The 108168-nt window shown below is 41.1% G+C and overlaps 4 protein-coding genes across 4 annotated transcripts; 3 read left to right on the top strand and 1 right to left on the bottom strand.

Annotated features, from left to right (window-relative positions):
- Window positions 1-9920: 9920 nt before the first annotated feature.
- Window positions 9921-17901, bottom strand: cfap157 (cilia and flagella associated protein 157; the record flags this gene model as incomplete). The annotated part of the gene is made up of 7 exons (XM_079251198.1): window positions 9921-9938; window positions 11891-12041; window positions 12187-12308; window positions 12386-12653; window positions 12725-12878; window positions 14627-14898; window positions 17834-17901. The coding sequence occupies 7 exons, from the start codon at window positions 17899-17901 to the stop codon at window positions 9921-9923; spliced, it is 1053 nt and encodes a 350-aa protein (XP_079107324.1).
- An 88-nt stretch (window positions 17902-17989) lies between these two features.
- Window positions 17990-63305, top strand: dmrt1 (doublesex and mab-3 related transcription factor 1; the record flags this gene model as incomplete). Its single annotated transcript, XM_079251197.1, has 5 exons — window positions 17990-18208; window positions 20286-20457; window positions 23517-23674; window positions 32854-33025; window positions 63148-63305. 5 exons carry the CDS (start codon window positions 17990-17992, stop codon window positions 63303-63305), a joined length of 879 nt encoding a protein of 292 aa, XP_079107323.1.
- Window positions 63306-72606: 9301 nt separating this feature from the next.
- dmrt3a (doublesex and mab-3 related transcription factor 3a) lies at window positions 72607-74865 on the top strand (the record flags this gene model as incomplete). The annotated part of the gene is made up of 2 exons (XM_079250889.1): window positions 72607-73006; window positions 73844-74865. 2 exons carry the CDS (start codon window positions 72607-72609, stop codon window positions 74863-74865), a joined length of 1422 nt encoding a protein of 473 aa, XP_079107015.1.
- A 10600-nt stretch (window positions 74866-85465) lies between these two features.
- Window positions 85466-90089, top strand: dmrt2a (doublesex and mab-3 related transcription factor 2a). The gene is made up of 4 exons (XM_079250834.1): window positions 85466-85601; window positions 86236-86650; window positions 87942-88041; window positions 88858-90089. Exons 2-4 carry the CDS (start codon window positions 86279-86281, stop codon window positions 89958-89960), a joined length of 1575 nt encoding a protein of 524 aa, XP_079106960.1. The 5' UTR covers window positions 85466-85601; window positions 86236-86278; the 3' UTR covers window positions 89961-90089.
- The last annotated feature ends 18079 nt before the right edge of the window (window positions 90090-108168 follow it).

The following is a 108168-nucleotide window of genomic DNA, read 5'->3' as shown; positions in this document are numbered from 1 at the left end:
TGACTGCTTGAGATGAAAAAGTCTTGCTAGTTTCCATGGAGATGGGAATATTTTACTCTTCCTATAATTATGCCTGTCGCAATAAGTAAGTCAATTAATCGCACGCTATGAAAAAATGTGCACAATCAGTTTGCCGGATCCAATAATTATCATTTCTTTCTTTTCTCTCTTAAGGGTCACATTTGTTTGAGGACAATATTAACGAAACACGCAATCCAACAAGTATCTATCTGTACTTCAAACACAATCAACTGCAAAAAAAGACCTTAAACAGGCTAGCTCCATCTTCCCGACAGTCCACGATCACTGTGTGTTTAACCTGTCTGTTAAACACCAAACAGCACAGTGCAAAATGATGTACACTCAGGTTGGTGAAGCCATGCTGCCCTTTAATGTATTGTTAAAAAGGCGACATTTTGAAAAATGTTGCAAACATTTTACAGCCAGTATGAATCACCTGGATGAAGGTACATGTTACAAACAGCAATACACAACTTTATATGTTTTGTCAAGTCCAAACATGTCCCCCTTATGAGCTTTACCATAGACTATGTAACCACGTTGCCTAAACCCCAGGAGAAATCCGGATCTGTTTTAGCAGACTGGGGACTGGATGAGCATAAACTAGTCTGCACATTGAGCTAAATATTCTTTCGAAATGAAAGTATGTTGATCTTTAAAAGGGTGTACTTGCATTATTATGGCATTATTATTTAAGTTGAAAATGGTCTCAAAATGACAACTTAAAACAATATCTATCGCAATAATTTCTTAGATAATTAATTGCATGGCAAAATTAGTTACTGTGACAGGCCTACCTATAATATCTTGGGGTTCACTTATTTCTGGTTGTGATTCTAAGGTGAATTTCAGGGCTACCCCTCCATTTTCGTGACTATAGATCATCAGCATGGACAATCTCCTGAGGTATTTACCTGCGTAACACCTGTTTTATAACAGTAAAACTGCTCAGGTTCACTTTTCTGACTTCTAGTTTTACACAGTTTCTAACCAGACGTAATTTAACTCGTTCCGAAATGAACTAGGCTGTTCTTCTCTGGTTTTCACTGCCAGTAACATTCCAGGTGATGACTGACTACATTGTGCTCATGAAGCTGATATACTTCATTTGTTTTGGGGATTTTCTTGCAGGCAGGAAAGAAGGGTCTCGTGAAGATGGTTAATCGTTTTCAAAATATTTAAAATCCAGACAAAAGGTTGATGTGCTACATCAGGGGGGTCAAACTCCAGTCCTCGAGGGCCAGTATCCAGCAGGTTTGTTGTTTCCCTGCACCAACATACCTGATTCAAGTCAAATGGATCCAACAGCTCCTGCTCAACCTGTTCACGCATTTCAGTCAGGTGTGTTGGAGCATGGAGACACCAAAAACCCGCAGGATGCTGGCCCTGGAGTGTCGCCACCTGTGTGCTGTATGCTTATAAAACCGCTGCAGGCGTCATGGCGTATTTGCAAACGTTACAAATCCAAGTTCAGGCTGCTTCATATCACATCTGCAGCACCAGTTTCTTATTACTAATGCAGCCACTAAACGAAACGTTAAAAAAAATCTCAACCAGATTTACTGAAACAGCTTTACGTGGGAATATGCTCATATGTTTCTGTTCTTTGTGAAATGAGCCTTTAAAAAAGTTTGCCTTGAGCGTTTCCAACACCAAAGCAGAAACACGCAGAGGATTTTTTGTTTTCCTGCCGTCATGTGGTCTGAGCTGTCATGGTTTGGGTTCAAGGTTAAGCCGGCGCAGCGGAGCGCTGATCCCTCTGTCGCACACGGTTATCGCAGCACTGTGGAATGTGCTGCTTTAACTGACACTTTTATCTCCTTCATACCTTTAAATGTCAGGAAATCACGATGGTTCACCCAAAAACAAGGAAAAAGGAGGAAAGAGTGTGTCGCCACTTATTAGGAACTTTGAAAACAAGATCCATCTTCAGGCATAACTGGGACACTTTAAAGACAGTTACTGGTATAATACACAGTAGAAATTCCAGCAGGAACGTTGGTCATCACCTCCGCCAAGGAGGAGGTTTTATCCGTTTGTGTTCAAGATAACTAAAGAAGTTAGGGACGGATTTTAATTTAATTTTCAGGAGTTGTTGGGAATGTGAAAAGAAAGAACTGATTTAATTTTGGTGGGGATCTGGATCAGCGTTATGATCCAGGAACTTTTTAAAGACCTTGGTGGAGGTTTGCGCTCTGAGTTTTCTAATAAAATCCTACAGAGGAAATAAATGTCTCCTCCAACAGTCTCTTGTTTGTCTTCAGAAAGTTCTGTTATCTGAGGCTGCTGACGGAGAAAACTCCCACACCAGATCGAGTCAGACTGACAGAGCTGAGCGTCTTCGGACCGACTGGTTTCCTGAAGAAACAGAAAACCAACCAAACGGCTTATTTCCAGAACATCCAACCATCTGTGTGAGAAGTTAAAACACTGGTGGTAAATAAGTGCAGTGTGGTTCTGACGGACCTGTACAGAGGCACCATGGAGGAGCTGCACCCGCCTCCCATTCTGGAAGGTGTCTTTTTGTGGTTTTGAGAGGGGCGGGCCACAAAGCTGAGGTTGCTGGGTCTGCGGTGGGTCACCTGGAACCCGAGAGTCAGGTCTGGATCCAGACTATCTGATCTGAGGAGATGCAAGAACATGCAGATGAGAAACATCGTAGCTTCAGTTCAGCAGGAAATTTTGGTCAAAACATTGGAAATCTGGCAGAAAAGCAGGTCAGCAGGTGTTTCCTGATGGAGAGGAACCACGTTAAAGTCTGGATGGACCCTGCTGCTTCAGCTGTAGCGTAAACATAACGTGTCTGCTGCTTGTTTACAGGACAACAAGCTCGGAAAGATAGACGGGACACTGTTGGAAACTGTGGGACACCCGTGGTGAAGTGATGAACATCCTGCTGGTTTAACAGAGACTTAAAGATTGTTGATGGGATGTTTACTGGTTTCTTTTCGTCAGAGCCTAAAACATCCACCAGAACTTAGTCAGCCATGCCATGATCCAGTTTTATAAATAAAACAAATCAACTTTTATATAGCACTTTTCATACAGTTGCATTCCAAGGTGCTTTACAACATAAAAACAATTTCACAAATCCACACTTCAGGCAATAAGAGTGAAAGTCGCCAGCGGCATCCACCGGGTCCAAGCCTCACGCCCGCCCCGCTGCCCGTCTCATACACGCCTTTAGGTTAACTCTGCAGCGTGTAATGTGATAAAAATCAATGTCAGTTTATTTCTAGAGAGATATCAGTTTATATCTACAGAGATATGAGTAAAGCATGTTTTAAGCTTTTTTTCTATGGATTGCCATGGTAACACGGTTTGTCCTATTAGAATAATTTTAAGTGTTTGGTCTCCAACTTGTCTCAAAGCGTCCGGCTGAATCTGGAGTCAATCACGAATCCCCTCAGACTAGTTCGTTCAAATTAAGTATGTAAAGTAAAAAAAGAAAAATGGGCGTAAACTCCAAGACGGCAGACACCCTATTGCCATAGCAACGGGTGTTTAATTGACTTTTTTGCATGTCTTTAAGTTGTTACACATGTGGGCCAAATTTCGTTGTCCTATGTCAAAGAAGACGTTCAGGACTCAATTCATTCATTGATGCCAAACAAACGTCTTCTGGGTCGCAGAGCTGGACATGCAGCCACCCTGAAGTCTGGACCCCTGATGAACTAAAATGTGTAAAATGTCCTCCGGCGCTGATGGACACACTGCAGGTTTAAGTTTCTGTTACCGTGCTTCTGCAGCCGTAGAAGTGGTCCCTGCAGGTCTGTTCAAAACCATCAATGCTTTCTGCATCAGCTGCCTCCACTGGGCGACACAGTCCACCCCCGAGTCCCGCGCTGTGGGTTCCTCCTGCAAGGATCAGAGCCAACGTCAGACTGGTGAAAACGGGCTGAAACTGCTGCATCAGCTAAGATAAACACATTGTTTTCTACTACTTTGTAACACTGCTGCTGGTGTGTTCAGTGCATATTTCAATAATCACCATCATAAATCATCATGTTGTTCATCTCCAATTATCCAAAAGCGCTCGGACACTCACAGACCACTTTATTAGGCCCACCTGTTCAGGTGCTGGTTAACACAAGCAGCTAATCAGCCAATTATGAGGCCCAGGTGGCTTTGGGCATGACATGGTTGTTGGTCTGATTAGCTCAGAAACTGTTGATCTGCTGGGATTTTCACACACAACCATCTGTGTCACGCAATCAAAATTTTATTTATAAAGCACTTTCCATGCAAAAAAGCAGTTTCTTAATACAACAATTAACCCTGAGATGGCAACCTGTCCAGGTGTTCCCTGCCTCTGCTGATGGCTGGAGTGGCGTCCAGTTTGCCCACAACCACTACCTAGACCAAGTGGAATAGAAAATGGACTCAATGAATTAAAAATATCAACAAAAATAACCTTCACATACTCAAGCACATGACACTCAAATTCATTCATTCATTCATTTTCCGAACCGCTTATTCCAATTCAGGGTCGCGGGGAAGCTGGAGCCTATCCCAGCCGGCTTTGGGCGACAGGCAGGGTACACCCTGGACAGCTCGCCAGTCCATCGCAGGGCACATGACACTCAAATGAAAAAGAAAAACACCTCCAAATCTGAGACCATGGTCCTCAGCCGGAATAGGGTGGATTGCCCTCTCCGCGTTGGTAGTGAGGTCCTGCCTCAAGTGGAGGAGTTTAAATATCTCGGGGTCTTGTTCACAAGTGAGGGAAGGATGGAGCGTGAGATCGACAGAGGGATCGGTGCGGCGTCTGCAGTAATGCGGACTCTGCGCCGGTCTGTCGTGGTGAAGAAGGAGCTGAGCCAGAAGGCGAAGCTCTCAATTTACCAGTCGATCTACGTTCCTACCCTCACCTATGGTCATGAGCTGTGGGTCGTGACCGAAAGAAGGAGATCTCGTATACAGGCGGCTGAAATGGGTTTCCTCCGCAGGGTGGCCGGGCTCTCCCTTAGAGATAGGGTGAGGAGCTCAGTCATCCAGGAGGAGATCAGAGTAGAGCCACTGCTCCTCCACATCGAGAGGAGCCAGTTGAGGTGGCTCGGGCATCTGGTCAGGATGCCTCCTGGACCTCCCTGGTGAGGTGTTCCAGGCACGTCCCTCCGAGAGGGAAGACCCAGGACACACTGGAGGGATTATATCTCTCGGCTGGCCTGGGAACGCCTCGGGATCCCCCCGCAGAGTTGGCAAATGTGGTTGGGGAGAGAGAAGTCTGGGCTTCCCTACTTAGGATGCTGCCCCCGCGACCCGACTCCGGATAAGCGGCATGAAGACAAGACGAGCTCTAGATGAAGCTTTGATAAAGCACCTTACCAGTGTCCCTGTGTTTAAGAAGCTTCAAAATCTGTACGAGTTTCTGGACTTTATGTTATAAGTTGCAAGGAAAGCAGATAATCACAGAAACCCAGGGAAGTGATTTTTTTTTTTTTTTTTACAATAAATGATAATTGGACAGATAAATACCATGGTATTATCATTTTCCTTCAGGGGAATAAGTGTTTGTCTTTTTTAAAAAAAAAATTTTTTAAATTTAATATTAGCTGTAAACAAGCTGTAAAACAATTAAAAAGGTACACAATTCCTGATCAGAAAACAATGAATAACCATGCTTTAAAAGAAAACACAATGATTATTACAGTCTGTCAGAAAGAGGCACCAGCTGTGTAACTGGTTGCTATGGTAATCCTAGCACATTCTATTCTTTGTGTGGGAGGGGCTTAAACATCAAGGCAAAGGTGTCTTAATGACATCACATGACGTCATACGATATTATAAAAGCCGGAACTGAAAGTTTGCCTTTCATTCCGTTCTTATCTCCGGATCTGAATTCACGTTGAGTTTATTGCAAACACATCGAGAGCATTTCAGCAAGAGAATTATTTTCACATTGTGATACAAACATCCAGTTCATAGCGAAATTTGACCAGCACTGAAAGACCAACCAGCAAAATGAGTCAAATCGAAACCTCTTCAGGTAAACTTTGGAGTGACATCGTAGAAGAAGAAATCATGGATGATTTCTGTGAAGGGATTGTTATCTACCCTTACCAAAGCAGCAACGAGGAGAGGAGCGACGTTTCCTCCATCGAGCTGCAAACCGCAACTCCTGAGCCAGAAAGCACCTCGCTTACAAGCTGGGAGTCCCAGGATTTTGCAAGCTTAGATGCACTTCTTGACGGCGATGTCTCTGACGGGCCGTGGGAAGAAGTTACATCGAAGAAAAAACGTCGCAGAAATAAGAAGAGACTAGAATCCACTTTGGCAAACAACATTCCTGAAGTAATCCAAAAACTTAAGGAAGGAAGAGAAGCGTGTTGTGACAACTTGTTTGTTTCAGACAACTCTTCATTGCAAAGTGGAGAATCAAAACCTGAACGTCTCTCTGGACTGGAACAAGACCATGAAATACCATCGATCCCAGAGCCAACTGAGGTCTCTGAAACGCCAGTTAAAGGAACATCGAAGAAACTACGGCGTAAAACCAGCAAAATGAGTCAAGTTGAAACCTGTTCAGGTAAACTTGGAAGCAACATCATTGAAGAAATCATGGATGATTTCTGTGAAGGGACTGTTATCGACCCTTCCCAAAGCAGCAACGAGGAGAGGAGCGACGTTTCCTCCATCGAGCTGCAAACCGCAACTCCTGAGCCAGAAAGCACCTCGCTTACAAGATGGCAATCCCAGGACTTTGCGAGATTAGTCGCACTTTTTGACGGTGATGTCTCTGACAGCGATGTCTCTGACGGGCCGTGGGAAGAAGTTACATCGAAGAAAAAACGTCGCAAAAATAAGAAGAGACTAGAATCCACTTTGGCAAACAACGTTCCTGAAGTAATCAGAGATCTTAAGGAAGGAAGAGAAACATGTTGTGACAACTTGTTTGTTTCAGACAAGTCTTTGTTGCAAAGTGAAGAATCAAAACCTGAAAGTCTCTCTGGACTGGAACAAGACCATGAAATACCATCGATCCCAGAGCCAACTGAGGTCTCTGAAACGCCAGTTAAACGAACATCGAAGAAACGACGGCGTAAAACCAGCAAAATGAGTCAAGTTGAAACCTCTTCAGGTAAACTTGGAAGCAACAGGATCGAAGAAATCATGGATGATTTCTGTGAAGGGACTGTTATCGACCCTTCCCAAAGCAGCAACGAGGAGAGGAGCGACGTTTCCTCCATCGAGCTGCAAACTGCAACTCCTGAGCCAGAAAGCACCTCGCTTACAAGATGGCAATCCCAGGATTTTGCAAGCTTAGATGCACTTCTTGACGGCGATGTCTCTGACGGGCCGTGGGAAGAAGTTGCATCGAAGAAAAAACGTCGCAGAAATAAGAAGAGACTAGAATCCACTTTGGCAAACAACATTCCTGAAGTAATCCAAAAACTTAAGGAAGGAAGAGAAGCGTGTTGTGACAACTTGTTTGTTTCCGACAAGTCTATGTTGCAAAGTGGAGAATCAAAACCTGAAAGTCTCTCTGGACTGGAACAAGACCATGAAATACCATCAATCCCAGAGCCAACTGAGGTCTCTGAAACGCCAGTTACAGGAACATCGAAGAAACGACGGCGCAGAAATAAGAAGCACCAAGAATCCTCTTCAGAAAACAAGACATCTGACGTAATACCAGAACTTGTAGAAGTTAAGGACACGCTTTCTGAGAACGTTCTTGGTTCAGGAAACATTTCATCACCTATAGAGACAGAACCAGAAAATCTCACTGAATTAATGGACAAAAATGAAAGAGAATCGGTTCCAGAACCAAACGAGGTTTCAGAGACGCCAGTTAAAGTAACATCAAAGAAACGACGGCGCAAAAATAAGAAGCGGCCAGAATCCAACGTGGAAAACGACGACCCTAAAGTTTGTCAAGAAATTTTGGACACTGTGGAACTTCTTTTTGCTGAACTTGGTTCAGAAAATGGTTTATCATCACTTGGAGAGTCCGTACCAGAACGGCTTTCTGAATTAGTGGACGAAAATGAAACTCTATCAGTCCAAGAACCAAACGTGTCTCCGATGACAGTCACAGAAATCACATCAAAGAGACGACGGCAGAAAAATACGAAGAAACCAGAATCCACTGTGAAAAACTACGACCCTAAATTCATTCAGGAGATTTTACAAAGAGTGGATCTCTTCTTTGAGCAACTTGGTTCAGGAGAGTCTGTACCAGAAAGTTTTTCTGAGTTAGTGGACGGAAATGAAATAGAATCACTCCTAGAACCAAAGGAGGTTTCAGAAACGCCAGTTAAAGAAACCTCAAAGAGACGACGGCGCAGAAATAAGAAGCACCCAGAATCCATTTCAGAGAACAAGACACCTGAAGTAATCCCAGAACTTGTAAAAGTTAAGGACACGTTTTCTGATAACGTGTTCATTTCAGAAAACACTTCAGCATTTGGAGAGATACAACCAGAAAGTCCAGCTGAAAAGAATGAAAGAGAATCGGTTCCAGAACCGAAGGAGGTCTCAGAAACACCAGCTAAAGAAACATCAAAGAAACGACGGCACAGAAATAGGAAGAGACCCAAGTCCAGCGTGGAAAACAACGTCCAGGAGCTCATAGAAAGCAGCGACGACCTTCTGGAGAACTTGTTCGTTTCAGACAACAGCTTTTCCCAAAGCGGAGAGACAGAACCTGAAAGACTCTCTGAGTTTGTTTCTGAAACTGCAGTAAAAGAAGCTGCTATGAAGAAACAGCTGAGTGAAAATGAGGCAGATATAAAAATAGATCTACCTAAAGTCAACCAACTTGAGGTAATTCTGGAACTTCCTGTCCGACAGGAAAGTGTTCCCTCAGAAAACTGGTCTTCTACAGAAAACTTGGGTCAACTGATTGTTGAGCCAGAACCAGATGCACTCTTTAAAGTGTCTGGAGAGGACCAGATAAGAATGGTCTCAGAAACACTAAAGATCTCTGAATCACTAGAAGACCAAGTTTCAAACTACCAACCTGAACCTGACCAGGAACCAGAACATCTCCCAACAAAGATTTATTTTGCTGAAGATTTTTATGAAGAAAGAAGGAAACCTAGACCAGAGAAGCCTTCAGCATGGAGGCGTTTCAAGAAGTCCATAACGCCAGCCCATCTACGGCAGTACAAAAGTAAGACAGACACCCAAAAGTCCAGCATCATCTCAGACACCCCGTGTCCTGCCAAAGATCTTCCAACTAACTGTCTGGAAGAAATAGAGACTCCTGAAAAGAAAATATATTTTGCAGAAGACTTTTATGAAGAAAGAAGGAAATCCAGACCAGAGAAGCCTTCAGCATGGAGGCGTTTCAAAAAGTCCATCACGCCAGCACATCTACGGCAGTACAAAAGTAAGATGGACAGCAAACAAACCAGCACCATCTCAGACACCCAGTTTCCTGCCGAAGGTCTTCCAGCTGAGAGTTTGGAAGAGGTCTCTGAAGAAACGGAGACTCCTGAAAAGAAAATATATTTTGCAGAAGACTTTTATGAAGAAAGAAGAGAATCCAGACCAGAGAAGCCTTCCATGTGGAGGTGTTTCAAAAAGTCCATCACGCCAGCACATCTACGGCAGTACAAAAGTAAGATGGACACCAAACAAATCAGCACCATCTCAGATACCCCGTTTCCTGCCGAAAGTCTTCCAGCTGAGAGGCTGGAAGAGGTCTGAAGATACAAAGACTCCTGAAAAGAAAATATATTTTGCAGATTTTTATGAAGAAAGAAGAAAATGCAGACCAGAGGATTCATCCAACACGCTTTCATATGATATATAACTGATAACTTGCAAAAACAGTCCGCATTTACAATATTTTACTCTCAAAACGTTGTCTTCAGCTTCATACATCAGATAATTTTGGTCTGAAAAAGTTTCGACACATACAAATCGTTAAATACGTGTACACAAATCGCCTAGTACACACAGACGACCTGCATTCACACACAGGATCAGTTTACAAGTCATGAAGGGGTTTTGAGACGCCTTCAACAAGTCCAGGAGCTTCATACCTTCATACGTACACGGTGCGTTTAGGTGCTGGTGGAAAGCTGGGTCATCTGGGTTTTCATCAGATTCTCTTTACAGATTCAGATTCATCAGATTACTTTACTGTTTCAAGGTAAGAAAGACACAGGCTGAATAGTTCATCCTTCATGACAGGCAGGTATGAAGACAGACTAGAGAGAGAAAGACAAACGAGAGAGACAGAGATTCTGATTGGAAGAAGGAGAGATCTTCTCGTCTTTCATGCTTTTTCTCTGTTCTGCTTGTTTTTCTTTCCTGCTTTTTCTGTAGTTCTTTCTTGCTTGCATGAAGGGTGAAGTATTCAGCCTGTGTCTTTCTTGCTTTAAAACAATCTGAGAAGAGAATCCGATGGAAACCCAGATGACCCAGCTTTCCAGCAGCACTTTAACGCACCGTGTAGGTCTGAAGATGTGGGGCTCCTGGACTCATTGAAGACTTCTCAAAACCCCTTGATGGCGTGTGAACTGATGGTGTGCGTGAAGGCAGTTTCTCAGTGCGTACTCGCCGCTTCGTATACGTGTATTTAAAGATTTGTATGTGAAGAAACTTGTTTTAAACATGAAACTGTTTGATTCATGAGGTGAAGATAAATTTATGTGTGAAATATTAATGTGAAATAATCATTTCTAGATATTTGTGTTTGCATTTGAACATACATTTGCAAATACACACAAAATTGACAGAAAAATATAAATAAAATCTTATCAAATATGATATACTTGTGTAAAGCTGCTGAATTTGTATCACATGTGATTTCCAGAGCATGTTCTTCCAAATGTTTATAGTTTAATCATTTATGTCACAAAATTGTCATTTTGGGATAATTTAAACAACATATTTAACATTTGGTTTGTGTTTGTATTGAATAAAATGATGCTTTAGATTGAGAGAACTTAATTTATACCTCCCCAAAAACATCAGTAATTCTGCAGATATCCAGAATGTTCAGTATAAACAATATAAATGTGATTTATTACAATGAAACTTCAACTGAACTAAAAATATGAACCTAATTTTTTAATAAGAAGAATACAGTTTATATTGGTCTACATGATCCTGAGAGAAGAATCATGTCTACACACACCTGCAGGTCGGGCCTGAAAGCTTCAAATGACCATAAAATGTTTAAACTTCATTTTGAGAAAAACAAACTTGTTAGAAAAGTTTTGGGGAAATCTGCAGTAATATTGATGATCCATAAAGAAACAACAGGTGTAAATTTTATTACACAACACAACACACAACACGTCCAGCCTAGAAGCAGATGGTTTCCAGCAGCAGAAGACCACAGCGGGTTCCCTCCTGTCAGTAAGAACAGGAAACTGAGACTACAATTCACACAGACTCACCAGAACTGGACAATAGAAGATGGAGAAACGTTGCTGGTCTGATGAGTCTCCAGTTCAGCTCCACATTCACATGGTAGGATCAGAATCTGAAGCACAGATCCATCCTGCCTTCTATCAACAGTTCTGGCTGCTGCTGGTGTGACGGTAAGGGGAATATCTGGACCCGTCGGTACCAGTATGACCTGGTTAAACCAGCACAGCCTACCGGAGTGCTGCTCACCATGTCCATCGCTTTATGAGCACCATGTCACATCATCTGCTTTGGTAAACACAGGATGGACCTGATAACGTGTCTGCTGAGGAGACCATGACTCAGACTATCACTGCTTTAAACTCATTAAAATTCTCCTCATCTCATTTGCAGCTTGTGTGGTCACCATGGAAACTAATAATCCGTTTTCACCCGGACTGTGTGAGCGTTAAAACCGGACTTTCAGTCAGTAAATAAACAGTGGGATGTTTAGTATGAAGGTTCTGCAGGGAGGAGGACGGTTTGTTGGAGTTGTTACCATCAAAGCTTGTCTGAGAGTCAATGCAGCTTCCTGCATGGTGCACTTCATCCTGCTCCTCTTCCTCCTCTCTTCCTGTAGCTCCGCCTTCAGCTGGCTCATCTTTTCCATGATTTTGCCACACCGTTCAGACAGCGAGGCCCGGTTCTGTCTGGAAACACACACTCTTCTCAGCAGCGGTGATGGGAGTAAAGATTAGTTTGTAATGTTTGTCACAGTTGTGCTTCAGATTGATATCAACATGAATTCTGATCAGTTCTGAGCTCGGTAGGAGGGGAAAAGATGCAAACTCTGACCTGAGGGTCTCCAGCTCAGCCAGGACTCGTGTGTGTTCGGTCTGAAGCTGCTGGAGCTGCTGCCGACAGTCTTCCCGCTCCGTCTCCAGCTGCTGACACCTCTCTGTGAGCTGCTGTGCCGCCTGACCGAGAGAAAATAAAACCCTGACAAGCATTACTTCCTGTCCGGATCTCGTCATCCCGTCCGTCTTTCTCTTACCTTCTTCTGGATGCAGTTCATGCGCGCCGTTTCCCGCAGCATTTGCTCCAGGACGTCCACGTCCGCACTGAGCCGCCCCTTTCGCCGCAGCAGGACGGCGTTCTCCTCCATCAGAACCTGAGCTCGCTGAGACAGCTGGCTGAAACAAGCTTTCACCTCCATGTTCTCCTGCAGCACCAACCTGCTGCTCTCAGGAAGCTTCTGCTCCACCAGGTGCTGCACTTCAGCATCCATGGTCGCCATGTGGTGCTCCATCTCCTTCTCAAGTCTTCAGTCAGACGGAGAAGAACTCATTACGTCATGCTGAAGCCTGGTGGTTGTGAAATAAAGTTTTAATACCTTCTCTTCTCCAGCAGCGTCCTCATCTCCAGGCAGTGAAGCTCATTTTTGTGCTCCTCCTCCTGATGAGCTAACTGCTCCTCCAGAGACTCCATGTTGGACTTCAGCTCCTCCTTCTGCTTTTGAAACTCCTCCAAACCAGCAAGTCTCTTCTCTGAGAGAAGAGAAGAAGACAAAAAGGTCAGTGTTTGTTTGCGAGCACTGTGAATTTAGATTTTTAAACTGTTCATTAAGATTTTTCCTCAGCAACGCATTGTTAGAAAAGTGAAGATGTTCAGTGCTGTGTTGGTCGCCACTTCCACTAACAACAGAGGTGGCATCAGGAAGAGACGTCAAGAAAGACCCAGGACACACTGAAGTCTCTCAGTTTGTCTGGGAACACCTTGACATTCCCCCAGACTGGTTGGAAGACATTACTGGGGAAAGAAAAGTTGGGATTTTCTGCTTAAGCAGCTGCTCAGTGACCCAAACTTAAATAAACATGGAGAAAGGGATGTTTTTTGTTTTTTTTAAACCATTTTTGGAGGTGTTTTTGAACCATCTAGTAATTCTATGCTTGCAGGTCCAAAAATCATTGCTACATTTTTTCCCCAACATACAGAGATTTCTTTTAATTTTTTTTAATAACTTTTAATTAACTTTTAAAAAAAAAAAAAACAAATGAGAGAAACAGGACTCCTTGTAGGTGTGTCCATACGTGTGTATGTGGGTACTTAGGGGTATACATGGGTGTATGTCTGTATATGCATGGATGTGAGTACGTGTAGAGGTGTATATTTGTAGATATGTAAAAATGTATAAGGGTACAGTTATATACAGCTAGATATCATTATGTGTGTGTGTGTATGTGCAGGTATATGTGTATGTGCAGGTATATGTGTATGGGTATAGGTATGCATATGCGTAAGTATATATATATAAGTATATATATATTTGTATGTAAAGGTATATAATTGTATAAATGTATATATATATAGATATATATATATCTATATCTATATCTATATCTATATATATATATATATATATATATATATATATATATATGTATATATATCCCTTTTTAGACTTGTCAACACAGTACATGGATTTTGTTGGAGGCTATATGTATGAATGTAAGTGAGTGTGTATGTAAAGGTATTTGTAGGTATGTGTAGATATGTGGGCACATGTAGAATATAAATAATATTGACCTGTCTGAAATAAAAGAAATTTTTTTTAAAAAAAATCTGTAATCCAATTAAAAATTAATATATTTTTCAAACACAACATATTTCTCAGGGTTTTTTTTTTTAACAGAAGTGTTTTTAGAACATATGATTAAATATAGCATTTTATTAGCAACTGCACTTTTGTTTTCAGAGCACTTTTTATCATTTAGAAATGTTTTACATGTTCCTTACCTGCATGGGGAAATTATTTTACCAGGTTTTATGTTGAATTATTTACAGTTTCAATAACATGCCGAAATTATAGGTCAACTACAGGGGTATAATAACTATGTAAGGTATATTTCATGTGATAATTTTGTTCAGCGAAAGGTCAAAGTTTCCTCTTCGTCGTCTTCGTAGAAACTTCTTTAGGCACTAAATACAACTAGAAAAGAGCGCAAACCTCCCCCAAGTGCCACAGTTAAAACATTCCTGGATCCAAACGATGATACGGATCACAATCAAACTTAAATCATTTCTTCCTTTTCACATTTCCAACAGCTCCTGTAAATTTCATGAAAATCCGTCCATAACTTGTTCCATAACAAACAAGCAAACAGATAAACGGCGGTAAAAACATAACCTCCTTGGCGGAGGTAAACATGGGAGATTTGCCAGTTGTTTGACTAATTCCTACCAACATCTGAAAACTAGTTTAACTCTAAAAGGCAAACCTGGAACAAATCCTCACCAAGTGTCATGTTTTTCTCCACAAGGCCATCAATGCGGTCCTGCAGGTCTCTGCTCAGCTGGCTGTGCTGCAGCTGCAGGAGATCTCTGTCCTGATTGGCTGCTCGCTGCTGATGGTCCAGACGCCTCGACAGCTCGTCCGCCTCTTTCTCCTTCTCTAACAGGGAGCGTTTCAAGTACTCAGTGATGTCCTTCTTCTCAGTTTCCAAAGTGCTGTACTGGGAGAGTAGGTCTTTGTTCTGCTCCTTGAGTTCATCACATTGCAGCTGATATCTGGGGGAGACATGGAGGAGAAAAGTTTCATCTCTATGTATCCACTGCAGTTTAGTTGCATTTCTGTATAAAAGCACTGAGAATTACAAGCTTTATTTTGAGAAAACTTAAAAATACAGTCTTGATTTTAGAATTTAACCTGAGATTTCATTGTTTAATTCACATATAGATCTTGTTAGTTTTGCTATCCGTATTTTGCTCCCTAATTCTTTTGTTTTCTTTGTTTCCTGACTGATTTTACCAGCTGTTAAAACAGTCATCACTGATTATTGTGTGGCATCATTCATTTAGTAATGTTACAACAACCTGATATCCTAACAGCCATAATAAGACAGAAAGTGGGTCTTTGGGTCTTTAACTCTTTAACAATCTGCTGCATTGTTTGGTAAAGCACACTTTTAAGTGGCAATATTTAATATCAGTTCATAAAAAGTGGAAACAAACCTCGCTGAACCATCCCTACAACATGGTTTGAGTATGCAAAGCCAATGATAATTTACAATGATGGGCTAAACATTAGTCAGGTTAAAATAAATAAATAAATAAATAAAAATCAGAAAAGCCAGGAAAACTACTTTTTATAATAACTTTGAAATGTACAAGTTGTGTCTTTGCAAGCAAAAAGTAAATTAAGATCAACTTTTAATCTTATTTTATTACATCAACAATAATAAAAACATGTCAAATAATGTCAAATAATCTAAAATAATCTAAAATCTGAACCAAATGTTCCTGTCTTAACATCTGTAAAAGCTGTTTCTGCTACAATGACTGATTTATTAATAAAACATTTGTCCAAATTATTTTTAAAATGTGAATTTAGAAACAAACTTAAGTTATTTACATTTTCAGAGTAGAAAAATAAACACGGAAGCAAATTTGTTTAACACCGAACAGATTCACCTGTCCAGTTCCTCGTTTAAATATCGGATTTGAGTCAGATATACGTCCTTTTCTTTGTCGTCAGAGTTAGTTTTATTAGCAGAAGTCGACGAAATATCCTTTTTCCGTGTTTTGTTGTTTTCATTCCGTTTGTCGACGCTTTTCTTTTCTTTCTTTTTGGGCATTGTGTGAGGAAAGTTAATGGAAAAAGTTTCTACCGGTGTGGTAGCTAAACTACAGCGTTGCTCGGAAACGTTGCCTTCAATGACGTCTGAAAACTCTAGCGTCTTGCGAAAACTTCGAGAAAAAAAAAAGTTGTGATGCGGTTTAGATTTCGATCTCACTGCAATGGCATAAGTGTTTTGACCTATGAAACAATACAACGTAAAGAAATGTAACAATAAAATTTAAAGTAACATCCAGACATACGTAGTTATTCTCCTTGTAATGTAGTGTTAGAAATTCTGACAGTCATGAACGTCTCATTTTATTACACTTTCCACAAAAATCAACATTTTTAAACGACCCTCTTAGGTCTTTCAGCTACAATAAAGTTACTTAAGCATGAAAAAAAAATCAAATTACCATTTTCATGTACAATTATAGACTAATTCAGCATTGACCCCTATTGGTATAACCTTATTTAAACTACAGACTTTATTACTGCATTATAATATATCATTATGCAATGGAGGCAGTTAAACTCATTGTTGCAACCCTGCATCCAGATACCAGAACCTGAACCACCCAAGTGTAGCAGCTATTTAAAATGACAGGGTGATTCAGAGCTGCTTTGTAATTGGTAACTTTTCATCACCCCCCTTCTATTTGGCTGCAGCGATTTTAATTTGGTGCCTCAGTTCTTCACCTCACTCCCTCTCTATAAACCCACTCCACTGGCTGACTGAACGGTGTGGAGGTTAGTTCATTCTCAGCTCAATCAAGCTTAGTAAATTAATCAGAGAAAATACAATTATGAATTCACTGTGTGGAAATATAACATGAAAAAATATACAAATAAATTAAAAGGAGACTACTCGGATAATATAGTGTAACTGTCATATCACAGTAAAACCACTGCATAGTACAAACCCAGTCACCACATGACGAAAGCTGCCAGGGGAAGAGATATTTAACTGGGAACCTAATTTATTTACCACCTAGTTTTAAGAATATACAGTTAAATGTCATTTTATCAGTTGAAATGTGATATAAACTTACAAAAAACCCGTGAAATTAAATGGCATCTCAAAAAAGTTACATCATAAATATGTGTTGCCCCTTCCTGTGATCCATCACATGGCACCAAGTAGGCTATAAAGCTGAAATCTAGTTGAATATTACATCCAGACTGCAGCCATTTAAAACTTTTAAAACAATGCACCAAAAGAGGATTAAAAGAGATTTTCATTAATTAATTGATTAATATAAAAAAACGCTAATTTACATCTGCTTTTTAAAATAATTCATGATATGACACCTCCACTTCTCAAAAGGTTTGTTACATTAACGTCTGAAAAAATCATTAGAATGACACGATCAACGACGGCTGGACAATATTCCATACCAAAAACAAAAACAATGTTTGGACAATCAACACTTTCATTTGAAACAATAACAGAATGGAATAAAGATCCTGCAGAAATTAAATTATGCAAAAGTCTTAAAATATTCTGTACAAAAAACAAAACAACATCTTTTAAATGCACAAATATGTCAGCACTAATTGGTGTGTATCCCTTTGTACTGTTGTAGTGCACTTCACAGGGGACGGGTTTGACAGGGCACATTCATAGTTAAAGTGCACAGATCCATCTTTTATTGTGGTAATTTTTACTGTTTTATTATGAAATGTTGAACTTTTGTATCTTTTGTTCATTTTTAATCCGGCCCTGCTCATTTGGAATAATGCAACATCTCAATCTGTAAATCCTCTGAGAAGTTCTGTTGCTGGGTGAGAAATAGTTTTATTAAAAAAATCTAAGAATAGGCTGCTTCTGTTCAGCAGCTCTCCCCAGTTTCCAGTTGGTTTCCTCCCACAGGAGTTTCTCACTTTCCACTGCTGTGGCAGGCAGGGAGGAGGGACTGTGGCCTTATAACCTCAGCCTGCCACCAGTACATCCCAAAGCCAGCCTACCCTGCAGAGACAAATTGTAACTAAACTCGGAGTGCATCCTTCAGCAGAAGCAGCACTTATCACCCAGCAGCCATGAGCAAGAGCAAGCAAAGCAAGCAGGTGGCAGAGTGCACCAGACCCCTGTCTCCGTCCAAAACCCAGAAGCCCCCCAGGATGCCCAAGTGCTCCCGCTGCAGAAACCACGGATACGTCTCTCCTCTGAAGGGACACAAGCGGTTCTGCAACTGGAGGGACTGCCAGTGTCCCAAATGCAAACTGATCGCAGAGAGACAGAGAGTCATGGCGGCGCAGGTAACCATGTTTCTGCCACGTGTTCCCGCAGTTTCACCCGCAAAAAGCACCGCTGCGTGCGTCTTTGTGCAGGAAAATAAGGGTTATTATTAAAACCTGTGCAGTTTTTAATTAATGTATTGTAGTTTTTGTTAGGTTACTAACAGAATGGGTGCTAAAAAGCTCAGAGTTGCTGGCTAACTTTCCACACAGCTAACAGCTAGATTTTACATGATAAGCTAATGGTTAAAGTTTCCACATTTGTTGTTTAAAACAAAGTATTTATCAATCAAAATTACCTTTAAAAAAAAACAAAAAACTGTGGTCATTTAGCTTGTAACTTTGTCATTTGTCTTTATTATTTATTGTCTTTATTGCTATCTTTAAGTAGCAATTAAGGTTTTTTTTTAATTATGTAACTATAATAAAATCTCTGTCCACAGCTTATTCAAGCTTATTAATCAACAGAACATTTAAAACTGTTTACAGATTTAACAAAATAATAAAAGCTTAGTTACATTAGTTAAATATCAAGAAAACAAAGGTTTAAACATGCAACAAATTAAAAGCAAATATTTAAAGCAATACTTTTATTATTTTTTTTGGGATAAATGTCTCCAATTCTCTTGATCACATGATGTAATTAGTCAATAATCCAACAAAAACCAACAAAACAAAACATCAATGGAAAGTTCTGTCTATTACAAAATGTATTGCTTAAAAAGTAATAAAGAGACCTGTGTATCAGTAAAGTAAGGCAAAAAGCGAGTTTATTATGTACACGACAATTCAAAGTGCTTCATATAGGACATTAAAAGCTTTACAGGCGGTGCAGAGAAAAGCATTAAAGAGTAACAAAAGGTAACAAATTGCAAAAATCACATGAATTAGATGAATTAAAGCAAGATAAGTTAAAAATGAGCGTGCAGATTTCATGTTTAAGTGCATGAGGAAAGAAATGTGGGTTTAAAAATGTCTATATTTGATAAAAGTTTAATCTGTCCACTTGCTTGCAGCTAAACGCTGCTTTTCCGTGTTTAGTTTGGTCTGGACTAGTGGACCCAAGTCTTTGGATCTAAGCGCTCTGCAGGTTAATAGTCTGAACATATCACAGGTGCAGTCTGAGCCCAATCAGTTGTGGGATTTGTAAATGATCTGGGAAGGTTTTAAGCTGTATATTTACTGTTTTCATGCTATTTTTAGCCTCTCACACACATTTTACTTCTTCATGAATGGTTTCGGACCACAATGTTCAGGATCTTCTCGTTTCTGAAGCAACCAGATCCTTCAGGTCGTCAGTCTCTGTTTCCAGAGTCAGAACCAAACCTGGAGGCAGCGTTTTGGTTTTATGCTCCTCACATGTAGAACAAACTCCCAGAAACCTGTGGGTCTGCTTTAAATCAAGATTTAAAACATTTTTATTTGCCTCATTTTATTAAAATAACTGTTAAATAAGCATATTTACCTCTTTTTTTAAAATCTAATTTCTTTCTTTTTCTTTGAAAAGTTGGTTTTAATGGTTTCTGCGATTCGCTGTAAGGCTTTAATATTTTTATGTAAAGAACTTTGAACTTTCCTGTACATGAAATATGATTTACAAATAAACTTGTCCTGCCTTGGTAGACTCAAAGGAAACCAAGTAAACGGCATCATCTAGTTAAAAATTAAGTGCAGAAATAGAACATAATCATGATCCTACGGTCTCATTGTATATAGCGATCCGTTTTTTTAAAAATCTTTTATCTTGTAGAATAATCTTTAGTTTTTGTGACAGAATAAATAAGATAATAGGCATTCCCTTTAAAGACTTAAAGACATACAGCTGTAATGATTTCTAGTGGTTTATTTCCCTTTTTGTGTTAAAAAACAAGTTTTTAAATAATATATTTGGTAATTATTTAATGTATGAAATGTCTATAATAATGTGCTATAAATTATAGAAATTTATTGTTCTTATCAATGTAACGCATGTTTTTAAACACTTGTTTGTTCAAGTAAAACTACATGTGTTTTTTTTCTATAATTTTGTCCATTATTTAATAATAAGCTGATATTATTACGCAGCGAGACAGTTTCTTATCACCTGTCCTCCCTCCAGGTTGCTTTGAGGAGGCAGCAGGCTCAAGAGGAAGAGCTTGGGATTTGTAGTTTAGTGAGTTTTTCTGGTCCTGAGGTGACGGTGAAGAACGAAGCTGGAGCAGATTGTCTGTTTTCTGTGGAGGGACGATCCAGCACACCCACCAGCATCTCCTCTTCTTTATCTGTTGCAGGTAAAACACATTAATCTGCATCGTATCCATGAAGTTCCCCCTGATTATCCCTTTATAGGTCAATTTTCCTCAACACAGAAGACAGATACGTAGGCAGACAGGCCGTGCTAATTTAGTCCGTTTTCAAGGATCTTGACTATCCATCACTTGAGGCAAAAGAAGCGAGCAACACCACTGGAAACCGTGGGGTCAGTGTTGAGTTTTATATCCAGTTTGCAACCTGCAAAGGAGCAAACCAGAGAAGGAGAAAGAAACGGGAATCAGCAAAAAACTTTGTTGTGTTATTCTTCTACTTCTGGTGTTTTCAGACATTGTAAACGACTTTATCGCAGTAAATTACCGCTACCAACTGCTGTCAAGATGCGGAAGTGAACTCTGATCTCAGCACTGCTTCCTAGTGAATTGATTGAATTAACAACTATGGAAACGTGAATGAAGCACGGAAATATGAAAGCAGATGTCACCATTTATGCACGTAAGGGAGCAAAATCTTTAATCTTATTTACATCACGCATGTCGCAGACTCACTCAGCTGAAGTGAAGAGAAATGTACATTTAGCATAGCATCATTCACGATTTGTTTCTAATAGTCACACAAATTAATAGATTATTTACAAAAACTGTTTGTTTTTCTACTTTTTGGAAATAAATTAGCTTATTTTCATTGAAAGATGTATTAAAAACTATCCTGAAAGATGAATTCTTCCGTAAAACCCTGATGCTAATGGAGACAAGTGTGCCCAGCTCTGGTCCTTAAGGGCCTCAATCCTGCAGGTCTTCTCTGCTCCAACACACCTGACTCAAACTAATCACTCATTGTGCAGAACTTAATAGGCTGTTGGATCTAATTAATGGAAGCCATGTGTGTTGGAACAGGGATACATAAAAAACCTGCAGGACAGCGGCCCTTGAGGACCGACTTTGGACACTCCGTAATTTCTGCCGTAGTTGTAGTGAGTTTAGTGAAGGGTCGGTCTCAACGACAGGAACTTACTTCATGTACAGAGAACAGCTCATTTTAGCTGTTAGGCTACGTTCACCCTGCAGGGCTTGCTGCTTATATCGGATGTTTTTGTGAAATCCGAATTATTTGAAAGTCCGTTCACATTTCCGATCAAATGTGACTCGAATGTAATCTCCTGTATGAACCTCATGCGCACCAGAGGCGTCCCGCATGCGCAGAAGACACGGCGACGTGCAGTGAGCGTGCGTGTGATGTCTTTGTGTTTGCAGAGGTAAATATGGACGGCAGCAGAGCATTTTGTCCAACCGTAGCCTCGACATTGTGAATGGGTTCGTTTTAAGGAGACGTTTACAGAAGAGGAAAGGAAAAGTCTTTTGGAGCTGCGGCAGCAACAACTGTAGAGAGAAACGTTTGGGTTCGGAGTCGCAGTCAGGATTGGTGGGAGAGTGATGTGAGCGCATTTACCGATAAAGAGTTCATAAACAACAAACGCAGAAGAATTACGGTTGTTGTGGATTAATGCGACCTGACAGTTCAGACTGAAGTCGCATGGCATAAGATCAGATACATATCGGATTTAGGACCACATTTCCAAGTATCAGATCTGTGTCGTTCAGACTGTTAAGAAAAGATCGGTTCCAGGTCGCATAGGGGCAAAAACATCGGATTTAAGTCACTTCAGCCTGTAGTGTGAACGTAGCCTAAGACCTTCATTAGTGTCATCAATCCCTGGGTTTCCATCGCTGATTAGATTAACATTTACAAGATCAAAGTAATAAAAGCCATAAAAACTTAAATATATTTAAACCGGGATGAGAAGAAAAACACCTTTATGAAAACCCAACTAACCATTCTAGTATTGTTTTCAGTGACTAACGTGTACATATCATATATCTGGAAAAGCACTCAGACAATAAATCATTTGAAGTGAATGAAAATGAAGATGATTTGATGGAAGTGTAATTAGTTTTTGCAGGGTCTCTGAAGGCTCAGTCGGCAGGAGGAGAGACGGTACATGCAGATGGCTTTTAACGAAGGTCAAGGCTGCTCATTCTTAGATTCAGCTCTTCTTAGATTGTGTGAGAGGGAACTTTATCTTGGCAGCAGGGTGGAAATAAGGAGTCGAGCACGCTTCGATACGGCGATGAGAAAAGCTACTGTTAAACAGGGACAGCAACTGTCATTATCTTTGGCTTCACTGGTCCACAGTGTCTTCATTATATGAGACCAAAAAGATCACGGTCTGCCTGTGAAGAATGTGGCCTTGATGATAAGAAAAGTACAGGCGATAGTGAGTAATTATGTTGTACTTTTATTCCTGAGAGAACAATCCGCATCTCTGGAGTTTGACAGGGTTTTGTGTCTGGTGCGATGGACACCATCCTGGTTTTTTCCTTGTCTTTGTTAATGTGGTAAATTAGCCGTGATTGGTGGTGAATGAGCCTCACCTGTACAGGTGGGAGCGGTTATACTTATTAAAGCCTGTTTCTGGATGGTTACTTTCTCTCTCTGGGCAGCCGTTTACCTCCACATGGTAACTAAGACTCTCTGTACAACATTACACATATGTCACCCAACCATTTATGACACTTCACAGCTGACATTCCACATGTCCACACCCTGCTTTAGGTGTTTTGTTAACTTTTTAAGTAAAGTTAAATGGGAATACATATAATCATTGTGTACATACCTTTTGTGACCACTTAGAGCCAAGTTGGCAGCACATGTTTGACTCTAAACCTGTAGATGGTGCTGTTGATAATAGTTTATTTCAACAACATGACCAGAAAATCCTGTACATTTCCACTTAGATGCCCTTTTTTTCTTAATACCTCAGACTAATGTGAGTTAACTTAATTAAACAAAGCTGAAAATGATGGAATTATTCAGACTAAAAATGTAAAAATGTTGCTTTGGATCTGTTGGATGCATAAATTAGAAAAATTCCTGTTTTATTTATTGACATAACTTGAATCAAAAGTGAAAATTGTGTTTAAATCCAACCTTTGCTTTACCTTTCCAGCCATAAACTAAGAGTTTCTGCTCTCTTTGCCTTGTCGTTTGTTGGCTTTTCATCATGTCTTTTTTTTCCCAGGAAGTCGCTCAGCATCGTCTTCCAGCCCATCGGCTGCTGCCAGGGCTCATACTGAAGGCCCGTCTGATCTGCTGCTGGAAACCTCCTATTATAACTTCTACCAGCCTTCACGCTACCCCTCCTACTACGGCAACCTTTACAACTACCAGCAGTACCAGGTAACCTGCACTAACCTGCCTGCTGCTCATCAGTAAGCTCTGAATGTGTTTGTTTACTGCTGGAAGAATCGACTTGTTGGTTACCCGTCATGTCTGGTCAACCGGGGTCAAATAAAGGCTTTTGAATCAATATTTATAGTACAAGAAAGTGTTTCAGTTTGACTAATTTTATGCATATAGTCCTGTTTCCCTTCGCTGTGACCTGTAAGGCTTACCTGATGAGCAGTTGTGTGTAAATCACCCAGGTTTTATTGTTTACATTGAAGAGAAAGTTGTGCAACTTTAGCTGACTTTGTGAAAAAAGCTTTTTATTTCCTAAAACTCTTCTCTAACTGGATTTTATTACTGTATGTAAATGTAAATAAAGATGAAAAAACATCTGGATGAATGTAATGAGTCGGGGATCCTCAGTCTTGGTCCTCGAGGGCCTGCAGGTTTAACAAGCTTGTCAAGCTCTGAAGGAGTCATTCCATCCTTTTTCTGACCCTTTCCCAACCTACAATGCATAACGTAATACACAAAATGCCTAAAATGACCTGAACATGAGCTTTATTGAGATTTAGAATGGGGAATAATCATTATATCATGATTAAGACAATTATTATTCACCAATTAGTTTTAAAAATGTGTAAAATTGCATGAAGACTCCTGATAGGTCTTTAAATTCTCATTAGGACTGTCACAATGAATGTGTGTGAATACATTAATCTGTAGAGTTAACACTTTCTTTTCCTTTTGCATGAATGTTTAAATAGCGTTTATATTGATGTCATTTAAAAAATCCAACTTGGCATTATCTCTCCTAACCAAATCCACCAAAACCCACTTTATCCTCCTTATTGACGATCTTACTGATGGCTCTTAGGCTTTACGTGTAAAATTTTGTCACTAGTTGCCCAGAAATGAAGTGTTTACTGATCCGATATCCCCAAAAAATCGAATATCTGGATTTTTTGCTTCACAATTTAACATTTTTTGGTTTTTGTTAAAAAAGACATTTTTTTACTGTTTTCCGCCAGATTTAATTGTTTTCATGTGTATAAAATCTTTTCCATTTAATAAAAACAACAAAAAAAACCTACCAAACAGGACATTTAACTGCTTTCCTAACGATGACTGAAACACCCGGTGATGGCGAGCGTGATAACGGGACGACCGCGTGATGAGCGAAATGCGTCATCATGGAGAAACGATGAAAAAGCTACGATGCTTTGCTGACGACAGCAGCTCATTTCAACTTTTTCCGTTGCTGATGGATGAGTTTTTATTTACATGACTGCACCTAAGTTATAACAGACACAGGAGAGAGCGCAGCTATCATGTTACACACACACAAACACACACACTGACTCATTCCCCCATCTGTGTACTCACACTGATTTATGCCTAAATGTATCCCTATTGTGTCAAAGGAGATGAGATTATTCACAAGGCAGATTAGATCTATAACTCTCCAGTGATCTGATGATGTGGTTTGTTGTCTTTATGAACATTTGTCCCCCCCACATCACTACCACCTCACTCTCACTGGCAACATCTAGTTTTGGGGTCACTGCCTTCGCTAACCTGCAGGTGCTCAGCAGAGGCTGAATTGCAAAGGTTAATGGTATTGTCTGTCGGCAGGAGAACAAACCGCTACGCCTCAGTGCTCCAGGAAGAAAGTGAGCACATTAATGCTAATCAGCTAGCGCTCTTTAGCATAATTTAGCCATCCTCCTTCGTGATTTATGATTGTTTTAGGGAAGTTGTCAGCTTGAGAGGTCTACGTGCTACGGTTCTTCAAATTCAGGGACAACTTTGTCTTTTTATGTGCATTTATTTATTTTCAATTAAGAACTGGTTATTACAGGATGAGTCTCGTGATGACAAACGGTTTGTGACAAGAAAAATGGAATAAGAGGGAAATCCTTTTAGCTTCTCGAGAAAAATGTGTTCCCTTTGTTTACTGTGTCTCCTTTTACCTTGTCCTGAACATTCACAGCTTATTGGACTATAATTCACTTTTAGTATTCCTAACAGAAGTGATTATCCTTGAGTTAGAGAATTTAGATTTTGTCTCCATATTTGACTTTCTACTGATTAAGTCAGGTTCTGAAGGTGAAAGTCAAGTCCTGCAGAGTACAAAATCACATAAAAGTCCACTTTTTATTTTTAAAAAAATGTATACCTCTGACTAAAACTTTTTTCTTTGAAACAATTCTTATTTTAAGCTTTAAATGTATTCAAGTAGTACATGATATTTCATTTTGCCCACTGACATTGTGGCAAGAAACAACTTTTCCTTGCAAAAAGAGGAATATGTACGGATATACCAATACTGACACCAGTTTCGGTATCGGCTCAATACCAAGCGTGTGTACTCATACTTGGTATTAATAAAAGTGTACCAATACCACAGTAGTCAAGCCAGCGCAGATGTGTTTGACATGTTTCTGACATGTTTTAAAAGGAATAAATGCCTTGAAATTAAAATGTGACATTTTTTGTTACGCTAAAAGCCAGATCTTTGTTTCAAAACCACACATTTATAGTTATATTGAGGTAAAATGTGCCAAATCAGAATAAAACCTGTTGAAATTGTTAGATCTGTAATGTTGTTATATTTGTATTGGTGAGGTAACTTCAGAAGGGATGGGTCATTTATCACAACTTAATGAAATCTTACAGTTATAACAGCAATAATAACCATAGTCACAATAATGTTCACATAAACAGATCTGGTATCGGGCAAATATTCAAGTTTCAGATATCAGAATCGGATCGGAACTCCCAACAAGTGGATCTGTGCATCCCTAGTAATATGAATTTCCCCTAAAATAATCAAGCTAATCCAGAGTTACATGGTGCTCCATAGGAATTGAGAGAATTCTTTGTCAAAGGAAACAATGTGCTCTTTATCAGTGGAAAGCCATCTACCTCCTCCTCTCCTCTGCTGTACGCTCGATCGTGCTTGGTTGTCATGCAGGTGGATGATGATAATATAAGGGTGGTGTAGAGCTTCCAGACAGGAGATGGTGCCAGATAAGGAGACAGGCTCTGGTGTGGGGGTGTGTGTGTGTGGGGGGGGAGGGGGGGTCAACAAGTTAGGAGTCTGTTGAAGGTTTTCCAGATGTGTGGAAGCACTGATCTTTAGGAAAGTCCTGTGCACATCTGTTGCCTGTTAATTTTACTCCAAAATAATAAAACAACTTTAATTTATTTATTCTTTTAAGGTCCTCATCAGATCAGCTGATGAGCCAAAGAATTGCTTGTGTAAAATTTGTTTATGATCTATTTTAGTGGATAAGTCAGAGTTGAACTAGAAAAGGTTGATTTCCTTGAGGAAGAGCATGAATTGCTCCATGCACACAGCATGCATCCGTCTCATTAATGTACACGGGTCCACACAGGACTAAAAGTATATTCTGACATCCTGCATGAAATCTGAAGTTATCAGCTGCAGCTGCCATGAGCAGTCATGTAAACATGACTTCCAGGTGGAAACACTTACCTTCTGGTAAATGTGCTGCAAGAGTGAGCAAAGCCAAGTTTGAAAACCCCTTTTTTTTTTTTTTTTTTTTTTTTTTTTTTTGACCAGGTTGAATTTGACTGGTGGAAGGAAACACGGTGGATCAATTCTCCCAGTATTACAAGGTTAAGTGCTCATTTAAAATCCCACTGTGTTGGTCTGACCCCTGCAGTCCAAATACTTAATAGTTTTCTTAGTAACTCCAGCTTGTTGGTAATTGTGTTCCACCACAGCCGGTAAAAGGGTCAAAACCCCGTTGCAGTATTTCACAACACAGCAATAACTAGAATCTATTGCTATGAATTGGACTTCTCTGCTTCTCATGATGGAAAAAGAGTTTCTCTGTTATAGTGGGCAAGCCAGTGTTTCAAACACCTGTATGTGCTGGTTTGGGGCTGAAAAAGGTTGTCGTCCGAATCTATTCAATTCTGACTAAAAATACAAAAAAATGTACAAAAGTTTTTTTTGCCGGGCATAAAAACAACACAGTATCCAGACCATCATTCTGCTGCTATAATGCCCAAGAAGACAAGTAAAAAGATCAATAAAAACAATTAAAGTTACAAAAAATTTATAATTATTTTTATTTGAAAACAAAGATTTCTTTTAAACAAAAATATCGATTTTAAAATTGAAGCAAAAAATCCTGATATTTGATTTTTGTGATTAAATTAATCACACCCATTAGTTATGTGACTCAGCTTTTACATTCACCAAGTTCAAGTTCTATGTGGATTTAAGATTGTTTAGGGATATCACAAAGTGCTTCAGATTAAAGAAGTGAACAGAAATATCAAAACAGTTTGAAAATAAACATTATTTTTAGCACTGAAAGGTAAACATGAAGTATTAATGAATAAAGAAAATAGCATTAGAAGAAAAACTTGATTTTTTAAAAGAAATTTTCTTAAATGTATTCATTTTTTTAAAGTTTGATTTAAAAAAACAAAAAAAAAAAACAGGTACTTGGACTCTGACAGCCGTGCTTTGGGTTACCAGTGGATTTCCAGTGAGTTGTTTGGACATCTAGCTGTAATAGAATTACAGTATTAGATCCTGGATGCGATGAATTCACAAACTCTTCATCACTTTGTAGGAAAAAAGCTTCAGATCTTGGAAATGTTAACGGATAAGACACCTCTGCTATATGAACCTGTTTCATATGTGAATTAAACAATAAATCCTGATGGAAAATGACTGATTATTCCTTCCAATAGGACTGGAAATTGCTTTTATGGCACAAAAATAACAATTTCACTGGAGAGTGACTTCCTGAGGTCCTTCAGACCAAAAATGTTGAACTTATTTTGTCTGAATTTAAAAGTAGATAAAGTTGGACATCCTGCTTTAATGTCTTTAACATGGTCCAATCTTTAGATTTGGTATCCTCAGACTTCATGGAGAAATAGTATTCATCCATTAAGTCTTGTATTTATCAAATACAACAGTGTCATCAGCATAAAGGGAAATCCATTTCACTTTAGTTGATATTGCGGCTCACAGCAAGAAGGTTGCTGGTTCGATCCTTGGCTAGGGGGGAGGCTTGAAAGGTGGCCTTTCTGTGTGGAGTTTGCATGTTCTCCCCGTGTATGTGTGGGTTCTCTCCGGCTTCCTCCCACCGTCCAATGACATGCATGTTAGGTTAATTAGTTACTCTAAATTGCCCCTAGGCGTGATCGTGAGTGGTTGTCTTTGTGTTGATGATGGACTGTTGAGCTGTCCAGGGTGTACCCGCCTTTCGCCCAAAGACTGCTGGAATAGGCTCCAACTTCCCCGCGACCCTTCATTGGACTAAGTGGTCCTGTCCGGATTATAGATTTTCTAGGTAAAATTATAGTCAAAGAAATAATTCAATAATTTGTGAAATAGATAAATAATAAATCACTTGTTGGAAAAATATCCAATAATTATATTGCTGTGCGATTTGCTGTTTAGCAATTGCACAGTGTTTAATGTCAATGTTACATTAGATGAACATCAACATCATCAAACCAAACTGCTGTGCATTTTGGTTCGATGATGCAAATGGTCTTTTTTTTTTTTTTTTTCATAAAAGTCTGGTGCTTATCCTGCAGGTGTTAAGCCATCTGGTTGATTTACATTGTTTATATGTTATAAGTAAGATATTATAAGTGTTCAAACTGGATCAATAGATTGTACAGTTGCTAGGGGTGGGAAAATCTAATTGAAAAATTGAATATCGGGATTTTTTGTTTCACAATTTTAAAATAAATTAAGTTAATTCTTTTTTTTTTTTTCAAATAAGAATAATTCTTTTTTTTTTTTTTTGGTCATTTTTTTTGTTTTTAATCTTTTTTTCTTCTTGGGCATTATAGCAGCAGAATGATGGTCTGGCTACTGTGTTTTTTCCTAACTGAAATCAAGAAAAATGACGAGCAAAAAAAGTTTTGCACTTTTTTTTTGGTTTGTTTTTAATCTACAAAGATTAGCCATATCAAAGAATTGTGACAATCGCAATTTAAATCGAATCAGCACTCAAAAAATCGGAATCGACTCTAATTGGGAGAAATCCATATCGTCACAGCGCAAACAGTTGCACTACAAGTAGATGTAGATAAGTCAGAGGACCTGTTAAACCAACTTCACATCTAGTACTTTTATGTTTTAAGGCACCAGACACAAATGAATGTGTACTATTATCACTGTGCATTGTAATTTAAACAATTTCCAGCTGTTACCAAACCAGATGTGTTTAATTAGGCTTTTTTTTTTATTCAGCAGCTTTTAATTAGGTGACATTCAATTTAAGCAATATTTTCTCCGCCAATATACTTTCCACTGTTCACATTGACGATGTAATCTGGATGTAAACACTTTCTAATCCACAGCTTGTGTAAGCAACTTTCACTACGGCAGTTTTGTGTGCTCCTATACGTGTCCTGGGAACCGTAAGCTTAGTGCACACTGAAGACTTCAGCCTCAATCTCTGTTGTATTTTTCACAGCCTAATACAGGAGCTGAGTGTAGCTTAAATAACAGTTTATAAAGCTGTCGCAGAACTGATGGTGTGGACAATACGGGTGACATATTACAGGCTGACAGAAATCAAATTCCATAAAAATGAAATTGAAAACCCTCGGTGAGGCGGCCTTGCTGCTGAGTAGACAGCTCGTTTTAAGTTTTCAGAGGACTGGAGAAGCCAGCTCTTTGTGTTGCAGCTCGTTGTGTTCCAACAAGAACCCATGAAGTCAAACACGCCGCATTTCCCCCCAATTTAACTTGTTAATTTGTTGCCAGTGAATTTCTGATGAATGATTTGAAGCCTAAACAATGTTGTTAATATGATATTGGAAAATGTAAATACAAAAAAAAGGAGTTTATAAAGTCAGTGATTTATAGCTGCTTGTATAGATTAGTTATATGGATCTTGTGTAAATAATATTGTCACATGGCAGATACAGATAGTGGTTTAAATCCTACAATAAGAGCTTGCATTTAATATTTCAGTAAAAAATGTAAATATTAAACTTTTGGGAGGAAAATGAATGAGATTGCCAGGTTGTTTCTGCATTTGCAGAAGATTGCAGACAGGCTTTTTTCTTTTCCTTCATACTTTGATCTGCAAGTAATTCAGTAGCCACATAACACACATCATAATCCAGAATCAAAACAAAGCAGAGATCTTTGTGAGGAAGGCTGATCTCAGTATGACTTATTCCCCTAGCATAAAGTCCCACCATGTAACTTTTTGACCTTAAAACTGCGTTCCAGACTACAGGAACATATATTATGTCCATATCAGGAAGCGTTTCGAGACTGTAAAACTGCAATACACAACTTATCTGAGACGCTACGTGATGGTGCAGCTAAATTTTGCCACGTCACATGCTAGCAAGCGGTTATTGACACATTGGCTGTTTTGAACGCTGATTTAGTAAAGAAATGCAAGATGCCATGATTGAAAGAGAGGAAAAAAGATGGGAATGAGACGAGTCAAGAAAAGACTAAAAATAAGATTTATCTAAACCTTGTTGTTGTTGATCTTTTAAATAGCCATCTATGTCTAGAGCTGGGCGATATGACCAAAATCTCACATCCAGATTTAGCTCATTTTATATCCCCATAACGATAAAATAACTATATAAAACTGTTTGTGTAATGTTGTGTCACTCAGTTATGTGTCAAATGTTGCTAGGCAACGGCAGCAGTGATCTCCTTCCATCTGGAGGAACTATGACCGTATAACGTTTCGCAGAGCTTTCGCCTCCACTTGACGCTGCTTTTGTTCGTTGACACTATTTTTTATTCTTTATCCTGATTCCTGCGCAGGTGATAAAATGAGTCAGTTGTGTCGGAGTCTATTGTTGGGACTGTGAGCTAGTCTGTTGTCGGTTCCACGTCGGTCTTTTTATATCCAAACTGCATCCATGCGACAGAAATTTCCCTTTTTTAGGAACAAGCTCATCAGTTTAGGTTGTTCTGCTCATCTTTTAGTGAATTATCCTCTGAAACACGTCTGCTACCGTCTTCCTCCATGTTTATGTATTGTAGCGTGCATGTGGTGAAGCGCATCTTGACGTAAAATAATGCATTAAAGTGCCTTATCGTGGTGTAAACGATAGAGCTTCATATGAGATGAGACATTTTCTATCGTCCAAACGATATATATCATCATATCGCCCGGCACTACCTGTGTCTGAGTAATAAGCAGAAAAAGTTCTGAAGTATTTCAAAACAACGTGGTGAGAGTGATGCAAATTTTTTTTGCCAGTTCATCCAAATGAAAAAGTTTGGTTCCCAGTGCAAACGGTGCTTAAAGTCAGACTGGAGTCAAGTCTCTGCTGGAGCTTAGATGCTGACTGAACACAGTGTGATGTGTTGCTCCGAGCGAGATGAGCGACTCGGCAGCGACCCACAAGCTCCTGCTAAAAGACAACGTACATCTCACGCTGTATGACGAAACTGAAGTCCAGCGGAAAGCGATCATAGATGCAGTCATGTTGCACGTCACTAAAGATATGATGCGTTTATTATGCGGTGGAACAACCGGGCCTTTTTTTTTTTTTTTTTTTTTTTTTTAACAAGTTTTTTTTTTTTTTTTTATGCGAAAGCCACATGGCATGGGTGGCAGTGGCTCAGGTCGTAGAGCCGCTTGTCTTGTGGTCTGACTAGGGCTGCAACGATTCGTCGACAATAAAAATTCATCAACGCGAAATTTCATTGTCGATGCGTCGAGTTATAAATGTCCGTAACGGCTTTGGTGATAAAACAATGTGCCAGGCAACTTAACGCCACGACTTTTCAGACCGTATGAGAATTGAAAACATCAAGTAAATGACTTAAAGCACCACAGGAAGTGCAGGGGGAAGTATTGTCATTTTGTGCAGCGTCTTAACCAATGAACAACTCAAGACCGAGTTTACTCAAGCGATGATTCGCTGTGGCGACCCCTTCAGAGATGAGCTGAAAGGAGAAAATGACTACAAAACCACATGAATCATCTGAAGTTCAATGTGTTATTTAATAAGTTTTATACGTTCAATCATTGGTTTTCTGTACCACTTTGTCCAGTTAAGGGTCACTGAAAAAACCAAAAATCACCCTAAATCTCTAAGATGTTTCAATGACTGCAACTTCTTAAATCTGACGTGCCGTCAATGAAGCCCCGTATATTTCGATGTATTTTCTCATTTCTATTTGTATGAAACAGATGCCGCACAACGATGGTCGCCTGTCCAGCCACAACATGTCCAGTCAGTACCGCATGCATTCCTACTACCCCGGAGCCTCCTACCTGACGCAGGGTCTGGGCTCCACCACCACTGTGCCCCCCTTATTCAGCCTGGATGACAACAACAGCTGCTCCGATTCCATGGCAACGCGTGAGTGACGCACCAACACTCAAACACACACTCCTCAGGCCCCATAAAGTTTTACCCAGAATTTATCAACAGTACATTAAAGGGGGGATTGCACTCAAGCCAAGAGCATCATAAAATTTCATTTTTACTTTTACTATAGTTTTTACTTCTTTCTTTACTGCCATTGCAGTGGTTTGGATGCAGGTCTGACTCAGGTGTTTCATTGTTTTCAAAGCTGGGAATTAAAGAAGAGCGAAGACTTGGATGAGGATGGTTTAAAGAATAACTGTAGGTTTACATTGTTAGTTAATATCCTTTTAGTTATTTTGATGGTTATTAAGTTGTTTTAAAACCCAACATCTCACAGTGCAGCTCTGTTTCCTTGCATCATGTTTACTCTGGAAGTAGATTTCATCTCTGCAGCAGCAGATTTCTGGCACTTCGCAAGTCTTAGATGATAATCTCAGCAGTGATGGTAGTTGCCTGGATTTTATGCCTGTCCTGGTTTTTTGTGAATGTGGGTAAATCTGATTATGTGCGTTGCTTCATATGTGGAGTAAAATCCTTTGTAAAGAATGCATGTAAGTTTACCAGAACCAAATTTTTAGTTTTAGTGTTTAATGCAACAGAAAAAACTACTCGCAACTGTCTTTTACCTCATTCTTTACTATGAAGCCGCATTTGTCCATTTTTAAAAAATAAGCTTCATAACTTTTATGAAACTAATTTAATCAGCATGTTGCATTGTGATGCATCCATTACAAATACGAGTCAGCCCACCCCAAATATTTTGTCACGTTTGGTCTCAAAGCAGAGCATAAAAATGTGTTAAGGTAAACATGTCAACATGATCTCAGTAGGAATTGATCTGACGATTAAGACTGCAGTTTGCCTGTTCCAGATGATGGATGTAGTGGATTCCTTTGTGTTACCATAGTGGAAGTCACTGCTCATGCTAAGCTTGGCCTTTTTTTTTTTTTTTTACCACAATAACAAACAAAACACCATATTTAATCAAGGACACTTAGTTTCTCCAGGAATTTAGCAATATTATAATCACAACTAACTGGGCTGTGATGATATGCTTTTGTCTCGATTCGATTCGGATTTTTTTTGGTGCCGATTTGATTTAAACTGCGATTTTCACAATTCTTTGATATTGCTGATTTTTGTTGAGTAAAAACAAAAAGTACAAAACTTTTTTTGCTTGTCATTTTTCTTGATTTTAATTATGAAAAAACAACAAAGTAGCCAGACCATCAGTCTGCTGCTATAAGGCCCAAGAAGACAAGTAAAAAGATCAATAAAAACAATAAAAATGACCAATTTTATAATGGATTATTCTTTATTTAAAAAAAAAAAATTCTTTAACAAAAAAAATTAACAAATTTTGTTGGCACACTGACATTTATTACATTTATTCATGGAGCTGTCATTGCTCTGCAGCGTCCATGTCACACCCTAGTTACTGGCTATCGACACGTCACTGCAAACCATGACTGGTTCATCACAGAAACACACGAGCACATCATCAGAGGAACTGAGGAAAAGGGAGAAAGTGACATAGCAAGACAAAAGTCAACATCAAACCTTTCATGTAATTTATCAAAATTTCAGGTCTCAACAGCCAGTAAAAAAATGCCACAAAGTCCTGGAGGGACTGGAGAGTCTGACGTAATGTTGACGTTGTCTTACTGGGTGTGAAAGCAGAAGATTCAGCCCAGTCAGGATGCCCATGTGGGGCCCATAAGGGTTCAATTTGGGCTACAGATAAGGGTCCCATGTTGGTTTGCCCACAGTGGCCTCACATGTTTCTGGAGACCATGTTGTTCTGACTGATTTTCCACTCAGTGAGCTGCACAGGACCCATGTAGGCCCCATATCCCAGATGGCATATCCATATGGGGCCCTTCAGGGTATGTGGGTACTGAGTTGGCATGGGCTTGAACTGGGCAGATTTAGTAAGTCCCACATGGTTTTGGTTATATTGGCCTCATATATGAAGCGCATGTGCACGGGCGAAATGGACCCGAAGCTGGCTCAGACAGGACCAACTTAAGACCCATATGGACAAACCCAGGTGAGGCTACCATGGAAACTGTGGACAAACCCATGTGGCTTTTTACCAGAACCAGCAGGAGAGCCCACATCACACCAGTGATGGAGTCTCTTCACTGGCTTCTGGTTGAGTATTGTATTTGTTTCAAAATCTTGGTACCTACTTTCCAAGCCCTACATGAACAGGACCCTAGTTACATTGAGGACTTAATAAAGCCTTACAGTCTTGAAGTTGTACAGGCAACATCTGTCGATGGTTCCATGTACCCCATTTTAACAATAGCAGAGACCGATCTTTTAAGGCTGTTGCTCCCTGTCGATGGAATGAGCTTCCCCAGGATCTGCGCTCTCTGGATCCAATAGATGCTTTTAAAAACCTCTTAAAAACATAATTGTTGGAGGATTTTAGCTCGAAATAGACTTAGTGGTGCTGTTCTGTATTTATTCTGTTGTTTTTCCGTACGTTGTATGTTTTATTGTTGCAAAGCACTTTGTGACCTTGTGTCTATGAAAAGCACTATATGAATAAAGTTTATCTTATCTATCTTATCTAAAAAGCTGCAAAGAAAAACAACATTTTTATCATTTCTGTCAACAGTAAAGTCTCCATGCCAATCACTGTCTGCTGTCATAACTAACTACATTTTCTGTCATGATTAGCTCTAAAGGATACTATTTATACATTTGATTAAATCATATATTTCATATGAGCTTTAAAAGATGTCTGATTATTGCGTAAAGGTGAAAAAAGCAAATTTTTCTCATTTATCTGGTTTTGCACTGTCAGAAGCAGTTATAGTTTGGTAAATGGTAAATGGACTTGTACTTCTATAGCGCTTTTCTAGTCATACAGACCACTCAAAGCGCTTTACACTACTTGTCACATTCACCCATTCGCACACACACTCACTCACTCAACACACTCATACCCCGATAGGCACATCGGGGGGCAGTTTGGGGTTAAGTGTCTTGCCCTAGGACACTTCGGCATTTCAGGGGAAGCCTGGAATCGATCCCCCAACTTACCAGTTGAAGGACAACTGCTCTTCCTCCTGAGCTACAGCCGCCCAGTTTCTAATTTTAATCTATGTATTGATCCTGTATCTCAGGTAATGATATTTAAAAATATTAAAAACCATGAAAAAGTTCCTCTTTAGCATTTATCATGGCGGAAGAGCATCATTAGTACAGCCTTATAGTGATATCCTACTTTCAGTGAAAGACGCCACCAGCATCACAAACCCAAAGACCCCACAGTTTCCCTTATAGCTGTGTTTGTTTATGACTTTCACCTGCTCTTCTGCTGTGAGGGTCCCACGTCAGCCCCCTGCTGTGAATCGCCATGCTCCATTACAAGATAACAACACTCTCAGCGGGTGGTCCTCATGTTTGGTGTCGACTCGCGCTCTACAGAGAGAGAGAGAGAGAGAGAAACTGCAGAAATAATTGGCTTTCTGAGTTTGAACCTCTAAAGTAAATCCAGGATTAACCTGAAAAGTTATTTCTATACAATAATCAAACTGACTCTTGTTGAATTATTTAATCTGAGATGTTCAGGATTAGTTGAAATGAACATATGTAGAGCAATGCAGTGAGGGAAACCCACGACATGCAAAGCAACATCAGCTGATCATTATTTTTAGCTACTCACCATGTTGTGACAATCATGTTCCCACTGAGGAGTCTTCTGCATGCTGAGACCCTAAATGATACCCTTAAGAGTTCATTTTTATGCACATGTGCCATAAAGATGTCCCTGCGATGGACTAGCGAGCTGTCCAGGGTGTACCCTGCCTTCTGCCCATAGACTGCTGGGATAGGCTCCAGCTTCCCCGCAACCCTGAATTGGATTCAGTGGTTTGGATAAATAAATGAATGAATGTGCCATAAAGAATTATAACAATTATACTTGGGTTCATTCTGCTTCTGCAGCTACAAGTAGCAAAACTGTTGTCAATGTAGCAACTAGCTACGATGCTGTGAAATGAATCGTTTTTGCAGTTTATGATGCAGTTAACATCTTTAAAGAACCAAAAAATGGGTTAAGTTCTGCTCCAGACTGGATTTCAGAGAAATCAAACATTGCTCAAGACCTGGAGAGCAAACTGACTTACGACTACCTGAAAATCGGTTTATATTAATCTTTAGAGGACATGGAGTTCCTCAGTCACTGAAACAGTGATAATACATCATAACTTGATGCTTACCTGGTAAATAGTGTGTGTGGGTGTGTGTTTATCTTGTAAAGCTGGTAAATAAACTTTTAGTCGAGAGGATGCGGTGTTGTGTACAGTATTAAAGCTGTTTGGCTTTAATTAAGGAACTTTTCTTTTGTTTTCTTTTTGGCTTTTTAATAAGCAGATTTTCATCCAGCATCTGCAAAACTGGTAACGGTGATTATTTATCATGCAAAATGCATCCACTCAGTCCAAAACAGTCATAATATGCAGGAATTTCAGCTCGTAATAATCAGTGAATTATCTTGGTCATTCACTGTACAGGTAGGTAGTTTCAACAAATCACCCCTCGGTCTCTTTGCTAAGAAACTTCCAACACTGACACGCATACAGAAGGGGGTCCTCCAGAAAACTGAGCAACCGTCAACCTCCGGCGGTTAAAAGTGAAGCCTATGCGGAAGTGACAAAAACTGCAGTTCCCCCTTCATCCACTAGGGGCTCCAAAACAAATCCCCATAGACTCCCATGTTAAAAAGACCAACTTCACAGCAGAAATAAACATGTTTACAGTCTGGTTCAAAAATCCATTTTAGGTTTAATAGGTCAGGTTTACCTTCATGACAACTGTGGGGGGGGGGGGGGGGGGGATTTTTTTCTAATTCGCCTGTTTAAAAGTAATTTAATCCCGAAAGTTGGCGAGGGGGAAAAAAAAATTGGACAACAGGATTTGTTTGCTATTGTCTTGAGTTTTTATTACTAAGTCCACTGTTTTTTATTCCTTAAAGTGGAAATGAAGGAATTTCAGATGCACCTTTGTATTTTGACATTTTCTGATAGTTTTTTAAGTGGCAGAAAGAAATTCTTGTAATTTCTACAATTGAACAAAAGTTCAACAACAACTTTCTTTTTGCCTGAGCTTATTCTCTTGATTATTGGTTAATATAATGAAACTGCAGATTTCAGCATATAGTACTGAATAATACTCTTGTATTTTTGCAAATACAAATACAAACGTTTTATAAGATTAAAAGCACAACTTTGGTTTTAGTTATTAAATGATTGATTATTTGATCAACATTAATTAGTAGGTTGACCTTCAGTATCCCAACACAGCTGAAGTAATTGGTTTTCATGGCTTGAACATGTTGTGTCTCTGGTTCAGACCACGTAGAGGAAATCACTGGGAGCTGGGAGCCCCCCCCCAACCTGCCTGCCAAACAGCGCCCTGTCAGATTTATCTCCCTCCCAGGATAAGGCTAATCATTTGGCCAAATACAGAGATCCAAATAACCTTCAAGAGTGCCACGCTGTCCTTTCCCCTCCCCACCTCCTCCTCCTTCTCCCTCCTACCCGCTCTTCGCCCTCCCCCTTCTTAGGCTCCGCTGTCTCCGCAAAATTGCCTTCTGGAGTTAGTGAGCAGGAACAGTTAAGATTTACAAACAATGATGAAGCTTGTCATGCGTCTTTCTCCATCCGTCACGGCGGTCCGGGCGGAGCTGTGGGTAGAGCCGTCCTGGTGTTCTTCATAAAAGCCAGCTCCCTGTGAAATACGCCCCCGGCCGGCCTGTTTACTGCCCCGCGATCGTCAGCAGCCCCGCTGCTGTAAATCGCCAGGCGGGAGGTGACAGTGCAGTCCATCAAACACCCCCCCCCCCCCCCCCCCCCCCCCCCCCCCCCCCCCCCCCCACTACCACCACCACCCCTCAACATCTCACTTCACAGCCCCCCCGCCCTCCTCAACTTCATATATACACACACAGACACTTGCACTGTTTCTTCACCTCACTCCCTCTCCGGGGTCTAACCGGGAGGCTCAGATGAGCTGCCGTCAAAGAGTTATGGCAGCGTCGGTCTTACAGGAGACGTCTTCGAGCTGAATCCGTCAGTGTCTACGCTGCGTGCTTTCTTTTTCGTCCTTGTCTCCACTCCGAAATTTACAACTGCTGAAAGTTTGCAAGCTGTCAGCACAGCAACTTACTTCTGAGCATTTTTTTTTTTGTAAACCATATTAATACTGAAGTCAGACCTCACAAATGTGCGCCGCTGTGCCGGCTATACATTTGCTCGTTTTGTTATATTGGTGTCAGCACAGAGCGTACAGTAATTTAAATGCAAATCAGATTGTTGAAGTATTGCAGATGTTAATCCTGCTAATCGATGGACCTGCGTGAGCCCATTAGGTTAGAAATCCATTACTATCTTTCTAGATGATATTCTATTGATTTTTCTCGCTTCAATCTATACTGTACTGTACACCAAAGTGAGTTACTGCGTATAAAGTCTGTCGTTTCAGGTTCTCCGCCTCCTCTGAAAAATAAACTGGAAAAAGAAAAACAGCCGAGAGTAAGTTTCTTTGTTTCCTGTATAAAATGGGTTTTACCTGCTTTCAGGTCAGATTACCTCACACCCACACACTCTCAGTGAATAAAAAACATGCCCTCACACACACGGTGCTCACAGTCGAGCCACACTCATTTTGGAGATGTCAGAAAGGCCTCTCACTCTTTTGGATTTATTAAACCTGAAACAAATCGCCGCCTCACGGCCAGGAGGTGACCTTTTCAAAAGAAGTGCTGTTTCATGTCATGTAGCAGCCAGAGTTCATTTCTCTGGTCACTGACATGCTGGAAACATCAGTCACTAAAGTACACGCTCTGCACGCTGTTCCTTCACCACCAGGGAGAAAAAAACAGGCCATTATAAATATGAGTTGTGTCGTCATCCTGACAGAGGAAATACTGGTTTTTACCCAGGATGAAACTATTTCTTATTGTAAAATTAGCTTTAATGATGTAAAGTTTGTGTACGTTCAGGAAGCTATGTGTGAAAATAAAGATGTAAAATGGCATTGTTTTTTATTTTTCTTATCAGTTGTAGTTCATCAGGTCTTTGCAGTCATGTGTTGGTATTTTTCCTTGCACACCATAGACGGTATATAAAAATATGGACGTAGCATTTGTGACGTCACCCATAGGTTTCTGAAGCGCTAAATTGAAGCTCAGTGGGCGGTTCCTACCATCGCCATCTTGGCAAGGGCATTCTTGTCGTCTCGACCGGAAAATACAAATATGGGCAAAGAGGTGGAGCTGAGAAGGGGGGCTCTGAGCGTCATGGTGGATGATTGACATCTAGCAATCTCAGAGCTGCCTGTAGCTAAGAGCTAACCGAGCTAACTTGGAGATAACAGGAGCTAACCAGCTAACAGAGGTAAGCGGGCTAAAGCTAAGTCACGTTGTTAACCGGCTAAAAACTGCGGTTGTTCTACGTTTTTCTTACTTGAAGCAGAAGATTGGGTACCTGTCAATCAAAAGGACACGCCCCTAAATATGCCGAATTTCGAGATTAAATTACTTTTAAATGGGCGAGTTAGAAAAGAAATTCACTCCTCCCACAGTTGTCATGAAGGTAAACCTGATCTGTTAAACCGAAAATGGATTTTTGTACCAGGCTGTAAACATGTTTATTTCTGCTGTGAATTTGGTCTTTTTAACATGGGAGTCTATGGGGATTTGCTCTGTTTTGGAGCCCCTAGTGGATGAAGGGGGAACTGCAGTTTTTGGCACTTCTGCATAAGCTTCACTTTTTACAGCTGGAGGTTACCGCTTGTTTCACACCAACTGTTTCTAAACGAACGCAAACTTTGCGCTTGGCATCCATACCTGATCTGTAAAGTCATGGAGACCTCAAAAAAGTTGCAGAGTACTTTTTGTCCTGAAAGTGTAAGCTTTGAAGTGTCTTTACTCTGCTACAGGGAAAGCAAATGGTCCTGTAGAAGGCAAAAACCTTAGAACTTGATGGTCTACAAGGATTTTCAGCTCCACTAGTTTTGCCACCAACTTATCTTTAATCTTAGCACCATGCTTGGGAACAGGAATCAAAACGTCTTGCAACACTCCGTAACTCAGTCTTCTCAATTCTCACAGATCAGTTAAATCGTGTGTGTAAAAACTCATGCTTACACTCTCAAATGACCCATTACTACTATTACAATCGATCTACTCCATAGTTGTCAACAGCTCTGGGAAGAAACTCTCCTGGATGAGCTCCAACTTGTTGCATCCCCTGAGGTGGGGCAACTTGACAACCAGATGGAAACCAAAGCTTTTATATGGTTAAAATGGTACATTTACTTCCATTAACAAAGTGTTAAGATGTCATACAAGCCATGGAAGAGGAAAGAACATGAAATAAAGACAACAAAACTCAAAATCTACTCTGAAAAGTAAAAAAAAACAAGAAAAACCCTAATTAACTTGAGACAGGCACTCAGAATAAACTGCAGAAAATGTACAAGGTACCCCAGACTCGCCTGGTGAGTGGCATCTCATTGCACAGACTAGCTGATGTGAACAGAAGTTCTTCTAATGCCGTTGATCGATGTATTTATAAAACACAGCTTGTTGCTGAACAACCATCTTACTGCAGTACATGCTATTAAACTGTTCTGTACAGCACTTTGGTCAACTTTGTTGTTTTTAAAGGTGCTTTATAAATAAACTGGATTGGATTGGATTGTTACTCATTTTCAGAAACATTGTGAATCTTGGTTTCCATAATGCAAACCTTATTTAAAAGGTAGCAGTGGAGATATTAGGCCTACTGGGGCCCAATAGGATGCCAGTAAATGTCTGAGTCTCTAGTGGCTGTTGGGTAGAGAAGAAATGTCATGTGTGGTCTGTCAGATTGTCTTCTCCACCTAGTTGTGCTGCTAAGTGCCCTGATGGCCTCTGGACTGTAGATGGGTTAAATACCAGTGTGATTGTCTGCTTAGGGCACAAGCACCACAGTAATGTGCTGTACAACACCACCATTAACGCAGGCCCGGGGCTGTGGAGACATTAAATGGCCAGGGCTGTGTAGTTTATGTCCTCTTATCCTCACTCTCTATTTCTCTTTCTGGCTCACACACACGCACACACTCACGTTGTCCTGCTCTAAGCAGCTTTACAGTAAATGAAACGTGGTCCCACTGACTGCTGGTTTATTTTTAACTTAATTTTCCCCTGAAAAAGTATCACTGTCTTGTTATGAGTCTGCAGTTTAGTCTGTTTGCTAAAATATCTCACAGGGCCTTTATTCTGTCTGGAGTTAATAAGATAAGAGCTGATTAAATAGAGGTGTGCCTTTAGAGACTCAAAGCATGTGTGAGGATTCATTTTACCTGGCTTTTGCCTCATATTGGAGCTTTTTTATATTTATTGCTTTGAGCGCAAAACAACTTTAAAGACAACAGCTGTTGAACAAACAAAATGTCTTCTCTTAAGGGGCACCAGACTGATCTATACTGTCGAAACGAAAAATATCTCGTCATGACGCCAGTAGTCTTGAACTCTTGCTGGCAATTTTTTTTTTTTTTTAGTAAACTGGTCACTGAAGGCCCATTTGTCCTCTATCGTACATGATCGTACCTGATCTCCCGTTTCAAGGAGGAGGAGTTTAGAACAACCGCAGTTTTTAGCCGGTTAACAACGTGACTTAGCTTTAGCCCGCTTACCTCCGTTAGCAGGTTAGCTCCTTTTAGCTCGGGGTTAGCTTTTCACTACAGGGAAGTCGGAGATCGCTAGATGTCAATCAACCCCCACGCTCAGAGCCCCCCTTTTCAGCTCTACCTCTTCGTCAATTTTTGTATTTTTTCAGAACAAACGACATGCATGACGTTGCCAAGATGGCGATGGTAGGAAACGCCAGCTTCAATTCAGCTCTTCAAAAACCTATTGGTGACGTTATGGAGGCTCTGTCCATTTTTTATATAAAGTCTATGGTCACCACCATCGTACTTCCATGCATCTTTTATGTTGTCGTAGGGCTGGGCGATTAATCGCATTTTAATCTCAATTACGATCTGGGTTTTCAACGATCATAAAAAAAAAAAAGAAGGGTGTGATTATTTTTCTCTCTGCAGTTTCCTCTCCTGCTGTCTTCAGCTGCTAATCGAGCGTCTCTGGCATTGCAGCGCTGTGCTGTAAACTCCTCCCACAGCCGCTTTGCTTTCATTCAGACACTGTTGCCAACTTGGCGAGTTTTTCGCTAAATCTGGCGACTTTTTTAATTTTGTTTTTTTTGTTTTTTTTTGTTAAAAGCAACTAGCGACAAATCTAGCAACTTTTACTGGAGCTATTAGAGACTTTTCTGGTGTTTTGGCGACTGACTTGAAGACATATTGTTCTGCAGTTACTGTAAGGAAGGAGCAGCGGGAGCCTCTCCCGTCCTAAAGCACTCCCAGGCGGCCAGTCTCAGTCGGCTCCGGCTGCAGGTCAATGTAGAATAACTGCAGTAGGTTGTGGAAGTTCACCTAAACATAGTTTATACCATTGTCATGAGAACTGGCTGCATTATTATCATATACATAGTTCGGCAAGTTAAATCACTGTAATATGCCTCCGTTACGGGGCGTTACCATAGCAACACGTTAACCAGCTGGTTCAGATCAGCCGTCTTTTAACAGGTGAATGAGAGAAACTTGCTGTAGCCTGACAGCAGTTGTTTGGCATGAAAGGTACATCGAGACCAACGTAAAATAGTTCCTACATAAGCGGTAAAAGCAGATTAAACAACTCAGAACCGTGCATTAGACCGTTATAGTGCGCGACACGGAGTCGAGAACACCACGACGTGCAGGGTTGTTTAAAAATACTGGATAATTGTGTTAAATAATCGAGATCTCAATGTCAGTCAAAATAATCGTGATTATGATTTTTGTCATTGAGCAACCCTTTGTTGTCGTGGTTGTTAAGTCAGTTCATCCACTAGTGGGCAGTGCTGAGTTCCCAGCTTCTGTGAACTGTTATTTTATGTCAGTGGATGTAGTGCGGCCAGCAACATGGTTTCAGAAATGTTTGAATTTGTTTGCTTTGGTTCACGAATGACTGTTTTAGGCCTCATATGATGCTTGCTTTTGCAGGGAAACTGAAGCTGAAGTCAAGGCTGTTCCAACACTATAATGGCAGAAGCCTGAACCTCAAGCAGCAAGTTGAGCTGTTTCAAATGTCAATAGATTTTATTGCAAACGTCATGGGTACGCCAAGTGAAAAGGCAGCTAGGGGGGTACTTTAAGTTAAAATGTTTGTTCGCTTGTCCCAGAATATCCATTTGTTGCTTTTACAACAGCTCAGTTACTCACACCAGAAACCACAGTTTACATTCATATTTGTGATCAGATTTTGGCTCAAACATGTCGGGCTGGATTCCAGCTGTCATGCTGCTCAAAAACAGCACATTTAACACAAGTTGTCCTACGTTTTCGAGATGTGGTAACTTCTAAGCCAGTTGTCCATCAAGTTCACTCTCACCCTTTCCACACATTCTCAGAGAGACTCCAGGAATTTGACTCCTAAGGATACAGTTTTTTGTTTGGAAAAAAGGACACGTCCCCCAGGAGAAAGCTGCCTCTCGCTCTGAAATAATTACACATATTTGCAGTTTTGATTGGTGCAAAGCTAATCTAGAGGCGCTAAATGTTAAGATGTAAAATGGTGAAAATGGTTGTTCCAGGTCCATAATTAAAGCGACTCTATTATGCTATTTCTAGTTTTCTGAGCTTTCCACAGTGTAAGCGTTGAGCACTCATCAGATATGAGCGGTGTCACTTTTTTTAAAAGCTAAACACGTTTGAGTTTTCCAGCGATCTCTACATTTGGTTTCGATAGCGATGGGAATGATTGGTTTTAGAGAGTTTTATCTACTTTGAAATTTTAGTGATGTCCTGGGGGAGGGACTAAGTGATTGGTCATCTTCTCTAGTTCGCGAAAAGAAAGCTATGCCCTACTAGCAGTTGACCAATCAGAGGCAGCCTGCAGGCAGGACAAGGGGCTCCTCTGTTAGAAGCTGATCTGAGAGGATCAATACAACATGAAGTGTGAAAAATACTTGATTATTTCTTACCCTGCTGGACTTGCATATTAAAATAAATTAATCTAAGATTTGCATAACAGAGACACTTTAAGATACGGTGTTGTTTCATTATACATCATTGTAATAGTTACCACTTAAATGGAATATTTAGGTCCCAGCAGCTGTTAGAACTGATCTACCTACACAGTAGATCATTTTCTGGACCAGTTAGGCCAGTTAAGGGGGAGCCGGAGTCTATCCCAGTAATCATTGGACGAGAGGCAGAGCACAATCTAGAACAAGTTGCCACTCCATCGTCTGGCTACCGGCACAGTATTTCCTCATTTTCATGAAATTTGCCTTTCATGAAATTTTTCAAGAAAATTTCATGAAAGGCAAATTTTTTTATTTTAGCTGTTTTATTGGTTTCCATGACTCCAAACACTTTACTCTAATTTTCACAACTAAACTTTTTTGTGCTGTGATTATAGCTTTGTTTCCTCATCTTGCTTACAGTGTCTCTCTACCTAATCACACTCCTGCAGTCACGTTCACCACATTGCCTTGAGCAGCAGCAGCTCGGCACAGACAGACAAATGATGTTTCCTTGGCACCTCTCTGAAACAGCTGAACGACTTGGATAAACACATTTGGCAGCTTTAGCACCCTCGAGAGGCGTCCTCCTTTCCACAGCAATATATTTTACTCTTCCTGTGTCCTTTACTTCGGCATTTTTCTTACCCTGTCGACTCACAATGAATCATTTGTTTAAAATGTAATGATAGAAAAGTCACGCAAATATTGATCGGCTGCCTCACCTCATTATTGCATATCCATAACTCTTCGATGGATCACGTCAGAAAGCCCGACGATAGACTGATATGCCATTTTGTGAGCTGATGGGGCACAGTAACCGAAATGGAGATTTAGCATGTGGACGATGGCTGTGTCACGCCTCTCTGGCAGTCATCTTCACTGGGGACAGATTGGTTAACAATGCAGGAGCAAAGGTTCCTCTCTGCTTAATTAGCCTTTGACCCCAACACTTGACGCCTTCTGTCAGCTCATGTTGGTCCTTCACTCACATCAGCCTTATAGCAAACCAATAATGAGCATCTAAGTGTTTTCTGACCCCTCCTAATGACTCCATCCCTTTGAACCATTGTCTTAGTCGGCTCTTCATTTGGAAGATGAGGTTAAGAAACAAAAGATTTAACTGCACGCATGATAAAAGGAATAGTTATTGTTCATGGAAATGCAATGTAGATTAAGGTGTTTGATGTGGCTTAAAATGAGTTGGGACTTGGGCGTAACATCCAGGCTTACATTTACCGTTGTAGCCACAGGAGGAACCGTAGAACGCGGTATTTTGGGCAAAAAGTGCATTAAAGAGGTGACACATCTGTATATCTCATGCATGAACTGTGCTGTTGTTTCCAATCGTTGCCCATAGGGATGCATTATATGTTCAATTATTTGTTCATAAACTGCAAATGCTACTGTAATTGCAGTATTCGGCAATAATATTGCATATTGTTTTCCCTGCTCAATGAGCCACATAACCTGATTGAGTAACCTGAACAATTGAGTGCGTTTACTCAGACTTTTCTACTGTTATAGGATCTGAGCCATTTTCAGATATTGAACTTGAGGCATCTAACTAGTCGTCTTAAACAAATAAAGCCATGACCAGTAAAAATATATCGCAATTAGAAAAGCAAATGAAGAGCACAGATTAATTTCAGTTCATTTTACCCACAGAAATAAGTCGATTTTTTATTCATTTCTGTAACTGTAGTTACTTCGAGATCAAGCCCAGAATTTATCGGGATGTAAGTTAGACTAAAACCCAATCTCTTAAAAAAAAAAAAAATGTACCCAGTAGTTTTTGTGTGAAATTGACAGACGGTTAAATGTGGACAAAAACATAACCACCGTGGCCTTTTAAAGACACACTACAAAAGTTTTGCCGTTATCCCGTCATGCACCCCCTATCGACAGCTAATTCAGCCTCCATCTTGCATCTGACCTGACTTGTTATCTCTCTCCAGCCACAAGACAAGCTTACGATGACTCTTGTTTTGTTTCTTTCTCTCTTTTAATCTTGTTGTTTCTTTGCTGAATCTGCGACTTTACGCGTTCATACAGCCAGTTCCTTGTTATGCCGTTAAGCAAAATGTCCCGTCCCGTCTCGGCTCGAAGTTTTTCAGCAGCGGAATGCTGTTCACCAGTGACAGCTCCGGAAAGCGCTTAATGAAATTAGTTGCGCCATCAAAACTGGTCATAAATGCATGTTTTAAAAGTTGTAAAGTTACGGAGTTCATCTTAAAAGCCTGATCTAAGACAATAATCATTCATTCATTCTCCAAACCGCTTAATCCAACATGCATGTCTTTGGATGATGGGAGGAAACCGGAGTACCCAGAGAGAACCCACACATACACGGGGAGATCATGCAAACTCCACACCTTGCCCCAGCCAAGGATCAAACCAGCGACTTTCTCACTGTGAGGCCACAGTGCTAACGATTATACCACCGTGCAGCCCCAATATCAACAAAAATTAAACAAATTTTCTTTTATGCTTCCTTTATTTACTTGAAATAAAATCTGGTCTTTATTTGGCCCTTTTAACAATTATTTAAAAGATAATTAATAAAATTGTTTTTTATTGACCATTTATCACCGTGTGATATGTCAAAATTATTGTAGCAAAGTGTCCCTGCACCTGATGTCCACCAGGGGGCAGAAGACAAGAATCATATTGTGTACAACAGATTTGAAGACTTTTTACCATAAAATGATGCAAAAGGTCTTAAACTGTGTCAAATAAACATACAGCATTATATTTTCACTCTCATCTACATAAAAAAAGGAGCACAATATAACAAACTTTTGAAACTGCAGTACCCCTCTGCTTTGAGTACTAATTTTTTGGTTTTGTGATCTAATTCTGTGATTTAGCTTTTAAAATCAGTGGGGGCTTTTTGGAAATTGCATTTTAGAGATAGTTATGCCATCGCTACTTGAAAACTTGGGTAATTAATTTTCATGCAATGTTATTTTTACTTAGTATATTTTTTTCTCAATAAAATAACGCAGTAGCTACTCTTAAGAAATCTGATCACTGGTTTGTCAATTAATGCAACATCCAGAAGTGATGAGTAACTCATCTGTTAAAAAACTGAATTCAAATAAATACTGAATAAAGTAAGATGAAAAATGACGCAGTAATGATTAAACATGGTTTCTATTCCGTTTACAAGGCCTGGACTTATATCTCCCAGTAGGAAGTCTTGTGTGTACTCCTTCTCTACATCTGCAAACTCAGACCTTGTTTGGTTTTGAAAGATGTAACCCAAAACCTGCAGTTTATGAAACAAAGCCAGAGGGGCTCTTGGGTCATTAAATGCTAGTCATGGTTTCATTCACTCATGCACGAGACCTTATGTCATAAAACTCACCTCACCCCTTAATGAGGGTCCACCAGGCCATTCTGCAGCCGACTGCATGCAGCCTAAATATTTGAACCCTGTTGACTAAGCATGCTGACGACACATACACCATAATCAATTTCTAAGGATAAATAAAAAAGCCAAAGAATGGCAAACATAGAAAATGAAGAGCAGAAAAACAGTCTGAAGGTTAAGACTGGCAGAGGCAGTGTTGGGACAAATGTTGACTTAAATACTAACGTCACAACTCTTCCCTTTTTGCCATCATTGCAACCAGATTCTAGCTTGCTTTTTCTTTTTTCTTTTTTTCTTTTTTTTTCATTTTGCAAATATTTTTAGCTCATGGGTGTATTTCCGAGCCCCCAGATGGATTTCTACAGTAACAAGTGAAGGACATGTGCAAGGATAGACGTCTGCTAGACTCTGTCTGATTAGGGACTTGGTTCAGTTGGGGAGGTGCAGCAATATTCCAGACCAAGATTGTGTTCCTGCTGCACTTCTCAAATTGTTTCACTCCCCACTAGAGGCAGAAAAATATGGAGCAGCATCAGATCCAAGTTGGTCAGATTTTTATAAGAACTTTGACCAAATTCTTCCTCATTAGCGATTCCTCCTGTCCAGAGCCGTCTATCATCCCTCACACGTGTATGTTTTGGTTGTGATTACCACTATGCACTTTGTTTTGCAGTCCAAATCCTGTACTTGGTCCGCTTGAAAGGGACTGAGACCTGCATTAGTATGTGGACCAGGTCCGTTTCTTTGATCTGAAACCCCCCCCATCGAAGCAGACTTTCTGAGCAAACAGGCTAGGATTCAAACCAGAGAGGCTAATGTGAATGTTCTCAGCCTTGTTTACATGAAAGCATTGCTAAAAAGCTGTATTTTTTCCTTATTCATAGCATGTTTTTTCACACTAAACCTTATTTATATGGAGTAGCCTGTCGTAGAAGGCCGAAAAATTAGGCAAAACTGAAACAGCATTAGAAATTCAACGATAAGTAATGTGTTTTTTTTATTTTATAATGTAGATTATCCCTCAAAAACTGTTGTTTGCATCACATTACACTTTGTAGCAGTAACAAAACAAGCCAGAGTAGATTAATGGTTTCAGACTGGAGGGTGAAGGTCTACGTTGTGAACATCAGCTGAGTGTCGTGAGCTTCCACTGTTCAGTGCTCAGTATTTAAAGCCTGCCTGTCTGCGCTTTGACTGAGTTTTCTGGGCCATTAAGTCCTGCTGCTGGTCTGGTCTGATGAGGAGCAGTGAGACACCAACATTGTCCTCGGAGAGGGGAGTGTCCATCTCTACAAGGGGTCATCCTCAGTTGGACACACATGGGACCCTCACAGGGCCAATGTCTTTTTCTTTTTTTTTTTTCCCGACACAGCTCGTATCATTTTAATGGGAGCCATTTCATCCCAGGATAGCCTTGTCATGTGACAGGCAACTCTTCATTCTTAAGATTGCATTTTTTTTTTTTGTTGCCTTGATAACAGCCTCGCAAAGTGCTGTTGGCCCTGTACGGCATGAACACATTCAGCAGGGGTGGGAAAATCGAATATCGGCAATTTTTGCTTCACAATTTTAAAATCAATTTTTTTTCTCCAAATAATCCATTATAAATTTTTTATCATTTTAATTTTAATTGATCTTTTTACTTTTCTTCTTGGGCATTATAGCAGCAGAATAAAGATCTGGCTGCTATGTTTTTTCCTAACTGAAATCAAGAAAAATGACGAGCAAAAAATGTTTTGTTTATTTTATTTTTTTTATTTATTTTATTTTATTTTATTTTTTAAATCTGCAAAAATCAGCAATCTCGAAGAATTATGAGAATTGCAATTTAAATCTACACAACACCCAAAAAAATCGGAATCGAATTGAATCGGGACAAAAGTATATCGTCACAGCCCTAACATTCAGACAGGTGATTTTTTCAGGTATCCACATCTTGTGGAAAGAAACGTTTATCAAAACAAGTTTATAATCGAGGCGCAATAAAACATATCACCAAAAAAAGGAGGTATATGGGTGTTTTTTAATATTTTTTTTTACGATTTATTTTATCCAGTATTTTCAGATTCTTGCTTGACTCAAGACTCTGACTTGATAACATAGGATTATTAGGGGACAAAAATCTTTAAATTGATTTTTTTCCCCCTTTTTTTTCAGTTTTCAATTCAATACACTTTATTGTCATTGCACAAGTGCTATGAAAGTGACACAGACCGCTCTCATGTCAAGACGATAACTTTTAAATGTTTATATGTTCAAATGCCAGATGGAGAAGAAACTGCCACTTTTCTCCAGTAGGGGGCAAAATGTTTTCCTTTGACTGTCACAGTAACATATCTGTTTTTGATAAACCCATAAAAAGAAGACGCAGAATGGCAGACAGCCTACAAAAATGCGCAGAGATAAATCCTCCAGCATCACATTTTAAGTCAAAACTGTGGACGCATTTTGGATTTTTTGCTTTGAAGGGAAAGAGCTGGACATGTCGAAAGCTGTTTCTAAACTCTGTAATGCACATGTAATGTCACGTACTGGGGCAAAATGAGTAACGGTACCGCCCACCTAGCAAGACGCCATCCTGAGGTAAATGCAGAGCTAGTAGCCAACCGTACGGCAGCAGCAAGCTAACAGACATTCAAACCAGCACTTTTATATGCAGCTCAAGCTTTTGAAACAGAAGTATAAGTTCCAACAGCTTGTTGAGATATATTGTTGCTGAATAAATCTGAAAAACTGACACATAAGGTGCATTTCCATTACACCTAGGATTGTGCAAAAACTAAATATGGCAATAAAAAAGGCAAATGTAAACACCTATTTTTCAAAAATATCTGTGAAAAGTTTTTATGCTCTTATGAGGTGGTTTTTCAGTCGTTTGGGTATAGAAACATATTACAAAAGTGTAATGGAAACTTTTTTTCTCGCATTTACGTGTCCCCGGGCGTGATGTGGGGGTGTCATGACCAGTATGGTGAGGTGTGGAACAGACAACTATGAATTTCAGAGTTTTAGAACAAAAAATGAGGGAGACAAGCTTTGAACATCTGTTGCACATTCTCCGCAGCAAATAGAAAACCCCAAAATAACGCTACGTGCCTACTTTGCATACACTGCAATTTTCGTAAAATCTCGCAATAGTAACGAGGTTTTACAAGACTTGATGCTAATGCACTAAACACTGTTCAATAGAAACACCCACAGATCGCAGTTGATTTTCTAATTATAAATATTGCTTTTGTTTTGCAAAAAAATGCAATGGAAACACAACTACAATTGATGTTTTTATTTGGGAAATCTGGTTCATGATATAGTCTGTAAACTTGGTCATAATGCAACTTTTTTACATGGTCTGGTGTTTAAAAAGCAAACTAAAAATACTGAGGAATTGCAATTTAAATCAAATCGGCACCCAAAAATTTCTTTAAAATCAAATTGAGAGAAAAAAACACATCTTCCCAGTCATAGGAATTTTATCTCAAAAGTTTAATGGATCCATTTTATTATTTTTTTTACACATCTTTATCCTGGATGTGACACAGGAGGTCACATGACCACTCAATTTCAAGTAAAGAAGACGCGATATGTAAGGATGCAGGAGGAGACTGAAATCTGTTTAGAAATGATTAGAGAGAAATTCAGCTTTCAAGCAAAATGCAGTTTCTCAATAAATTAGAAACCGAAATGAGGGAGAAGTCCTTCCTCCGCAGCAAGTGGAAAACCCCGAAACAACGCAACGTGGCAGAAGCAGGAAAAAGTTTCACAAGGATTATGGTTCATGCGCTAAACACCCTTTGATGGAAATGCCTGCAACACTGATACACATAACACATATCTTAACGTATTCTTTCAAGATGTCTAAAATCCTCGCTGTCAGTACAGTGGAAGGCTAAATCTTGTGTGTGCGCACTTTGTGTGTGTGAGTGTTTACTTAAGCGTTATCTACCCCCATGACCCTCGTGTACGGGGAATGAGTGTAGAGTATGAAAACCCACAGAGAGCTTATCCTCTCTGGATCAGACTGAATTACCATCTCCTCTCACATCTGGGCTTTTGTTCCCCTCCTTGGCAGCAGCAGAAATGATTGCTCCTTCATTCACACACTCCCTTCTTCTCTTAACAGGACAAGTGGGAGGTTAAAAAAGCTTCCTTTTGTTATTCCACACAAAGACTGTTTAATAGTTTGGAAATCTTATATAGAGTGCTGAGTGACTGGAAAAAGGGCAAAAGTTCATTCAGGGAGAATAAACTCTCTTAACATCACCATCAACAGGTAAAGTTCTTGTTACACCCTGAACTTAAATGAGGATATGTAGTATTTGGTTGTTACTTTGGTTATGGTCATGGTATGACTTGTGCAGATATGTTAACCAAAGCAAACTGAATCTTCGGTTAAAAAAAAAAAAAAAAAGGAGGTAATTTCTGTGCCTTTATAATCCATCCATCGATGCCAATCCAGAGTCCTGGATGTTTTCAAAGGGAAAGCAAAAGAACTTGTCTAGTAGATGAAAACTGAGAGAGACTTGTCATTAAAGTGGAACTATTATGTGCATTTCAGGCTAATTTATTTTTATGTCTGAGACCAGAAGGGCTGGGATTGATGGAGTTATTGTCACAAATCGCTTTATTTACTTCAGACCGACCCTCTCGTAGGCTGTCAGATCAGCCTGTGGGCAAAACGAGTGGATTGAGACTCTTCCGTATTAAGCCCCGCCTCCCGCCACTGCACTACATCGGGAGCACGCACCGCACCTGCTTTCGCCGTCATTGTAACATCTCATAAACAGAAGAATTAGGCTAATATAAACTCAATAAAAAAAATCAAACTACAATGTCAACACATAGCATACAGCCCTACATGTTGGAACCTGAATCAGACCCTGAAAATGAAGTGGAAAACAGCAACCCACAGCAACGAATGCAGCAGGATGTCTCTCTTTGGTAAACTCACCAGCCATCGTTGGAAATAACTTTATCTGACGTTTTCCACCCGCCTGATGTATTTGTACATGCCCTTGTTAACCAGTAGAAGGTAACCAATCACCGAACCTTATCCCCCGGGATGTCACAAGGATTTCCAAGTAGAAAAACTCTCTAAAACGCGTTTTTCATCGCCATGGAAACCGAACAGAGAGAGTGCTGGAACTCAAGCTCAAACATGCGTTTAGGTGATAAAAAAACAGTGCCGTTCACATGTCTGAGGATTCAACACTGTAACACTGTAGAAAGCTCAGAAAGCTCGAAATACCATAATAGGACCCCTTTAACTCAAACCCCAGGCTGCCTTGGTTTTGGAGTATTTTTAGTTTGTCTTTCGGGACTGCAGAACATTAATTTCTGGGAGGGCAGATGCTTAGGGATAATTTGACCAGGCGCGTGCATCAGGGCATCTTCGGGGTGCGTTCATAAGAGCTGGGCAATATGTCGATATTTATCGTTTGGACGATAGAAAATGTCTATAGTTTCATATGATACTCTATTGTTTATGCCACAGTTAGGTGCTTTACTGCAGTATTTTACGTCAAGATCATAGACTGTATATAGAAAGATGAATGGAGCCTCTGTGATGTCACACGTAGGTTTCTGAAGAGCTGAATTGAAGCTCGGTGGGCGGTTCTTACCATCGCCATCTTGGCAGAGACATGCGTGTCATCGCGCCCGGAAAATACAAATATGGGCAAAGAGGTGGAGCTGAGAGGGGGGCTGTGAGCGTCATGGTGGATGATTGACATCTAGCGACCTCCAAGCTTTTTGTAGCTAAGAGCTAACCGAGCTAACCCGGAGATAACTGGAGCTGACCAGCTAACGGAGGTAAGCGGGCTAAAGCTAAGTCACGTTGTTAACCGGCTAAAAACCGCAGTTCTATGTTCTTCTGACTTGAAGCAGGAGATTGGGTACCTGTCAATCAAAAGGATACGAAAAAGACACGCCCCTAAATATGCTGAACTTCGAGATTAAATTACTTAACAGGCGAGTTAGGAAAAAAAATTCACTCCCCCTACAGTTGTCATGAAGGTAAACCTGACATATTAAACCTAAAATGGATTTTTGAACCAGGCTGTAAACATGTTTATTTCTGCTGTGAAGTTGGTCTTTTTAACATGGGAGTCTAAGGGGATTCGCTTTGTTTTTCAGCCCCTGGTGGATGAGGGGGGAACTGCATTGTTTTGCACTTCTGTATAGACTTTGAACCGCCGGAGGCTCCGTCCATCTTTATACGATCTATGGTCAGGATGCGCTTTACGTCAAGCTGCAATACATAAACAAAGTGGAGGAAGACGGTAACAGATGTGCTTTGGAGCAGGATAATTCACTAAAGGATTCTATTCTATTCTATTCTATTCTACAGTCATTTAGCTGATGCTTTTATCCAAAGCGACTTACATATGAGTGAGAACAACACAAGCACAAAATTAAACAGTAGAGGACATCGTAGGAAGATGCTAGTGGACTGTCCACTTGGATGCAGATCTTTGCATGAAGTGCTACAGGCTTTTTTCTTTTTTCTTTTTTTTTTTTTGTTTTTTTTTGTTTACTCCCTTCCCACCATATAATGTCACCTATGTTACAATACAAAGAATTAATATAAAGTTTGTTGCAAAGAACTGGGCTAAGTTCTCCAACTTTCCAATAAATACAGCTATACTAAGTGTTGAAGTGCTCCTTGAAGAGCTGAGTCTTAAGCTTGCTGTTAAAAGTAGACAGGGACTCTGCAGAGCGGACAGAGTTTGGGAGATCATTCCACCATCGTGGCACAACAGAGGAAAAGAGTCTGGCTAGTGATTCTGGATCATCTGCAGAGGTTTAACAGAGCATGCAGGCAGACCTGCCAGTAGGTAATTGCAGTAATCGATGTGTGAGATGACCAGAGCCTGAACCAGAAGCTGAGTCGTATGTTGTGTCAGGTACGGTCTGATTCTCTTGATGTTGTAGAGAGCATATCGACAGGTACGGGCAACCGAGGCAACATAGACCTTAAAGGTCAGCTGATCATCCACCATGACCCCAAGATTCCGGGCAGCAGGCGTAGAGAAGAGGGCCGAGCACCGACCCTTGAGGCACCCCTGTTTTCAACTCATGTGAGCTGGACACTTCTCCTTGCCAGGATACCCTGAATGATCTTCCTGAGAGGTAGGATGAGAACCAGGAGAGGACAGATCCAGAGATACCAAGCCCAGAGAGTGTGAAGAGGAGAATCTGATGGTTCACTGTGTCAAAAGCAGCAGACAGGTCCAGCAAGACCAGGACTGAGGAATGGCCTTGCCTAAAGCCAGACTGATATGGATCAAAAAGGTTTTCATCATGGAGGAATTGCGAGATTTGGCTGAAGGCTCTAGTAGTTTAGATAAGAAAGGCACCAGTGAGACTGGTAGTTTTTAACCTGGGCTGGATCGAGTGTGGGTTTCTTCAGCAGCGGGGTGACCCGAGCTTGCTTGAAGACAGAGGGAAAGACCCCAGATTCAAGAGAGGAGTTGATCATATGAGTTACTGCAGTTTTGATCGTAGGAGAAATGCTCTGCAGGATGTCGGAAGGGACTGGATCAAGTGCACAGGTAGTGGGTTTAGAGTTTTGTAGAAGCTTTAGGACTTCACTCTCATTCAGAGTGCAGAAGGAGCAAAATGAAGCACCACTAGCTGGATGTGGTGGACTGAGCTGGTCAGGCCCAGAGAACTGGTTACTGATGGTAGCAACCTTTTCGGTAAAAAAGGATGCAAACATTTCTGCGGTCAGCATGGCTGGTGGCTGAGCAGGAGGTGGAGAGAGAAGAAAGTTGAGTGCCATGAATAGCTGTCGTGCGTTAGGAGCATTGCGGACCTTGTTCTGATAGAAGTCTATCTTGGCAGTCTTTAGGCTGGATGTGAAGAGTGAGAGCTGAAGCCAGTACTCTGACAAGTCAGTGTGTTTATTGGATTTGCGCCACTTTCTTTCTGCTGCCCTGAGACCTGCTCTGTGACGTCTTAGGACCTCAGTGAGCCATGGACTGGGTGGATTCTTTCTGGCTGGTTTAGACAGCAGAGGACAGAGTTTGTCCAGAGAAGAGGCCAGAGAGGAGCAGAGTGTTTCTGTAGCCTCATTAGTAGACAGTGAAAAGAAGTCTGAATCAGAGGGGAGAGTAGAGTTAACCTCATCAGACAGCTGTGCGGGACTTAGCGATCTCAGGCGGAGTGACAGACGGATCAACTGAGGAGCAGTTTCTGGTCAGTACCAAGTCAAGAGCATTGCCGGCTTTGTTGTTTTGGAGGAGTCAGGACTAGCCTGAGATTGAAGGAGTTGATGAGGTTCAAAAAGTCATTGGCCTGAGTTTTGCCAGTGTGAATATTTAAGTCTCCCATGACAATTAGGGGTGTGCCATCATCAGGTATGTCAGAGTAGCATGTCCATCTCAGAGATAAAGTCATTCATATTGCCTCCTGGAGGGCGATATATGACCAGAATGTGTGTATTGGTAGGTGCGGAGACCTTTATTGCATGATATTCAAGTGCCGAGTGGGAAGCCAAAGGACAGAGAGAGGTAAAGTTCCATTCTTTAGGAAGCAGGACGCCCGTTCCACCTCCTCGTCTGGTAGAGCGAGGTGTATGAGTAAAATCTGAGTTAAGGGAGAGGGAAGCTGGAGCAGCTGTGTTTACTGGGCGGATCCAGGTCTCAGTCAGGGCTGAACGTCTGAGACTGACATTAGCGAACTGATGAATTCTGTTTTGTTAACTGCAGACTGACAGTTCCAAAGACCGAAGGTGACAGAGCATGCGGATAGTGTGGGAGACAGTGGTCGTGAGAGGTTTAGAGGATTGTGTTGTCTGTGGGACACACGCCTTGGTCTGTACCTATGTCGGACAGATTTGGGTTGGCGACACATGGTAATGTGTGCTCAGCTGCTGCTGCTCGTGCCTTTGCTCGGTGGACTCGCGTAGGTAGACTTGTAGGTCTTTACCCTTTGGTGGTCTGAACCTGACGTGTGCTGACACAGTGGCTGACGCGACAGCGCACCTGGGCTGCTTAAGTACCTGTGACTGACACAGCTGAGTCCACTCAGCTTGATTGCGCAGCTGGCTAAAACCGCCTCTTTCTGCTTGCCCCCAGCAGTTGAACAGGGAGTGTGACCCGCGTCACGAACTCAGCTGTTGTTGATCTCAGAGAAAACGTGGTAACGACAGAGCCCGGCACCAAACAAAGACCCGAAACCAAGACAGAAACTCTAGCAGTAACTCTCCTAGCTGACTGAACCACTACGCTTAAAATCAGTGCTTGTTCATGACCAGCCAACCCAAACTGATGAGCTTGTTCATAAGAGGGAAATTTCTGTCGCGTGGATGTGGTTTGAATTTAAAAGACCGACGTGGGACTGACCACAGACTAGCTCACAGTCCCAACAACAGAATCTGACACAACTAACTCATTTTATCATCTGGGCAAGAATCAGGACAAAGAATACAAAATAAAGAATAGAGTCAATGAGCAAAAGCATCGTCAGAGGTGGCGAAAGCTCATAATATACTCTTGACGCAAACGCTGCAGCAGGTATTTACCTGTGAAACGTCGTACGGCCATAGTTCCCCCAGATGGAAGATCACTGCTGCCATTGCCAAGCACTTCTGACACATAACTGATGACTGACACAACATTATACGAACAATTTTATATTATGTATATCGTTATGGTGATATAAAATGAGCTAAATCGAGATGTGAGATTTTGGTCGCCCAGCCCTAATTCAAAATGTGCTGGATGCGCGCTTGGAGAGTGCTCGTCCAAATCAGGTTTCATATACAAAAAGCATTAAAGACTTTGTTTGGTGTCTTTGGAAGTGAATGTTTGGATTCAGATAGACTACAAAATACGTCTTTGGCAGCCAATATGTTAAGAGTTTACCCACAGAGACAGCGTCACTGAATTCTAGCCTGGTGATTGTTGGAATAACCTAAACCCTTGAAATCCCCTTTTCATTGAGGCTTGTGTTGTTAGATTGCATGTTATCCTGTCACAGTTGGCATTTGAATGTTTTATTGCTGAGGGATAATTATGATCACATCTGCACAATTGTCACAGTTGGCTTTCATTAAAGTGTCATATTTCCACATTTTTGACACCATTTAATAGGTCGGACTGCAGGCTTGGGTGGTAATATAACACAACGGCTCGGCCTAGATTAAAAATACCCTGAAAAAACTTAATTTAAAAACTAGGCAGTGTACAAATCCATCCACACAGATATTTTGTCAAACAGATTTTTCAGTGTTTGCATCCTTTGTCTACATACATAATTTTAGGGCAATTGAAAACAAACTCGGACTGTCCACTTAAATGTATAGACAGGATAACCAGTGTTGTTGGCTTGCAGCATCAGATTTTGCACCGCCTTCTGTGTGGTAAGGATGACGTTATTTGCCATTAGCTCCTTTTTTGCATGGTGATGGTCTCATTAACAGGAATTTGTACATGTTTGTCATAAATTTACAGCGTGGGCAGCGTGACATCAGGAAAACATGCGATAACACTGTTGAAATTTGTGATGTTGATGTGTAGTAGATGAAATGTTATGCCGCTTTGATGTTTCCAGCACTTCGCTGACAAAACTGTCATGCACAAACTTCTCCTGATCATGCTGTAATAATAAACCTGGTAGTTTTGTTTTAGCTAGCGCTAAATTTCAGTAACTGGTGGCTGGCACAAGTAGCTTTCGTAATGTGTCATGTCTCTTCTGATCTGTGTTATTTAGCCCATTAGCATGCTAGCTCTGTGAGCATGATGCAGTCAACCTCGAGTCAGTGGGAGACCGAAATTAGTTAGCTACCCACCTTTAACGGTGTGTTCAGACCAAACGCGTTTAGAGCGTCAAGAGCGTCAGGTTTACATGTAAAGTCTATGTGGAGGCGCGTCAAGGTGGCGTCAACTTTCTCGTGGCGCGTTTTCAGGATTTGGCCGTCGAGCGTCACGCGCTGAAAATTTAAAGTTGGTGGAGCTGAGAAGGGGGGGCTCTGAGCGTCATGGTGGATGATTGACATCTAGCAATCTCAGAGCTGCCTGTAGCTAAGAGCTAACCGAGCTAACTTGGAGATAACAGGAGCTACCCAGCTAACAGAGGTAAGCGGGCTAAAGCTAAGTCACGTTGTTAACTGGCTAAAAACTGCAGTTGTTCTACGTTCTTCTTACTTGAAGCAGGAGATTGGTACCTGTCAATCTAAAGAACACGCCCCTAAATTTGCCGAACTTCGAGATTAAATTACTTTTAAACGGGCGAGTTAGAAAAAAATTCACTCCCCCCACAGTTGTCATGAAGGTAAACCTGACCTATAAGTTGAAAATGGATGTTTGAACCAGGCCGTAAACATGTTTTTTTCTGCCGTGAAGTTGGCCTTTTTAACATGGGTGTCTATGGGGATTTGCTAGCGGATGAAGGGGGAACTGCAGTTTTATGGACTTCCGCATAGGATTCACTTTTAACCGCTGGAGGTTGCCACTTGCTCTGTATAAATATTGAAAAAGAAACACCCACATTCTGGAAGCATTATTGTATTTTCACCATATACTGTTGCATAAGAACGTTATTACTCCGTGCAATATTTAGGATAACCATTCCTTGCTAAAAAGCTGAATGTTGCTGATTTGGCAATGTTAACGCTTTTTGGGGGGGGTGGCGGCTTTTGTTGCATTAACAGTGACTATCACTGCCTTACGACGACATTGTATGCCGCTCTCTCTACTGCATCCGCCATCATTCAACTGACCGGAAGGAAAGCTCCGCCTTTCCCCCCTCTTTTCCGCTGCGTTTGCCGCTCGCTCCCGACAAGCGGCAAACGTGTCAGGAATGTTTTGGGCGTTGGACACGAAAGTGACAGTTTAGTGACCAGCGTCAAAGGTTCAACGTTTTGAGCGCTTTTGAAGCTCAAAACGCGTTTGGTCTGAACACACCGTAACTGTTAGCAGACACACATGATACTAATAGCAGTCATCTGACAGTGACAACACTGTTAATTAGTCTGAATGTCATCAACAGGTGCTTGACAGCTAATTAGAGACAGAGGATTTCTGCTGTTTCAGCCGTCTGGCATTAATCTGTATTAAACAGCAGAGCAGATGCAGCAGAGAACACGTGTACCGCAGCGCGTCGTGATTTAACATCCCCACTCAAACTAACACGTCCGGTTGGTTTCAGCTTTAATTACGTCGTAGATTTCCGGCTGATGAATGGACAGGGAATTAACAGCGAGCGGGCTAATTCACCGCTGCCCTCCACACCCACCGGCTGTTATTGCTGTACAAGTGGACCGCTGAGGGATGAAAAAAGAGCACGGTGCACTTAGCTACACAAACATTAGTATTAACGATTGAGCTGTCGGTTCAGAACCGGTGACAAACTGCAGACGCACAAAAATTGGAGTCCGAAACCAATCAGGAAGTTAATGAGGAGAAAAATTACTCCTCTTTTCCCTCCCATCTCTGCTGAGGAGGAGAGGAGAGGAGAGGGAAGAGATCTTTAAAATGCAGCTACATTTGAGTGAACTTCATTCATGCCATCTGACAGTGTTGTTTGATAAAACTATGGATTACAGATTGTTTTATTTTATTTTGTAGAGTCATGTACCCCATGAACAGGTTTACTGTTTTTTTTATTCTTTTTTTGCCTTTTATGTAAATATAAATCTCTTAAAAAACAAAAAAAAACAATTAATTAATCTGTTTAAATATTAGAGGCTGCTTGATAATTACAGTACTAATCTGTTGGTAATTTATTTTTATTTGATAAAGTATCAATTGAAGCATTTTTAAGTTTACTTTAAGACAAACCAATCAGCCCGTTAAGTGTAATGTGCTGTTACTGTTTCACACTCACTGTAAATAAACTGTAAATAATAAAATGCTTTCCTTTTTGCTCGCTGTTTCAATTTACTGCAAATTCATAACGTTTTTATTAAATTGTGTGAAAGGATCACAAAGCTATTCATTCTGATGTGCTGTGATTAGACAGTCATGTTGGGACTTCCCCTGTCCTTGTTTATTTACTAACCTCACAATATGGAGACATGTTTATTTTATGTGTGCTCTGCTCTATACAAGACAATATGAATTTATCTTATTAATGGCTTAAGGGACTATCTAAAAAAAGATTTGTATCCTGATGTCTGAAAAGATTAAAGATTTGAGCTTTGCTGGTTTTTTATACATGTTGGTCTGGTGTAAGGCTGCAACGATTTGTCGACAATTAAATTTCATCAACGCGAAATTTCAATGTCAATGCGTCGCCTTATAAATGCCCATAACGGCTTTGCTAATAAAACGCTGCGCTAGGCAACTTAACGCCATCTGTGTCATGTGACTCAACAATACTTCTAGGATAATCAGTGTTTCTTGTTTTCCCTTGCCTATTGGTGGTTTTAATGTTATGCAGCAGCTGTAGATTAGCACGTAGCTAGCAGTGCAGCAACATATGTTCTACAGTCCATCCCTTCAACAAGTGGCGACCAGATAGAGAAGAAAAGAAACTGTTGGGATTATCTAATGACAGGACGTTGAAATTCAGATTTTATTGTTTTTTTAATTTCAGCAATAATTTTCAAAAGGGACAGTTATGACATGGTTTAAAGTTTAATCATTTTAATAAACTGTACAGTGTGTTTTTTCTTTGGACTCGAGTTTGTTGGACTTTGCTGATCATTTTCCTGAAAATGACAATCAGTGAGGTCAAATTTAAACTAGAAAAAAAAGACCCTTTTTATGATCCTATTATAGAGTCCATTTTAAATTGCAGTGAAGTTAAATTAAGTAAAAAGCTGTAATGTCATACAACTAATCGTATTTATTGCAGTCAGGATTATGATTTGCTTGAGGGGGTCTCAGTTGTAGCTTACAGCTGTTTATTCATTCATGTATATGATTCTTACTCTCATTATGTTACAACATAGTCACACGTAAAACATTGAACTTTTTCTGGTTCTTTATCTTCATATTCCAGCAGACGTTACCTCTTTTAGACATTTAGACGTAGCACAGGTTGCACACGTAGCACAGGTTGCACACGTAGCACATGTAGAAAACTTGGCACATTTAACACACAAGTAGCACCCACATAGTATATGTAGCACACATGTAATGCACATGAAGCACAGGCTGCACATGTAGCGCACACGTAGAAAGTGTAGCGCACACGTAGCAAATGTAGCGCACACGTAGCACAGGCTGCACACGTAGCACAGGCTGCACATGTAGCACACATGTAGCACCCACGTAGCATACGTAGCACATGTAGCAGAAAGATCAAGCATGCTAACATAACAATGACAGAACTGCTCACAAGCTGCATGTTTGCAACAAACATGGTTTGTGTGTTTTTCACAGTTGGTCAATCGCTCAACTTTACTCCACATGTAAACTCTGACTTGCTGTAGCGTGATTGATTTTCCTCCTCAGCCATGACGGCGACGTTGCAAGAAATCAGTTTGCTTTCTTGAATTAACAGCTTAGTTTGTCTCACCTCCAGGAAAACAAACAGCCAGTATCTCAACACAACAAACGTACACATCCTTGAGTTAAAAGCAGCACAGCACATGCTATCTGCAGCGTGTCAGTAAGCTCAGAGGATCTCTGAGCAGGACTCTGTCTGTGTCGTCCCTGCAGCCTTCTTGTCCAGCAGCATCACCAGCAGCCACGACTCCACCATGACCTGCCGCTCCATCAGCTCTCTGGTTAACTCTGAGGTCAAGGCTGAGTGTGAATCCGGCAGCCAAACGGCCAGCTTCGTTGTCGACTCCATCGACGGTGAAACCAGCAAATAGAAGAAGACACGTTAAGTTCAACTTAAAACCAACTTCGTATCAGTTTTCTGTTGCTGCAGTTTATCTAAAGGTTTCCATCCTGGACGTATTTTCCCTTCTGTAGCAGCCAACAACCTGCTTGTGTGTTTTACTTCATTTTTATGTACATTTCTTTATTTTTCTCTTTGTAAAAAGAAAATTAAGAGCACAGAAAGTTCACAAATTGCAACTTAAATATTTTCAGAATCACTAAATGCATTAAAATCGTGATTTAAATGAATCCAGGCAGGACCAAATGATCCAAAACAAATCCATGAGCACAGATAAGATGTTTTTAAGCTCCTATGACACAAGTAAAAACAGCAGGTTGAGGATATTTTCACATGCAACAGTCCACACAGATGACAACAAAAAACTAATCTTAAATGAATCAGTCCTTTAAATCTGCTAAATCTTATTTCTCATAATTCATTTCTTCTGAATTGCAGTAAACTAAGAATATTGATAGTTTTGTGTCCATTGGAACGAACTTTTGTATCCAAAGACTGCAAATCAAACACAAACTATGGCGACAGAGTGGCTGATTAACGGCACTTCTAAACCTTCTATTAGCTTATAAAACTTCTAACTTTACCAAAGTTGTGCAGCAGAAATAAAAATGTACCTAAAACAATCAAACGAACATGTAATGATGTGTTTCAGGTGGAAAGTTTGAGAATAAACTCTGACAGATGCATGTCTGTGTGTTCAACCCCTTCAGGCCAGGATGTTTGCTGCACACACAGGTTATTGTTTACATCTCTTGTAAGGTCAGAAGTTCCAGGACAGGAGGTGGAAATGGAGGCTCAGCAACATTTATTTCATTTTTAAGCCAAATGTTTCAGGTATTTTATAATCTCTGCCTCTCAAATGATCAGAAATCGCCCGTTTTTTGTGTTTATTTGGAATAAATTGAATATATTTAGGTTCTAGATTGGAAATTATTATTAATTTAGTTGTTTTTTAAAGCTTTTTATATCAAATAACTCAGTTCCAGTTCAGTGGTTTAAATAGATGTTAGCAGGTCATACTAAACATTTAGATGCAAACACCAAAACAAAACCTTTGTTTTTAACACCATTAACTACTAAATAATATCTTTTTTTTTTTTCTTTTGAGTTGTGTAAATGTTCAGAAATGTTCAGTATTTTCACCCTTGTGGACGGAGCAGTACACTGTGCTGCGTGTTTATGTTTTATAGGCATTTCTTTTCTAACTGCATGCTTTCCACGTGTTTATTTGTGTTTGAGTGAGACGGCAACAGAAGTAATCTGCAGCTTTGGAGTTTATGTCGCTACAAGTTTTAGGGAAATAAAAACGCTGTGAAATGATGGAGTGTAAATGTGAAATTGTGCCGAGAACAACGATAAAAAAAAAAACCAGACAAAGAAAATTACTTGTATTTTCTTGCAGCTGCACTGTTGGGACGTTCATTGGATTCTGCCCCATCTGTTGTAATCAATAACATGACCGTCTTGTTTTTTTATGAAACGCACTTACTCTTAATTTCATCCACCAGTGGTTTTAGAGAGAAGAATGTGGAGTTACCTATAAGGCTCTGACGTTATAAATCACCTCTCGAGACCAGATTGTACGGCAGTATCGATTGATCCTGATATATCACAGAAATTTACTGTCACTTCTGTTTTCAATTAAAGATACAATCAGTCAGATAATGACTTAATTGGATTTTACAGAAGATTGAGTTTTATCGCCCCGTGCTTTACGAGTTTAGTTAAGGAAGGCCATTTTATCACGGTTGTCAGGGGCAACCGGCTGCCGCTGCCGTGTCCTTCTGTAGCTGCTGGCCTGTGTACGGCGAAGGGGAGAAAGTGTCACAGGGTGGGCTTTTCCTTGAGCTGCCGCGGCCTCCATGAATCACGCCCTCCCATAATAGATAAAATCTGCTGGGATCCCACTGCGACAGCAGGCGGTGGAGTGATGGCAGCTCGTTGCAGGCAGGAAATCTGAGCTACGAGAGGAAGAAAACAGGATTTTTCTGATGTTACCTTCAGCTCTGATCTGTTGAAGAGACTGTTAATACACTTTTTATGCTTTATGTTGTTTGTTCAGTTCATTTTGGAGGGTTTAGGTTTTTTTTTCTTTTTTAAAATCATTTTAAATCAGTATTCTTGATAATTATGATTAAGTTAAAAGAGCTTCCCAGACTTTCTTCATCTTCCTGTTGCTATGGAGCCACATCCACATCATATTCCCATGTTTTCCTGAACTTATAACCTCTCATGGTCGAGGTCAGTGACTTTCAAACAAACGTTGTAAAATTTACTCTGCAGCAAATACAGATACACAACCGCCTGTAGGAGGAGCCAGCTTGTGTATTCATTCATCAATCCATAATTCAATAATATCAATTATACAAAAAATGTGGTTCATGTTTCTTAAAGTATTTATGATTATTGACGTTAAAAGGTGGGATCACATCAAAGCATGGACCCCTGTGTCAAATAACTTTTTGATACAGGGGTCCATGGTACCCCCTTTTTTTTTTTTTTTTTTTATTCATTTCAAACAAAAAAAAAAGGACTTTTTAAAAGAACAAATATTGGTTACAACAAACAAATAAAAGCTTCTTAAGTTCAAAAAAGCATTTTGGAAGAAGTTGGGCACTTATCTAGTCCAAATGTATCATCCTATTAATGGTGCAATTTAATAGTTTAATATCGGTTTATTGAGTTTTTGCTGCAGATCCTGCAATTCGGTGAAATATTTTTACATTGATATGCCAGTAAAATGTAGAGCGACTCGTGTGCAGGTGCGTACCGAAGAGTTGAATCTACATCTCAATTTGTCGATAAAAAGCAGCAGATATGTTCAACTTATGGCGTTTGCAAGGTTCACGCGAGATCCAATGAGTGATACTGACGTAGTTTACAGTGTCGTAATGTCTGGGAATCTTCTGGACTTCGTTGGAGCGAAACATCTGTTGAGCGTCAAGTAAAGCTGCAGCATTTTAGGTAACACCGACTCCCGCATGTGACCGTTTTTATCGGATGGTTTTACACCTTGTTAAACATTTATAACTCCACTGTTTCTCCTCATGAGGATCCTTCATGCGGGGGCCATCACTGTTCAGTCTGCATGGTCGTTGCCGTGGGGATCGCCCTTGTCTGGATGGCGAGGGTCCTGCAACGCAGCCCTATGGCTGTGGTGATGAATTCTACCTGTCCTGATCGGGGTGGCTTCTAGTGGTGGGGGGCCTCTGTGGTCTTTGTGTGCATGTTTTTGACTGTCTCTCTTTCTGCCGGGACGTGTCCTGCACATCACGGAAGACGGGCCGTCACGGAGGTCAGTCTAAAGATGTTGAACTTCTCAATTCATGTTTAAACACAGTTATTTGTTTGGTTTTCAGTCAAACTTTATTTATAAAGAACTTTTTGTACAAAACAAGATGTGATCTGAAGTGATTTATATATATTTTTTTTAAAAACAACAAAAAAATGCGTGATTTATATTTAAAAAAAAACAAAAACAAACAAACAACAAAAAATGCTCCTGCAGAGGCGGTTTTTGCAGTGGGCGAACGCCCAGGGTGCTAACTAGGACGGAACGCCGTTCACAAAAAATATCTATGTGTAATGGTGCACAAGTGTACGAAAGTGGAAAGAAATAAGTTTAATTTCCGCTCATTTCCGTGTCAAATTGTGGGGGTGGGACTGCAAAGGGGGTTGTTGGCCCAAGGCGTCAAACAAGCTGGGACAGCCACTGGACTCCTGATGTGAACGTGTTGTTTTCCAGATGTTTGTGTGTGTTTGAATGTGACGAAGACTATGATTGGGCGTGTTTAAAGTGGTTAATTGTGTGTTTTTATGTAGAGCAGGTTTTGCTACGTTTTCTGTAAGGAGGGTTTTATGAATAAGATTTGATTTTAACACAAAATGTCAACTTTTTCTGAGTTACTCGTGTTGCCAGGTTGTGAGCTTTAATCTACCTGCATTAGAGTAATTATAAAAAATACCAACTAAAAATCAATATTTTATATATAAAAATAAAAAAGAGCTCATTTGCTTTTTATTGGTTGTTTAAAAAAAAACACAAAAATCAATAAATGAATGTAGAAAATGGCAATAAACAATTATTCTGTATGAAAATCTTCCATCCAGTTGGCATAGTAAAGGTTAAGACACACACACACACACACACACACACTCTCACACACTCAGTCTGTATAATTATCTGACCAGTATTCAACTCAAATTTATTAATGAAGCCCTTAAAACAAGCAGTATTGTAAGAAAGTGACGGACAAACATAATCAGCCAAATTAACAGAGTAAAACAGTTAACATGCAAATAAATAACATAATTGTTTTGAACAGTTTAAAATAATACAATATTACCCCTGATTATTTTCATTATTGTTAATCTATCATAATGATTTAATCTTATGAAATAAGGAAATAATTTTAGGTAAAACCAAAAGATTTTGATCATTAATTAAAGATAATTTTAAGTTTGTAATTAAATAAAATTGTTTTAGTGTAATTTTATTTTTTTAACATAGTGTAAAATATTTTTTTGATAAATGTGAATTGTGTAATGATTTAATAGCATTTTAGGCTAAATAATTTATGTTTAGGCCATTCTGTAAAATATATATCTTTCTTTTTCATCGTTTTATTGTCTAAATTAAAGCTGCTAAAATATTCAGTCTTTTGTCAGTTCTGAAAGCTGAATATTAAATTAACTATTAGAACATTTATAACAGAATTTATGTCAGTCTTTTTGCATAAAAATTCCATAAAATGTGAGGTGATTTTAAAGAGGTTTATTTATTTCAACATATTTAATGTTTAATTATTTTTGTATTTATTTATTTTTTCTTTTTTTTTAATAAGATTTTCTTTAATTTGTTGGGAAGTTGTTAAAAATAAACGCATCACCCCCATATCAGGCAAAACACAGTAATACAAAATAAAATAAACAGAAATCAAACATGAATATTTTTGTCCACAAGAAAAGATATATATCGATATGAAAAATTAATGAATGAAAAAGTAATGAAAATATATATGATAATATTTAAAAAAATAGTGAAAAATAAATAAAATCACAGCAGAAAGTTTGAATGTAATTATTAAGTCATTTTTATTTTTTGTGATGTATTTCAGATTTTCCACCGACTAAAAGTAAATCAGCATCTCAGAGTAAAACTACTGACTGACTCCAGGAAGGAGGAACTTTACTGCAGTTTCAGTGCAGGATGATAAGAAAATAAACAAATAAAGAAATAAAGTCAATCTGAGCAGCTGTTTATTGTCGCTACTGAAATAAAATCTCATTTTTTCCCCTCTGGAGGCGGGACGGATTCACGACTTTCGTCTGATTGATGTTCTTTGCTTTTCCGAAGAGAGGGAGAAAAAAAAAACGTTTTGGTATTTCAGATGTGGGGCTAATTCCTCTGTAGGAGCTCGGCGTTCCCGCCTCCCCGGGGAGGTTTCACTCAGCGTTTCTGTGACGCCCCCAATCAGCAGCTAATAATGAGCCGAGGTCAGCTCCTCCTCCTGCTCTGGAGGAGGTGGGGGGGTCCTGCTGGAGGAGTTCCCTCTGCTGATGCAGACATCAGGCTCTGTTTGTTGGTGACACCCCCTTGAGAAGATTTTAGTTTTACAAATACGGAAATGTTGGGATTTAATTATAATTAGTGGTCATTTATAAAGCAGAACACATAGAAATTAATGGATTTTTTTTTTTTAAATTATACATGAATTAAATGTTTTCCCCCTGATATTTAAACACATTTTAACATCATGAGAAGAAAATTGTTCTTTAAGATCAACAATCATCTGATTATCCATAAAAATAAATGTATCAATCTTTGCTTTGTTTTCTGATGGAAACTTTAATATTTTACTCTTATCAGTGGGAGTTCTTCACATTTGAAGCCCGGCTGCTGCTGACGAAACCGGTGAAATTACTTTTTTTTAAAAATTTTTTTATTTTAATAATATAAGCATGAATTCTGTGACAGTAAAACTTGATGGCAGGAAGTCCAGAAGGAAAACTGAAACCCAGAAAGCTGGAGAAGAAAGCGAGGAATCAGGAAAGGCCTCGTGTTGTTTTGCAGCTCATCGTTCATTCACACACATGAAGTTAAATGGCCTCGTTTGACCCAGTTTGAAGGACACAATGTGAGAACAACATGATATCGACTCAGGACAAATGCATTTTGGTGCCTGCAGATTAAAGACGGAGAAAATCCCACGCTGTCGAGGTAAAAACGTGTCAGAAACGGCCGGATTTGAGGCTCCAAACCTGAACTGACAACCTGCCAATCGTAAGAAATCCAAAGTTGGATCCTGCTCTGCTCCATGAGAAGTTCAGGAAATGCTGAATTCACTTCCCTTCAATCCTCTAAGATGATCTGTTTATGATTATGTTTGATAACAACACAGTCGGCTGAAATGAGAGTAAACAACAGTTTACTTTGGCTCCACAGCAGCTCCAGAAGCTGCTGGCTGCGTTTGTTTGCAGAAAAAAGAAGAAAAACTGAAAAAGTAAACCACAAACATTATTCATTGATTGTATTTTGATCCCATTCGGATCTTTATTAGTTAGAAAATACCTACGAAATGTTTTCAGTGGATAATATCTGTGGTGGTTGGATGTGCAGGCCTGTCTTCTCTGTTTGTGTTGGTTTGCTGCAGACATTTAAACCCCCCAAGCTAAACTCTAATATCTAAACTTACCTTCACTTGGGCAAACTGTAATGTCCAAATACAAGTGAAGGCAGCATATGTACTCAGAGGACATGCTCCTCTGTTTTCCAGGTGCATAAACTATAACAGAAAATGGGAAAAGTCCTCTCAGGAATTATGTAAAGTTTCATTTCAGAGCATAATATTTAATTATCTACGATATTACAGGATGTTTGTAGCTTGATAAAGTGACACTGCTGGAGTTAAAACCAGGAAACTAAAGTGAAATAATGTGGCAGGTTGAGAAGATGCACATCTGCAGATAAACTGGAGTCAAAACGTTTTCATCAGAAATGTTTTATCACGAAGAAGAATCTGAATGCAACTCAACGATATTTATCTGTTCAGACTGTTTATTTTATAGAGGATGTAAAGTCATTAATCCAGATGCGATGACTAAAATGTTCATTAGCAAATAATGAACATTGATGAACTGAGTAAATGAGCTAAATGTTGTTTTTCCTGTTGTCAGTGAAGTATCTAAAGTTGTTAAAGACATGCAGGATAATTGATTTAAAAAAAAAAAAAAAACTATTTGCTTTCAGAAACAGCCTGACTTTTTTCATGATATGACCTCTTTAGTAATATGTTAATTATTTTATCTTTTCAACAGATTATTGCATCATTTATATGTCCGTCCCCCCCCCCCCCCCCCCCCCAATTATTTCCACAACACAAAATCTGCCCAAGTGTAAAAAAAAAAAAAATGCAGTAGTTTCAGGATGAAAATATCCAGGGTTCTGCTTTGTTCCCTGTTCCACCAACTTAAACACAACCAAACATACAGGGATTCCTTCATTTATTAGTGAGACGACTGGTCAGTCATAATGGTAAAAAAAAAAATGTCTTAAAAAGAAGCTATTTTACCTGCATGTGTAGAAGGATGATTTCTTTTTCTCTTTTGTCTTTTCCCCCCCAAACCAAAGCAAATCCAGCTCTTAGCTCACCTCAGGCCTCCATGGCTGCAGAACTGACACAACTTCTGACTGCAGAACATTAAAAAACAGGAAATCAGCTGATAATCTCCATTTTGTTTCTAAATGTGCTGATTATTATGGAAATAAAGAGCTCAAATCAGATTGTACAAATTTTAATTTACTCTGTAAGAAAATACAGTTAGAAATGAACACAATTTTAGTTTGTGTTTAGTTTAGTTAGTAAAATAAATCAGATTTCTAATTACAGGAGAATTAAAGCGCAATTTTGTCCTTTTTTAATGACTTTTTAAAAAAAAAACTATTCTGTTTAATTTTCCTTCCCTTTTGCAGATGTAATGTGATTATTTTATCATGAAAACATGAAGTCAGGGTGTGTTTTTGCATGATGGCAGCCCTTCAGCAACGCATTAAATGGGGGGAAAAAAGCAGAAAAGTCTGCAGTATAAACTTTAACTTCGCTTTGTGTTTTCCTCTTTATCAACATGAATAAATTTATAACGCGTTCCTCCCACTCCCACAAATCTACTGGTCCGGGACAAACTGCGGAGCTCACCTTGAAATTTCCTCTGCTATTTTCCAATTAAAAGCTTAATGGCCGTGGAGAGGGCTCCACGCGGGGAAGTTTACCGTGCTCTGAAAGCCGCGCAGCTCCGATCCCATTATTTGCTTGAATAAACCTTTTTTACGGTCAGAAATGGGGCCTCTGCTTTGTCCGGTGTTATGTTTCAATGCCCTCTATTAGTCCTGCAGAGGGGGACATATCAGCGTCCTCCACGCAGCTCCCAAAGGCTTTTTATCCATGAACACAGCTAATCATCTCAGTTATGTAAAGGTGTGAAAAGGCAGCGCGTTTTTTCTGCTTTTATTCCTGCAGAGAGACAACAGAGCAGGAAATATCTTTTTTTTTTTTTTATGCTTTCATGGAAAAATCTGCTGCTGATTGAACATGTAAACAGATCAGGGTTAAAGTTGGGTTTCATTTATTTATATTTAATGAATTAATGCAAATAAAATGACTCCTTAAGGTCTTATTTGTTTTGTTTTTTTAACTTTATTTTCTTATTAGTGTTGTGACTACTATGAATGTAAATAAAGCAGAGAAAACGCGGTTTTCTTGCAGTTTAAGACATTTTGTGTGTGCGTGTTGTGTTCAGGGACTCCTGCAGTCCGTTTTAACATCAGAGTTTGGATTTGTCCCCACTCGTGTTTTATCATCATGTTTTCCTGATTAATTATCTACATCTGGTTCTTCTCTGCGACAAAGTTCATGAAGTTTGAAGGAAATCTGTGATGGGGAAATTTGTTTCCAGTGTGTGTCCCCTCCTCTGAACAAGCTGGGAACGTAAATTTCCCAGGAGGGACGTTCTGCCGCCCACTTCTGCCGCGTGGACGTGTTTTCTTGCAGCACGCGGCAGCTTGACGTGACTGACAGCGTTTAGTTTTAGTCTGATGCGCATCTGCTGGAAGCCAGCGAGTCTCATCTTCATCCGCCATGCGTGCAGCAGAGGAGCTCCATCCTCCTCCTCCGACCCTCTGACTGCTCCTGCTGGTGTCCACGAGCCCCCCGCGCGCCGCCCTCCGCGCTCCGCAGACGCGCCGGTGCGTCCTGCAGCTCGCCCGGTCTGACAGGATGAATGGTTACGGGTCCCCCTACCTTTACATGGGGGCTCCTGTGTCCCAGCCGCGCGCTCCACTACAGAGGACCCCCAAGTGCGCGCGGTGCCGGAACCACGGAGTGCTCTCGTGGCTCAAAGGCCACAAGCGTTACTGCCGCTTCAAAGACTGCACGTGCGACAAATGCATCCTCATCATCGAGCGGCAGCGCGTCATGGCGGCGCAGGTGGCGCTCCGCAGGCAGCAGGCCAACGAGAGTCTGGAGAGCCTCATCCCGGAGTCCCTCCGAGTTCTGCCCGGGATAGGCATGAGTGGGAGCGGGGAGGGGAGCCAGGGAGCCCCGGCGCGGACGGAGGAGCTGGAGCTGAGATGGAGCGGCGCGGAGGCGGCGCAGGCCGGAGCGCAGACGTGCTCAGGTAGCAGAGGAAGCCTTTTCTTCAATTATTATTATAAAAGAACTAAATGATTTAATTCTAAACTGTTAACATGCAAATGCGGATTTAGAAAAGTTTTCAAATGATAGATTTTAAACATTTGAATGAAAACGAGTCTTTATTAAACAAGAAAAGTTTTCAACACTTAAAAAAAACAAAACGAAACAATATTCACAGGTTTAGATATTAATCCAGATTTATGTGGAAGCAGGGAAGATTTAGGACATTTTCCTTCAACTTTGGTCAAATGATATCAGTCTAATGTTTAATTCTAGTAAAAAACACAGTAAATGAAGTTTATTTTGAAAGATAAAAGTGGTTTAAATCACAAAATAAGAGCAAAAAACATAAGGACAGAAAATATAAACACACACAAACGCATATTACAGTTAATGAATATTAGATGTTTTTTCAGATTTAAATATAAATGACCATATTGTAACAGTTTAATTGTTATGATGAGAATATATTAAATTGTAGACTTACAAATATAAAACTGTATATTACCAGTAATTATTTACCCACAAATGTTATTGTCTTTATTATCAGGTGACACAGTCTGATTTCTTTAAAGGTAGAAAACTAATATAATAATTCTGTTTTGTTTTGATAATTTAACAGATTTTGTTTAGAAAAACATAAATATGTTTAATATTTTTCCCAGTCTTGGTGTGAAAACATAAATGTGCAGAAAATAGCATCATAATCTGGAGGTTACTGAATATCTCATTAATGTTTCTGCAGTTAAAACACTTTATTTTAATCTTTTTTGATCCCTTCTCTGCTCGTTCTTTGACGTTTTACTGCTTGATGTTGCAGAGGCTGCAGAGGACGGTCCAGAGGAGGTCTCAGGAGGGGAGAACGCCGGGAGCTCCAGCGAGAAGGAACAAGACCCGGTCAGCTCCCCCGAGGGCTCCAAACCAAACTCCTGCTACACCCCAGAGCCCTCAGAGACCCCATCCAACCCCGAGGAAACCCGCTACAGCCTCCCTAAAGCCAGCAGCTCCGACAAGGAAGCCAAAGCCGAGAGTCCACAGAAGTATCCGGTCGGTCCCGGAGAGCAGAGCGTCCTGATTGAAGGCCTGGCCGGGTCCATCAACCTGCCCTTCAGCCTCAGAGCCAACCGGCCGCCGCTGGACGTCCTCAAGAAGATCTTCCCCGCCCACAAGCCTCCGGTGCTGGAGCTCATCCTCCGGGGCTGTGGGGGGGATCTGGTGGGGGCCATAGAGGTGCTGCTGTCCAGCCGGAACCCCGACGGGAGCGCGCATCCTCACGCCGAGCCGCACGCCGACGCCCTGGTGCTGCCCTCTAACGGACACCTGTTCGAGCACACGCTGGGCTCCTATCACCCGGTGTCCTCCTCCGCCAAGTGGTCTGTGGGCTCCGCCTTCCGGGTCCCGGACTCCCTCCGATTCGCATCCGATTCCGCCTCGGGGGTGGTGTCCACCGGCACGCTGGGGGTCCCCCTGCAGCACCCGTCCTTCCCGCAGCCCACGCGCTACCCGCTCATGCTGCGTAACTCTCTGACGCGCAGCCAGACCAGCCCGTTCATGCACAACGACGTGACTCTGTGGAATACCATGGCCCTGCAGCAGCAGTACCAGCTCCGATCCGCCGCGCAGTACGTGTCTCCTTTCACCCCAGCGGCCCCCGGGGGCCCCGCGGGGTCGGTGTTCCGCAGCTCCCCCATCCTCCCCTCCAGACCCGCCGAGGAGCAGCGCATCAGCATCCAAGAGGAAAGTTGCTCCCTGGGGCCCAAACCCAGCCTCTACTCCCCCGACGAGGAGTACGAGGAGCGCTCTGACTCGGCGGACTCGCGCATCCTGAACTCTTCCACCTGAACCTCATGCTGGGGAGGAGGGGGGGGGGGGGGGTTATATGTATTATTGTGAATGGACACCACTAAAGCATTTTGTCTTGTTCGCATCGTGTCAAGCAGTCAGACGTTTGATAAACACTGATGACTCCTCTGGACCGGAGCAGAAGGTGATGAAGATCACACATCATCTCTTCCAAGCATGTTTGTGATGTAAGAACCACCGCTGCATGTTGACTATAAGCCAAATAAACCCCAAAAGTCCCAACGGATCGCTTGTTTTTTCTTGCCTCAGTTAAACCTGGAGATACAGGATCATGTTGGACCAGACATGTTTTATTCCGTCTTTTTGTGCTTTCATGCTTTAATCACACAGAAAACATTTCATATTTAACTTTTGCCTTTAAAATTTAGATGTGAGCAGCAATAAGAGCTAAATTCTCTGTGCAGATAGCTCATGTTGCAGCATTTAGAAGCCATTTGCTTTCATAAAAAGGGGCTTCAAGCAGATTTAACAGCTCAATATGATGACGTGTTTATAAATACAGGATGTATTGATGTGCTTTGATGGCGCATTGAAGGCATCCAACTAAATTCAGAATTACCTTTTGAGGTTTTCCCTTCTTGTGGAGGATCAACGGTTTCCTGAACAGACTGTCAGGTGAGCAGCTTCCCTCTTAAATCCACTAAGACCATTTACATGCAGCTGAGCTTTACATTTCTGGGTTTTTATAAGCCGTCAGTCATGATTAATATCTGACGTGGAATGTTGTGAGTCTGTATATTTCCTTTTTAGGTTGGATTACTGAAATAAATGAAGTTTCGCGTCCTTTTTTCATGTCATCCAGATGTTTGAAAGAAATTCTGCAAACATATATGAATAAATAGCTGATGGATATATTGGTGCATTACTGGAGTCTGGGCAGTGGTATATGTAGTCCCTGGTCCCATCCCCCCCCCCCCCCCCCCCCCCCCCCCCCCCTTTCCTCATGCCACTGCAGGATCAAACTGAGTAAATAAGGTCAAACTGAATCACTCGATGAGATGAAGTTGTAACAGAAGAGGAGAGTTTTGTAGTTTGATGAAAATTGCTCAGTTTTATTTATTCATGTTCCAGGCAGTTTGGATATTTATTGGTTTTGATTAAATGATCCTCCAAAACTACAGCAATATTGTTTTACTTTAAATATCCTGGATCATCAGTACATTTTAAATGACCACAGTATTACTGCCGTTTTTTTCCCCCCAAAGATGTTCATGATTCAAGGTTCTTCATTCTTTCATGTTTAAAGACAAGTAAAAATGGCATCTCCAGCACATGAACAGTAAAGAGATTTTAAGAATGTAAAAATAGAAAAAAAAAGACTGATAATAAAAGAATTAGATAAAAACAAGTATTACATAATAAATGGCAACAAAACATTTTTTCTGAACCTTTTTTAGGAACAAATAAATGAACGTCACAAACATAAACAACATATCTGAATGAGGCACCAGAAAATGGAGGAAAAACTTGCAATTAGCCGAAGTTTAGATCTTTTTATTAATACATAATAAACTTTAAAATAATCCTTCAAACACAAACATGTTCATCTTTTCATCATCATCATCTGCTGCTGAAATTCTTCCTTCGTGGGTTTTAAATGAAAACCTACCCTGTGCTGCCATCTAGCGGCGGAGCTGAAAACTTCACCCTGAAATCCCCTGATTATCATAAAACAGCAGAAATGTTTCACATTAACAAACATTTAAACTGATTTTCTAAACAAAAACTTAAACCAGGACACAAAGAAAATTCATTTATAGCACATTTATATCAGATGAAGCAACAAACTGCACGTGCTCAAGAGAAAAAGCAGTTTACATAGATAAGAAAACTGGTTTCTCTTCTTTTAGTATCATTTATTCATGTTTAACCTTTATGAAACCAGATTAAAATCCCACTGAGATCAAGGGTTTTGGCAGCAGTGACCCTAATGAACGGACAAAGAAAAAAAAATACAAATTAATGCAAATTATACAAATAAATTATTTTGGTCTTTGTGAGGACATGAACAGCATCTCTCTGGATCAGCTGCAGAGTTTTTACAAAGTAAACAACACAGAGTCATCACTGTCTTTATTCTAGATCTGCTCTGCAGCTGATAAAAGGCTGGTTTGGTTATAAGATGGCTGCTGTAAGTTATATCTGAGCCCAGAGACTTCTGCCTGAAGCTGGGAACTGATCTTTAGACAATAATCTTTGGCTCCAAAGACAATAATTTCATATTTATCTTTATTTTGTTGAAGAAATTCTGGCACACAAACTAATTTGGCTAAAGTAGGGAAGGATGGTCGGAAGTCCTCTAAGGATTGTTGTCAACATCATTATGACGAGATATTTAGGTTTTTTTTCCACTGATCTGAGCTGCGGGGAACATTAATTATGAAATCAGACTCTTTAACTGGAAAACTGGATCAAGTTTCCCAAATTTTACTCTTTGTGGGTCCTCCTCCTTACAGATTTAAACAAGTGAATGACTAAAAAAAGAAATACATGAAGATGAAAAATGAAATGCATAAAAAAATAAAATAGAATTTCAGGAGACTGCTCCATTTGTTGTGTCCAGTCTGCCATCTAGTGGAAAAGATTGGAACATCATGTATTTCACTGATTTAGCTGCATCAATAAAAAAAACTTTTTTAGTTTATTTGTTTTTCCTCTCAAAATAAATTACTTATTGCATCCAGATAAAGTGAAGAAAAAGACTTATATAAAATTATCACATTTTATTGGGGAAATATTTAATTAATCCAAAATCCAAACATAATTCCAACACTATAAAAACATAAATAAAAAAAATAATTAAACTATTTACAAATATAAACTGATATTTTACTCACAACATAATAAAGAAAAAATCGACAAAGTTCTTCTTTAATTTGATGGCAGCGAAACAGACTCTGAGACGGTCCAACAAAACCTTACAAAGTAAGAAGCCCTGAAAGAAGCGGCTGACCGGCAGCAGCTCAGCAACATGGCTGGGTTTGGGACTAAACCTGCCTGTCGTCCAGTAGCTGCTGGGATAGGCTCCACAAACCAGCACTGGAATAAGTGGTTTAGATCATGGGTGTCCAGTCGTCCTGCAGGTTTTCCATGTTTCCCTGTTCCAACATGCCTGACTCAAATTAATCACTCATAATGTGGAGGCAGCAGCCTAAGCAGGGAAGCCCAGACTTCCCTCTCCCCAGCCACATTTGCCAACTCTGCGGGGGGATCCCGAGGCGTTCCCAGGCCAGCCGAGAGATATAATCCCTCCAGCGTGTCCTGGGTCTTCCCCGGCGTCTCCTCCCAGAGGGACGTGCCTGGAACACCTCACCAGGGAGGTCCAGGAGGCATCCTGACCAGATGCCCGAGCCACCTCAACTGGTTCCTCTGGATGTGGAGGAGCAGCGACTCTACTCTGAGCCCCTCCCGGATGACCGAGCTCCTCACCCTATCTCTAAGGGAGAGCCCGGCCACCCTGCGGAGGAAACCCATTTCAGCCGCCTGTATACGAAATCTCCTTCTTTCGGTCACGACCCACAGCTCATGACCATAGGTGAGGGTAGGAACGTAGATCGACTGGTAAATCGAGAGCTTCGCCTTCTGGCTCAGCTCCTTCTTCACCACGACAGACCGGCGCAGAGTCCGCATTACTGCAGACGCCGCACCGATCCGTCTGTCGATCTCACGCTCCATCCTTCCCTCACTCGTGAACAAGACCCCGAGATATTTAATCTCCTCCACTTGAGGCAGGACCTCACTCCCGACCCGGAGAGGGCAATCCACCCTATTCCGGCTGAGGACCATGGTCTCAGATTTTGAGGTGCTGATTCCCACATCAGCGTTGGAACATAGATACAATTAAAAACCTTCAGGAGAGCTGCCTTCAAGGGCTGACATTGGACACTCCTGGTTTAGACCAGTGGTTCTCAAACTTTTTGAGCCAAAACCCCAAAGATAACATCCATTGGTGTTCACGACCCACATCTATGTCGGGGTTTCTGTGTCTGTCATATCCTCTGTATTCGACTTCCTTCCCGTCCTGTAAAGCTTTCTCTCCGTATGTAAAGTGTTGTATTTACTTCCTGCTCCTGCTCCTTTCTTCCAACTGCTGATTACCACACCTGCTTTCCATCAAATCCTTCAGTATACATACAACTTCGGTCCTTTGTCGACCCTGTTCCTAGGTGTTTTAATAGCTGTGCTTCCGTTACATTTTTTCACAAGATAAAAGCAAAATTTTAAAGCTTCGACAAACAACAATTACGATTTGTGTTTCCGTTAAAACGGTGTTTAGCCCATAAGCCACAGTTCTCGTAAAATCTCGTCTGTCTGATGAGATTTTACAAGATTTGCAGCTCAAGCAAGGTAACGTTATTCCGGGGTTTTGCTTTTTGCAGGCATTGTCCCTCGTTTCCCGTTCTAATTGATTGTAAAACTACGTTTCGCTGTCACACCGCGCCATATTTACTGGAACTGAAACGGTCACATGACCTTCTCTCATCACGTCCGGCGACACGTAAACGCAGAAAAAGTGTTTCCATTACATTTTTGCAATATATTTCTATGTCAAAACGTCCGAAAAATCACCTCATGAGAGTGTAAAAACTTTTTAGCGATATTTGAGACTTTTTTCAAAAAGGTTGCGATCTTTTTAATTGCAATATTTAGTTTTTTTCCACAATGGAAACGCAGCTGATGTCTCTGCAGCTTTACTTTGCCTCCATGTTGGTTATTTCATGTTGGTTTAAGTTTTACAGTCTTTAGTTTCTTTAATAATGTTTCCAGCCATGACTTCTCTGTTGGCGTCCTTCCCCCTCGTCTCTTATCAGTCACGGCGGCAGTCATCTCGACCAGAATGGTTCTGTTGTTGGAATCACCGCTGGAGTTTGGGAACGCTTCATGTGAACACGGTATTAGTTAAATGATCACGAGACTGACAAAAAAAGCAACGATTGCTCACAAATTGTCGTACAATCTTTTTTTTTTTTTTAACAAAAGAAAAGAAAATAATCATAGTCTTAGCATTTGACAGGGATCACATCTCCATGGGGGGGGGGGGGGGGGGGGGGGGGGGTCTGTCGTGTCATCCTTATATATGGACACGTGTCCTTCCTCATCATGCTGCAGAACCACTGCAGCGACTCGGCAGGTGATCGTTCTGAGCAACTCATCTGTAAAAAGATCAAAGATTTGTGGTTATTCCGTGGCGATGCTGAAGATATGTGGTGAATAAAGAGTAAAAAAGGGTGTGATGGGTGACAAAGCGAAGAAGTGAACAGGTTTACATCTATAAAGCCGTGTTAGTCTCACCGGTGTGTGAAATAAAACGTGACTTTAGGTGGGACAGAACAATCAAGGAAATTAGTTTTATAGACATTTTTTAATTGTGCATCCGTTTTTTCAAAGTATTAAATTGATCTGAACATATTTTACATTTATATATGTTTAGTTTTTAAATTAATTATAGATTATAAAACATTTTGTGAGCATTTGTCATTGTAAACGCAGCTCCCTTTGCAAATCAAATCAAACTTTATAAAATGCTTTCACATACGACGGTGTGACCAAAGTGCTGCACAGGTAAATAAAATAAACACTAATACAAGCATAAAATAACAATAAAATACTACAGAACAAATCCAGGCCTAGAGGTGGCGCTCTCTGGAGATAAAAACCAGCTTAAGAGAAGCAGATAAAGCTCACCATGCATCAACCAGGTGGATCAAAATTAGAAATGATCACAAGCCGGCGTCCCCCAAAGAGCACAGAGGACCCCTGAGGTTTGACTGCTGAGAGCCAGTGTGATTTAAACAAAGTCGGCGTCAGCATAGACGAGTTAAAATATAAGTTATTTATTATTTACGAGTCTCGTTTACATGGAATCAGCCTGTAAACATAAATGGGTTTATTAACGATATGTGTGTGAGAAGCGCCACAGTGCAGATTCATCTTTATTCTAAAAAAAACAAACAAACATGAGGCAATATGTTGGTAAACAGTTTAACTTTGGTTTTATTGAAGGAAAAGAGTCGGCCAGGATGCAGCATTAATGATGAGAAGCATAAAGCAGAGGGCTCCACAGCTGGGAGGGAGGTGCATGAAGGGGGTCCATACTGCTCTATCAGACCAGAATGAGACATCATTTGTCTCCCTAAAGGTCCAGCATCCAGTAGCCGGTAAACAGAACCAGAGATGCTGATTAACGTGGAAGTCTCGCATCACATTTGGTTGCTTTGTTTTCTCTGTTTTATGGACATTTGTTGCACATTGACTCAAGTTTCCAAAAGCACAACTATTTGGCTTTTTTCTCATTACAGAAAAGTGACAAAATGGATTAAAATTCATTTTAAAAAAACAAAAAAAAACCCTCCTCCTTTCCCCTGGAGGAAATGTCCCAACCACTGCATCTGATTAAAGAATAAAAACTGTTGCCAGATGTTTCAGTCTGAACTTCCAGTGGCGGCTGCTGCTGGACAGCTGCAGGACACGTCCTCCTGTTTGTTGCACATTAGCCATGAGAGGTCGAGGTGTCAGACTCATTCAGACAGAGACAAATGTCGTCCCGCCTGCTTTTGCATTCAGCTGCATGTGTTGTCGGTCCATCAGAGGCTAATTAACATAACAGGATCCCCAGCGATCCTGCAATGCTCTTCTGTCTTTACGCAGCTCCTGTTACACTTTACGGCCCGCTCAGCGGGACGCTTCCAACAAGATGCTGTTGTTTCAATCAAGCCCCAAAAGTAAAGCAGACAGTGTGAGAAAGTGTTTGTCTTTCCTTTGTAGTTTTACAAAAATAGATCAAGATGAGATCAGCAGAGGCTGACGAACACCCGACACCCATCTGATTCTTTTTAGACTCTAATAATGAGTCTTTATGACAAGATTGTGTGGAAAAAACTGGAAAAAAAGTTGATTAAAAGCCTTTTTTTTTCCCCTCAATGAATCTCTAAATATTAGTCCATCATTTATAAACTCCCCTGACAGGATCCTTCAGAGCCTCGCAGCACTGGTCCAGACCTGCGGAAATCTTTTCAAATCGTCCAGGATCCCCTGAAGTAACCGTGGAACTTGTTCATGGATCCATGCGAAACCTTCAGCGACTTGCAGGATCCATTTAAGGAACCTTTAGAGCCTCTGAAATGATTGTAAAATGACCCGTCTTTTCATTTTTTTCCTTCTATTTCCTGCAAGAAAATTCCTGTGCGATTAGCAGAACCTCTAAAACCTCTAAAAGCTCCACCAGTACCTGAAACCCCTTCATGCAATTCCTTGGACCTCATTGAGGATTACAAGGCTGTTTCAAAACCCCTGGAAATAATTTTAAAAACCTAAGATACTCTCGTGTTCCCAGACCCTCTGCAGGGAATCCTGACTCCAACTCCCCCCCACCACGCTGATGGTTTGTGGACTTGTGGATCTCAAATCAAAGCCCCCTATTAGGGAAAGAAAAATTCCCCAAGCGACATCTGTAACCCCTCCCAGGAGTTCTGCGAGGATCGCTGGGAACTTAACCTCAATAACGGCAGAAATCTCGCTGAAACACTCAGATTCCCGAGCACATCATGACTTTACATTGTCTATCACCTCAAGAAACCCCTGATGCTCCCCAAGAGGCCCCTAAATATACCCTGTAACCCCCCCTCATCAGGTCTCTGCAACGTTCACTCAGTGTAGCTGCAATTTATTCAAGGATAAGGACATCTATCGATGGATTTAATCTCAAAGATTACAAGTTTTTCTTTCAGGAAAACTTCCCCAAACCCCCAGACTCCCCATAAAAGACCAGTTTAACCACACTGGACCCACCGCTGTTTCACACACATCTTCATAAACCACTAAAATCCACGGATGGAATTCCCAAGAAGAAAACATCAAAACTTTTCACTGTAACATCTTTTAGGATCCCTACAGAGGATGGAGCCAGGTTAAGGTCTTCTGGACACCCCCTCTGGGACTTCTGCACCCTCTGAAGGACCCCTGGAGGGCATCCAGGAATGCAGGGAAGAAAAAAAAAGACCTAGAACTTCCTCATTGACCCCCCCAGTTAAAAACTCCACCATGTGATCCACTGGAACCGCTCAGATTATCTCCTGAAAGCTGAAAATATATGACGGATGTTTGGAATACCTCACAGAGAAGAGAGAGAGAAAAACCAAGGACCCCTGCCTGCCCTCATACCGCCTGACACAGACAACACTTTTCACCTGGAGGCTCGAGCTCACGCGCGGATCCTCCTGTCCGGCCGTCCAGCGCTGCTTTCAGCATCAAAGCATTCCTGGTGTCCGGAGGGGGGGGCTGCTCGTAACCCCCGCTATAAATTAACAAGAAGTGGCAAATAAAGCTGCACCTGCAAGCCTGACGTCTTCACCTCCAGCACATGGCGGAACCGTTATGGGTCCTCATGCGGAGGGGGAAGAAAAAACAGCACGGACCAGAGCGGCCGACTGCAAAGTAAACAATTCAGTTTACTGGTAAATAAGTGTCTGAATAATTAAATAAATATAAACATAATAAATAAATAAATAAATAAAAATAAAAACTACAAACAATAAATACATATAATGAATAAATAAAAATAAATAAATAAATACAAACAATAAATAAATGATAAACAAACAAATAAACATAAATAAATGACGAAAAATAATTCTTAGTCTGAAATAAAATAGAATAAAAAATAGTTTAAACTTTTCCGTCTAGGAAGGAATGGTCCTGAACGGACAGAAAAATCCCATTAAAAGCGGAAGGTTACCTCCTGAAATTAGAGCTGTAGGAAAACATTTAAAAATATTTGGTGATATGAAAACACATGTTCATATTTTAACTTTTCATTTTAACCATAAGCCGTATAATTTCCGCGCGCGCTCGCAGGGCTGGCGCAGGTTTAAATGAAAGTGTTTTTGCTGCCTCTTTAATTTAAAGAAAACCAAGTGGAAACTTTAATTTTTCTAAAGCCACGCATATTTATATCATAGAAAGTATGTTGTTTTTCCATTTTTTCTTTCTTTTTTATTATTTCACTCACGTCATTAATTTAAGTTTGGTGTCAAAAGGTTGAAGCCTGTCAGCCATTATCTCACTTTTATTTCCCATGGAAGTCAGTTGGCTCTAAGTAAATTGTCCTCTTTTGTCTTGTGTTTTTCTTTTATTTTAAGGTCAGGTCTATGTCAGCAACATGCAAACAAAGAGCCAAATATAGAAAGCGGTCGACATTCCTGTTTTCTAAAGTTTAAGGTCACACCCAGCGAGAAAAGGGAAAGGTGCTGAAACTGTTGTGGATGGATAAATACAATCTGTATATTGCAGCTTAGCTTTCATATTTTTTGTTTTTAGATTCCCTGCATGCTCACAGGCAGTATTTTTTTAAATAGCCTACATGAGAAATAATTGTTGTGAAAACACTGGAGGACAGAGTGTAACACCTGCAGGATGCATCATCACCTGTTTACATGTCACAGTAGACTAATGTTACCTGGCCAGAAGATCCAACACGATTGCACATTTAGTGTTTTCATCAGACACACTTTTAATAACAATTTTCCTGATAAAGAGTGTTAGGAAATACAAATATGCTGGATCAAGAAATATATCTTGGTAATGACATTAAAAGACTATTTTTTATATTTATATGTTGCAACTAACCTATTGCATGTAACACTTTAGAATAATCTAGATTAAGTTGACTTTAAATATTTATTTACATCATGAGAAGATTATGACAATTTAATCTTGATAGATAAACTATGTTCCCAGCTGCTTTTCATACCTGTTGGGATCAGTGATGTGTTCACACAAGAATTAAAAAGAGGAATATTTCTGAAAATGAAAATACTTCAATGTTATGGATGACAGTCTGTAATAATAATGGCTTCTGTAATTATAATTATAATTATATATATATATATATATATATATATATATATATATATATATATATATATATATATATATATATATATATAAACTATAATTACAGAAGCTATTATAACATAACTGTTATAATGTATACACAATATGTATTGTGTATACATATTGTGTATACATTATAGCCTATAATTAAATGTATATATAATTATGTTATTATTATTATATTAATTAAGAAAATAATACTAATACTACAACTATTACTACTACTACTAATAATAATAATAATCTGGATAAAAAAGAATGTTTCTATCATTTTAAAATAAAAGTCGATACATCAGTGTATTTTTTTTTTACTTAAAGAAAAAACGAAAACAAAAGTCTAAAGTAAACTATAGGTGAAGCTGAGCTAATTTAGATGAACCAAACAGACCTTGGACAGTAATATTTATGTATTTGGTCACATTCTTGCCCTCTTGATGAATAACAAGCATCATGTTCCGTTTCTCGCTTCTGCCTTCGAGGTTTCTCCGTGTTTAACAGAAGTCCTGAAGTAATCACTGTACTGCTGACCGTCACCATCCACAGCCATTATCACGCTGGCCCCGCCCACTGAATCACAGCTCGTATTCCTATTGGCCAGCGCCTGTGTGGGGCGGCCAATCAGAGCCCAGAGATCGCAGCCAGCAGCGGTTCATAGGAGCGCCGCTCCGCGTGTCCACTTCAGAGGAAAGTTGGATACGTTCACGGTGCGACCTTCATTCTTCCGCTCAATTAACAGCTAATTAGGCTTCAGGCTGGAGTCCGGACTGCGTGTGTCATTCATCACGACGTGGTTCCCGCTTTGCCACTCTGCTGGACCTCTGCAGGTAAACTCAACTCTTTTTTCTTTAAATGCTTAGTTCAGCGTTATCCACAAGAGGTCTGTCGAAACTAATACTTTCATTTAAGATGTAGTTAATTTTCTCGTATTTCTAGTTTATTAAAATATTTAAAATACTTTCAGAACAAAGTTATTTTCTCACATGGTTGTAGGTCAGATAGAAATAAATAAGACTAAATTTTCTGATCTATGTACTAATTTAAAACCTTAAATTAGACTGTCACGATAACAACAACACACAGACGGCCAAGCTGTCTGAGTTATTTATTAACTTTTCATTTTCAAGCTCTGAGTAATGTTTTTTTCATTCACTTTTAAGGAACTCTGTTCTGACTCTGATGGGTTTTTTTTTTTTTTTTTAACTTCCTGGTTAGTTATTGATAAGAAGCTTCTAAAAATTCACTGAAAAAAGAAGCAGAAGAAGAAGCGTAGCAATTAAATTGATATAAAATACGTTGATTTTGTCATTAGTGTTATTTAATAAGGTTTAACATTTATATTTAAACTGAATTAAGGTTTTAGTTTAATTCGCTGTGTGTATAAATTTGGCTTCATAACATTTAGAGACAATTTAGTGTAAATTCATGACTCGTTTAAGAGTTTTATTATTTCTTTTTCAGACATAAAGTGCGTTGAAGCCGGAGGAGGGGGACACCTCCAGACATGTCAGACAACGCAGGCTGCGAGGTTGAAATCGATGTGGAGAGCCTGGAGGCGGAGAGCGACGACCCGGCGGAGCCCTCCAGCCGCCCCGGCTCGGCGCCGCTTGGCCACGCCGCCTCGGAGGACGACGGAGACGGCGGGAAGACCGATGATAAGCCCGGCCCGAGCGGCCTGTGCTCGGGGGACCAGAGGAAACTGAGCCGGACGCCGAAGTGCGCCCGGTGCCGCAACCACGGCGTGGTGTCCTGCCTGAAGGGACACAAGCGCTTCTGCCGCTGGAGGGACTGCCAGTGCGCCAACTGCCTGCTGGTGGTGGAGCGGCAGCGGGTGATGGCGGCGCAGGTGGCCCTGAGGAGGCAGCAAGCCACGGAGGTAGGCCTGCCTGCCTGCATGCAGCGTGGCTGGGAACTTTACTGGCTTTAAAACACAGAAACAGAACTAAGTAAAGAAAAGAAAGAGATTTTAAGTCAAATGCAGCTCCACAATCTGTCTCCAGCACCTCCAGTGTCTCAGTCCCTGCTGCACCAGTTCAGCTTTTCTCAGCTTCTTTAGAGGGGAAAAGTTCAGATTAGACATGTTTAAAAGGTTACTGGTAATCTATCCTCTTCTCCAGTTGCACCACTGTAAATTATCCTGTTGTGATCATTAGTTATGGAGCTTACATCCATCCACACCGGGAGTTTCCAGTTGATCTGCTTTCCCACAGCCTCATGTGGACTTGTCATGCATCTGATTTGAGCAAAAGAAAACCTCTCATTTCTGTAAATAATGTTGCTCTGAAAAATAAGATATAAAAAGAGTGACATGCTTTTAAAAACAGATTAAAGTGCACACATAGTCCTGTTTTAAAAATATTATTACATGCCAGAGATTTTTTTATTTATTTGCAGTAGAAGAAGTCAATATCTTCTTTTTTTTTTTTTTTTTTTAAATTTAGTTTAGTTTTTTCAAGATGTTTGAGTAGTTTTGGACATTTAGTTTTATGATAATGGATCAAATTGAATCTTAGTGAAACAGTTTAATTTGTACCTCTTTGTCTCACCATCTCATTTTAAATGGGGATTTACCCTGTGGAAGCTCTCACAGGATCGCCTACTTCTATATTAACTTGTCAAAATAAATCTAACATTAAACCAAATTAGAACATCATGAAGGAATTAATTTATAAACAGAATATTTTTTTAACATGAAGGGAAATTTATAGCATTTAATCTCATCTTAATCTGTCTGTATGAGCGTATGTTTGGAAATATCCTCTGATAAATTCAAGCTTTAGTTGCAGTATTTCAGGAATTAAACTGGATCATTTTTAATGATGTTTTTGCATAGTTTAATTTATCGCTGCTGGTTTTTTCTTCGTCAGGTTTTAATATCTTTTCCTGATCAAACTGTCACCGATTGGAGGAATTAAACAGGACTCATTTTACGTGCTGAGAATGATCTCTTGTTTCTGTGTCTGTCCAGTCCAGGAAAATGTTTCAGTAACATCACATGATAACTGCTGCTTGTGAAAACTTAAAGTTCAAGCAGCTAAAACATGTTCGCTCGTTTTATCTAAACACACGGACGAATCCCACCTCAGCTGTGACAAATCAGTTATTATTCAAGGATCAAGAAAAACACCCGGACAGAATGATTTCAGCTGCTTTTCTCTCTGTTTCAGGATAAAAAGGGAATATCTGGGAAACAAATCCCAACAGAGAGGAGGATATATCAGCGACACATCCGACCGTCCACCATGCTGGCTAAAAGCATCCTGGAAGGTAACAAACCTGACATTAATAATCAGGTTTTCTCCTTTCACAACTTTTTTAAATTTATTTTTATTTATTTATATTTAAATACAGTTGTGCTCATATGTATTCATCCCCTTTCATTATAGAAAAGGCTGAATTTACAACAGTCAATAACTGGAGACTTAAAAAAGGAACAATAACTAAATATTTACAAAAATATAATTTAGTAATATAAGACACTGTTTTTTCATTTAATTGAGTTGAAGAAAGGAAGAAAAACAAACAAATGTGTCCTGGACAAATTAGAGACTTTTCTGTTGAACAGTGGGACAAAATACCTGTCAACAGGTGCAGAAGTCTGACTGAGAGGAACAGAAAACACCTGACTGGAGCGGAAACATTAAAGGATTGTTCAACTAAATATTACTTTATGACTGATGTAATATGTAATAAATTATCTTATTTGTTTGCTTTTTTAAAAAAATATTTCTATTGAACCAGAATTAGAAAATAATGTCATGATTTTCATAACATTTTTATTTATTATTACTTTAGTAAATTTCATCTTATTTTACAGTCAGCTGTTTTTTTTCCTTCTTTAATGAAAGGGTATGAATAAATATGAGCACAACTGTGTGGGTAAAGAAGCAGGTTTCCCTTTCTGACTCTTGTTTCGTACGTGGACATCAGGTCGTAGGCGCTGCAATATCGTACAAATAGTGGTTTTTTTTTTGTTTTTTTTTAATCATGTGAACATTTCTGCAGGGATGCTCAGCTTCACCTGCGATTCAAAACCTACACAATAAAATGATTAAATGTCTTTTTTTTGTATGAATACAACAGGATACCGTCCAGTGCCGGCCGATCCCTTCCTGGCAGCCAACCAGTCTCTTCCTCCGCTGAGCGAACGGATGAGGAAGAGGAGGGCCTTCGCCGACAAGGAGCTGGAGACCGTCATGATGGAGCATGAATACAAAGAACGGGAGCTGATGGAGAACAACCAGGCGGCTGCGGGGCCGCTCCTCTTCCCCAACGGCATGGTCCACCACGCCGCTGAATACAACGCCTACAAGACTTCATATTCGCCTGCAGCGCCAGCCGAGCCGCAGTCCAAAGAGTTGTGCGGCTTCCTCAGCCCCAGCTGCCTGGATCTGTCCATGCAGTACCCACCGGGCTCCGCCAACGTGGAGCTCATCTCTTCCAACGTCAGCGTGGCCACCACCTATCGCCACTACCCGCTGCAGCCGTCCAGAGGCGGCTTCATGATGTGGCCCCGCGGGGCCGCCAACCTGGGGGACGCTCTGTTGTATCAGCAGTGTCTGTTCAACGCCACGGCGGTGCAGAACATGAAGCCGGGGGCCGTCTGGGAGCCCAAAGTGATGCCTGCTGAGAGCCAGCCGCCAGAGCAGGAGGCTGCAGCCGCCATCGCTGCGAAGCTGGAGGGATCTCGAGCCGCTGCGCCGCAGGACTCATCAGACTCCCAAAGATCTGATCCAAAGCCTCCCGCCGTCACCCAGCTGGGGCAGAGGGAGTGCTCGGCTTTCTCCCCACCAAAACGGAGCTTCGGACAATCGTTCCCAAACAACCCTCATTCCCAAAATTCCAGCCAAACGCTGAGCAAGCCGAGCAAGGACAGCGCCAAGCTCTCGGTGAAACTCAACTCCTTCCACTCCATCATCCAGCACTCACTGAGCGAGAAACACAGCAGCGGCGCCGGGCCGGAGCGCAGAGCGCCATACTGCAAAGAGCTCCTGGAAGAAGCAGCCCGCAAGGTCAGGGAGGGCCCCGGCAAGGACGTTCAGACGGCAAAAATCACAAACAGGTACGGAAAAGACTTTGTAACCAAGCCTGTGGGCACAAAGATGGCATCCGGCGAGTCTCTGTCCTTTTCTGTGGAGGCCATACTGAAGCGGCCAGCGCCCGCCATGAGCCGAGCATTCCATTAATCTACACACATCCTCCTTTCTTGCACTATAAACTTCAGGTTTGTTTCAGTCGCCATCATCTGCACGTGAGAAACACAGGTCCTGCATGGCGACGGTCTTTCTTCTCACAACGTATACATGATATTTTACACGTGCATGTTCTTAATAATATTATTGTGTAGAGTATTTAAACATTATCCAATGTTTTCCTCATGTCAATAAACTTTATAAGACTGAACTCTTTCTATAAAACATCTCCGATTTCATTTTATGCTGAAGTTATGACACGTTTAACTGCCAACAGGTTTCGGTCACAAGTTCGCCTGCACCGAATTATAAACGATTGCAGGGTCAGACTTGCATATCAGAACCTCGACTGGATATGCAAACAGAGAAAAACACTTCTGATTCATGCAGTAAAACACAAATATATCAGTTTTTTGCTCAGTTTTTAATGCTTCATCTATTAAACTGCAACTATTTCAGCTATTATCTGTTACAAGACAAATATTTAAGGTTTATGCATAAAAACTAATTATTTTAAAATGTCAAAATATATCATATATGGTGGGATATTTGAGTTTTTCATTTTAATTAATTGAAGTTATGTTTTTAAGTTGCCTTCATGCAAATCATTCAAATAAATGCAGCATAGATAAACAAAAATATGACTAAATTCTGCTTAAATGGGAGATTTAAATTTCATATCAACCCAAAAGTGGTTTATATAAAGTCACAGCAAACGATTAAAAAAGTTAGAGCTTCTGTATGTTTTTTGTTTCTGTAAAAAAAAAGAGATTTTTTGTCTTTTTTTTCCTATAAACATAAATAAAACACATAAACGAGGAAGATGTGAACTAACGGCGCTCATCGAAACATGATCAGTTCCCAGAAATCTATCTGTGAGAAGCATCAACTCATCTGTTCAAGATGCGTTTCTCCACTCATTCCTTTCCAGTTACGGCCTGTGTGTGTGTGTGTGTGTGTGTGTGTGTGTGATGAAAGACCGCTCCAAACCCGGGTTTCACATGAGCCGCTGAACACTGATCCGTGCAATAATGAACAAGATGGGAGGTGAAAAAAAAAAGTCCTAATCTCGTCCTTCTGGCACAAACATTGATATTTCATCAGCAGCCAAATCGCTCGGCAGTTTGAATGAAAGCGCCGTTTTTCTTCCACTTCTTCTCTTTTTTTCTCTTTTAACTCTCAGAGCCTCGGAGAAGCGGCGTGCCAGGGGGAGGCTGTGTGTACACGACTGTTTTTAGGAGACCTCTTGCTGCTGCTGTAATTGAATCGGCCTGATGATGACATTTTGTGTCACCAGGGTGGGATGATGTCACTTTAAGTAGCTATATATGTGTGTGTGTGTGTGTGTGTGTGTGCGCGCTGCTATTTTTACAGGCACCATTAGCGTTGAGAACATTTCTGCTTTTTTAATGTTGCCTTAGTTGATATTTAATCTTTCTTCACATCCAGTTCAGCATTTTGCATCAACTGTAAATATGTTTAGCTTTTTTTTCTGCTTCTCCCCCCCCCCAGCTGTTCTCACATGTGCAAACACGAACGTCCGCAGCCTTCCCCCGTTACGCAGCCAGAAACTAAAGCTGTTTTCACACAAGAACTCTGGAGATTGTCTGCAGAAAGTCCAGTCGTTTTTCCAGCTGCAGATGCGTTCTGCTGGCTGGAAATGAAAGGAAAGGCCGTCCAGCACACACATGATGCAGTAATTACACCTCTGAAATGTTTGCAACACGCTGGAGTGAGGCTGCTTGTTGTGTTGTAACACACAGGTCAGCAGAAAGGACACATTCCCACCAGCACACAGACATATTCTCACATGCACGCTGACTGTAAATGCTTTACACATGCTGATTGACGTTCCAGAGAATTTTACAAGAGACCTGGATGGAAAGTTTCGCTGCAGATAGTTCGGAACGTCTCCAGAACATTTCAGATCAACAAGCGCAACCAGCAGGGAATCATCCAAAGCATCCAATTAAATTAAAGAGAAGAAACGTCATGACTTAAGCTAATCACATGTCCTGTGACGTGTGCTCCAACCAGGAACTGATCTGTACTTTATGCTGCTTCTCTGGAGACAGATTGGACTGAAATGCAAATATTCTGCATCTACATGCATGCAGAGTCCACCTTCAGCACCTCCCTCGTGTTGATTTGGCCTCAAACGCTTGTAGAGAGGAAAGAGAAGATGGTTGATCTAAATTTTCTGAGGTGCTGTTGTCGTACCCCTCTGAGCTTATCACTTCCTTTATCTTTGCTGCAGCAACGTCAGCTGATTGCAAATCAACAATGTCAAACGGCTGTTATGCTGACGCGGCGCAGAGGGAGAAGTGTGCATTTCACAAAGAAGGGTGAAAACACACCAGTTACAGTGTCTGGGAGGGATCAGCTCACATCGCTCTGGTCCTGTGTGTGTGTGTGTGTGTGTGTGTGTGTGTGGGTGTGTGTGTGTGTGTGGGTGTGATACAGCTGCCTCTGTTTAGCAACCAAACAGATCATCTGTAACCAACGGTAAACACTCTGCATGCAGTAATGTTAGCGTCACACTCAGCACATTTTCTTCTGAATAAAAAAACAAAATGAAAACTGAACTTTTATAACCAGAATGTTGCTACATCAGACGTTCGCGGTCGGCTTTAAACTTTGTATACGAGCAGTTCAGGGTTTCAGATTTAAAGGAAAATCTGTGACCAAGAATCAATCAGGAAGTTGGTAAAGAAACAGACCAGTTAGCATTTTTACCATTGGTGATAAATCTTATCGATTCTCATCTTCACTGAGATTAATTGGTGGCAAAGATTCAACAAAGTTCCTCAGAAATTTTCTTCATGTTGACATGAAGCATCAACCATGATGAGAATCTCCCGTTCCACCACATCATGATGAGAATCTCCAGTTCCACCTCATCACCATGAGAATCTCCCGTTCCACCTCATCACCATGAGAATCTCCAGTTCCACCTCATCACCATGAGAATCTCCCGTTCCACCTCATCACCATGAGAATCTCCCGTTCCACCTCATCACCATGAGAATCTCCCATTCCACCTCATCACCATGAGAATCTCCAGTTCCACCTCATCACCATGAGAATCTCCCGTTCCACCTCATCATGATGAGAATCTCCAGTTCCACCTCATCACCATGAGAATCTCCCGTTCCATCTCATCACCATGAGAATCTCCAGTTCCACCTCATCACCATGAGAATCTCCCATTCCACCTCATCACCATGAGAATCTCCAGTTCCACCTCATCACCATGAGAATCTCCCGTTCCACCTCATCACCATGAGAATCTCCCGTTCCACCTCATCATGATGAGAATCTCCCGTTCCACCTCATCACCATGAGAATCTCCCGTTCCACCTCATCACCATGAGAATCTCCCGTTCCACCTCATCACCATGAGAATCTCCCATTCCACCTCATCACCATGAGAATCTCCAGTTCCACCTCATCACCATGAGAATCTCCCGTTCCACCACATCACCATGAGAATCTCCCGTTCCACCTCATCACCATGAGAATCTCCAGTTCCACCTCATCACCATGAGAATCTCCTGTTCCACCTCATCATGATGAGAATCTCCCGTTCCACCTCATCATGATGAGAATCTCCCGTTCCACCTCATCATGATGAGAATCTCCCGTTCCACCTCATCACCATGAGAATCTCCCGTTCCACCTCATCACCATGAGAATCTCCCGTTCCACCTCATCATGATGAGAATCTCCCGTTCCACCTCATCACCATGAGAATCTCCCGTTCCACCTCATCACCATGAGAATCTCCCGTTCCACCTCATCATGATGAGAATCTCCCGTTCCACCTCATCACCATGAGAATCTCCCGTTCCACCTCATCACCATGAGAATCTCCAGTTCCACCTCATCATGATGAGAATCTCCCGTTCCACCTCATCATGATGAGAATCTCCCGTTCCACCTCATCACCATGAGATCTCCCGTTCCACCTCATCATGATGAGAATCTCCCATTCCACCTCATCATGATGAGAATCTCCCATTCCACCTCATCATGATGAGAATCTCCCGTTCCACCTCATCACCATGAGAATCTCCAGTTCCACCACATCATGATGAGAATCTCCCGTTTCACCTCATCATGATGAGAATCTCCTGTTCCACCTCATCATGATGAGAATCTCCCATTCCACCTCATCATGATGAGAATCTCCCGTTCCACCTCATCATGAGAATCCCCCGTTCCACCTGATCACCATGAGAATCTCCCGTTCCACCTAATCACCATGAGAATCTCCCGTTGCACCTCATCATGATGAGAATCTCTCATTCCACCTAATCACCATGAGAATCTCCCGTTGCACCTCATCATGATGAGAATCTCTCATTCCACCTAATCACCATGAGAATCTCCCATTCCACCTCATCACCATGATAATCTCCCGTTCCACCTCATCATGATGAGAATCTCTCATTCCACCTAATCACCATGAGAATCTCCTGTTCCACCTCATCATGATGAGAATCCCCCGTTCCACCTCATCACCATGAGAATCTCCCGTTCCACCTAATCACCATGAGAATCTCCCGTTGCACCTCATCATGATGAGAATCTCTCATTCCACCTAATCACCATTAGAATCTCCCGTTCCACCTCATCACCATGATAATCTCCCGTTGCACCTCATCATGATGAGAATCTCTCATTCCACCTAATCACCATGAGAATCTCCTGTTCCACCTCATCATGATGAGAATCCCCCGTTCCACCTAATCACCATGAGAATCTCCCGTTCCACCTAATCACCATGAGAATCTCCCGTTGCACCTCATCATGATGAGAATCTCTCATTCCACCTAATCACCATGAGAATCTCCCGTTCCACCTCATCACCATGATAATCTCCCGTTGCACCTCATCATGATGAGAATCTCTCATTCCACCTAATCACCATGAGAATCTCCAGTTCCACCTCATCATGATGAGAATCTCCCGTTCCACCTCATCACCATGAGATCTCCCGTTCCACCTCATCATGATGAGAATCTCCCATTCCACCTCATCATGATGAGAATCTCCCATTCCACCTCATCATGATGAGAATCTCCCGTTCCACCTCATCACCATGAGAATCTCCAGTTCCACCACATCATGATGAGAATCTCCCGTTTCACCTCATCATGATGAGAATCTCCTGTTCCACCTCATCATGATGAGAATCTCCCATTCCACCTCATCATGATGAGAATCTCCCGTTCCACCTCATCATGATGAGAATCCCCCGTTCCACCTGATCACCATGAGAATCTCCCGTTCCACCTAATCACCATGAGAATCTCCCGTTGCACCTCATCATGATGAGAATCTCTCATTCCACCTAATCACCATGAGAATCTCCCATTCCACCTCATCACCATGATAATCTCCCGTTCCACCTCATCATGATGAGAATCTCTCATTCCACCTAATCACCATGAGAATCTCCTGTTCCACCTCATCATGATGAGAATCCCCCGTTCCACCTAATCACCATGAGAATCTCCCGTTGCACCTCATCATGATGAGAATCTCTCATTCCACCTAATCACCATGAGAATCTCCCGTTCCACCTCATCACCATGATAATCTCCCGTTGCACCTCATCATGATGAGAATCTCTCATTCCACCTAATCACCATGAGAATCTCTCATTCCACCTCATCATGATGAGAATCCCCCGTTCCACCTAATCACCATGAGAATCTCCCGTTCCACCTAATCACCATGAGAATCTCCCGTTGCACCTCATCATGATGAGAATCTCTCATTCCACCTAATCACCATGAGAATCTCCCGTTCCACCTCATCACCATGATAATCTCCCGTTGCACCTCATCATGATGAGAATCTCTCATTCCACCTAATCACCATGAGAATCTCCCGTTCCACCTCATCATGATGAGAATCTCCCGTTCCACCTCATCACCATGAGAATCTCCAGTTCCACCACATCATGATGAGAATCTCCCGTTTCACCTCATCATGATGAGAATCTCCTGTTCCACCTCATCATGATGAGAATCTCCCATTCCACCTCATCATGATGAGAATCTCCCGTTCCACCTCATCATGATGAGAATCCCCCGTTCCACCTGATCACCATGAGAATCTCCCGTTCCACCTAATCACCATGAGAATCTCCCGTTGCACCTCATCATGATGAGAATCTCTCATTCCACCTAATCACCATGAGAATCTCCCGTTCCACCTCATCACCATGAAAATCTCCCGTTCCACCTCATCATGATGAGAATCTCTCATTCCACCTAATCACCATGAGAATCTCCTGTTCCACCTCATCATGATGAGAATCCCCCGTTCCACCTAATCACCATGAGAATCTCCCGTTCCACCTAATCACCATGAGAATCTCCCGTTGCACCTCATCATGATGAGAATCTCTCATTCCACCTAATCACCATGAGAATCTCCCGTTCCACCTAATCACCATGAGAATCTCCCGTTCCACCTCATCATGATGAGAATCTCCCGTTCCACCTCATCATGATGAGAATCTCTCATTCCACCTAATCACCATGAGAATCTCCCGTTCCACCTCATCATGATGAGAATCTCCCGTTTCACCTCATCATGATGAGAATCTCCTGTTCCACCTCATCATAATGAGAATCTCCCATTCCACCTCATCATGATGAGAATCTCCCGTTCCACCTCATCATGATGAGAATCCCCCGTTCCACCTGATCACCATGAGAATCTCCCGTTCCACCTCATCACCATGATAATCTCCCGTTGCACCTCATCATGATGAGAATCTCTCATTCCACCTAATCACCATGAGAATCTCCCGTTCCACCTCATCATGATGAGAATCTCCCGTTCCACCTCATCACGATGACGATCTCCCGTTCCACCTCATCACCATGAGAATCTCCCGTTCCACCTCATCACCATGAGAATCCCCCGTTCCACCTCATCACGATGACGATCTCCCGTTCCACCTCATCACCATGAGAATCTCCTGTTCCACCTCATCACCATGAGAATCTCCCGTTCCACCTCATCACCATGAGAATCTCCCGTTCCACCTCATCACGATGACGATCTCCCGTTCCACCTCATCACCATGAGAATCTCCCGTTCCACCTCATCACCATGAGAATCTCCCGTTCCACCTCATCACGATGACGATCTCCCGTTCCACCTCATCACCATGAGAATCTCCTGTTCCACCTCATCACCATGAGAATCTCCCGTTCCACCTCATCACCATGAGAATCTCCCGTTCCACCTCATCACGATGACGATCTCCCGTTCCACCTCATCACCATGAGAATCCCCCGTTCCACCTCATCATGATGAGAATCTCCCGTTCCACCTCATCACAATGACGATCTCCCGTTCCACCTCATCACGATGACAATCTCCCGTTTCACCTCATCACCGTGAGAATCCCCTGTTCCACCTGATCACCATGAGAATCTCCCGTTCCACCTCATCACCATGAGAATCTCCCGTTCCACCTCATCACCATGAGAATCTCCCGTTCCACCTCATCATGATGAGAATCTCCCGTTCCACCTCATCACCATGAGAATCTCCCGTTCCACCTCATCACCATGAGAATCTCCCGTTCCACCTCATCACGATGACAATCTCCCGTTCCACCTCATCATGATGAGAATCTCCCGTTCCACCTCATCACCATGAGAATCTCCCGTTCCACCTCATCACCATGAGAATCTCCCGTTCCACCTCATCACGATGACAATCTCCCGTTTCACCTCATCATGATGAGAATCTCCCGTTCCACCTCATCACGATGACGATCTCCCGTTTCACCTCATCATGATGAGAATCCCCCGTTTCACCTCATCACCATGAGAATCTCCCGTTCCACCTCATCACCATGAGAATCTCCCGTTCCACCTCATCATGATGAGAATCCCCCGTTCCACCACATCACCATGAGAATCTCCCGTTCCACCTCATCATGATGAGAATCCCCCGTTCCACCTCATCACCATGAGAATCTCCCGTTCCACCTCATCACGATCAGAATCTCCCGTTCCACCTCATCACGATGAGAATCTCCCGTTCCACCTCATCACCATGAGAATCTCCCGTTCCACCTCATCACCATGATAATCTCCCGTTCCACCTCATCATGATGAGAATCTCTCATTCCACCTAATCACCATGAGAATCTCCTGTTCCACCTCATCATGATGAGAATCCCCCGTTCCACCTAATCACCATGAGAGTCTCCCGTTCCACCTCATCATGATGAGAATCTCCCGTTTCACCTCATCATGATGAGAATCTCCTGTTCCACCTCATCATAATGAGAATCTCCCATTCCACCTCATCATGATGAGAATCTCCCGTTCCACCTCATCATGATGAGAATCCCCCGTTCCACCTGATCACCATGAGAATCTCCCGTTCCACCTCATCACCATGATAATCTCCCGTTGCACCTCATCATGATGAGAATCTCTCATTCCACCTAATCACCATGAGAATCTCCCGTTCCACCTCATCATGATGAGAATCTCCCGTTCCACCTCATCACGATGACGATCTCCCGTTCCACCTCATCACCATGAGAATCTCCCGTTCCACCTCATCACCATGAGAATCCCCCGTTCCACCTCATCACGATGACGATCTCCCGTTCCACCTCATCACCATGAGAATCTCCTGTTCCACCTCATCACCATGAGAATCTCCCGTTCCACCTCATCACCATGAGAATCTCCCGTTCCACCTCATCACGATGACGATCTCCCGTTCCACCTCATCACCATGAGAATCTCCCGTTCCACCTCATCACCATGAGAATCTCCCGTTCCACCTCATCACGATGACGATCTCCCGTTCCACCTCATCACCATGAGAATCTCCTGTTCCACCTCATCACCATGAGAATCTCCCGTTCCACCTCATCACCATGAGAATCTCCCGTTCCACCTCATCACGATGACGATCTCCCGTTCCACCTCATCACCATGAGAATCCCCCGTTCCACCTCATCATGATGAGAATCTCCCGTTCCACCTCATCACAATGACGATCTCCCGTTCCACCTCATCACGATGACAATCTCCCGTTTCACCTCATCACCGTGAGAATCCCCTGTTCCACCTGATCACCATGAGAATCTCCCGTTCCACCTCATCACCATGAGAATCTCCCGTTCCACCTCATCACCATGAGAATCTCCCGTTCCACCTCATCATGATGAGAATCTCCCGTTCCACCTCATCACCATGAGAATCTCCCGTTCCACCTCATCACCATGAGAATCTCCCGTTCCACCTCATCACGATGACAATCTCCCGTTTCACCTCATCATGATGAGAATCTCCCGTTCCACCTCATCACGATGACGATCTCCCGTTTCACCTCATCATGATGAGAATCCCCCGTTTCACCTCATCACCATGAGAATCTCCCGTTCCACCTCATCACCATGAGAATCTCCCGTTCCACCTCATCATGATGAGAATCCCCCGTTCCACCACATCACCATGAGAATCTCCCGTTCCACCTCATCATGATGAGAATCCCCCGTTCCACCTCATCACCATGAGAATCTCCCGTTCCACCTCATCACGATCAGAATCTCCCGTTCCACCTCATCACGATGAGAATCTCCCGTTCCACCTCATCACCATGAGAATCTCCCGTTCCACCTCATCACCATGATAATCTCCCGTTCCACCTCATCATGATGAGAATCTCTCATTCCACCTAATCACCATGAGAATCTCCTGTTCCACCTCATCATGATGAGAATCCCCCGTTCCACCTAATCACCATGAGAATCTCCCGTTCCACCTAATCACCATGAGAATCTCCCGTTGCACCTCATCATGATGAGAATCTCTCATTCCACCTAATCACCATGAGAATCTCCCGTTCCACCTAATCACCATGAGAATCTCCCGTTCCACCTCATCACGATGAGAATCTCCCGTTCCACCTCATCACCATGAGAATCTCTCATTCCACCTAATCACCATGAGAATCTCCCGTTCCACCTCATCACCATGATAATCTCCCGTTTCACCTCATCACGATGAGAATCTCTCATTCCACCTAATCACCATGAGAATCTCCCGTTCCACCTCATCATGATGAGAATCTCCCGTTCCACCTCATCACGATGACGATCTCCCGTTCCACCTCATCACCATGAGAATCTCCCGTTCCACCTCATCACCATGAGAATCCCCCGTTCCACCTCATCACGATGACGATCTCCCGTTCCACCTCATCACCATGAGAATCTCCTGTTCCACCTCATCACCATGAGAATCTCCCGTTCCACCTCATCACCATGAGAATCTCCCGTTCCACCTCATCACGATGACGATCTCCCGTTCCACCTCATCACCATGAGAATCCCCCGTTCCACCTCATCATGATGAGAATCTCCCGTTCCACCTCATCACAATGACGATCTCCCGTTCCACCTCATCACGATGACAATCTCCCGTTTCACCTCATCACCGTGAGAATCCCCTGTTCCACCTGATCACCATGAGAATCTCCCGTTCCACCTCATCACCATGAGAATCTCCCGTTCCACCTCATCACCATGAGAATCTCCCGTTCCACCTCATCATGATGAGAATCTCCCGTTCCACCTCATCACCATGAGAATCTCCCGTTTCACCTCATCACCATGAGAATCTCCCGTTCCACCTCATCACGATGACAATCTCCCGTTTCACCTCATCATGATGAGAATCTCCCGTTCCACCTCATCACGATGACGATCTCCCGTTTCACCTCATCATGATGAGAATCCCCCGTTTCACCTCATCACCATGAGAATCTCCCGTTCCACCTCATCACCATGAGAATCTCCCGTTCCACCTCATCATGATGAGAATCCCCCGTTCCACCTCATCACCATGAGAATCTCCCGTTCCACCTCATCACGATCAGAATCTCCCGTTCCACCTCATCACGATGAGAATCTCCCGTTCCACCTCATCACCATGAGAATCTCCCGTTCCACCACATCCCAAAGCTGCTCTGCTGGATGTAGATCTGGTGACTGTGGAGCCGTTGGAGGACAGTGAACTCATCGTCATGGTGGAGATAATGTGAGCTTTGTGACATGGTGCATCATCCTGCTGGAAGTTTCCATCAGAAGATGCTACACTGTGCTCAGAAAGGGATGGACATGGTCAGCAACAGTACTCCAGTATCGTCATGCTGGTACAAAAAGTGGTATGAGAAAATACAGCAGTACGACACTCGCAGCCTGAAACATTGATCCAAGGACGGATTGATGCATATAGTCATGTTTTACCTTATTGATATCCTACCAGATGAATGTGGAGCTGCGAACTTGGTGAGTCTGTGTGAGTCATAGCATCAGTCATCTCCCACCAGTCTGTCCGTTATCCTCTGACATTATCCACCTGTTAGATATTTCTTTTTCTTCAGACCTTCTCTGGAAATCCTACAGATGGCTGTGAGTGAAAATTCCAGCATATCAACAGTGTCTGAAATACTCAGACCAGCAACATGTCACGTTCAGTCACATAAATCTCCTTTATTCCTCATCCTGATGCTCAGTTTGAACTTCAACAGGTCATCTTCACCATGTCTATGTGACTCATAAATATATTGAGCTGCTGCTGTGTGATTGGTTAGACATCTGTTTACAACCAGCTGAACAGGTATTCCTAATAAAGTGGTCGCTGAGTGTAGCTGCTTAAACAAAAACCATCGACCTGACCAACGCACTTGGATTGTTATTCCCATCATGTCATTTGCAGATAACATCCTATAGATATGTTGACATCTTCAAATGGGATGAGATTACAACTCTCAGGGCAAGTGGTTACAAATCAATATGTGCACATGTGTACATAAATGTGTGTGTTTGTGCAGTGTGACAGCGGTTGGCTGCTGAGCAGACGGTGATGGTGTTTGTCTGCACTAACTGCCACTGATAAGTATCTGCTGAAGTCCTTACTCCAGCCTTATTCCCAAAGCGTGAGATGTAACATGTCAGCAGAGGGAACTGGATTGTTGACTCACCACCTCCTCCTCCTCCTCCTCCTCCTCCTCCCTGTGCTCACCCCTCCATGTCCTCTTATCAGCAGTTGTAGTTCACACAGTAGCATTTTGTTTAAGGGTACCCAGGTGTCGTTTGCCATATAGAGACTTCAGTGACTTTCCTTCATGCTGTGATGTTTGGAAAAGAAACACACACACACACACACACACACACACACAAAACAGTCTGGGAAATCAGTCTTGGTTCTTGTTTCAAGGCTTAGAAAGACAGAGATGAGGTCACCGAGTGTGTTTGTAGCTAATACAGACTGACGTGCTCATATGAAACAACACAAAGCTGACACTTCTTTATCACCCAAAGGACAATAAAAGCTATTTCTAACATGTAATTCATTCACAGTAAACTCATTCTTTATTCTCGTACTCTCTGTAAATGACACATTTGACAGATTTTTAGGCTTTTCCTTTCAGCAGGCGAATTTTCCTTCAAAACTCAAATATGAAAAATCCTTACAGTAAAATCAAAGTCTTCATTTATATTTTCAGCGGTCAGTTTTGGCATTATTCTATTCTATTCTATTCTATTCTATTCTATTCTATTCTATTCATTTAGCAGAAGCTTTTATCCGACTTACATGTAAGAGTGAGAACAACACAAGCAAGAAATTAAACAGTAGAGGACATCGTAGATAAGTGCTGGTCAGTCCAGTTTTTTTATTTAGTTGTGATCGTAGTGATTCAGTGGATCCATACAGATGTATGTGTATCTGACCCTTCCCTAACCTGCAGCGTCTGATTTATGGACACATCCGGTGCCAAAGTGCATAAAACTGCAGTTCCCCCCTCATCCACTAGGGGCTCCAAAACAAAGCGAATCTCCATAGACTCTCATGTTAAAAAGACCAACTTTACAGCAGAAATAAACATGTTTACAGCATGGTACAAAAATCCATTTTAGGTTTAATAGGTCAGGTTTGCCTTCATGACAACTGCAGGGGTAGTGAATTTTTTTCTAACTCGCTCGTTTAAAAGTAATTTTATCTTGAAATTCGACATAATTAGGAGCGTGTCCTTTTGATTGACAGGTACCCGATATCCCGCTTCAAGAAGGAGGAATGTAGAACAACTGCGGTTTTAAGCTGGGTAACAGCGTGACTTAAGTTTAGCTCGCTTACTTATTTTAGCTGGTTAGCTCCGTGTTAGCTCGGTTAGCTCTTAGCTACAGGCGGGTCGGAGTTTGCTCTATGTCAATCATCCACCCTCAACCTCACAGCCCCCCTCAGCTCTACCTATTTGCCCATTTTCATATTTTCCGGGAAAGAAGTTATGCCTGCATGCTGCCAAGATGGTGATGGTAGGAACCGCCCAAAGAGCTTCAATTTAGCTCTTCAGAAATCTTCGGGTGACGTAACGGAGGCTCCGTTCATCTTTTATATACGTTTTGATGGTATTCCATTAACTTGCAACACTGTTGTTACGGTCCTGATTACCTTGCATACCACCACGTGCTACCACAGGCAGCAGCTGGTTGCACCATCTGGACAGACGCTGGACAGCGCTCTACAGTGAATGATGAGGGTGTCTTATCCAGAGAGCTCAAAGTTGTTTTTTGTATTAATGACATGTAAATGTAAAATAACTAACAGTTCACAAAGGAATATTTAAAAAAAAAAAAAATCACATGTAAAAAGTAAATAATAAGAATAAAATCATTTGCAAATTTAACCTATATCTAAATGATTAAATTTGATATTTAATAATCAAACTAATAAACTTTATTTATTTATTTTTTTGCAACTGCTCACTTATTTGGAATTTGATGAATGCAACATGTTCCAAAAATCTGACTGTGTCACAATCAGCCTTGCTTCCTCCAGCATTGCTGCTTGCCACACCCCTAATCAGTTCACTGCTCTCACCTGCCTCTGCCACCTGTTCACAATCCCCATCAGTTCAGCCTGCGCATATATGCAGCCTCCACCATTCACTCACTGCCAGATTGTCATTGCTCTCATGCCTGACCTTCCAGCACGCCGACCGCAATTGCCTGCCCGTTACCGACCTGATCTGTCCCCGACTTCCGCTTCCTGCCTTGCCCTTGGAGCCTGCTCCCCAGTGGTTACTGGGTTTCTGTCCTGGAGGACCCCCAACCGTGAGTTGTGGATCTTCACTCACCTTGTTGTGCTAGGTGTCCACTCTGTCGGTCCAGAGGAAAGTTACTCTGCCCTGCTCTGCTCTACTCATTGGGAACCAGAGTTCAACTCCAGCACCGAACCTCACCAAGTGGCTGAAATAAAAACTGTTAATCTGCCCAGATCTCTTGTGCTGCTTTTGGGTCCTTTCTCCGATCATTTCAGACTGGGGTGACAAACGAAGATAAACAAATCTTTTTAAATTATCGAAAGATTCAACTGCAGATTAGTATTATTCACATTCATTAAATGGAAAATAAAAGTATCATATGCAATAATAAAATGATGAATTTGATTAAAAAAAAACAACAATGTACAATAATCTGCATTAAAACAGTAAAATATAAAACAAAAAAAAAATCCTCACAATTAGCATAATACGTAATAATAAATCACATGTTTTGTATCAGCAGTCTAAAAATGTTATAAATGTATTATTTTGACTGGCTAATGTCAATGTTTCTACTCCACAGTATCAATATGTCCATCCTCATCAATAGCAGGGCGATTCAATTCAGTCCTATGAAGCCTGCAGGTTTTCAGAGTTTCCCAGCTCCAACACACCTGACTCAAAATAATGAGTCATTGTGCAGAAATTAATTGGCTGTTAGATCCATTTAATTTGGGTCAGATGTATTGGAGAAGGGAAACATTGAAAACCTGCAGTAGTGCAGCGCTCCTAGGACTGAAAAGATCTATTGTCAGAAAAAGGGAACGTCCTCTCCAGTCGGTTACCAGCGTACTTCTCTGATGTTCACGGCCAAATGGAACCAATTCAGGACAAAAACAAAGTCAAAAGTTTAAGTGAACAAAAGAGTCATGAAACCAAAACTTAAATGATGCTAACAATTAAAACAAAACAAAAACAAGGCCAACACTTAAATAAACAATGAGAACATGACTGGGCATGGAGCGTCAGTCATCAGCCTGCACACCTGATGCCGATCAGACTCAGCAGCATTTCTGCCTTCGTCTCAAGCATGTTCTTGTGTTTCCCAGCTACTACAGACCAAAAGTACACTGACATACTTTGTTCTATTTAAGAATCTTCTCTTCTGAGTGAAATGATCCAGAAATATCTAAGTGGTCGTTTGTATTATTCACAAACTATGGAAAGGAGCGCCAGTGCTAATCTTTAGCAGAGAAATCATTCTGCATATCTCCTGTCACATTTCCTGTAATGAGGTTAATGAATAGAACGTAGGAGAAGAGAGAAACAAATATTTTTATTGGCTGTTCGACTGTACAGCTCTGCATCCAATCTAGGAGTTGAAAGTCTGGTTCTGTCGCATCCTTCACCTTTGCTACATCTCTGTGCACAACCCCATCAGACACCATATCAGGTAAGATATTTTCCTCTCCATCGACCCCTATATCTGCCCCAAGCTTATCTCTCTGTGTTTTTAAGGCATGAAATTTGAACGTTAACCAACTAAACTAAGATATTTATCTCCCATCTGAGTTTGCATTGTAGCTAACACGCTAGCGGCTAATGTAACCTCAAAAAAGCAGTTAGCATGACTGTTAGCATGACTTTTGACTCTTCAATCTTTGTTAGTCAGAGCATGCAGAGGCGTATTCAGAGAAGAAGTTATGTAGTTGATCAGATACTTGAAACGAAAGACCAACAAAATGAAAATATGACGTGATGTATTGTGGATTTTCCTGCTATGATACAACGGCTCATTCTTCTCCTGCCCTGCTTGCCCATATTGCATTTGGCTGCCCTGCAAGTGACTGTGTGGTTGGCTTATTGCTTTATCACCTCCAGAGTTGTCTCATCACATAGCGCGCGCGCGCGCGCGCGCGCACACACACACACACACACACACACACACACACACACACACACACACACACACACACACACACCTCTATGAACCCTTCTCCAGGTGTTGAGCCAAATCATCCATCCCACTGTTGCCATTGTCACGCCACTGACTCCATGCCCATCTGATACGCCACAATCCTTTGCACATTAAGAATCTATTAGGTACCACAAACTCATACACACACACACACACACACACATTGGCAGAAAAATCCCACGGTGGGTTATTTTGACTCTAGAAATAAATGGCACATGCTGTATTTTGCATTGGCGGTCAGCAGGCGTGAAGGAAAGGGTAGGATCTCTATTCATTTTCACCAATGTTGTTTCTTTCGGCCGCTACCAGCAGCAGGCGGAGAAACACCGGCAGGTTCCTGCATTCCTTCCCAGCACCTTGTAATCCAATAAGAAATGTGTAGCTCTGCAGCTTTTTGACAAGTAGCTCCCACTTAATTATGATGTTGTTAGGGCTGACAGGCCTGTGGGGCCAATGGGGGCAGAAAGCTGGCGGTTTGCGGTTCAAAGGTGCTGAGAATATCCTGGGACGGGTATTTTAAATGTATAACTTGAAATAATGTGCTGTGGAGGAAGAAAATGATCTCTGTAGGCTGAAGGTAAATTTAAGCCAGGAGTGTTTTGAAGCATAACTTGCAAATGTGAGTATTAAATGGCAAAGAATGAAGTAGCAGTAAAGGTGAGAACAATTTTTGCCTTTAAAGTGATGTGGCTGTTCAGTCATTTCATGAATTGGTCTGTACAGCCTAGAAAGTAGGTCCAAGGGTTGGTACAAGACCAGCTCTGGTGTGTTTCCGTTATGTTTTATGGTTTGAAACAAAACTATCTTTACTGTCCAAGATAGTTTTACTGTTTTCTTTATGTGCACATGAAGGACTGAAACAGTCTGTCAGAATATGGCCAACGTTTTATTCAGAATTGATTGCATTCAAAGCTTCATAATAGATCTTTTGTTTTTTTTTTTTCATTTACAGTCAAATTAACTGGGTTCGTTTGTTCATTTATGTTCTCTTTCGAAGGTTCTACAGCATAAAGTGTCAAAGGCTACCATTCTGCAACTTTGAGTAGCAACCCTTCTCCAACACACCTGAATGAAATATATACCTCATTACCAGGCCTCTGCAGAGTTGAATGACATGCAGATGAGGAAATTTAACCATTTAACTCAGGGGTGGATATAAGGCTACATTCACACCAGCCGTGTTGATTCCAATCCTGCTCTGTTTGTTGGAAAATCCGCTTCGTTTGGGGGTAACGTGAATGCGCAAACTAATTCTCATTCAGAAGAAGCGCATTCGGTCCGCCTGTAAATGCTGGATTTAGTGTGTTTTAAGTGGACAGTAAAACAAAGTGCAGCTTGGGTAAACACAAGCAAAATATACACCACCAGTCAAAAGTTTGGACACAGTTCCCCATTGAAATTAAATTAAATGAAAAATACTTTATCAATCCCCAAAGGGAAATTCAATATTGTAGTATATAAATAATTTGAGGAGGTCTTGTTCCGGAGGCTGATGGCTGCTGGCAGGAATGATCTTCTGTATCTTTCAGTCTTACATCAGACCTGAAGAAGCCTCTCACTGAACACACTTTGTTGTTTCAAAGTGTGTTCAGTTTTAAATGGAATTAAATGGAAAAGTGTGTTCAAACTTTTGACTGGTAGTGCATATATATATATATATATATATATATATATATATATATATATATATATATATATATATACATACATACATATGCATATATATATATATATGTGTATATATAAACAGCAGCGGGGAACTATGCAGGACCACAGTCCTGCAATTGTTAGGAGTTTTCCTGCGGCAACACACCTCATGCATCAGAATTAGTTAGCAGACTCGTGCAGAGCTTGACATCCGACTCTGCACGAGTCTGCTAATAACCTGATGATTTGAGTCAGGTGTGTTGCAGCAGGGAAACACCTAGCAATTGCAGGGCTTTGGCCCTCGAGGACTTGAGTTGCTCACCCCTGTTCTGGACGGGAGAAATAGATGACGGTCAGACATGGAAGAATTTGATAAAAGAAATCTGATCAACAGACCAGTAGGATGTGATTCAGTTCTGCCTCTGGTGGAGAGTGATACACGTTTGTTAAAAGGTCTGATTTGAGAGTAGA

The sequence above is a fragment of the Telmatherina bonti genome (assembly GCF_933228915.1).
Source record: "Telmatherina bonti genome assembly, chromosome: 13".
Classification (NCBI taxonomy): domain Eukaryota; kingdom Metazoa; phylum Chordata; class Actinopteri; order Atheriniformes; family Telmatherinidae; genus Telmatherina; species Telmatherina bonti.
The sequence above is the reverse complement of the archived record's forward strand: the minus strand, read 5'-3'. Positions and strand labels throughout refer to the sequence as shown.

Coding starts and splice junctions, on each gene's coding strand:
- dmrt2a (XM_079250834.1), top strand. CDS start 86,279: ATGTCAGACAACGCAGGCTGCGAGGTTGAAATCGATGTGGAGAGCCTG. Junction 86,651..87,941: donor GGAGGCAGCAAGCCACGGAG/GTAGGCCTGCCT, acceptor TCTCTGTTTCAG/GATAAAAAGGGAATATCTGG. Junction 88,042..88,857: donor GGCTAAAAGCATCCTGGAAG/GTAACAAACCTG, acceptor TGAATACAACAG/GATACCGTCCAGTGCCGGCC.